A 144,179-nucleotide genomic window follows, 5' to 3' on the forward strand; every position below is an offset into this window, starting at 1 on the left:
AATTATTCATGAATAAATAATCTATATTTTCACAGTAAATTTTTTTTAATTTTAAGAATACAATATTTACAAATATGTTAGATATATTAAATATATTAGATTTCTTAACAAAGACAAACTGTCTTCATTTTCTTAAAAAAGAAAAATATTTGTGTTTTATTATATGAACAAATATTTATAACCAGTATTTACCCAACTACACCACGACAGGCACCGTGGCGTAGTTGGGTTGACAATCAACTGCGAAACTGGCGTCGCGGGTTCGATTCCCGCCAATTGCAAAATAAATTCAAGAAAGACTTATTTTCAATTGGTTTCGGTGTTTGTGGTGAGTTTTTCATATTTACCTCCCCTATCCTTACTATCACACTTCCAGACAAGCCTCTAGTCCAAAATTAAAGGTTTTTGCGGGTTATTCCTTAAGAAATAAATTATTCAATTTTATACTATTTATACAACTTTACTGAAATATAAAATATCCAAATTTAAAAATATTATAATTCCACTTATTGAGTTTTATTTCATTACACACGACTAGCTTCAAAAACCACAGTTGTTTTCATCGACAGGGGAATTTCACGAAAATATTGTCGACAATTATTATTTAGCTTCTCAAATCCGACACGACGACATATCTAACATTTAAATGTAAAATAACATTACGACGTAAGTTTTTTGTTTGTTTGTCTAAGTTTTATTTAATTTCGGCCATACATTTTTTGTTTATCATATATCAATAATTTTTATATTTATATGATAAATATAAGCGAACGTCCTTTTGAAATACGAATACGTGCAATCGTGTCCTTAAAGAAAGTTAAAACTTTTTTATTACTCATTATTCAGCTGTTCATATTTATATTTTCATTGTATTATAATATTTTTTAAGCATTTTTTTACTTTCAAATATGTTTGTGTAAAGTCTTAAGACGTAAAAAGACGTAAAGTCTTAAGACGTTTGCGAGGTAAAAAACTAACGTCAGTTTAGTAGGGTGTGTTTTGGGTGAAATGTACGAAATTCAACATTGCTTCTACTTGGTAAAAACAAATTTAATTTTGATAAATCGGTAACTTTAACATCCTGATAAAACGGATGTATAAGCGGCTTGATAATGCCAAAGTCATAAGAAAGTAATTAAGTTATCCACGCTACGTAGTGAAATCGGTATCTTCCGCATCGAATCCCTGCCCAGTTGATTTTCGACTTTTCAGGCGTTATAAAATTTATTGAAAATGGAACGTTCCTTTTTTCAGTAGTAATTCTTAAAATTATGATTAGTAAAAATTTGTAGTTTGAAAATTATTTACTCAAATTTATAATCGCCTGTAACCCACCTTTTAGCGTACACACATATGTAAACTCATATCGCTCACTCCTTTCAAGAACGTCATAATTAAAAAAACTTGATTTTTCAGGAGAACGTTTTAAAGTTTAAAAATAAAATACAAATAAATAAATATCAAGCCACTTACTGAACTTTTTACTGTGCAACAGATGTTTTTAAGTATGACCTGATGGTTTTTTCTCCATTTGAAAAATATTTAGTACATTAAAAAAAAAAAAATTAATCAATACCTTTTCTTCAAATTGCAAAAACAACACTTTCTACCCTGTAGTAAATATTAAGTTAAAAATATACCTCTTTCGCTGGGATATAGTACATTTTCTGGGCATTCCGAAAACATGCACAACTGAAAATTGACGATTTTTTATTTATGACGTTCTTGAAAGGAGTGAGCGATATCATTATGTAGGTATATCCGTTGTTCTTATGGTCAATGCTCCGACATTGCAGGCAGCTGATGTTGCGGTGATAGTCTTTCCAAGTGCATTCTGCATCCATACAGGTCTGGACTATACAAAACATTCAAAATTTATTTTTTAAGTAAACCTTTTTATGAGTTTAGGGAAATGTCTGAGGATATTATGACAAACTGAGAAATGTCTTATTCATTATTTCTCAAAGTGGGCGATAACGCCCCTTGTGGGCATTTTAAAAGACTTTTACAGGGCATAAGAAGCCTCAAAAGACAGATAGAAGTGCCAAAAAGTAAGATAAATATTTTTATTCCCTCCGTCTTTCTATGATGGGATATTCTGGTAATTTTATTTTCACCTTTGCAGGACTAAAAAAGTTTGGGAACTTGTGGTATAAATGGGCGGCGTGTCTTAGAACTTATCCAGCAGTAAAAAAGTAAAATATGTAATGATTGGTACCGGAAACCGTTTGATGCTAGTCAAAAATTCTAATGGAAGTAAAAAAAATGGCATATTTTATTTTATTTACCAGTACTTATGGGTATTTTATGCATCTCGATGCGGTCCTGAATTCGCAGCGCGTTCACTAGAACCAGTGGAAGGCAGAGCCCCCTCCGTAATAAAAGGGGCACAACAAGACCCACTTATTTCAAGTTCACTAGCAAAGTAAAACACTTTTCAGTTTGACCGAGTCTGTTTAGCAAACTTGTAGTTAGGTACTCCTAACTACCGCTCACAAACTGTACATCTCTAACGATAATAAAAATCTCAAATTCCCAATGTTTACCGGATATATATTAAAAAAACCTTTTTATAATTGAATTACCTTACTAAATTATGCACTAAAATAAATGCACTAATTATTTTTTTTTCGTTCTTCAATGGTGAATATCGTGATAATGGCTGATTTAGTAGTTTTAGTGAAGTGATAGCAAAAACGTTAATTTTTATATTAAAATGGTTGATTTTTCAAAAATTATAGTCAGTGCTTTTGCGTGGATTTTAATTATACAAGGTACGTTAGTCATCCATTTAAATAATTTATTGTTTATAATTTTGTATCATTGAAGTAACAAAAATGTCAACTATCTTGATTGTTATAAAACTTGCATATTACGAAGTTGGTAAATATAGCATTACAGTGACAAAAACACATATATTTTTTTTGGACCCCCTGACCCGTATCGAACCCGGTGTTTCCAATACGGTAGTCAAACGCTCTGACCACTACACTATGGAGGCGGAAAGTTCGTGAAAAAAATGTGTCAGACTCTTGAGTCAGAGTTTCTGGGTTCGAACCCACTCTACCACAAATTACATTTTTTTTAAAATAATGAGCCGCTTAGGCTCACAGAAATAATATGAAATTGAAGTATTTTTGTAAATAATAAAATCACAAATATTTTTATTTAAAAAAAATTGAGATGAGAAAAAAATCTTGATACGACATCACAGCGGTATGGAAACCACATCGATGCACAAAATGACTCCAATAATTGAAAACACGGCAAACCCAAATTAGAGAAAATAGCTTGGTAAAAATACTGGGTTAAGTGGTTTTGGTATTTCTTGAAAAATAAAATAAAAATGCAGTCAAATAAAAAGTCCATTATCTAAATTGTTCCGTTATCGGCAACCTCACGATGATTTTAAAAATAAACCATTTACATATTTCAACGTTCAATGCGTAAGTAGGAATGTCAGCGTCAAATTTTATGGCGTTTTATCTAATAAAATGTTTCATGAGATGAAAGAAATTGTTTTGGTCGATTAATGGCAAAGCAAAGAAGGTGCTATTTGGGAAATTGATCAGACGCAGATTGATTGAAAAGAGATACTTATGCCTCAAAACTATTGCAGAATTTGTACGATGGTGAAATTATTCCGGTATCGGCGGGATAATCCATAGACCTCGAGTTAATTTTCTTTAAACCCAGAAAACATTTAACGCAATCGAATTTTTTGCTTAAAACACCGTTTTTGTATTGAAAAAATAAGTTTAAAAAAAATGTATAAAGTTTTGAAAAGAAAGAGTTATTGAAAGGCAAGGAGTTACAAAATGTTTTTTTTTCTAAATATATTCAAAAAAATATATTGTACGCGAACAATATGTGTGGCTTCTTGCGCAGCCCGTCGCGTACTGAGTCGTTATTTGAGAGTACACCCTTAATTTTGTAATATATATATATATATATATATATATATATATATATATATATATATATATATATATATATATATATATATATATATATATATATATATATATATATATATATATTTATGAGTGTGTGAATATGTTATTGCATTACACAAAAATAAAATAGAAGACCACATACCAATCAAATCATTATTCCCACCGATTTTTTTCATTTAATTAGTTCCTGTGCCTTACAACTGCCGTAATGTTTGAATAGCGGATATAAAATACACAAATGATTGATAATAACATACATTATGTTAATAGTTGATAATATGTAAGTACCTACCGGTAATTGTGATATTAGCGTTACTTATTAGTTATTTTGTGTCTATGTCTCGTTCTTACTGTATCTGGTTTTGCAGATGGTGATGATGATATACCGGTTTCTTTAGACCAACAACTGCATGTAACGGATATTCGCATTCCCTATTTGCTATTGCAATACTTAAGGATGAGAAAAAAACTAAACATTTGTTTCCCATTGCGGGTAAAATATGCACTCAGTTACTTACCAGCCAACTTACTTATAATAATTCCAGCTTTAAGCATATTTCTATTAATAATAATTAGATTTCTTTTTCACCTCTCAAAATGTAATGTTGCGTTGAATATACCATGGTGAACTGGTAATTTTAATTCTAAATTATACTGAACAAAAATGCACAGATATTCAATATAAAGCAATATATAGTGAGGCAAATAAATGTATATTTTCAATAATTGATTCGGCAGTCACTTTGTGGTAAAATCTATCCTTTTTTATTTTAAGTTTTACTTAGTAAATACCATTATTTTTTCAATTCTACTGTGACACGTGTTTCGATGCATTCCGCATCATACGGTATTTGAAAATGATGCGGAATGCATCGAAACACGTGTCACAGTAGATTTTAAGAAATTGTGGTATTTACTAAGTAAAACTTAAATTAATAATAAATGTATATTGTCTTGGTTGCTATGCGCGTTTTTGGTATAATTATGTTTTTAATGTTTAGAATTCGACAATATCACAGGAAAATCTACAAAATATGCTATTTTTGGCCAACCCAGTTTTTAAAAACTAAGATCCTGGATATTTAATTATCATGAGCGATAATTATGTCTCCAACCGCACTTTTTTATTATTCAAAAAATCACAATTCTCCAAAACAAATATATTAATAGGTATTTTAAAAATATTGCTTGCTTATTTTTTTTATGGGTGACTCACATATTCACTAATATGGAAGCACTAAACAATGTATTGTTTTAATTTTTCATAATTAAAGACTTTAATTATTCTGTTGTTATTCTAAACCCTTAAAATCACATTGTATTTCGGTATAAGGATTTTTTTTAAATGTATGCGACGGATTTTTTAAATGATTTAGGTATGTCACATATTTATGATGAGTGCAAAGAAGTGCGTGACATTATTTTATGAGAGAAGGAATGTAGGAAGAAGACGAAGGTCGAAGAACTTGCAGGGCTAGTCTCTTTCATCTTGAAACCAAGAGTCAACTACAAGGCCAACGAGATAGTTATCAACATCCATAATCCCTTATGAGCAACCCTGAATAAGTACTTTATTTAAATCTTTAAAAATATTTACGGATTATAATCCGTAAATATTTTTAAAGATCCCGTGTTTATAAAACACGGGATAAACCTTCCTGTAAATCGTATTCTTACTTACCTTTCTTTGTTTTTATGATTTATATTTTCATGAAGATTTTAATGATGTTTCATATAAATAAAATAATAATATAAAACTCATTCAAAACTTTCAATTATATCAGATAGGGTTAGAATCAACTCCTACAAAGATAGGTACTTTTTTTTAATTGGCAAAACTTAACCAGACTGGAAATCTATCTTAATTTTTATTTAAATTAATACAAGAAATTTCAATCAAAACGACATTAATTTTGGTGTGCCTCTGAATTCTATGAAGAATTTATATGTGTCGTAGGTGAGAAAAGGTTGCGGAGCACTGGCGTATACTTAATAAAAGTAAAATAAATAATTACCGACATTGAAAGGTTAAAACCATACGTTTGTTGTACGATTATAAATACATAATATTTTGCACAATTCAAATAATTACGATAGTTGTCATTGAATTTTATATTAACGTAACGCAATTGCGAGTCACAAATAAAAAGCTCTTGTGCATATAAATATAATGTTCAAAATGGATTACCAAATCCATAATTTCCACGACAATAATTTTCGAAAGCCAGACTTGGTGTTAAATACTGTCTGGGATTTTTTGTTAAATTGAATAAGTAAGCTTTTTGTGGTCAACTTGCAATTTCTGATAAACTGAATAATACCCAGTAGGTACCTGAAGAAATATTTGGCTAGGTTATAATTACAGCCGTCTGCGGTCCCGTGGTTAGTGTCGTCACGAGTTCAACTCCACACTGCCACAACTTGTATCCCATTTACAAAAAGTAAAACTTTACCAGTATAGAATTAATATGTTTGGGTATATCGAACAAATTATAATATTTATTTAAAAATAGCTGTACACTACCGCTCGTTGCTTTGGCCTATTTAGGTTAAATAGAAAAGAAATAAAATAGAAAGCATATATTTCGAATAAAAATAATTTTCAAATGGTTGTAATCAAAGAAAATATTAAAAATCTATGCAGAACCACGACCTCCACTATTAGCGATGTTTAGTATTGCATGTGTTGTTGTGTAACAGATGGCACTGCCATTGCGGTATAAAAGCTGTTTTTTTGTCACTCTATTTTGCTCCATTCCTGCGATGCCGGAATGTATAATTCTCTTTCTCCTTCTATCTACGTAATATCTTTCTTCTCTCTCATGTAACGAAATGTGCCTAGTAAACGTGAAGCTTCTTTGAAATTTAATTCCCAATCCTTGTTCAATTATGGATTATCGAATCGCCGTTTAAGAAGTTACACTTCATTTAAAAATGGCCCTCTATGAAAAAAATAAAAGTGCTGTGGTGTAGATTACACGATCGTTAACAATTGTTAGATCCACATGAGTGCGAGTAATTATCCATAGCGATTGATTGTATGCAATATGAAAATGAAACTAAGAATCACGGTTTATCGAAAATCAGTCAAGCATTAAACGAGACGGTCACTCCGTGCCACGAAGGAATATGTTTTTCATTTCGTTAATATCAAATGCGAGAAATTTTGTGCGTCGAGAAAGTTAGTTCTTCAAGTGGAATCCATGTGAATATAGATTGAATATTTCGCACGATTCGTGACAGCAATATGAGACACTATAGTTTAGTTCATACTTGTATTACGGGTGTCACAACTTAAATTATGGGGAGGGGGGGGTCATTGATCATTGATCTTTAAAAAAATATTCTCAATAAAATAATAAATAAAAATATATATTAAAAAAAAAACAACTTCTTAAAATATACATACAGGAGTATATAAATATACATATCGTAGTCGTACAGGAGAAAGTGACCAACTAACAAAACGTAAAATGTTCAGGAGGGTCATTTAAGTTACTTGCTTGGCAAGATAATGAACATCAATACAGTTGGTCATTTTTAACAAGTCATTATATCATACTTCTAAGTTTAAAATCGCTTTGGGATGTTTTCAGGGCAATAATAAGCTAGTGAGATATCAAATAGTCAATAATCACGTTTTTGTAAAAAATGCACTTGGTCATTTTCTCCTGTATGACTACGAAATATACATACCCCATTATTTTGTTAATTATTTTACTATTATTACTAGACAATTATTAAAGCTTAGTTCCTACTCAGAATCATACATAGATTCAAAGATCGATTTTCGTTTTCATTTTGATTTGAAACAGTACTCCGTTATAATTTATAAACCATGATTTTCATAATTATCAGGCGATTTTGGAAAACTTAGTACCAACTTTGAATGATATTATGAATACGCTTCGTTAAGTTAGCTTGCATTTGACACCATTTATGGACATTTTGCCTTTAGGTATGTAAAAGTCATAACAAAATAAATAAATAGGGGAGCTTTAAGTCAACTTTTGTTGCGAATAAGTATCTTAAAGTCTCTTTAAGAACTTAGAAAAAGCTCGTTAAAGTATTATTTACAAAATAATTTTTAGACTTTAAATTTTGAAAATTCTGAGAAAAGTAATCGTCACTAACGAAAAATATATTTTTAATATATTTTTTATAAAAAAAAATGTTTTTTTTTCTAGTATCCGATGGCGTTTTTTGGTCAGCGATGGATATTCGGTATTGGCGCTGTGTGCTCAAAAGGGATATCAAGTGTCCGGATTCGGATATTACTTTCTTCATGTATACACCGTGAGTATTATCTTACATATACTAAATAATGCATTATGTAATAATAACACATGTTGAGAATAATAAAGAAATAATCTATTATAAAATCTAATAATCGAAATAATCTATCAAATAATCTATTATAAAATCTAAAATATACCAATCTCTGAGAATATGTATATTAAATGTAGAAAATGAATGTTTTTCAATATTATAAGGTGTTATACCATTAAAAAAATATTAATAAACGTAGGAAAATCGCCGCCTGAATGGAGAACTGTCCTATGTTGCATACAAGTCAATGTCGTTTTTATTCATGTATTGAATTTCGATGCAACTGATTTTGTTGTGCAGAAAGTTCTTAACTTTAAAAAAGAAAAATCCTTCTCATCATTAAACAAAGGTTCGCTTCCGTAGTGTAATGGTCAGCATGATCGCCTACGTACTGGAGGTCCCGGGTTCGATTCTCAGTGGGGGGGGGGGTCAAATAAATATGGGTGAATTTTTTAACTCAAATATTTATTCAATACTACTCTGGACTGGTACCTGAAGCGAAGGGCTGATCACCTTTCCTTAGTGTGTTAACGATCAAGATAACACAGCGTTTATATAATGCAGTGCCATATGCACCCTCGGGTGCGGATGAGGGTTTGAAGGAAGGAGATTCAAACGTAATGAATCATCATTAAAAAGAAAATGCTTGGTTATTGAAATTTGTTCATTCGGGTGACCAATCAAAATCAAATGTAAATTTTAATGTAGGTGATTTTTCACGAAAGCGGCGCAATTTAAATTGTCTAGCTTGATTTGGGCCACCGTTCTGTACATGACGAATTTTATCTTTAAAACAACGAAATAAAACATGCGTACCGTTTCTCTATGCACAGAAGAAGAACTTAAAAATAATTACTTTTCTTTTTGTCATTCCTTGTGGTTTTTCGCTTTACAACTTGCCGTATTCTATGAGTCCGTTTGACCGCCTTCTCTTTCCCATTTACCTCGTAATTTATTTTATGTCTATGGTTAAACAATGGCATTAGGAGAATAGCTACACTTTTGTTTATGCATTAAGTGCATTGCATTGTCCCCACAGTGAGTGATAGTAAGCACAATGCACGCACAATAAGCGCATCAGTTGAAGATTCACTTTCTAATAATAATAAATGAACCATGCTGATTCATGTAATTTTAAACGCATTTAATCTGTACGTTCATACATCGCTCACTCCTTCCAACAACGTCATATATCAAAAATCGTCAATATCAGTTGTGCATGTTTCGGAATGCACAGAAAATGTACTATATCCCAGCAAAAGCGACATATTTTAAACTTAATATTTACAGGGCAGAATGTGTTGTTTTCTCATTTTGAAGAAAAGGTTTTTTTAAATTATTTTTTTGAATATACTAAATATTTTTCAATTGGAGAAAAAACATTCAGGTTGTACCTAAAATGATCTGTTGCACACTAAAAAGTTCAATAAGTGACTTGATATTTATTTTTAACACATTTCATTATATTTTTAAACTGTAAAAACGATCTCCTGAAAAATCAAGTTTTTTTATATACGACGTTGTTGAAAGGAGTGAGCGACATGTTCTATGGAACAGAAAATTTTGTCCATAATAATATTATCATAAAACGGTTATCGTAGTATTTATCATCTACCATAATATCGATAGGTACGGGGCAAACAATCGTAAATGCAAAACGTCAAATATTCAGGAGAGACAAAATGGTGTTTTTTTTAAAGAATATTTTGGTTGGCAATTTTGAGGAAGCAAACATACAAATATTGTTCAATTATTGTCTTGAACATTCGACATTTTGGATTTACAATTGTCAAGCATTTGATTCCAATGAATTTGAATTGGTAGTTGGATATTGTATACATATACGACTTCCAAAAAATGAAGTGGCAGACTTCCGCTATACACAAATGCACTTACCACTAAACCAGTGGTCTGGTGCTGGATCCGGCCTGGCAAAGCTTTTCATCCGGCCTTCAAAGTTTCCCGCTTTCTGCGTATAAATAATTTCATAATTGAAGCCTTTTATTCTGACTTTATTCTTGTTTGAATTAGCTATAAACTTAAAATAGATATTCGTACATCATAACAAATATTTTTGTAATATGTAATAAGTAAATACATATATCAGAATTCTAATTTATTTTTCACCCGGGCCCCCAGGTTCTTAAAAAGTCGATCCAGCCCTTACTCAAAACAATTGTTGACCACTGCATTGAGTAACAGAGACAAATTAGGGAGTTGGAAGAATTAATCTAAATCGTATTGATTTTCGATGCTGAATGTCGTCTCCTAAGTAGAAAGAATTTATTGAGCAGTTCCATTATAAATATTTGATATTGAATGGAATAAACAATAGATAATCCTCGCAATCGTTGTTTTGAATGATAATCCTCGCAATCGTTGTTTTGAATAGACAATCCTCGCAATCGTTGTTTTGAATGACCGTTGGATGATTCTGAGTGATAGTGTTAAGTAAAATGTATTAGGAGTTCTCCAGGGACCACCCTAAGAAGCAGAAGATCAACGTAATGGGTCTCGAAGGCCTTCAACAGCTGGGATGGACTCCGGAGAGAAAGAACGTGATCATCATCCACGGCTTCAACGGCACCGAAGGGAAGACGCCAATGTCCTTCATCGCTAATGGTGAGTGTTTAAAAAAATCGAGGTCTGATGTCTAAGGACCCCCTATATCTACCTTGTTTTCTGCATGGTCTGGCTTTTTGTCACCAACCTGTTTGGCATGAGAGACCCTTCTAGCAGTTACACTACCACCAAACATAGCCTGGTGAATCATTGAAGCACTCAAGTTCCTAACCACGACAAGGTGGGAATCAGGAGAAAGTTATTTTGTTACTAAAACTCAGACATTTTTATTCATGTTACATTTAACATGAGATTATGATCTCGTGGTTGGTATCATGGACTCTTCAATTCCAGATTGAATTTAATTCTACATACGCCTTTAAGGCTTACTTAAAAATACAATAATAATTTTCTAGGTAAGTTCAGTCAATAACCGCTGAGTGCGCGTATCTAACTCGGAATCAGTGTCAAAAATTGACCTAAACTATATAACTTCAATCTAGACCAGAGGCTCCCAAACTTTTTTGTCTCGTAGACCCCTTGCCATGTTTTTCGATTTTTGGTAGATTCCTCCTTACCTGATATTGTTTTTCAGCAAATTCACTATCTTCTAATGTATTTTTGAAAGTCGATGTATGTAGTGCACATTGAAAGATTGAAATTTATAACGTGTATGATAATTTATAAAGTGTAACGAAAATTCAAAAAATACACACATGTTAGGTTAATTCAAATTAAAATTACTCTCTGTTAAATTAAATAAATAAGCGAAAAATAAATGCTTTTAGTCTTAGGAATAAACTTGATGTCGTTGACCTCCATTTCTTTTTCATGGACCCCCAATTTTTTTTCGCTGACATATACCCCTTTCAAGTCGTCGTAGACCCCTGGGGGTCGATATAGACCACTTTGGGAATCACTGATCTAGACTGTTCCTTGCCTATTTATTTAATTTAACTTACATTGTAATTTTTACTTAAGAGCTGTTATCAATACATATAACCAAACGTTCGCAGAAGAATTCTCAACTGGTTGGGGTTATGTTTCTAAAGTTCACATTGTCAAATCAACAGCTTAGACGGTATTCAGTGATAAAACAGGTTAAAACAACTGCGAAAACCTCCTATCGAAATACTCGTGTGCGTATACTTTTTGCTATTTTTTCTAATATGTGTCTCCCAAACCCACCTGTATTTTGTTATGCACATTGATCATTATTAACCTAGTCGGTTTCAAAAGTACCATTAGGTTTCCCAGCATGTGATTATTTAAATCGATCTTACCCACTTATAGTAATAAAATGCGTAACTATTTTTACATTGACAACTGCCATTAAAAATTTCCCACTTTTTTATAAATGGTAAGAGCTAATGCCCCGAAGAACATACAAAAAATTGACTTTTACCATGTTTTCACGCAACCTTAGTTATTTTATTTATAGAGCGCATCGAGTAATAATTAAGTCATTCGATTTTTTATTCTAAGTAATAGGTAAGTGTAGCAAATGAAGTAATTATTGTCAATCTCATTGCAGCCTTTTTGTCTCGCGGGGACTACAATGTGTTCACGGTGGACTGGGCCCCATTGACCGAGTTTCCTTGCTACCTTTCTGCACTATCCAACACTAAGTAAGTCAACGTGATTTATGCTTTTATTAGCTACGGATTAAGAAATAGCAGGTTTCTTTTATCTTTATTTCTACTCAGTTTAGATCTCCTTCTTGAACAGCCTCCTGTAACGAAGACTCACAGTTGTGGAGTCCTCACCAAAAAGTTAAGTGTCCAATATTGAACAAAAAATCCTTTAAATGCAAATCTGTTCTATTATTTTGAGAAATAAAAAGACTTTGTTTTTTGATCCACTCACATTTTTATTGACAACCAACTAGTTTCGGCAACAATTTGTTGCCCTCTTCAGGGTTTATTTATGACATAGTTATAAATAAACCCTGAAGAGAGCAACAGGCTGTTGCCGAAACTAGTTGGTTGTTAATAAAAATGTGAGTGGATCAAAAACTAGTCTTTTTATTTCTCAAAATAATAAATCACTATGATCCACAAAGATGCTCTCAATATCCAAAATACAAATCTGTTCTGTTTACTGTATTCTATCTAAATCTTAATTAAAGTTACGACAAAACGTGACCAATCCGGTGTTTAACCAATATGAAATCATCAAATCGCACCAAAACGTAACAATTTTACAAGCTAGAATTCCTGATTACTTCAAATCATTTATAATGGAAAACAATTGTCCTTCCATCTCTTAGCGGTCGTCCAGGAAGGGTTTGAAATAAGTCGTGTTTATCGCTCATTTTTTTCACGAATACATATCAGTTCAGTTATAATGTTAGTAAAATACATGTGGAGCCGATAAACATAACTAGGTTTGGAGTAAGGTCCTTGTAATATATTGCCTATGCCTAAATTAACCAGCTGCCTGACACATAAAATAGAACCCAGTCAGGGATCCAAAATGCTTGAACTGAAAAAATATTTTATGGAAATTAGTTATAGTTTCTCATTCGTTTCCTTAAACATGCTCTGGCCTTATGTTTTTTTTTTATATGTCTATTTACTATATCCGTTTCTTTTGTATTTTATATTTTGCCCTGTGTTTGTTTTGTTTATTTTTTTATCTTTTTTTAAACTTTCTTATTTGTGCTATAGTCTTGTTAACCTTAATCCCATGATCCAAAATGAGTAATGGAAATTACTCAACGGGAATAGTATATAAATGACTTATGTATGTAATATGTTTTTAAAATAAATAACTAAAAATGTATCACTCAATTTTGGGCGCTTTGTCAAAAAAATCTACCAGTTGACCGCCCTTTTCTCTCGAATCTGACGAAGATTGGTGTGGGTTTTTCAATTTCTAGGTTGGTAGCGCAGTGCACCGCGCAGCTGTACGCGCGTCTGACGTTCGAGGGGGCTCTGGCGAAGATGACCACGTGCGTGGGCCATTCCCTGGGAGCCCACATATGCGGGATGGTCTCCAATCACCTCACAGAACCCCAACATAAAATTGTGGGTAAGTACAATAGAGAGTATTTACCTAACAACCAAATCATAAGTATACTAGCTGGTTATCTCATTTGAGCACAAAATATTAAAGAAAAAAAACTAACTTTTTTTTATTACATTTATGGTAGATTTACAGATACTGGTATCAAAAAAATATTTGATAAAATATCAGTTACTACATAGCAAAAATACCTTGATAATATGTTAAATACTGTTAGTGGTGATAATCCTGTAATACCAATTAAGACTGATAATATAATTTAACCTCGTTTAACCTCGGCTCGTAACGCATGTCTGTATTGAAAACTATAGTGCATGTTGGTCTTCGGGTCGACCAAAAATCGCATGTGTTAGACATTTTGTGTAGTTTTGAGTGTGTAAATGGTGCTATGGTGGTGAAGGGTAGTATTGTTTGCATGCTGTGTTAGTGATTGTCCTGACGAAGAGACGGGTACGTCTCGAAACCGGTAGACGTAAAAATCTCGGTGAGTGGTTATATACTAATTTCATTAACATTTTTGTAAAAAAATAAATAAGTAAAAATGACTAACCACAAAGTAAATGCTTTAAATATTAATAATATTGAGAATATGATAATATAACGTGTGATCGCAAATTAATCTTGCAGTTTTATGGTTATCGTTTTTACTTCCAAATACTCTTTCAGTGCATCTTCTCCCCTGTAAAAAAGTAATAAATTGATTTGATATTGATGCTGCGTTTATAAATAAGATATTGAGATAAAATATTTCAATTCACAAGATAATACTTACAACTCTCTCCCAGTACCAGATTGTTTGAATCCACCAAAAGGAGCTTGTGGAACAACATAATCAAAGCAGTTTACCCTGGAAATAAATTATTACGTTTTACAAATAAAAAAAACTGATTCCTCTATTGTATATTGGGAAAACTAAGCAAATTTGGTTTTTGGTACAGTTTAAGATAGGATAATAGAAGATGCATACTGAAATCGTCATTATTTTCATTTAAAAAAATCACGTTGTGCCAGCAAAATTGATCAAGACACTAAATTTCCTTACCACATGGAACCAGCATTAACAGACTTGGCGAAGTTGAGAGCAGTGTTGATGTTTTTGGTAACAACTCCCGCTGCTAGACCATACTTGGAGGCATTGGCCCTTTCAATCACTTCTTCCAATGTTGAAAAGCGGAGAATAGACTGCACTGGACCGAAAATCTACGAAAAAAATATTGTGAAATAAGAAACGATAAAAAACATTTATACCATGAAATAGGAGGAATGAAAAAAACACTATCAACACCAAAAGCATCGATACAGTCATAAGACCTTTACCTTCTTCATAGAGCAAGCAGCTAAGGCAAGTCTCTATAGAATCAGAAACTATTTATTCGAATTGAAAAAAATCTCACCTCTTCTTTGGCAATAGTCATGTTATCATTGACATTAGAGAACACTGTTGGCTGAATGAAATATCCCTCTGTTCCTACTCTTGCTCCTCCAGTCTCCAGACGAGCTCCTTCCTTTTTGCCAGAGTCTATGTAGTTCAACACTTGATTCATCATCCTTTCGTCAATCTGGAATTTTAAACCAAGAAAATATAAAGAATGAATAAATGATAAAACATAAACCATCGCATGAATTTTCAGTAGCACAAAAAATGTTAATAAACTGTAATAAAATTTATTGGATTGTCCATTAATTGAATTTTGTTTGTTTTGTTAGGTTCTAAAATATTTTATCTAATTTGCTAATAGAATCTGAATGCCGTTAACCATTCGCTTTTTTGTCTTTCAACACCAGATTTCAAATATGAATAGTACTCGTTGACAGAAGCAAAGCTGCCCGAATTCTCTAAAATTAGGTGGACTAACTCTAATTTGACTTCTATTTGCAGAATGTAAATATTTTTACTTAAGTTTGATAAGCAGTTAACAGATTTTTTCAAGTACAAAAAATATTTAGAAGCTTTAAGTGTTCATCTGTTACTATAATTATTGAAGATGCTTACTTGTGGTCCTTGTTCAATCCCCTCTTGGAATGGGTTTCCAACTTTTCTCTGTGCCGCCTTAGCAGTAGCTTTAGAAACAAAAGCATCATAGATTTTATCTTGTACGTAAGTTCGAGACCCGGCGCAGCAGTTTTGGCCGTGGTTGGCAAAAATGGCGTTGAAGGCAATCTCGACAGCTTCGTCAACTAAAATATGAATAAAAAAGGTTTTTAGCATTTATTGCAAAGTTGAGATAAATTGAAATTTAGTTAGTTAATTCATGTTATTATACAAACCGTTAGCATCATCAAAAATTACAAGAGGACTCTTCCCTCCAAGTTCCAGCGACACTCTTTTAAGGTTAGATTTGGCTGCTGCCTGCATAACCTTGCTTCCGACCTGTGAGTAAAATGTATAAAATAAACATCAAAAACATTATTTCATACTTCCTTTTTTTCTGATCCTAAATCAGCGAATCATAGAATAAGCGAATCAGCAAGCCAAAGAACAGCTCAGCGCCAGTGAACGAAATGCACTCAAAGTTGAGAACCGGTCACTCAATCAATATATACGAAGTCGTTATCGTCTAATTATCTCACATTAATCTCAAAAATTTGGTATTTTTCTATATTTTTAGATGGGAGTTGCATTTATTATTTACCTTGCCTATTTATATAATATCTCAGCGTTTCCTCATTGCTGTGAGAAAACCACGTAAAACTTCTCAGGAGAAATCGAAAGGTTGACTGTCGTCAGCAGGCCTTCCGTTCCACAAATCGAGGGTTCGGCATTTTGTGCCATAGTTTAGTTTATGGTACTAATGTCCTTCACTTTTTTAAAATAGGGGTTGTATTTTTTCTAATCTTTTCTTCAGCCTTATTCTTGTGCCCAGTATTGAATAAAGTCCTCCCTCTTGGACTTCCACAATTCTTTGTTGGACGCGACTCTTTTCCAGTGCAGGCCCGCCACTTTTTTAATGTCATCGGACCACCTTGTCTGAGGCCTATCCACGTTTCTGCGTCATGTTCTAGGCCTCCAGTCAAGCACCTTTTTCGTCCATCTATCCTCAGACATACGTGAGATATGACCTACCCAGTTCCATTTTTGTTCCGCGATTCTTTGAACCACATCTGTATACACATTGTAATATCCCTCAGAATTTAATACAAATATTATTTTTCATGGTTTTGTTGAACGTACCACCGTGGAGCCAGTAAAGGCGACCTTGTCAACATCCATATGCTCAGCAATAGTTGCACCAGCTGTAGGACCCGTTCCGGGAAGGACGTTGATGACTCCAGGAGGGAATCCAGCTTCCTTGGAGAGGGCAGCCATGTACAGAGCTGTCAGGGGAGTCTGGTCAGCTGGCTTCAGAATCAAAGTACATCCTGGGAATGAAAATTCAAGATTTGGATGATATAAAACAATGCTTATAAATTTGATATATTTTTTCAATTTAAAATATAAAAGATTTAAATTTATTAAATTGCTCATAGTACAAAACTATAAAATTCAGAATTTGAGAACAGAAAATTTGACACTTAAAATAGTGTGTATAGTATTGAGTGTCAATGTTTCACAATTCTGAATTTTGCTCCACTTATATGATTTTTTAATTAATATCGCAATACAGATGAAAAATAATGTGGATTTTTTTTGACATTTACAGGGATTGCGACGTATCATTTGTCTGGTTTAAGTGATCACTTTATATACTATGCATTTATTATTCTATGCATGATTGACAACCACATTACTAAAATTTTCGGGTATTGCATTTATATCTGTTACTGAAATGATACTTCTGCATTGTTACTTTGTCGGCAACATTTATGGTTGAAATCAGTTTTAAATAGCAGAATCCTTAATGAAATGTACGTGAATTCATGAAATACATTTCACTAAGATTTCTGCTAATTAAAAAAAACATACTTATTTTAACCAAAGATGTCGCCGACGAAGTAACATGCAGTAGATTTTTTAATTGTAGTATAAATACAACTTTCGAAAATTTTGGTAATGGTTGTCAATCTTGGGTTAGCCATAAAAATGCCCAGATTTCTATATTCCTCTTCATCTATGTTGAGGCATCGATAAAAAGTATGTAGTATAAAACTCGCATTTTACGTATTCACTAGTGGAAGAGACATAATATCACATGTATACCTGCGGCAAGAGCTGGTCCCCATTTCCACACCAGCATGAGAATAGGATAGTTCCAGGGAATCAGTTGTCCACAAACCCCTACTGGTTCTTTTCTTGTCATACAAACCACGTTGCCATCTGAGAATCATATAAAAATTATTAAAAACATTAAAATAGTAGCAAAAAAGCGGAATATCAAAAACCAGTAGTTGACAACTGAGAAAAAAAAGTACTTAACCCCCGAGTATTAACAACTCCAAAAAATAGTAAGAAAAGAGCTTAGGAAAGATATAGCTAACTACAATGAGCGCATTATAATGGGACAAAAGTTTTCCAGAAGAAAGTTACAAAAACACAGTTTTTGTTATCACATATTGATAAAAACAACTGTAGTTTTCGAAACTAGTCGTGTGTAATAAAATAAAACTCAATTAGTGGTCAATTTTTAAAATAATTTCAAAATTTATTACCAGCAGGAATGGTGTTTCCGTGTATCTTGTCACACCAGCCAGCAAAGTATCTGACTGTGTCGATGGCGCAGTTGATGTCGAATTCAGAGTCTGCTACAGTCTTTCCGTTGTCCAGCGACTCCAACTTGGCCATCTCCTTGATGTCTCTCTCCATCAGACCGGCTAGCTTGTTCAGCAGCTTTCCTCGCTGGGAAGCGTCCATGGTCCTCCATTCCGATTTTCTGCAAAACGCCTTTCGTGCGGCCGCTACGGCGATATCGACATCTTCCTATAAGAATAATTATTTTTTAGATTCGAGTTTTTAATGCTTTCCACTGTCTAGTTACTAGACTAGACTCTAGTACATTGATAACCCTAAAAATATATTTCATAATCACAACTTATTTGTTACGTTTGACAAAATTCGCCATCCTTTTAATATGTATGTAGGAGTATATAAAATCTCATATTCCTTCCCAGTGAAAATAGTTCATTCTTTGGACGCATAGTCAGAAGAGAATCAAATAGCCTTAAAAAACAAAGTAATCGTCATTTTTCCTGTAAAAAAGAGGGCGAGTGCCAATGAAATGTTGGACTCGCATACACCGAATTCCATGAACAGCTAGACGCACCAACTTGTCCATTCGCCAGGAACTATACTTGGATGGCTTGACTCTGGCCAATATCTGTACACGACAGATTCTTCATTTCTTTGGATATGTCACGCGTGGCAATGAGGATAGCTTGATACGACTGGTTGTGATCGGTAGCCTGGAGGGGAAGAGAGGGAGAGGAAGATCTGCCACACGATGGACCGTTCAAGTTAAGGCAGCAAAACCGACCTCGGTGGTTGGAGTGCAGTTAAGGGATAACTGGAGAAGAGTCATTGTTTTCACAAAGGTCACAACCCTCAGTGATGAGGAATAAGACGGAGAAGAAGCCAATGAGATAAAGTAACCAGATTTAGAAAGACTACAGCAGTTTTTCCTCTGTCTTGTGACCAAAAGCAGACGAAAAAAAAGATGAGAAGATTGGTGATTCAGTTCAGGATAAGGGCAACCCTTGACCATGAGTATAATAACGATGAAGAGGAAGAAATAATAACCATAAAAATAAAATACAAAAAAGCAAAAAAATATGCCTTTGCTAAAATGAAGAATAATGAAATGGGTCGCTTGGTTCAAGCACCAAAAACTTTGAGAGCCAATGATAAAGAACAAAAACAATGACTTGTAACTTTCCACTCTTTAAGTAAAGTAAATAATACACCACGAGTATTATTAAATAAAATAAAATTAAGATAGCAATAAAATTAATTTCTGATAACAGAATTATAAAATATGTTATATACAGGAGTATTTGCGAAAGTCATATCAGTGTTGTAAACATAGAGATAATCGCGAAAAAATTAAGTAATAGTATGTACTGATAACCGGTTAAGTAGTTCTTATATTAGTTCACTAACCCCTCTCTATCGTATAACGATAATCTTATAAAATTTATAACATTAACCTAATTGAAAAATCATATTTATAAATAAACAAAAAAATGGAAAAAAGGTGTACCATTCTTTCGGTTTAATTATGGATAGCTTCCGTTTTATTTAAGAGTATAATTTATATGTTTGATACCTTATAAGCTTGTTTTGATAACTTCAGAAGCACACTTTTTATATACTTTTTTGTATAATATTTTTTTATATACTTTGTCTGTACTATAATTTATTTAAAATTTAATACAAATTAAAAAAAAAACAGATTTACTGTTTGCAAAACCATTAATGTCAAAGACTGTCACGATAACAATAGTTGTATTTTGCCTAATTTATCATCTTTAATTTGTAATCACTCTGAAACAAAAAATACCGGAAATCTAAAATCTGATTTTTTACAAAAATCATCATCAAAATTTCGTTTCATCAAAGTACAAGCAATTGAAAAAAATGGATTTCTACATAAGGGGTTAAAAGTCCAATTCAGTAAGCGATCGGCTGCTCGAGAAGCCAGACGTGGTGTCTCTCTACACATTATTTTAAGAATATACATTGGCATTTGATTTTTTTTTAAAGATTGAAAATGTTTTATGTAAAAATATATTTATCTTTCAATAACTCTTTTATTTGAAAACCGTATATTTATTTCGAAGAAAAACTTATTGTTTGCTTATAAAAACGGTGTTTAAAGAATAAAAAAACAATAACGTTAAATGTTATCTAGATTTAAAGAAAGTTGCAGGCTATATTGATTACTGGCCTTTAATTATTTGCTGGACGTACCGCAGTGGAGGCATATGGATGTTAAAATTTTGTAGCCTGGCATCCTAGGAGATCACGACGTTCGCATTAAGTAGTAAACAAGACGATGAATATAAAGACTTCTTCTTCTTCTTTTTTTAGGACTATGTCCTGTCATTCTTAAGACCAGCTATCTCTCCATCGTTTAGGTGGTCTTCCTGGGCGTCTGATCCCGCTTAAGCTGCTGTCCGCTGCTATCCTCACCACTCGATCCGAACTCGCTCTTCCCACATGATTTCTCCAGAAACGTCTTCTTTCTCTTCCCCATCGCACAACATCTTCAACATCGCAGATTTCTCTCATTTCAGAGTTTCTAACTCTGTCGCGAAGTGTTAGGCCTGCAATGGGTCGTAGAGTCTTCATTTCGGATGTCCTAAGAAGGCTTTTTGTTCTCGCGGTGTCGACCGATCTTGACATACAAACAAAGAGAAACAAGAGCCGACACCGCGAGAATGTAAAGACATAAAGACAAGTTACCTTTCCAGCTTCTGCGACATCAACAATCTTCTGACCGGTGGCCGGGTTGATGTCTGTGTAAGTCTTGCCAGTGACGGATGGCACAAACTCGTTGTTGATAAATAGCTGTAAAATAATAAAATAATAAAAATACATTTTGAAAAAAAAAGTGCGTCTTTTAGTATTCTGCCCTATGCTCCATAATTAACGTGTGATAAGGGTTATAATAATAGAAGAAGATAAAATACTTTATGAAAAGATATTTGTGTTAGTAATTAGTTATGTTTTCTCATTTGTTTCCTTTAAACATGCTCCTTACCTTATGTTTTTTTATATGCCTATTTACTATTTACCCATGGTTGACAACCACACTACGCAAAGTCTTAGAACTTCTATATATACGAGTATACATATCGCTCACTCCTTTCAAGAACGTCATAAATCAAAAAAATTGATTTTTCAGGAGAACGTTTTTAAAGTTAAAAAATATAATACAATGTATTAAAAATAAATATGAAGCCACTTACTGAACTTTTTACTATGCAACTGTTTTTTAGGTAAAACCTGAAGGTTTTTTCTCCATTTGAAAAATATTTATTATATTTAAAAAAAAATAATTAAACAATACCTTTTCATCAAAATGTAAAAACAACATTTTCTGCCCTGTAGCGGGTAAATATTAAGTTTAAAAAATGCCTATTTTGTTGGGATATAATACATTTTCTGAGCATTCCGAAAACATGCCCAACTCAAAATTCACGATTTTTGATTTATGACGTTCTTGAAAGGAGTGAGCGATATATGATTCAATATCGAAACGTAGTACTTGAATCACTACAATTTTACTAGAGATATCTATTGGTGAGATGAAAGAATTACAGATGTACTTTAATTTTCAGACAATAAATTTGTTTAAAAAATAAAAATCTCCCGTTATTAAGCCTATGTGTACGATTTATTAATAGAATTCAGAATTCGTATAGGTTACCGTATTGATATATTATATAATATTTTAAAATTCTCCTAAGAATAGCTGGGGTATTTCTATAATGTTAAATATATTATAGTATACGCACAATGCTTATTTCCTACACACCGATGTACACAATTTGCATCTTATGACATATTTATGTAAATAAAACGTCAACATCATTATTTAAAAACTCATCTGCCTTACTGCAGATATTTCTGAATGTAATATTATGTATATGCGCAAAATAACACCTGTATTTGCATAAATACATATGCTTAAACATATTTTTAAAATATCTCGCTTGTTATTTTGTTTGTTTCATATTTGGTAGTAAAAAATATAAAATGGCATTTTCTCTGTGATTGGCGATCGAAATAAATAATGGATACTTTGAAATAAGTCTAATTAAATCGGTTTTTGAATTCGATCACATAAAGGGTATCGTGCCAATCAGTGCACATATCAGGGACCTCGACCATGGTAGCCAAACGCGCTAACCACTTTATTACGGAGGCAAACGAAGTCACTACACTACGTTATTGTACAGTAAACCCCCCTTAACGATCAAGATAACACTACTTTTATATGATGCAGTTCCCTATGCACCATCGGGTTGCGGATAAGGGTTTGAATATGAGAAGAAACCCCCCTATAACGTTGAGATAGGTACCACGTTTTCGGAAGAACTTTATTTTATTTATTTATTTTAATTAGCGGAAAAGACTGAATAAGTCATTAAAAATGAAAATTAAAGGCATTAACTCCATATAATGTTCCCTCCGACAACGCGGTACCTGTCAGAACGGTATAGGGGGTTAACTGTACTTTATTAGGTTATTATTCATTTAAAAATAGGTTACGATAAATGGGAAGAATAAATCATAGAAATCGGATGCGTGAATGGAGGATTCAACAATTAACACGTCATGATAAACGTATTGATAAAAATTTAATATATGTATCGCTATGAATGATAATTAATCATTATTGTAATAGAGTTCCAAGTGTTATGATAATTTTCATATAGCGACATTGAATATTGACCAGCCTCAAGAATGTGTTTTTATTTATCTTATGAGATAAACTATATATACTTTTGTTGATATTATTATATAATGTGTACAGATATAAATATATAGTATAAAGGTTTATATCTTTATTTTTATGTAATTAAATATACTAACAATTGTTTTTTTTTAATAATCTAATTCATTTTCTAGTCATTTCTACTTTACAATCTTAAAATTAATAACGGAGTTCTCTCCAATGAGAAGACTAAGCTCTTGTACTTGGAGAGGGACTTACACTTATTATTCATTGTTTATGTTTGTGGATGATAAAATTAATTTTTATTAGTTAGTTTTTATTGTTTCTTTGTTTTTTGTGTCTTATATGTATACGTATATATTGGCATTTATTATATCAGTTCTTTACTAGATATAGAACACACATCGCTCACTCCTTTCAAGCACGTCATAAATCAAAAAACTTGATTTTTCTGGAGAACGTTTTTAAAGTTTAAAAATATAATAAAATGTATTAAAAATAAATATCAAGCCACTTTTTGAACTTTTTACTATGCAACAGATCTTTTTAGATAAAACCTGAATGTTTTTTCTCTATTTGAAAAATATGTAGTAAATTTAAAAAAATAATTAAACAATACTTTTTTTAAAAAAATGCAAAAACAACACTTTCTGCGCTGTAGTGGGTAAATATTAGGTTAAAAATATGCCTCTTTTGCTGGGATATAGTACATTTTCTGGGCATTCCGAAAACATGCTCAACTAAAAATTGACGTTTTTTGAATTTTGACGTTCTTGAAAGGATTGAGCTACATGTGATTTTTATATATTAAAAAAAATAAGAGTAAAAAAAAGGAAGTGAGTGGTTATACAACTCGCATATCACCAAATAATTTAGATTTGTCTTGTTGACGAAAATCAAATTTGGACAAATCCACAACCGATGAAGAAGTTGAATGAAAAGTTTTACAGAGATTTCTGAATACCAACCTTTACATTAATTTGAAGTTCCTGCCATACAAGAAATCATTGCTTCTTGTGTTTTCTTTAATTGAAAATGCAAATTCGTTGTTAATGTTAGATATTTACACTATTATTTTATTAGTGTAAATCCGAGGGTTTTCTTTAATAACCGGAAGATAATGCAAGTAAAAAATATTAAATTAATTAATGAAGAATGAAAAGTTTCACTGAATACCAATATTTACATTTATTTGAAGGTCATGCTATAAAAAAATCATTGCTTCTTGTGTTTTCTTTAAATGAAAATGCAAATTCGTTTTATTATTTCTAAGTGTTAATTCGAGGGTTTACTTTATTAACGGGAAGATAATGCAAGTAAAAATATATTAAAATTAATTAATTCAATTAAAATTAATAACTCGAAGTAATGAGGATATAAGTAGATACTGCGTATGTAATAATTATGAAATAAATCATATTTATTATTACACGACAATACGTACACAATCTAATTATGTATGTTGTTCATATTTATAATTTATTATAACTAGATGGATATAAATTTTGTGTCGTCATAATGAATTATCAATATTTTTGTATTTCATTTAAAATTATTTTTTTTAATATTATGAAATTATATTTCATAATATTTTTTGATATTATGAAATAATAATTAATAATTATTTTCTTGCAATGTACGTAGGTACCGGCCAAAAAAAATATGCATACTTTTAAAAGTAATTCAATAGCCACAAATTCAACTGGATATCCAAATCGATATTTGAAACATTCCATTTGACGTTTCCCGCGCATGGTTATTTACGGACGCGGTCGGGCGATGCCGGCGAAAAAGTGAGAATTTCAGGAATTCACAATACAAGAAAAACAACATTTCAATAATTGAAAAAATATCCCAAAACATTAAAAAATTAAACTGTCATTCCTGTTTTGGAATGTTTATATATAAATTTTAATGTTTCTAGCGTGAATTTTGTTGGCAATGAAGGGTTTTGCATGAAATATTTTGATCCGATGTTGAAAGTCAATTATGATGTGAAATTGTTACCTGTGTGTACTTCACGCTGGCCATTGTTGATGGTTTTAATGTAGAATAAAACTCGCCGGTGCTCTCCTGTCTGCGGTCAACAACAAACTAATCAAGATTCACTGGAGTATAGATAATAAGTCGGAGGCGGCTGTATTCGTACGTCTCCTTCTATTTCAAACTCGTTAGTTGGCTTGTCAACCTAATCTTACCTTCGGAAAGCGTTCTTGCGAACTACTCCTTAACCCACTTGAAATGGGTTTAATTAAAAATCCTAGAACAATTATTGCAGATAGCTAAGGAATATTATTTGAAGAAAAAAAGTTTTTCATATTTATTTAAAAAATATGAATAGGTAATTTATATTTGAAAGTGGAATAAATAAAAATAGAAAAATTCCCTTAGTCGTCATTAGGCAGGTTATATTTATAATGTAACATATGATTTTTGGATCACTAACCCTGTTATTATAATTTTATGGTGATTGATATTCTTTAATATGTACTGTAATGTATTGGAAAATTTGATAAAATTTAAAATGATTATATTTTCTTTATTTTTTTAGTCAAAGACAAAAATGCAAAAGGGCACTTCTTGCACTTCTTTCTTCTAAATATTATAAAATAATGTTTAGAAGAAAGAAGTCCCCCTCCAAGCACAAGAGCTCAGTCTCTTTTTTGGAGAGGCTCAGTTCAACTAAAATTATAAGATTGTATTAAGTACAAATGTATAATAATAATAATAATAAAACCCTTATCCGCACCCCAATGGTGCATAGGGCACTGTGTCATATAAACGCAGTGTTATCTTGATCGTTTACACATGAAGGAAAGGTGATCAGCCCTCCGCTTCAGGTACCAGTCTAGGGTAATATTGACTAAATATTACAGTGAAAAAATCACTTATATTTTATTTTACCCCCCTTGGGAATCGAACCCGGGACCTCCAGAACGGTAGCCGAGCGTGCTGACCTTTACACTACGGAGGCGGACAAAGATGTAACTTTATTAAAATAAAAAAAAATACATTACTTATAGATAATTAATTTTCCCAAAGTTAACTGGAGTGCGGACGACTCGTAGTAAGGAGTAGCCAGCTAAATCGAAGCTAAGAGCCAGCTAAATCGAGCCAAACATGTTAAGTAGGTTGTTGCAGTCTTCATGGATTTTTTTATTGCCACAATAAAAAACGACAGCATTTCGTTGAATCGCCAACTAAGATGGTTCGAATATTTGTCGAATTATCAAATTATCAATTGGGATGAAAATTTATGAGAATAAATACAAAGTTCACGTATTGTAAAAAAGTATATATTTGTATGATATACACAAATATTTCATATCCGAAATTAAGTTGTGACAGTGTTGGTCGAACATATAACCTCTGACGCAGTAATTTTGACTGCGGTACAACTGGATACTTGTTTTAAAAACACATATCGCTCACTCCTTTCAAGAACGTCATAAATCAAAAATCGTCAATTTTTAGTTGTGTATTTTTTCAGAATGCCCAGAAAATGTACTATATCCCAGCAAAAGAGGCATATTTTTAACTTAATATTTACCCGCTACAGGACAGAAAGGGTTGTTTTTGCATTTTGAATAAAATGTATTGTTTAATTATTTTTTTGAATATACTAAATATTTTTCAAATGGAGAAAAAACCTTCGGGTTTTACTTAAAAAGATCTGTTGCACAGTAAAAAGTTTAATAAGTGGCTTGATATTTATTTTTAAAATATAGTGTTATATTTTTATACTTTAAAAACGTTCTCCTGAAAAATCAAGTTTTTTGATTTATGACGTTCTTGAAAGGAGTGAGCGATATTTAAATCACTTTATTTTAAAAGTGCAGCTAGGGGATGCGAACCATACTTTATTTCAGTGCCCCCTCAAATTAGAGAAGGAGAACTTCCTAAATAGTTTAATTAATATAGACAGGAATTGTTTAATTGTCCCCACCAAAATATACACCCTTCTTTCTGAACCTAATTAACCGTAATTTTCAAAATGTTTGAGCTGAACGTATTTTAATTATGATTTACTTAAGTTTATTTACCTTTTCCTTTTATTTCTAAATAAAAATAAGACTTGACACTGGCAGAAACATCCTTTCACTAGATGACTGCTAGATAAAATAATTTAAAAAAAGTTTAAGTGCCAACCCTGATAGTGAGAGATTGCTTGGTGATGGCTGTATATTCCCGAACTAAATTTACCGACCGGCGCCATACTATAGTATAAAATAAAAACTTTTCCCCACATTTGTTTAGAGATTCGTTTGTACTGAATGCATACTTTGGTAATAAACTTCATTAGTTTACGATAGCACAAGAACTCAAAATAGATTCGAGCACTGATCTGAAATAAATATTTCAAGAGTTTAAAACGAATACATGAATAAATGTAATTATTGCTTTATTTAAGAAAGAAATCTTGTGACTGATTTACTAACATGTCGGCGTCGATAGGCAGAGAGGATCCTGAATAATCAAATGCAGGCCAGGAAAATATAGTATGTACCAAATGCTTTCAGAGAAAATTAGATCCAGGAAAGAAACCCCATGCGGATGAATGCGTTTAGGTACTTTATAGTATAAAAAGCGTATTGCAATTTTTTTTACAGTCACTTGTTCACAAAATCTGGATTATCTCCAATTACAGGAGTTATTTTCATATTATTCAAGAACAAGGTTTCTAAATTGGTTTATATATATATATATATATATATATATATATATATATATATATATATATATATATATATATATATATATATATATATATATATATATATATATATATATAAATATATATATTTATATATATATGTATATATATATATATATATATATATATATATATATATATATATATATATATATATATATATATATAGTACTTCTAAAAATTTGAGTAGTGTGGTTGTCAATAATGGGTAGAATTGGTGAATGTTACACGTGTGTAAAGTGATAACTTAAACCAGCCGATGACAATCGTCAGTCCCGTAAATGCCCAGACTTCCATATTCTTCTTCATCTTTGATGAGATGTCAAAAAATAATATGAAAAATAATATCCGCACATCGGTCATTTGGTGAAACAATTGCGTACACTTTTAGAAATATTACAGGAGATGCCATTATAGCAACAGAAATGGCTTTTTACTCAATTCTACAATGATAATCGCGCCATCTCACTGCATTTCACCACAAAATCAATTCTGTCGATGTTTCTCCCGATGTAAATAAATTGTCTTTCAGCAAATTTTGACATATTTAACTTTTTTTTTAAATGTAATAAAGTCATTGATTGTACCACCTAATGAGCGACGTGTAATTTGGCGTAGGGAAAAAGCGCGCATTCCATCTTTTTTAATTTTGCATACATTATGGACAAATAATTTCCAACATTAATGACGGGTTTGATATTGAAACCATGTGATCTTGTATTGAATTCATGTCATTATGATGATTTTTCTTGTTATGATGTTTAATTATCGAATTCCTACAGGAATACGTAAACTATTTGGAAACTTTAAATATCGCCATATCTCAAAACGATTTTATAAGCAATCGAGAAGGATAGATATATTTATATTTCCTATTTACTATTTAAAGTCATATGTTATATTATGTTTATTTAAAATGACCATGATTTTAACAAGGGTCAATTGTAAGTACTTGCGATGCATAAACTACATAATAAATACGTACTTAATAGTTTGTCAGGAAGGTAGGTATTGCATGCAAACCTTTTCAAGGTTTTAGTAATGATTCATAACTAGGTAAATGGTACATTATAATAATTATGTTTATTTCGTTTATTACACACCATCTTTGATATACAGGATGTTTATTTTTATTTTTAAATAAAATACGTCTAAATAATTTCCTTGATTTCAGAATTATCTTTTCTTTGGGTCCTATTCGGACACGGATGGTTCAATCTCAATTGTCTGGCGTTTCTCAGTGTGTAAATATAATCCGGGGATCTTGAATACGCATAAAAGGGTCTCTGCAAATAAAAACTTTCCTCAATCTAACATCGATGGCTATTGTGAACTCATGTACTGTGTCACGAGTTTGGTCAATACATGCAGGAGTTCTACAAATTCGAGCAGTGTGGTTGTCAATCATGGGTAGAATTGGTGAATGTTGCGCGTGTGTAAAGTAAACAATCACTTGTCCAGCCTATGACAGGTCATAAACCCTTTAAATACCCAGACGTCAAAATGGTAAACTCCAATCTGTTCACAGTTATTTTACCTCTAGTTTTTTTTATTTTATTTTTTATCATTTATACTGCCAAATAAATAATTTTAAAAACATGTTTACAGTTATTTTACCTCTAGTTAATTTATTTTTTTATAAATTATTTATACTATCAAATAAATAATTAAAAAAAAAACTATAGGTATAATAACTGAGAACAGACTGTAATTATAATTGCCCTTGAGGTAGTATTTTACGAAAATGGCGCTGTACAAATTATCCAAATTATTATTATTATTACTATCTTAATATAATTTTTGGTTCAGAGGTTTTAATTAATTTTTTATTTTGATAGAACATCCTGCTTCCGAGAAAACGTATCCCTATTTTTATACACATATGTACGTTCCCAAATTGCGTATTAACAAAGCTTTTTACTAACCCGTTGAAATGAGATATTAATGCATTTTTAATAGTCTTAAAAATAGGTACATTATTTGTTTACTTCCTGGTATTTTTAGCATTGGCTTCATTATAGCAGAATGATAGTTTTGTTGAGTAGATACGAACTTTAAAATAAACAGCAATGTGCTTAAAAAAAAAAGAAATATATATTCTTGGAGTAAATGAGATACCTTTCATATGAAAGTCACTTGATAAAACCGAAAAATCACACTGTATAAAAATACATAATAAATTTTTCGTGAGTGAAGAGTTGGATACCAACACAACTTTTATTATCGACCAACTGATTTTTTATTATCTTTTTTTTTTACATAAACTGTATACATTTATTTAAAAAAATATAAACATATTATATTATAAATATTGTTTTGCAGAGACTCACCAAGCTACCTTGTGTGTCTTGTCGGTTACCATCGTATGTGTTTTTTTCTTCCTTTTTGACATGGCACTATGGAATAAGTTAGTGATGATTGATGAATGCTGGTAATGTATGTTAAGGCTTAAAATAACTACGACTTACGAATGTGGATTATTGACCCCTCTCTCTGTTGTCCAAAAACAAAACCGAGCATCTCAAATTCTGATTAAAACTGTTTTGTTTTTTATATTTTTATTGTAAATTAATAGGTTATGACGCGTATGTTAAAAACTTATTAAATCGATCGTAGCCCATTTAATTTAAATTACATACGTTTATATTTTTTATCCATAAAAATAAAGGTCGGATCAATATACGAGTATATATATATATATATATATATATATATATATATATATATACATATATATATATATATATATATATATATATATATATATATATATATATATATATATATATATATATATATATATATATATATATATATATATATATATATATATATATATATATATATATATATATATATAACACACAAAATAATGGGACCACGACGGTTGCTCTATGTATATGGACTGTAGTAGACTCTGTCGCCCAATGGCGGTATTATTTCTTATGTTTCGAATATTTAAAATAAAAATAAGAACTTGTCCTTATTCTAAATTAAATCTTCATTAAAACTCATCAGTCTAAGGGTTAAGCTTGGTAATCTTTGGAGTCGTATTTTGTAATCAATGATTTATAAACTACAAATGGATTCCCATTGAAGTCTTCTCTCCAAATATTGAGGGTCTGTGAGGGTGTTTATCTAGCACCTAATGTTGATTGACGGTTTTGTTTCAGGGTGTTTATCTAGCACCTAAGTTGATTAACGCATTTGTTTCAGGGTGTTTATGTAGCACCTAAGTTGATTGACGCATTTGTTTCAGGATGTTTATCTAGCACCTAAGTTGATTGACGCATTTGTTTCAGGATGTTTATCTAGCAACTAAATTAATTGACGCATTTGTTTCAGGGTGTTTATCTAGCAACTAAGTTGATTGAGCATTTGTTTCAGGGTGTTTATCTAGCAACTAAGTTGATTGAGGCATTTGTTTCAGGGTGTTTATCTAGCAACTATGTTGATTGAGCATTTGTTTCAGGGTGTTTATCTAGCACCTAAGTTGATTGACGCATTTGTTTCAGGGTGTTTATCTAGCACCTAAGTTGATTGGCGCATTTGTTTCAGGGTGTTCATCTAGCAACTAAGTTGATTGACGGATTTGTTTAAGGGTGTTTATCTAGCAACTAAGTTGATTGACGGATTTGTTTAATGGTGTTTTTCTAGCATCTAAGTTGATCGGCGTATTTGTTTCAGTGTTTTTATCTAGCAACTAAGTTGATTGACGGATTCGTTTCAGGGTTAGATCCTGCCAAGCCGCTGGTGAGCAGCTACGGGTCGCGCAAGTTCCGGCTGACGAGAGATGACGCTCACATCGTGCATGTCCTGCACACTAATGCGGGCTTCCTGGGGGAGTCGGGGCTGGTGGGGCACGCCGACTTTTGCATCAACGGAGGCCGCTCCCAGCCAGGGTGCCAAGGGCATGCCATCAGTAAGTACATGAAAATTTTTCTCTTATTCTTTTTCCTTGTGCGTCGTCTTCTACCGAAAGCTTCCTATCAACCATATCATAAAGGCTAACACTAATGACAAACGTTAAAAACTGTAGTCCTCTTACCTTTCCTTATTCAGGGTCATTTTACTATAAATTTGTTTATTTATAGATATAATAAATGAACTCTCTAGATAATCGCAGAAAATCGGCAGGTGCGATCTTCTTTTATAAATTGTTAAACTCTTTCATTGATTCACCAGAATTGCTGGAACGCATGAGTTTTAGAGTTCCCGGTCGGATGACCAGGACAACTGGCACCTTAGCGCTTCCCACGAGTAGAACAAACTCTAAACAAGGTTCCTATATTATCGTTCATCAAAATTGGTCAACGATGAATATGGGAATTTTGATATATTCTACTTGATATCTTCAGCACTGAGATCGCTTACATAGTAAGTCGATATTCATATCTTGGTGTGTCCCTATTTTCACATAATTTGTCCTTGACTTGAGCTTTGGTCTTTCCCTTTTCCCCTTTTCCTCCCTTCCGTCACTCATTCAGGTATTTATATTAAATTACAAATGTGATGTAGCGGAGGGCTGATTACCTTTCCTTGATGTGTTAACGATCATGATAACACTGCATCGGTATAATGCAGTGCCCTATGCACCATTAGGTGCGGATAAGGGTTAGAAGAAGGCGAATGTGAAATTTGAAACTGGAATTGTACAAATATCTGTTTTGTGTTACTCGTTAATTTAAATGTATTTATGTAACTGTTTTGTAAAATTTTCAAATAAAATAAAATAAATAACACAACCGAAATATATCGCTAAATTGTATGTAATAATATATGTTTAATTCCAGAAATCTAAATTGTGTGATATTTCAGGGAGAGCTCGCTGTTCCCACTTCCAGAGTGCTTGTTACTACGCAGCTGCAGTGCGTCGGAAGATGAAGATTATCGGGGTGCCCTGCAAGGCGGAGTGCCCCCGGGCGGGCCCCACGTGGGGCCTCAAGGCAGGCCGGGCCCTGCTAGTGGGAGAGGATACTCCAGACAAGTTTGTTTCCATACCTGTACCAAATTACTTCCTATCCGTATATGGGCACCGCGTACAATTTTATGTTATGTACAAGTATTTATTATAACTGCAGACAGTTGGTAGGATTTCAATAATTTTTTTTTGAGTAATATATCCAAAATTAAACTAAGTTATTTATAAAACCCACCATTGTATGTACACCTAGACCTAATAGCAATTATTGTTAGTATATAAGGACATTTTGTTAATATTTGTAGTCAGTTTGATAATGTCTTGGAAAGACGAAACGCGTCACAATATACATAATTGTATATATTTAAATAAAGTAGAATTGTATCCAATAACCTTGTTTAATTTTGGATATATTACCCAAAAACTTACGAGTATATTTAATAAACGTATAATAAAAGTATTATATCTGCGCTTAAAGATATGATCTTTTTTTAAATTTTTTTTATTCATTTAATATATTTACATTTTTATTTATAACATAATAACATTTGAATCATTTATACATATGTAGAACTTTTATATTTCGATTCGCTGTGCCTCTCCATAAAAGAGTCTGTGCTCTTGTGCTTGACAGATAAAAGAGAATTAACAACATTTTTTTATCAGATATTCAATCAAAAGACTATAGAAATCTTAATTAGTATGGTAAATATACGTACACAAGCGAAATGTGAGTAAGGAAAAACATAATTTAATATCAACTTTGTTGAATACCGTTACTGCCAATCAACGCCAACTTAATGAATTCGTGTTTAACGACCAAGCCTTTTCACAAATAAATTATCGATGAATGAAGAAAATATTTGTATATTTACATTTTTAAACTTACAAAAACAAAACTGCGTTGAGAGGTAAACTGTTCGAGTGTCAAGACGGGGCCTGTCTAAACCCACATTTCGGGACTATTTATATTCGATAATGACGTCACCGATATAATTCATTTGAATTTTGTACGATAGAATAAGGTATGGGTGAGATTATGTATTCGTGTAAAAGATCTGAGAAACAATTATTATGAACATACTTATGTGTCTATAAATAGTGGGGATTCTAGATTTTTTTCAAAGGAGAGATTCGCCTCATTTTCTGCTGTAGCGTTTTTAAAAAGCTAAAAAACTTGAGGAAATTCCTCAGAATACCAACTCGTATGCGAAAGTACCACTGCTAGTTGCTCTTCAGGAAAAATTCGGGAAAATTCACAATTTTGTCACTCTTACAAATTGTACCTTAAACAGGTCACCAGTTTTTGATAAATTTTATATTAGAAGGTAACAAGTTAGTAATAAAAAATGATTAATTAAAGTTTATTATAGCTGTCAAATATAAAACTATGATTATATGAGTGGCCATTTGTTGGTCCGAAATAAAATTCGTAGAGTCTTATAATAAACCCAGATTATGATTTAATTTAAAATACTTGTTCATTTACAAGAATTTATTCAGAACACAAAAACGATATTTACTTTTATATTTTACAGTTAAGTATAAAAATAATTTTTTGCTTAAAATAAAAAAAAAATACAAATTCTCTTTAGCATACGCAATAGTGCATGGGGCACTGCGTTGGATGAACGCGGTGTCGTTAAAATATCATTTTAAAAATCTGTTTTTTTTCAGGGCTCATGGGATGTACTGCGTTAAACTGAATCACGTTTTGGACTGCCCTTTTGACTGAAAAATGAAGTATATGAAGCAAAGCAAATGACTTTAATGGTATTTTTTTTGATCCGGCTTTGTCTGACAGTCACGGACAAAATTCCCCACTCATCCAAACATTTCCCTCTAGATCATGATATATAATATGAGTGCTTATCATCCGGATTACTGTGATTTAATGTCTTGCCAATGATAACTTTCACTGTTGTGTTATTATTATATTTCAATTCAATTCAATTTCAATTCAATTCAATTCAATTCAATTTCAATTCAATTTCAATTCAATTTCAATTCAAATTCAATTCAATTCAATTTCAATTCGATAAGATTTCAATTCAATCCCATTTTAATTTAATTCAATTTCAATTTAATTTATTCAGTAAAAATTAAAATATATATTACAAACTAAAATTTAGAGCGTATATTTAAACACAAAAATTATTAAGTAAGCAAAAACACTCTTGCTTAAGATGTAGAAGAAGTGTATTTAAATTAGCTGGGACATATATTTTATATTATTGATTATCGATAGATTTAAAAAAAAGGAGTCATCTATAATTATTTAGGTAAATATTTATTGATATTACTTTGCATTAGTAAATGGTTAGCTACGATTATTATTTTTAATTAATTACTTTATTTTGAGTCCAATACTGACAAACAGGATCGGAATCAGATTCAGAAGAGCTCAATATTTCAGGCGAAGCAAAACTAAGAATTACATGTTAGCTTTGCTATTTGGATAGCTACTCACATTAAATTACATTATAGGTATGTATGTCTGTTAATAATGTGTAAAAATTTAAATAAATGCTTAAATACATTCAAATAATTATAAGATTTTTTTTCAGTGTGTGTTTTATTACTCCTCAGTTAAAAACAACATCAAATAATACCCAACAAACAGAAAAAATATTATTTGGGTTTTTGGCATGGTGATTGAATGTTTTGCTTAAAATTTCGTTTTAATATTGAAAAGTTTTTCTTCGGAATGGCTATTTTGCTTTTAAAATAAAAGAGTTATTGAAAGGTTACAATTTTTTTAAATGTTTTTTAATATTTTTTTTAATATGTATTTTTAAAAAAGTGCGGAGAGACACGCCCATTACTCAATTGTTTGTTTGCGAGTACCCTCTTAAACCTGAGTAATATATAAATATGTATCTATATTTGTTTCTCTCATACGTATATTTTACCTATACCGATATAATCGATATTTAAAAAAAAAGGTCACTGACTTATTTTCCCTAAATAAGCAGTTTCAAGAGGTAGGTATTTAAAAATGTTGCCAGAAAACATTGTGGTATTATTAAAATGATGTAAAGTTGACGTTAATTGGAAATCCATGATAACCAAAAAATTGGTTACTAATTTCAGAGTGCCAATAATTTTCAATGGACAGGTAAGTAATCATATATTTCAATGTAATTATATGTGTATCTTTAACCTCCTAACTCATTTAAAATGAATTTAATATAATTTCATCTTTAATCATCCAATAAATTAATTTATAATAATAAAAACCCTTATCCGTACCCCAATGGTGCATAGGGCACTGTGTCATATTAACGCAGTGTTATCTTGATCGTTTACACATGAAGGAAGGGTGATCAGCCCTCCGCTTCAGGTACCAGTCCATGGTAATATTGAATAAATATTACAGTGAAAAAATCACTTATATTTATTTTACCCCCCTTGGGAATCGAACCCGGGACCTCCAGAACGGTAGCCGAGCGTGCTGACCATTACACTACGGAGGCGGACAAAAAATTTAATTTATAATTCAAATTAATTTATAATATAATAATAATTATATAATAATAATTCTAATTAATTTATAATACTAAATAATAACAAAATTGAAAAAATAAGTTCTTTATTCAAAATAAACAAATGTTTTTGAAAAAAAAAAGAGTTGTTAAGGTAAGTAGTTGATAAAAGTTATATATTTTTTTTCATATTATATTTTTTTTTTAAAATAAAAATTTCAATATATTCTTTAAAAAATGTGCACAGAGAATGCGTCTGGCTTCTCGCGCAGCCGGTCGCATACCACATTGTATATTTGAGAGTACAGCTTAAGGTCTAAATATTTGACAAAGTACCTACCTTTTACAGTACTGAGCATGCCTTCATCTACCCACGATTCGCCACCAACTAACTAACCATCACGCCGCTTCCTAACCGCTCTCAAGTATTTGACACTCCTGGTCTTGCCAAATTTTTCTCGGTCTTCCTCTGCTCCTTTTTTCAACTACATTCAACTCAGAATTTTGTTTTACTAATAGCATGAAAGATCCTAAATATGAAAAAGCCACAAAAATAGCTATAAAATAATATTTATACTAGTACCTGAAGAAATCCACGTTACAAGAGTGCGGTATATTGAAGACACTGTGGTATCTAAAGTTTAATAGGTCACCAAACCAGTTTAATAAAAGAACCATGAAGCGTATAGATGAACGGAACAAGTTGCAGGAAGTTGCATTAGATAGCAGGTGCTTCCTTGGCTAGGGACGACCAGGAACGTAGGAGAATCAAGAATGTACCGACATACATTAGGTATTGCAGATAACAAACAGCACGCTATCAGGCAGACTTGGATGGGATCATTCAATTTATTGCACTGCACTAATGCGTTGTTTGATTAGTCAAACATGAGTTAAACCATAATTTACATCGAAAAGCAGACATGGAATTAAGCAGTCTTTATCTAGGGCTTTCAACGGTTATAATGTATTTTATAATGTACTGTATATGTATATTAAATCAAAATAATAACCGAATAAGTATATGTACGTTTGATTTTTTTTATGGTCTTGCAAATGATCGCATTTTTTCTGGATCATTATACGATTTGTCGGTAACTTTTCTTCATGTTGCAATATTTTACACCGCAAAGCAACATCTTTCATCAAAATCAGGTCATCGAATGTTCTAGTGTTCCAAAGAAATATATAAAACATTATAATAAATAAAAAATGAAATGATTAAAAATTATGAACTTTATATGAACGCCCACGACGCGAATACCTAAGCGACTTACACGGAGACTATCTGTCGGGACTTCCGTCTACTTTCATCCTTCTTGTGCAACCTTTTTTGACCCAGTTTCAAACCAAAAATTTAAACGATCTTCTATGAGGAAATGATATGTATGAACATATCTGATCAATAAACTACAATAAATCTCAGTGTACTTGATGAAGATGTCGCAGGTAAAAGAATATCATGCTTTAGTTAGCACGCGGCGATATATCGTGTCATAGTGTCCCGGACTCTTAAAGTCAGAGTTTCTTGGTTCGAACCGACTCTACCACAATTTGATACCTATTTCTAATAATGAGCCGCTTAGGCTCACAGAAATAGTATGAAATTTAAATATTTGTGTAAATAATAAAAACACAAATATTTCTCTTTTTTTTTTAAAATGTATGAGGAGCTGAAGAGTGTTTCGGATAATAGACCAGAATGGCGAAGGAGATGTCTTTTTGCTGCAGACCAATCTACAGGATTGAGAACAGAGAAGAAGAAGAATGTAAACCAAAACATTGTTTTTAAACACTTTTACTTTAGGAACTTTTCTCCAATCGGTTACGAAAAGAACCTTGATATCTTCGGGAATGGATATGTACATATTATGAAGTTGAGGAGTACATATCCATACCTGAAGACAAAGGTTCTTGTCGAAACCGGTTAGAGAAAAATATCAAAAATAAAAGTTGTTAAAAATAAAGATTTCATTTTATTTAATAAAGATACTTGGTACTTAACGAAAAAAATAAACAATAAAAAATAAACCACTTTAATATACTCGTATAATTAATATCCCATTTGCTAGGTACAGTATTTTTGTCGTCAATTACAAAAATGAATATATTTTCTTACCCTTCATTAAGTGTTTAATGTTCTGGGTAACTTATAAGTATTATTGTGGAAATAAAACCTATTTTGATTGCTTTTTAAATATTTTTTAAAAAGTAAGTTATCGCAACAAAATAGAAAATTTTCTTAAAAAGGGTTAAAAAATGATGCACTTATTACAATAGGTAACGATTAGGCAACAGGAGCGTGTTGGTGACTAGGTGATGTTGATGTATGGCAGCCCCTATGCTGCTGACATTGCCCCGACTGCTGTTATCTGTCTTCAGTTCAATAGTTAATTAATGGCAAGTTTTCTTCACTTGGTAACTTGATGAGTTCATTATTAATTTATTATCGTCTTCATTTTGGGGAGGGCTACAAAGAAGTTTCGAAAATATTATTTCAATTAAAAATTAAAAAATAACTATGTGGAATTTCGAGTTACGTAAGTTTGTCACAATGATCCTGATTGGATGATTAAGTAGTGATTAATGATTAATAAAATGAAAGATGTTCATTGGTTGATCAAGATGGGTAAATTAAACTTAAAAGCGTTTTTTTTTAAAAATATTTTGATTGATGATAATTGAGTATCTTTTTTCAAGTCGAAACAAAAAAAAAACGTTTTTTTTTGTAGAATCTTTAAAAAATTACTTAAGTTATCGCGAAGTCACACTTGGCTTTAAAATTTAACCTTGTTACGAATATTCCATGCAAGAAACATATTACCCAATCCATCACCCCTATATCCTACTCTCATCCAGATAAAACAGACATAAGTATACACATATTTTTTAGTAAATTACAGCTACACAAAATTATGTGTCCGGTCTTACATACTTTTATAATAGAATTTTCGTCACAAGGTAAAATTTTACGCAATTTGTGAATACGGATATCAGTCACCTTGTAGTATGTATATTAATATTTTTAAATAAATAAAAAAATATCGTAAAATGATTACACGCGAGTTATAAAACAATTATACGATTATTTGCTAGTTTACGAGCTAAATAATATATTATACATATATACCAAATATGTTTTTATCGGGAAATGGAACTACATAAATGGGTACTGACGACTTAGAAATTAATTAAACCATTGTAACGAGTATATGATCCTAATATACCATAAATATCTGAGAAGTCGTATTTAAACTACAGGCACCATAATAGTTTAAACAAATATAATCAAATGATTTAATATTATATAAATGGCATCTTTTTACGATCTGATTAAAACATTTAAAGTGAATATTTTATCTTATAGAGAAGAAAGAGAATTTTCGACTCAAGAAAATGAATTGTATAAAATATTATCCGGGTATATTAGTATATCGCAAAGAGACGAGTAATGTAACAACTTTACCTTTGGTGTGTTGACAGGATTTTTCATTTGTCCCCTGATTCTTGTTTTTTCCAATGTGTATGTTACAAGTATCGATATTCCTCCATTCATCATACCTATTGTATTCGTTACTTTTTAGGTTGTGTGATTTGAATTTGGTGTACGGTAAGTGTTACTTGTAAGTCACCTACTTGGGATCAGGTACATAGTATTTATTACTTTTTAGATCACCTGATTGAGACTCAGTATACGGTATTTTTTTTTACTTTTTAGGTCACCTGATTGGGTACACGGTTTTCGTTATTTTTTTAGTTTGTATTTCTCTCTAACATTAGTTGTTTTTCTGTCAAATAAATAAATATATAATAGATAGAAATATAATTTAATTTGTGCACTGATTAGCATTTAATGACCAAATATGGCTTCTTCAGGATTCGATCTCACATCACCGGTTGCAAGTCAAATACTCGTATGCAATTTTGGGTGATAAGGAGATATACTTCTTACTCACCCAATGTAATTGCATACTAAATAAGAAAGAAAAAAAACAAATGACTTGATTACGTACGGTAAAAATACATATTCTTCAAACCCTTATCCGCACCCCAATGGTGCAAAGGGCACTGCATCATATAAACGCAGTATTATCTTGATCGTTAATATATGAAGGAAAGGTGATCAGCCCTCCGCTTCAGGTACCACTCCAGGGTAAAATTGAATAAATATTAGAGGGAAAAATCAGTTATATTTATTTAACACCCCCTGGGAATCGAACTCGGGACCTCCAGAACGGTAGCCGAGCGCGCTGACCATTACGCTACGGAGGCTGACATACATATACGCAATGTAAATATATTTTTAAAAATAATAATAATATTTTTTTTAAATAAATGTAAAATAATAGCGATTATACTTGCTATTATTCTTCCCACACGGCAAACCACAACTTTGTTTTGTTATAAAAGATAACTAAGTTTCCGCTTAAATAATATATAAGGTATTTCTTTCCACGAGTTTTCCGGTGTTCATTTCCTTCGATCCCCCATTTCATCAGGGCTATCAGACTCTGTCAGTCAACTTCCAAAATCGCTCAAAATGATTCCATCACTGTCTCCTATATTAGTGACAATATCTTCAGTAATCATATTCTCTGTCTTACCAGGTATAAATTAGATCGTTACTTTTATTTTTAGGATGATTTTAATATAGTGAACCAAGTGAGATGTTTTTTGGAGTGAATTAGCTTTAACGTCCCCCATGTTGCCAATGTTTACACCTCCATTGAACGAATCATTTTTGGGGTAAAAACAATCTGACCACTCTTGGAGATGATACATCTAATTGTGTGTTGAGTCTGTGGTCTCGTGTTTGTGACTCTTTAGTCAGAGTTTCTGGGCTCGAACCACTTTAAGACAATTTGATACCTATTTTTAATAATGAGCCGCTAAGGCTTACTAAAATAGTATGAAATCAAAGTATTTTTAAAAATAAAATTAAAATCTTAAAAATTTTCAATTTAAAATTTAATTCTAATTATAGGAAAAAGTTTGGAGGAATATTGAGAACTCATTTTTTCTTCTAAATAAGATAAAAATTCAATGTGAAGTAAATTCAACTACACTGTTAAAATACTTAAAAATAAATTATAACACAGTTTAAAAAAATGAGAAAAAAATATGCTTCGTAACTATGGAAGTCTATTTTTACCCGTTACTGTTTAAATAATTTTAGCAAACAACAAGAAACAAAAGCATTAAAAATTATATTTCTTTATGAAAACAGGAAATTGCCAATATAATAGCATAAAACGATTCGTTTAATGCCCGCGTCTTCTATGTATATAATTAGTTAGAAGTGTTTTGAATATTGAAAGCATTAACTTTGTGGATCATATTGATATATTATTTTGAGAAATAAAAATACTTTGTTTTTTTTTTATCCACTCACATTTTTGTTAACAAGCAACTAGTTTCGGCAACAACCTGTTGCCCTCTTCAGGGTGTTGCCGAAACTAGTTGGTTGTTAATAAAAATGTGAGTGGATCAAAAAACAAGGTCTTTTTATTTCTTAAAAAAATGTGGTCAGAAGTGTTTTTGAACTTTGAAGACAAGTCAACTTTTTGTGCTATTCACACGCTATTCATGTCCAGGAAGTCACAGTGATAACGAGTATAAAAATGACTTGAAGGAGAGATATCCTGACTACGGAGAAACGTGGATGTACATGCCTGATGGGCAGGGCGTACCGCAGGTCGTCAATCTCACTGACGAGCCCGAAACGGAATTTGGAAGAGCAATATTTAAGAACAAAGCTGATTCTATCAACTTTCAACTCTACACCAGGTGAGTCCAAAACGTTTCTCGAAAAATCAAAATGTAATGTAATATTTTTCCATCATCTTGATTTATATTTAAAATTTGGACCCCGTTTTACTTAACTAACTAGCCTTAACGAACGCCACACTACTCTATCTTTGTAAACATTCTTCGACCCTTCCTCATTCATTGATCTCCTCATACGTACTCGCCGATTATTTCGACCTCTGACCGCTTTCAACTATTTCAAATACTTGATCATGCCATGTCTTTCTTCATCTTTCTCTGCTCCTATTTCCAACTACATTAACAATAAATTTGTTTTACCACCATAAATTAATTACCATAAATTTGCACCATAAATTTGTTTTACCGTTCTTTCTTCACTCATTCATACCACATGTCCAAATCTCGATATAATTTTATCGATACTCAGCTTTGCATTATTTCCTTATTTCACCATTCAAACATCTATCATACGTGGTTTTACCTCACATTGGTCTGAGGGATCGCATTTCAACTGCATTCCGTCTACTTTCATGTGCAAACCTTTTTTGACCCAGTTTCAAACCACAAAAAAATTAAACGATCTTCCATGAGGAAATGATATGTATGAACATATCTGATCAATAAACTAAATCTCAGTGTACTTGATAAAGAGATGTCGAAGGTAGAAAATATCATGCTTTAGTTAGCACGCGGCGAAACTACCCTTCATATCGTGTCGGGTTGTGGTCCCGCGGTTAGTGTCGCGGACTCTTAAGTCAGAGTTTCTCGGTTCGAACCCACTCTACCACAATTTAATACCTATTTCTAATAATGAGCCGCTTAGGCTTACAGAAATAGTATGAAATTGAAATATTTGTGTAAATAATAAAAACACAAATATATCTCTGTTTATTAAAAAAAAAATTGCATCATGAATACAGATGAGAGAATGCTTCTTTTTTCTAGAAATAATCCAGATAACTACAGCGAGCTGCACTGGCAATCTAATGATGAGAACTCTAATACGTTAGAGACCGGGAGACCATTCAACGATGATCCCTACTTCGACCCCAAGAAAGATGTAAAGATCATCATCCATGGCTACCAATCCAGCGGAATGAGTAACACTGTCATCAATATTAAGGATGCTTATTTGAACTCCAGAGATTTGAATGTTATTGGCGTGGATTGGGAGTATATTGCCAGCAACTTGTTTTACTTTTCTGCAGCTTCCGATACGCAGGTAAAAGAAAATAATAAAAAAATGGACAGATTTGGCCCGAATGTCAATATCAATAACCCGAAGAAAAAAAAATTAACATCTCATCAAAGATGAAAAAGAATATGGAAGTCTGGGCATTTACGGGGCTGACGATCATCACAGGCTGGTTTAAGTGATCACTTTACATACGTGTAACATTCAACAATTCTACCCATTATTGACAACCACACTACTCAAATTATTGGAAGTTCTATATATATTAACCAATCAAGAAATCTTGTCCTTGAATCACTAGAACTTAACGAGAGATATCTATTGGTGAGATGAAAAGAAGCTTTTTATTGAGCAGAAACTTTTATATTAGTGTGTGAGGTCCGAATCCTGGATATAATCACATACATGAGAAACGCCAGAAAATATCATTTTCATTTTTATTATTTTAGCTTATAATTTGACCAGTTAATTTATCTACAACATTTTGAGTGTGTCCTAATGCTTGTTTACAAATATGGATTATCTCCAATTGCAGGAGTTATTTTTCGTATTATTTTTTAACACCATGATTTTTTGATGTTAAAAAATATATTGAAAAATAACTCCTATAATTTGAGATAATCCAGATTTGTGAACAAGTATTTGGACACACTCAAAACGAAGAAAAAGGTGAATATCACCTCGCTTTGGTGACAACTCCTTCTACCGCGCACCTATATATGTTCGGTGTTCTCTCAAATTTGATGCGAGTGTTTTTGCCTAGAATTTTCACTCATGAATTACATGAAATTATAGGAACTTTAAACATAAAGAGTAAATCCACTCACGAGTAGGCATAGGCTATGAAACTTATAAAGTTGAAGTCTGAGTAGGGACATGATAAGCGGTGTTGCATAAGCCGTAGATTGATTTCAGAGTCACTTGGACGTTAGGTAATTCAAAAAATCTCAAATTTGATTCCATTTTCATTCGTATAAAGGTTATGTTACAATTTAGTAGAAATATGAAATGTATTTCCAATCCATATTTTCATGATCCGTATTGATTAAGACTGAAATTTTATTTTCCCAGATAGTTGGCAATGAGACCGGTAAATTGATACAATATCTAATTTCTGAACACATGATGGAGCCTGAACAGTTTCATCTTATCGGCCACAGCTTGGGGGCTCATGTCTCTGGATACGCAGGCTCCTACGTCCAGAGTGAATCAAGAAAAGTCGCTAGAATATCAGGTTTGTCGTTTTCATACTCAGTAAGAATCATTCACTTACTTATAACCCTTATCCGCACCCAATGGTGCATAGGGCACTGCATCGAATTGACGCAGTGTTTTCTTGATCATTACTTACATGAAGGCAAGATGATCACTAATATTTACCAAGTCCAGGGTAATATTAAATAAATAATACAGTGTAAAAATCACAAATATTTATTTTCACCCCCCTGGGAATCGAACCCGGGACCTCCATCACGGTAGCTAAACACGCTGACCATTACACCACGGAAGAGGACAAAAAGAATCATTCACATATTTTATTAAAATTACACCGAATGCAAAACCTCGATAATGATTTCGTGGACCATGTCGATATATGGAATACGAGTATGTCACTTCATAACTATAAAGCAATAATAATAACAATATTACAAGGCAATGCATAATTCTTTGTTTTTTGCATGTTCATCCTTGTTTAGATAGGTCAGTACTTTTCGAACCAATAATATACCATCATCAACTAACCATCACGCCGCTTCCCCGCAGGGGTAGGCAGAGAGAATAGAACGCCACACCACTCTGTCTTTGCAAACATTCTTCGCCTCTTCCACGTTCATGCATCTCCTCATACATACCCGCCGATTGTTACGACTCCTAACCTGACCACTTTCAAGTATTTGGCATACCTGATCGTGCCATGTTTTTTGCTCTGCTCTTTTTTCCACTTACATTCGTCTCATAAATCTGTTTTACCGTTCTTTCCTCACTCATTCGTTCTACATGTCCAAACCATCTCAACACACCTTTCTTAATTTTATCGATAATGCTTATCTCAGCTTTGCATTCCTTCCTTACTTCACTATTCGCACATCTATCATACATCGTTTTGTCGCACATTCTTCTGGGAGATCGCATTTCGACTGCGTTCAGTCTGCTTTCATCCTTCTTTTGCCAACTCCATGTTTCACTTCCATACATTAGAGTTGGAACCAGGACTCCGTTGTGCACTGCCAGTATAGCTTCCGCTGATAGGTTTTTATTTGCTATAACTGATTTCAGTGCACCATTCACTTTGTTCCCAGCATTCACTCTCCTTTCTATGTCTTTATCAATCTTTCCATCTCTAGAAAACATACTACCCAAATATACGAAATCATCTACCTGTTCCAAAATCTCTCCGTTTACCAATATTTCACACTCAGATCTACATTCTTCTCTTTCAAAAACCATAATTTTGGATTTGCTAACATTCATCAATAAATCACTTTCCTTGCACACATTATGCACTTTTGTCACCAACGCCTGCAGGTCTTCAAAAACTAACTTACAAAGAGAAAATATATTATTTTATCATAAAGTATACAACATGTAATATTTAATGGAGAAATTGGCTACGGCTGTTAGTTAAAGAAAAAATGAAAAATGTCAGAGATTGTCGGACTCTGTAGAATACTCTAAGCCATCATTTAATTTTGGGATCATGTATTAGATATTATTTCGAGAAATAAAAATACTTTGTGTTCTGATCCACTCACATTTTTATTAACCAACTAGTTTCGGCAACAACCTGTTGCCCTCTTCAGGGTTACATTTATTACTATTTCAATATTCAAAACATCATGTATTAGACACCACCCGATGTTCTGATCTCGAGTTGAACTCTCTTTATTGCTAAATTAATACATGTATTTTTTTTTAAATTTATGTTTTACTTAGTAAATATCACTATTTTATATTTAATTTTAATTATTTAACCTTTATTTTTATTTAAATAGTGATATATACGAAGTAAAACATTAATTAAAAATAGATAGATTTTTACCACAAAGTGACATCCGAATCAATTAACATAAAAATTTATGCATATAATAATAAAATTATGCCTTGGACAAAAGTCACAGTTAAAATTATAAATAAAACACTTGTTTTTTACCACTTGAGTATTATGGTATTACGACTCCTTTCGGAAGCTACAGATGCTTCCATTTACGGGTTTAAATTATAAATGGTAGGATCTGTAGCTTAGTACTCAAGTGGTCAGAAACTTGTGTTTTAATTATAATTTAATCATGTATTATCACAAAGAATTTATAACAATATTGAAACAATAAATAACAATATATATATTTTTTTAATTGCGTTTACATTCTCATAATTCCATAATTAATATTTCAAACATGACGATTTCAATTGAAATGTATATATATATGTAAATTTTAATCAAAAATATATTGCATATTCCTTTTAGTTAAATGTTATAAGTATGGATATATTTTCTGTTAACTTCTTTTTATTAAAATACTATGTCACTTCTAGCGGTTCTGCGAGATGCAAACTTTCTAAATTGTCAATCTTGTGTTTCTTCGAAATTTGGTTTATTTATTACTGTATTACTAGGATTGGATCCAGCTCTTCCCGGATTTGAGTTCTGGGCGGGTCCACCCAATCGACTGGACCCAGATGATGCCCAGTTTGTGGACGTTATCCACACTTGTGCTGGTGTCCTGGGATACCTCTATCCTCTGGGACATGCTGACTTCTATCCCAATGGAGGAAAACCTAGTCAGCCAGGATGCTCAGGACTTGCAGAGATTATCGGTATGAAAAAGTAACACTAAATATAAATATTTTCTTCACAATAGAAAATGGCAATGAGAATGTTTATTATTTTTTGACATCTCATCAAAGATGAAGAAGAATATGGAAGTCTAAGCATTTTCGGGGCTGACGACCGTCATAGGATGGTTTAAGTGATCACTTTACACACGTGTAACATTCACCAATTCTACCTATTATTGACAACCACACTACTCAATTTTTGGAAGTTCTAATATACATGAACCAATTTTCGAGACATCTATCTATTGGTGAGATGAAAAGAAGCTTTTTATTGAGCAGAAACTCTTTTATTATTATGTGAGGTCCGAATCCTGGATTATAATAACATACATGAGAAACGCCAGAAAATATCATTTTCATTTTTATTATTTAAGCTTATAATTTGACCAGATAATTTATTTACAACATTTTGAGATGTCAAAAAATAATATGAAAATAACTCCTGTAATTGGAGATAATCCACATTTTTTGAACGAGTATTTGGACACACTTAAAATGTTGTGAGAATATTTATTGCCAGAGTTTCTGATTGATGATACTCTTTTTATATTTTCTCCGTATCATAGAAACATCACTACCATATATATGATGTAAAAAAGAATAGTTGCATTGCACAGAAATGGATGTGAAAGTATACAAACAAACCATTACACGAAAACACAGCATTGAAGAATGAAGAAAGTTTTAAAAAAAACTATGAGGAATGATGACAAATTCCATCTAACAGAGGAATATATTGCATTTTAGACATTTTAAACTGTGAGAGTAATTATGTATAAATGTTTATCTTATTTAAAAAAAAAAAACAAAAAATGGGAGTTGCATTTATAATTTACCGTGCTTATTATAATATGTACAAGGTTTATAGATCAAGTAATGGATTTTTGTTTCTTCTAGCTAAAAACATGTTTTATTTTAATCTGTTTTGGGAACAGGAAAGATAAACTAGTGTGAACCAATCGGGGACTTCTCAGCATTTGCTCATTGCCTGATGAAAACTACGTAAAACTCCTCAGGAGAAGCCGGAATCTCGACTGTCGTCAACATGCCTTACGTTCCACTAGAAGATGAAAAATATATTGCGTAAACTTTATAAAATTAAACAACTTTGTTTTAACCACTTTTTTATTATTAGTAGATACACTTTAACCTACCGGTTTCGACAAGAACCTTGTTACATAATACATAATCAGCGTTTATTACATTTTACAACATTAAAAACATTTAAATACTTATAATTAATTACATTCCCTTACCAAAAACTTCCACAAACTCCGTAAAAAATGCTAAATGTTATTTTTACTATGCATTGCGTAGCAACCCCAAATAACAACTAATGGAATCACCCAAAAACAGCATGAAGCCGCGCACGCATACGTAAAGTGATTAAATTCATCAATTAAATTTAAGTAACAGTCCTATTTTTGATATTTTTTCAATTTCTGTTCCTAAAAATTCCGCACAGTAGGTGTTTGTGTGTGTTCTTGTCAAAACCGGTAGGTTAAAGTGTACTAATAATAAAAACGTGGTTAATTCAAAGTTGTTTGATTTTATAAAGTTTATAAAATGTGCCACAAAGTATCTGCGAAAATCATTCGAGAAATATATTTCGTATTTTGATGCTATAAAATCGATATGATAAATATACTAAAATACAAAAACAACCAGATTATTTACGTTGATAGTACCAACAGGGGTAAACAAAGATAAGCTATGCGTTCAACTAGACGATTTTTCTTCAAAATTCACAACACAAAATAATCGGAAAATATCGGCATTCATTTGAAATTATACGAAACGCGAGAATCATTTTTTCAAAAACGGCAAAAATTTGTTAACCCCGTGTTAATTGACATCTTTTAAAAAGTGAGATTATCTTGCAGAGGCGTGTAGCCATGCACGGGCACACGAGTATTTCGGAGAATCTATTTGGGAACCTCGCGGCTTCCGCGCCCGAGAATGCAATAGCGAACGTGAGGCTCGCGATGGAAACTGTACCGGTCCCGCGGTTCCCATGGGAGACGCTTGTCCCCCTGATGCCATGGGCGTGTACTACCTTAAAACCAACTCTAAAGAGCCTTATGCCAGAAATTTAAACGAAGACTACGAAGAAATATAAATAACCGATAATGTTTTGGGCGTTTTCATTTCAGTAATTACATCAGTCTTAATTATTTTTTGTTCACTGGGGAGATTTTGTGTGATAATGTTTTAGTATTTACTTATGTTGTAATAAATGTTGTTAATGTATGCATATTTCCCTACATTGATGTTGCATTGGTATCAGCTCGGCTGTCCAAACTCGAAACACAGTAAGGGACATTTTTTAGTAGTACGTTTTATTTGCATTTTTGGACTAAGTAGATTCTACAGAGTTCAAAAATGCAAAAAAAGGGAATACAAAAAATGTCCCTTACTGTGTTTTAAGTTTAAATAAAATAAAAATAGAACAGCATAACCTGCTAACTATAATTTATTCGTACACACACACATACATAATCATATAAAACTAACGACTAAATATTTATAATGATACGTATTTTTTTTAATGCAAATCATTTATTTGTACCCCATAAAGTCATGTCGTTTTCTGATTTTTTCATTATTTTTTTTACCACTTTTTAATGACTAAATCAATTTTTTACCACACTTAACCTGTTTCCACTTTTATGCTTTTGGTATTATACATACTAACTTTGTTATTTTCGTTGTTTAATCTCCACTCTTATATGTATTTACTAACTTTTTACTAATGTTCTCACAATTTTTTCCTGTTTTTTGTTCTAACTAAATAAATAGCATATATAATGTAATCTAATTTGAAAACCAATTAACCGAAGACAAATGTCTTCCAGAGAGTTGCAGTCATGGAAGATCGTGGGAGTTTTTTGCCGAGTCCATTCCTCAAAGCCGCGGTTTCCTCTCTCGGGAGTGTGTCAGCGATAAAGAGGTCCGGAGTGGAAACTGCACTGGTCCTCCCACTCCAATGGGAGACCAGGTGTCACCTGACACCAGGGGTATCTTCTACGTCACTACAAATGCCGAAAAGCCATACGCCAGGAATTCGGATGACGAATGATGAAAATATAAATAAATGTTTGAGATTTGTCTCCAACGTTTTTTTTTATGTGGTAATTATTAATTTTTAAAGAATTTTATTTTTTATGATGATGATATCGACACTTCCAGTTACATTCTTTTTATAAGCAAACTGATTAAAAGTCAATTGTGCAATACTATTATGTGTTTTATTCATTTGTCCATTTCGTTACTCTACTCCATGGGTCGGCAACCTGCGGCCCGCGGGCCGCATGCGGCCCGCGAGACATCTTGGTGCGGCCCGCGAGATTCTCGCCGCAACGCACATGACGGACGATATTATACACAATCGACTGAAAAGAAGCGAGAAAGGGAGCGAAGGGAATCTCATTGATTTTATTAAATACAATAAATGTCGTTAAAATATACACTTAGCGTTTTATTTTTAAAACTAAAATATTTGTACATAAATATTGTATGTATACCTACTGCAAGTGCGGCCCGCACTATCCCCATGAAAAATATTTGGCCCTTTTACAACAAAAGGTTGCCGACCCATGCTCTACTCAATAAAGCACATGGTATGATTTTTTATTTGATTCCGTTTTAGGTAAATGACTTTATCTTTTATCGAAATTCTTTCTTTATCTATTTAGATAATACTGCTAATCTAAAGCAATGGAACTGCATCTATGATGGTTTATATCCAGGGCATACTAGCAAAACGCATTCAGTCATTCAAACGTGTTCCGGGATAATGGAGTTAAAGGGTGTACTCTCAAATATAGAAAGTCAGTACGCGACCGGCTGTGCGAGAAGTCTCACGTGTTGTCAACGCACATATTTTGTAAAAAAATGTATATCGTAGTCGTACAGGAGAAAGTGACCAACTGACAAAACTTAAAATGTTCAGGAGGGTCATTTAAGTCACTTTTGTTCGGCAACAAAATATACATCACTGCAGTTAGTCAGTTTTAACAAGACAATATATTATACTTCTAAGTTTAAAATAGCTTTGGGATTTTTTCAGGGCAATATTAAGCTAGTAAGATATCAAAAAGTCAATGATCACGTTTTGGTAAAAAATGCACTTGGTCACTTTTTCCTGTATGACTACGATATGTTTATTGGATTTTAGCGAATAAATAATTTTTATAATTTTTTAAACTCCTTGGCTTTCAATGACTTTTCTTTTCATATATATTTATTTCCAAGAGAAACTTATTTTTTCAATACCAAAACGGTGTTTTAAGGAAAAAGTGCAATTACGTTAAATGTTACATGGGTTTGTAAGTTGTGGGATATTGATCACCTCGCCTTAAAGGGAAAAAGTTTATTTAAGGCATTCTTATATTTAAATTAAATTTTTACTTATTAATTGAAAATAATGTACTTTATGATACACATAAGTAATATGTAAAAGTGCATTCTTTACAATTGGTCCTGATGATTTTTAATTGGCCATCCAAATATTCAATAACTAGAAAAACAATAACAAAACATAAATATTTTTAATTTTAAATCATGAATTTTTTACAATATATATACGGGTATCGCCATCTATTGTCCAAACTCAATACTTTTCAGATTGTAAGTACTAAAACTACATACGCAGTGGCTATACCAGAATATAAAACTCTACATATTTTACTATGTAAGTATGTATTAAAACTTATATTCACACAAAGATGTCGCTGAAATATCATGAACTGCAATAATTATCACTTCAGAAAATTATTAATGCTTTCAATGTTTTGACCCAAATATGCTACGTAAAATATCATGGGTTTCCTTGCTTGGTTTCCGATTCCGATTTTTCCCAAAAAAGCGGCTGTCCTATTACCCGACAACCCAAATAAGCCAATTCGGCGGTATTTATTACACCTAACAGTAAAAAGATGCTTGAATTTTGGAAAAATTGTGGTATTGACCACTATTTTTCCAAAATTCAAGCATCATTTTTCAATGTCACGATTAGATTTTTTTAATCGCTTTATAGTGTTATATTATGCAAATGTCAACTACATGACCATTTTATATTCCCCGGATATTAACACTTAATTAATTAAAATATCAGTAATTTAAATGTATTAACTGATAAATTAGTATTGGTATGGAGTTAGATTTACCGGTAAACCGGTTTACCGAAAATCGGTAATGGATTTCCTAGTGAATACCCATGACATGCGCAGGTATCTAGGATCGTCTGCCGTTGCGATTATACCCGTTGGGGCATAATTCGTTATTCGTTAGTCGAACTGGCCGCATTTATTTATTCACCGCTTACAACAGTTACGGAATGCACCTAAATGGACCATCACCTATCGTAAAGATTTGTAATCCTGTCACGGGTCGATGCAAGGAGTGTTGAGGTCATTACCGCGATTCTGATTTCTCATTTCCCATGCTTATACGTATTGCACAATGTACACCAATGTGTTCCAATAATATACCGCCGATTTGTAATTAGTTTGAGATATTATTCATCTTATACCACGTGTTTCAACATCGTTGTAGACATGCCATTATTTATTATGCAAACGAAATTATTACTCCATAATTATTTATAACGAATTATACAAGAGGAATATTTGATATCGTACAGGAATGAACTCGTGACTTATAAATAAAAAAATGTCATAAAAAAATATTGTAGGCGCATATCGGTGTCCTAGTTTCATATAGCTACATGTTCATTTTAAAAACAATATTCGATACTCATTATATTCGAATCCTCTTTTTCAGTTCCACAAAGGTAGAGATTATTCTAAACTAGCTGTGTCTGGCCACCTGTTACTGTGGTTCAGTCCGGTCAAATGGAATATAAAGAAAATAGAAAGCACACATTTTTAGTATGTTTATTTCACAATGCTTGTAATGCTATGAAAATGTTTAAAATACCTATTTTATTTATTATTTCAGCATTCACTTTGTGGTAAGACATGATGAAATTGTAAAAGAAAAACACTTATTTTTACCACTTGAGCCATATTTATTAAATTTATTTAGTTCTTTATATTTAGACCTGAAGATGGAAGCATAGCCTCTGAAACTAGTCGTTACAATGAAATAAATATAACTCAAGTGGTAAAAAACAAGTGTTTTTATTTTACAATATTTAAAATCTATGAAACGACAATGCAATCAAGAATATTGGAAAGTGACAACATCTACCAAGAAGCATGCTGTCCGCTATGTGCAATGTTAAGTTATCATATACGGTAAATCGAGGTGGCCAATTATTCCCAAATTTTTAAAATCGCATTTGTAGCTCTATGGAACTGAACTATCGATGTGTTAATCATTGTGCTAATTTCAACAACTCTCCATCCGGGACTGCACATAAGCAGTCAGCGTGTTTGGTAACCATGCACGAGGGCCCGGGTTTGATTTCCAGCAAGGTCAACAAAAGAGTGCCTTAAAAATATACTTTTGAATCAAACTACTCCATTAATTGAATCCATTAAGGCCCCACATACAATAAATCGCAACATAATTTTTTTTAAACCCAGGTATAATTTGACGCAGTTGAATGTTTTATATTGAAAAAAAAATTGTTTTCTTCTGAAAAAGAATTATAAGAGTTAAAAGGTAAGGAGTTAAAAACGATCTAGGTACCGTAAAGTGGGTTTACATTGCACCAAAATACTGCATTTTTTCAAAAAATTGTCTATTCAGATCAGGTTTTTTACTTTTTCTGAGGTTTCAACTATTGCAATGTAATAACACATATACCTGTAACATGTCTGATACGTTTTTAAATTTTTATCTATTTTGCCTGTATTTTTTTTTTATATTTATATTTTGGTGCAAAGTATCCCGGGGTAAAGTACAACTTTGCACCATGATATTTTCTCTACACTTTTCGTACTAGAATCCAAATTTATGCAAAGTAAAGGCTATCCTACAAGTTTTGTTGCACCTTATGAAGGGTTTTGGCTCACAGTTCACTAAATGCAGATTATAATATTGTATAATTATGGAAAAATAAGACACTTGATGGAATTTTTTTTTTTTAAATATTGAAAAATCTAACAAAAATGTTTTTTTTTTTCAATACTGAAGGTTTAAAGTTATATAAAATAAAAGGTGGATATTAAAACATATCGTACTATATAGGTAATAGGAATCAAAATTAAATTAGGTCTAAATATGGTCAAGTTCCGGGACGGTAAAGAAACCTCTTTTGGATTGCATTTTCGGTTCTTTTATGGAACCCGCTACATCCTTCCAAGAATATTGAAGAAAGTCATCCTTCATCGGCCACTTCCACGTTTTGAGACTCTCCTGCATGGATTTAACAGCTCTGTCTTTCTTTATTTCCAAAATCTGTCCCGGAAAATTTTCTCCTTCATAATGAAATACGACATATTTTCCCACCTTCTTTTTTACTGGTCCTAATGAAACGGAAGAACAAATACGATAACTGGTTTCAGTCATCGTTTTTGTTCTTCTCCCTCTTCCTCAAAGCTTCCGTGTCAACTATAATCAGTTAATGCTAGATATGCTGGAAGTTTCGATGTGGAAGGTGGGATCATTGATGTAGTTGGTTCAGGTAGCATTTGTGTCTCGTCAACGTTCATTTCGACATTTGGATTGTGAGCAATGCTCTAACCTGGTTCTATCGGTATTGTTTTCCTGCGTTTTAAGACTGAATTCTTTGGGTTGAATCTGTTTTCTTCCAAAAACTGTTGAAAACTCTGGCGCACGTCATCGTCATACGCTTTTAATGGCAACCGATTAAGCAACTGACTAGTTTTAGCAACAGTCAAGGTTTTATGTCTTTGCAAAAATGATCTTATCCATTTAGAGCCTGGTACGTTGTTCTTTAATATTCGTACTCTTCTGCCAAATCTATCCAAATAGGCTATTAGAATGTAGCGAATGTTAAAAACACTCACTGGGAAACCGTACTCACTCATGTCTACTATGCAGTTTACGAAGGATTGCTCTTCGCACTTGTCACATATCGGAGGTTTTCCCACAGGTTTTGTGTGCTGACCTTTGAGCTTATAGTTAATCGTCCTTCTGGGGATTTTGAAAATTTCTTCAGCCTTTCTTTGACTGATTGTACCATTTCGAATGGCCTCCACACACTGCTCCACTCTCTTCGGTGTAAAATTGCAGTATCGTCTGGCATAAGGCCGCTGTTTGTGTGTTCTTGACATTTTTTAAAAAAATATACCATCAGGAATTAAGTAAGTACACAAAACCAATAGATATTTAGCAAACATGTCAAGTTGTATTATCCGTTTTAAGACTTTTCATCAAATTAATTAACTATGGCCTTTTGTGGATACTTTGCACTTGGTGCAATGTTACCCCAAATGTGGTCAATACAAGTCAGTTCTTAAAAAAATATTATTTTTACATAAACTTGACAACGTAACTAAAAAATACAGTATTTGAGAAAAGCAGGGCCTATCTACCTATGATTTAGAGACCACTCACTTGTTGTAACTAGTTTCAGTATACTGATTCCACTGGATTTTTTCAGACACAATTTTCAGACAGAAAACTTTCTTTACGTTCGGACAGGAAAAACGCATTGAAGCAATAGCGACCGACTGTTACTTCTGTAAACTAAAAAGTAGATTGAAGTGCCATCTATCAGAAACAATAGAAAGTAGAATGAAAAATGACATGTATCAGAGATGACCAGCTCTACAATTTCTTTACAGAAGGTGGTGCAAAGTATCACCCATGGTGCAAAGTATACCCACTTTACGGTAACTCATTAGGATCAGGATCAGGATCTAGCTAATGCAGTGCTCTATGCACCACTTTCGTGCTAGTAGGGTCTAAAAGAATAAACGAAAAATGATTGCTTGCTAAAAAGTAAATCACATTATGGTATAGTATAGGGAAAAGCCCTAATCATAAAATGACGATTTCCCACGACTTTTGTTTGTTTTCGTATTATAAAATTACAGATGAGTAATACTATATGTTTCCTAAAAACATTTGGATGCAAATATCTTATTCTATTTCAATAATACATTACTCGCTGAATTTAGCTTGGTAAAAAACGTTTTTCAATACCTGGTAAAATGGAAAAGTGCGATCGATTATGGAATGTGAAAATTCCTCGAGTTTTGGCGCTAAAGTCTATTACGACTGCGCAGGCGCGTGCGAGGTTAACCAATGGGAAGTGATCAGTGCAACAATGTTGAAAGGTACCGTTACTATGCAACCTGGTATTTGGGGTAATGCACACGAGTACCTACCTAATTTTAATTTATTTTTAAGTGTATAAACATATTTATAAAATGGCAACATAAATGTTTTCGTGCTGAATTTTACATGAAGTTTGTTGAAATTTTATTTCTGCAACAGAATAATTATTTAAAACTGCGCTAGAAATGTAATCAGGAATGTTTAAATTATGGTTTTATATATTTTTTTCTTAGAAAAATTGTCAAATTGATGCAATTTTTTAAAAATAAATTGACCCGACAGGTGGTAGATAAAACTTTTGAAAAAACTGGTATTCTAAGCTTAATTTTTTTTCATTCTCTCGTGTAAGGATTTAAGGTAATTTTAAAGGATCTCCCTACACATCAACTCCATAATATAAATATTTATAAAAAAATTACGTTTATAAAGAAAAACAAATTATATAACAAATACTTATCCAGAATTTAAACAATATTTATCAGTTCTGACTGTCTCAAAGTAATTGAAAGGATATTTCGGGAGTCATATAAATGTTCCATTTCTTTTAACACGAGCAATTGTTTGAGACTTTTTATTTTACGTTTTATTTTATTAATACACCAATATCTTTCATATTTGTTTATAAAAGCGCTCATCCAAAATTGCACAGATAATGTTTTAATTATTGTTATTATTATTATTATTATATTTTTAATGCTACTTAAAAACAATAAATCAGTGACTTTTAAAAATTTCCAGTTGTATTTATTTAATTTTTCTTTTTCCTATACTTTTAGTTACTTTGGATCCATAGACTTCCCTCTTCAACTCTCACTACTCTATCATTGGCAGACAAAACAAAAAATTTTTACACTTTGTTAAAAATAATAAAGGAAGTTATTAAAAAATTCCATTCCAATATTAATTTTGACGAAATACCACATTTCTCCTGCGTACCTTCCCGACCTCAATCAATATTTATGAAGTTGTAAAACTACACCATTTGGCAGTGAACTTAAATAACCCATCGGGGCATGTTGCAATTCCACCAAGATATAAGTACTACATACATTCATTTAACCCGCATTTAACAATAAAAATACAGAAATAATTAGCGATTCAGCGTGCATTACAGAAATGTATGTACGTATTTCAGCAAGAGAGAGTTCAGCAGGCTTTTAAGCCTTGAATAAAGTGGCCAGTCTTACTCAGTCGTCGCTTCTTAGTACACCTGTTCAATAACAATACAGACGACATGAACAGAAAAATAATAATATAAAATTATTTTTCATTTAAAATATATGCAATCATTTACGTATTGTTACGCACTTAGTGTACAAGCTAATGCAAAATAAACCAGTTTCCCGCCTTTCGTGAAAGTGACAGTTGTTGTTGATTGTGAAAACTGAGAAAACTTAACCGTTTTAGAAGCGTTCCCTGTTGTACTTTTTATATAAATTTACTATGGTGCTTAGGTGTAATTTGTGGACGATTGTATACATAGCTACATTATTCTCGCTATATTTTACATGTAAGTACCTACCTGTTGAGATAATATTTTTTAATATTTTTTCCAAGTCTTATAATTTACTAATTCTTGATTTCGTTTTTTATTATTGTTCATAAATAGTTTATAACGCAGTTTATAATAAAATAACAACTACTTATACAGTTTTTTTCTCGTACGTTTTATTTGACCAGTGATTTGGTTTCGTCGTAACCGTCATCATCAGACTGGTCAATGACGATGTCGGTTACGACGAAACCCGGTCAATGGTAAATTAAGCATTTGTGGGAAAAAACTATGTATTATACATAGTTGTTATTTTATTTGCGTATTTTAAATGTAGTTCCACCAAGAAATGTCAGTACAAAACTGAAATGTATTGTAATACAAAGCATTTTTTTAGATAAAACCCGTATGAAAAAAGGTGTCTTAATTTTTTTTTATTATAAATCATGGTAATTGTCAGTAGAAAACTTAAATGAAAACATACGTGAAAAGGTATTACAGTATGATTGAGTAGTTAAAATATTGTAAATTGATGATAGGAAGAGAGTCAAAAGAGGTAAGATAATTTTATGAATTGGAGGTAGTGGGAGATGGCTAAGAAAAATGTTTTTACAATAAGTAGGTACGTAAATATAATAGGTAATTAAATATAATTATACGGGTAGGGATTACAATGGAGTCACTGTAACAGGTGAGCATTATAATGGAATGTAGTGGCCCTATTAACGAACAACTGGTCAGAAAATGCAATCCTCGCCACTGTACATCACGCCTACTTTACTTACGTGAGGTCAGATTAAGTAATTTTATGTGTAACACTATAATAACAAAAGGATGTACCAACATAAAGTTTCTTTTTGGAAAAGCAGTGTTCAATTACGCTTGCAAACGTGAAAAAAAATGAATCTGGAGCTGAGACTGATTGACTACCTTGCTTTATTGCTTCAAATAATTATGAAATAATAAAAAAATGTAATACAAACTCGTATTAACGATTTTGTCCGCCTCCGTAGTGTAATGGTCAGCACGCTCGGCTACCGTACTGGAGGTCCCGGATTCGTTTCCCAGGGGGGGTCAAATAAATATAAGTGATTTTTTCACTCTTATATTTATTCAATATTACCCTGGACTGGTACCGGAAATGGAGGGCTAATCACCTTTTCTTCATGTGTTAACGATCAAGATAAAACTGCGTTTATATGATGCAGTGCCCTATGCACCATTAGGGTGCGGATAAGGGTTTGAATGAAATGAATGAATTAACGAAAAATAGATCGTTGATTTTTTTTCTGGGAATTCAATATACATATCGTAGTCGTACAGGAGAAAGTGACCAACTAACAAAACGTAAAATGTTTAGGAGGGCCATTTAAGTCAATTTTGTTTGGCAAGAAAATAAACATCAATGCAGTTAGTCATTTTTAACAAGTCAATATATTATACTTCCAAGTTTAAAATCTTTTGGGATTTTTTTCAGGGCAATATTAAGCTAGTAAGATAAATATTCAATAATCACGTATGACTTCGATATTATAGATACAAACCCAATAGAGATTAAAACCGACCCCAAATAAATACAATTAAAATACTAAATAACGTTTCAAATATTTTTCTAACCCTTATCCGCACCCAATGGTGCATAAGACTCTGCATTGCGTAGAAACAGTGTTATCTTGGTCGTTAAATACATTAAGGAAATGTGATCAGCGTTGCACTTCAGGTACCGGTCTAGGGTTACATTGAATAATTTAAATTCGGAAAAACACTTTTATTTATTTTGAGCCCCCTGAGAATCTAACCCAGGACCTCCAGCATGGTAGCTAAACGTGATGACCACTACACGAAGGAGGCATACCCATAAAATATACGTCTTACTAAAATGTATTTAAATAACCTAAGTCAACTAAGTTCCTCTCCAAGCACAAAAGCCATTCTGTTTTTGGGAAAAGTGAGGTAATTTTTTTATTTATTGACAATCAACTTAACGCCACATCCATCCTTCACAGTACCCTATACACAATTGGATGCAGATGTGGTTTTTCAAATGTTTTTTTAAAATATAATAAAAATATGTGACCATTATCCAACTAATATTTATAATGTTTTAATAAAAAAATCAATTTATAGAAATTTAAAAATTATAAACGCATTATTTTATGTATCTGGTTCTAGAGTATCGATAGTGTCTGAACAATTAGTATTATATGAACGTAATAAAACCATTGTAATATTATTATTTTTATTGGTTTTGCCGTAACAGTAACTTCACTTGTACGCTAGACCAACTAAAAAATAATGGGTTAATTTGTTTTATTTGGTTCAACATTATCGTCTTTAGTGTCATACTCGTACATACACACCATACGCGACTATCATTCTAATTGTGACTTTCTGGGTTATTGTAATGTTTGTTGGTCGAAAGAAGGACGAAAGCAAACTGAATGTACTCTCAAAATGGAATCTGTTTCAACGTTTGTGGGGCAAAACGTTGAATGATGAATGTTTAGGAGATAAAATACGGAAAAAATGCAAAAATAATGGAGTAAAAGGCATGATGATTGAAGGATGAAACAGATTTAAGAAGTGAATGCGAGTAGAGGAAAAGCCGAGAAGGTCGAAGAAGATATAGCACAATCAAGTATCAAATCCACGAATAGATAGTACATAAATCGGAACAGTTTGCCTACAGTTATGTGAATCGAAGTGAGTCTTCTGAGATAAAAGAGTTTAGTAATCTATCCTATTAGTTTTTTATTCACTTAATTAATTGATGAGGCTCTGAAATGCGATTAGAAATGTTGGCAAGATGTGTGATTGACAAAAAGAAATACTAATTATGAATAATACTACCAGGAATAAGAGACTGAAAATCCGAGAAATTCGCATAGCTTTAAGTCGTAATTGTAACTCTTTACTGATAATGATTATTAAATAAATTTAGAAATAATTTTTTAATATGCAACGGTTGTAATCACAAAAATATAAAGCTTTAAATTTTAAACAAGTCGGCATTTAAAATGTACGTAAAAATATACAATTTTTCATCTAAATCGCAAATCGAATTATGTGTAACAAATTCTCGACAAAAATCATGAGGTTTCGTACGAAACGTCGGAAAAAAGGGTAAGAAACGCTTTTTCAGCCTAGTTCAGCACACAACTGTGCAAAGGGCAATAATTAAAATCGAAGTAGTGTTATCTTTAATTACATGAAGGTAAGATGATTTACCCTGCGCTTCAGGCACAAGTCCAGGGTTATCATATTTATTTAAAACCCCCTAGAAATTTAAACCGGGACCTCCAACACGGTTGCTAAATGGGCTTCTTTTTTTTCTTCTTGTTGTTAATTTATTTTTAATCGGATGTTAGGTTGTCCAGCACAGCGCCCTCACAGAATTCGGGATGCCCTGCTTCTTGGAAACCAGAGTCTAACGGAAGGAGGAGATCATCCCAACTGTATTTGGAGGAGAGGAGCAGACAGGGATTTATGTCCGGATCCGGATGTGCACTTTTCCCTGTATAGTCCGGATGAACCAACAAAAAGACAAAAGGTACAAAATGAGGATGGAGAAGAATTATGATAAATTCAAAATTAAAAGGAATTTCGTTAAAAAAATAGTACATTCGAAAATGTCACATCTTATTTAAAATTATTTACAGATCACTTTAAGTAGAACTAAACTTATTATTTACGAGTATGAATTTTTAATTTAAGTTTCACTTAGTAAATATCACTATTTTTTTAAAATATTTGTGACACGTGTTTCGATGCATTCCGCATCATTTTCAAATAAAGCTTATTCAAAAATTTTGAGTTGGGTCCTTGGGACGTTGATACTTAAATATGGATAGATTGTACCTAACACTAAGTGACTGCTGAATAAATTAATGATTTTTTTATTTATGGTTAACACATTTCTTTTAACTCTAATATAACAGAATCTTTTTTAGACTTATATTAGGTTGATATTAGAATTATATGTACATTGGGATGTTTATTGCTGGAATTTTTTAAAATATAATGTTTATTAGACAATGACATACCCGGAATTAAGTTTTTAAGATCTTATTACTACAATATTACCATAACTAAAAATCGCATTTGCAGATGATTACCTTTTCGCAATAAATGCCTTTTACATTATGTGTATTTTTTACAAGTCTATTGCATTACATTTACGTTATACAAATTTCAAGAAACATACTAAAAAACCATACGATCTTTAAAGCAAACTTTTTGTTGTGTGTAAATAATGGACGAACATAGCATGTAATACTGGTTTACTTCGAAGCCAGAGAAAAGATTAGCAAATCGTAACATATGCATAAACTGGTTACAAATAAATCACACAATGTCGTCATTATTTAGTAACTCACAGACGCAAAAACATTTAAGTTTTTTTGGTTTACTAGATACGCCAAATTCTCACCTTTTTACCAATGAGTGAAAGTTTTAAACACATATTTCATTGAACAATATTGAACCAATGCTGGTATTATATTTGTGCAATACAAGTTAATCCAAATGGCAAATTATGGTAAACGAATGGACACAACGCGTTGCTTTCTCAGGACTTTCTCTGGTCAAGGAAATAATTAACATACTAAAGTCGACAAGATTTTGGGTCACGCTAAATATTATTTAAATTAAATCAGCGATATTCGCTTAAAGTTTGAATATCATCCTCACAAATCACAGTAATCAGATTTCACTTTCAATATTTAACTTTATCCTGAATCTAAATATAATTCATATCGCTCACTCCCTTCATCAACGTCAAATATCAAAAACCGTAAATTTTCAGTTGTGCATGTTTTCGGAATGCCCAGATAATATACTATATCTCAGCAAAAGCGGCATATTTTAAACTTAATATTTACCCGCTACAAGTGGCAGAAAGTGTTGTTTTTGCATTTTCAAGAAAATGTATTGTGTAAGTAAATATTTAAAAATACTAAATATTTTTCAAATGGAGAAAAAACAGTCAGGTTTTACCTAAAAAGATCTGTTGCACAGTAAAAAGTTTAATAAGTGGCTTGACATTTATTTTTAATACATTTTATTTTATTTTTAAACTTTTAAAACGATCTCATGAAAAATCAAGTTTTTTTGATATATGACGGTGTTGAAAGGTGTGAGCGATATGTGCGACCATATTACGTAAACTTGCAATAGGTAGAAAAAAATTTAATAGCTTTATATTTTATTGAAAATAGTCATTTTTTAAATCTTTTATTTTTTGGTATTGTATATCTCTAACCAGTTTGAATGGCTTGTCGTCTTCGGGAATGGTTAGTACAATACCTATCCATCTCTTAAGAAGATACGGGATTTATAGAAACTGGTTAGATATATAGCTTAAGATAAAAGTAGTAAGAAAGAAAGTATGCGTTTTATTTTATTAAACATTATAAAAATATTCAGAAAGTATTCGGAAAGCAAGGTAGTGAAAAAAAGAATATTTATAAAATAACCGTAATGAAAACCTGTTTAGTTCCAGAATTCGTTAATAATTAAAATTAAAATTAAACAAAGTTATAACTCTAAAAAAAATAATGAGGGATTTCTTTTACGAGCCAAGGGTCTTTAAAAAAATCCAGAACTCAAATCGTCCAGAATTCAAAATAAACATTTCGTTAAGGGGATACAACGTAGTGATGTTATTTTTTTTTGTAAAATATGTATTATTTATCGATTGTTTACCGAAAACTGGGATTAAAATGAAAAAAAATTATGTTTTTATATAAATATTTATTTATAACCGTTTTTTTCATTAATGGATCCTTCCGTAACATAATACAAAATAAAGTAATGACAGTGAAACACTAGTAATTTATAAATTAAGTGGTGGAAACGATTATCAGACACAGTTGAGGGCTGAAATTTATTATTTTTCTTCAGGTGGTGTTGGAGTCGTCAGACTGGTTGCGTGGTACCAGCTGGGATCCTAGCCTGGAGACAATTCTTATCATCCACGGTTATGCTGGAGCCGATGACACACTTCCTATCATAGTACTGAGGGATGGTAAGTGTTCATTATTTGATACGTGCGGACATACTTTGTTAAAAAATAAACGAAAGTCCTTCGCCGGTGAAATATGAAGTATGTATAAGGTTTAATGGTATATATTGGTTTAATGTATGTTCCCTGCATGTACATACGTTCATATCGCTCACTCCTTTCAACAATGTCATTTATCAAAAAACTTGATTTTTCTGGAGATCGTTTTTAAAGTTTAAAAATATAGTAAAATGTATTAAAAATAAATATTAAGCCATTTATTGAACTTTTGACTGTGCAACAGATCTTTTTAGGTAAAAACTGAGTGTTTTTTTTATCTCCATTTGAAAAATATTTAGTAAATTTAAAAAAATAATTCAAAAATAACTTTTCTTCAAAATGCAAAAACAACACTTTCTGCCATGTAGCGGGTAAATATTAAGTTTAAAATATGCCGCTTTTGCTGGGATATTGTACATTTTCTGGGCATTCCAAAAAAAACATGCACAACTGAAAATTTACTATTTTAGATATATGACGCTGTTGAAAGGTGTGAGCGATATATGATACTTATGGGCACAAGTTAAAAGGCACAAGTTCCGCAAACTTTTTCTCTTCAAGGCACACCTGCCAAATCAATAAATTTTGAAGGTACTCTAAAGAAAAAAAAAAACAAAGTTCACTTAATATTGATTTATTATCAAAATTAATTAAATGCAAAAACATAAATAACATATTATGATTTTATGCGAAATGTGAGCCTGCTTAACTGCGTACAGGCGATCAAAATTTTGAGCAATTGTTGATAAGGCTGTTTTATCCTCACAAAACTAGAATTTTTTCCGCGGCACACACTTTGCGGAACACTGATCTTCACAACTAAATTCTAACCCTGGTTTGACCTCACTCAATATACATATTTAGGTAATGCATATAATATGTTATAGATATATGTAATAAATGCATTTAGGTAATAATATGATGCGTAATGTGCGTGCACATGTATGTATGTGGCTAGCAATTGCAAGTAGTTGAATAACCATATTGAACACGAAAACCGATTTTTTTATACTCTCGTAAATGAACACTTTACCGAAGTATTTACTCGTTTACCTTAAGTCCTATATTAAGGTAAAACTTGTATAATATACGACTCAAGTCTCACTAATTTTGTCGATATTATATCACGACGGAAATTATTTTATTCCTTATATTTGACGTGGTGAAACCACGTTTCTCCTCTAGCCTGGCAAAAATAATCAATTGTCAATCCATTTAATTAATTAGTCTTAGGTAAATTTTTTTTCTGTGCGTGCAAATATTTTTTATGGCTCCGACCTTTTATAATTTACCTGTCGTAAAACTAAAATGTATTTAAAAGGTTTGAATCATAAAAACTGTCGCCAACCCGCTGGCCTTAGTAAACCAGGATAATAGATGTTTGCCGGTGGTCTATACTAAGAGCATTTATTATTATATAGCGCAAATAAAATTATTGCTAATTGATGTCTAGACGTTGAAAATTTTGGGGGTGGATACAAGCGCACCGTCAGCCAATGAAAAATGGTTTCGAGGGCGTGATCTTCAAGGAGAGAAACCGAATATAACGGGAAGAAATCAGTGGGATCGCTCTCTTGGAAGCCAACAATTGGAAGGATCAGTTGGAAGGGATCCATCGGATCAGAGAAGACCGACCAGTCGGACTGGTCGGAATAGTCAGTTGGGAGCAATCAGTCGGGAGAAACGAGTTGGAAGGAGCATTCGGGAAATCAGTGGGATCAAGGAGTTGGAAGGAGCAGTCGGGAGAGATCAGGGGGATCGAGCAGTCGGGAGAAATCAGTTAGAAGGAGCATACCTACACCAGGTTTTAAGACTTAAGTGAGGAGAAGAGCGGGAGCTCTACGCAGGGAGAGAGAAGATAGAAAAAAAAGGAGTTACTCATCCGGAGTATCAAAAGCAGACCCACGCCGGGTCATAAGCCTCAAATTAAGAGCCGAAGCTCTACTAGGAGAAGAAGAAGATAAGAAGCAAGAATCATCGCACGGCGGCCCGTCATAAGAAGAACCTCATCCCAGCATCCAACAGCGCAGCTTTTTAACAAAGAATCACAGCCACCCCAGCATCACGGCGCATCTTTTTCACCAAAGGTTAGAATAAGTTTAATTTAAGATAGGATTAATTAATTTTAAGCTAATTTAAGATAGCAATTTAAGATTAGTTTAAGTTAAAGTCGCTTTCGTATAATTTTTATATTTTTAATTAAATCAATTTAAGTATATTTTTTGTGCAGAATTTTCTTTCATCTCCCTACCCTTCCTTCAATATTCCCAAGGTATATCAGCTTGATAAGGTGGGCGACGTCATATTTTTCCTAATTTATTGTCTAATAACTTAAATAGTAACAGTTTCTTAACTAGGAAAAATAAATAATCTGCTTAGTTGAATATTTTTTTTACAAACAGTTACTTATTGTAACAAATTCTGAACTGTGTAGAGAAAATATTACTGAGCAAAAATTTAATTATAGGTAAATTTAAATCAAAATGGACGCCATTTAATAAAACAACACCAGAATTTGTAATAATGATGATTTGTGATTAAGAAATTCCGTAATATTTCCTGCTTTTTATTATTTTATGACCCAATCAATTATTTGTTTGGTTTAAACATTTAATCTCATTTTTAATTAAAGTTTAACTTAGTAAATACAACTGTTTCTTAAAATTTGTTGTGTTGAAAATAATGCGGAATGCACCGAAACGCGTTTCACAATAGATTTTAAGAAACAGTGGTATTTACTAAGTAAAACTTTGAACGCGTTAAGCAAAAAATAAAAGTTGATTTGTAAAATGCAAATTTTCCATAAAAAATTAAGTAGGTATTCTATAAAATTCCTTTTATTTCTTTTTATTTGTTTATTTGTTTTTTTATTTGTTCCATGGCCTTTACAAGCTATGGACTACAGTTGATTTACGCGTCCAAAGGGTTAAATTAAAAAAAGATAAATTTTATCATAAAGTAACTGCCGAATGAAATAAATTATTAATCTGTTATTTTACCAACTACATAGAAAATAATACTATGAATCTCTAAAGTTTTCCACACACGGAAAAGTAATTTAAAAACTTAAGATTTTTCCCACGTTTTCATGAACCCTGTCTTACTGTGCGACATATCTGGGCGAATGGCAACCCTAATGTAAAAATATAATATCTACTTTGGTGTTGTTTGAACACGCAACGCCAAATGATGAAGAAACCAAAGAATCCAAGAGTTAAGACTGGAGTTTTAACGAGGTTATCGCCGATACGTTGCATAATGGACATCATGCTTGTCGCTAGTACTTTGAAGTTAGAGCCTAGGAAGGTTTAATTACATCGTCACGCTTAACGCTACATGATGCGTGCTAAGATATAACGCAAAACGTGTAAATGGCGCCCAAAGGTCTAGATACACATGCTCATTAGGGCCCAGTATACTTTGAATCGCAACTTAATTTTCTATAAGCCAAGGTAACAATTTACGTAAGTGATTTTTTTCTTAAAACACCGTTTTTGTATTGAAAATAAGTTTTTCTTCGAAATAATTTTATGGTTTTGAAAAGAAAACAGTTATTGAAAGGCAAGGAGTTAAAAATTGCATGTACAATTTTTTTTCGATATGAGTATATTCTAAAAAACAAAAAATCCAATGTGTATTCCAACAAAAAAAAACTCAGACGTGAAGTGTCGACCGGCTCTCAGCGCAGCCGGATGCTTAATTAATTATATTATTACGAATAAGGACTTAAGACAAGCATGCTCTTTAGCTGTATGCTTTTGCTTGAAAATTTATTTCGAATATTTTTTTTACTACAAACACGGCGTTTTAAGGAAAAAAAATAATTACGTCAAAAGTTACCTGGGTTCAAAGAAAATTGAGTTACGATTTAATGTATGGGCCTTAAGCATGCTAAATTAGGGGCATGTGTACAGTATGTTCACAGTTATTTTACCTCAAGTTTTTAAATATAGTTTTTATTTATTTGGCAGTATAAATAATAATAAATCAATAAATAAATAAAAAATAACTAGAGGTAAAATAACTGTGAACAGACTCTATATGTACCTTAAGGTTCCTAGCAACTTGGTCACGTGGTGAAGTCATAAAAATAAGCGTATTTTCTACTCGTTATGTTTGTCACAAATCCTGTCGACGAAGTCAGCCAATGACTTAAAAATAATGGTCGCTGGAAAATGTCACGATCATAAAACAGTAATTTGTTCTTGCGAATTTTTTTATCCGTTTGTTCCGAAATTTTTGACGTTAGTGGAGAGGAGGTATTTAAAAAAAATGTAAATTCAGCTATTTTTGAATGTATGATGGGAAGGTTAATATCATTGCAAATCCTATCATCGATATCAAGCGAAAATAAAGGTTATCAAGAGATTTTACTGTCATAAAAATAACGTAACGCTACACACTGTATGGATTCATTATTAAATTTAACACGTGCAGCACGAAATGAAAATAATAAAAACAGGCGTCTAGTTTTTCCGATCCGGTTCTGTTTCTATTCTGATTGTTAAGTCTGGCCCTGCTGGCGCAGTGTCCATAAATGGGTCAATGTCACTAATGTAACATAAATACGTCTGGAATCGAACGAGAATCCAATACGCATCCAAATTTTGACCATCTTGTTTTCTTTCTTATTTAACCGTTTCCTTTCGGTGATATGTATTTACTACAACTCGACTTTAAAGAAAAAATAATTATCTCGTAAAATATAAGAACTTAATTTTTCAAACAGCGATTATGAATATGTTATATTAATTGAATGGATACATTTTAATGAAGTGATTCTTTAGTTATATCATATAAATCAGTTATATTATATACTAGTCATATTTGTTTATTTGTGAGGTATGTTCTCTTCTTCTAACGTTTATAGTAGCAAAAGGTACATAGGGCACTGCATCATATTGACACAGTATTTAATTGGTTGTTAATTACTGGAAGGCAAGATGATCAGTCTTGCGCTTCAGGTGCCAGTCCATGGTGATATTCGATAAATATTATAGTGAAAAAATCACTTTCTTTATTTTGACCTTCCTGGGAATCTAACTCGGTACCTCCAGCGTGGTAACCACTCCACTACGGAGGGAGACTGTATGATGGTGTGTATAGGGCATTAATAGTAAATTCCATGCTCGACATGGAATTATATATTTTCATATTACTTTTAAGCTTCTGAAAGCTTCTCATTTCAACGCAAAGTCAGATTGATCCCCATTTTATATTTCATAATTTTATTATATTTTCTGTCAACGGGAAGTAATCAATGTTCAAAATGACACTGATGATGCGATACAATGCCTTCTGCCCCATTTCGTTCAGATGAGAATTATAAATTTCAAATGTACTATTGCGTTCCAGCTTATCTACGAACTGCCAAGTACAATGTATTGATGGTGGACTGGGGTGCATTGTGCCAGCCTCCGTGCTACGTGGCAGCCGTTCACAACCTGCGCAGCGTGGCCCGCTGCACCGCTGCCATGCTGGGGAGACTGCTGGTCCAGGGGTTGCCCATGGAGACCATGTCTTGTGTTGGCCACTCGCTCGGCGCCCACATCTGCGGGATCATGGCTAACTACCTGCCATTCAGGATCACCAGAATCATAGGTGTGTATTCGACGTTATTTGTCAGCATAAAGTATGATTATTAGTAGTATTTACCAAGTTAATGTCTTACTAACTAACTAACCATCACACCGCTTCCCTTTAGGGTAGGAAGAGAAAATAGAACGCTACACCAATCTATCTTGGCACATAATCTTCACTTCGATATTCATACATATTCTCATACATACATGCAGATTGTTTCGACTCTTGATCTGACCACTCAAGGCCGAGATAAGCATTATCGATAAAATTAAGTAAGATGTGTCATGATGGTTTGAGGAAGTGAATCGAACGAGTGAAGAAATGATAATTTAACAAATTTATAAGGCGAATGTGGTTAGGATAGAAGCAAAGTCAAATATTAAAATATTTTAAGCAAAACGCAAGACGGATACCTCGTCTTCATGAGATATGCTAAAAGATCAAATTGAATACTGGCTATTTTTAAATACTGTGGCATATCTGAAAAAAGCACTTGAAATTGTAATACGTATTTGTGTAATTGTTTACTAACCTTTTTCTGGCCATCATTCCCTCTAGGATTGGACCCGGCTCGTCCTCTGATCCGTAATAACCCCGCCCTACATTTGGATGCTGGAGACGCTCAACACGTTCAGGTGCTCCATACGAACGCAGGCCACTACGGCGAAGGAGGACGAATGGGACACATGGATGTGTGCATCAACGGTGGACGGTCACAACCATACTGCAGCAATACTCCTAGTAAGATGCTTCGTTTCAATCTAATCTTATTATGTTCCACTCAAAAATCTAAGCACCTTGAATACAGAACTGATCACCTTGCCTTCGTAACATAATGATCAAGTTGTGTCAACACTGTGGCTTAGTCATCGATGCTATACTCCTTTTCCACTTCATAAATGTTGAATTTTGGCGAGAAAATTTGTCAGTGCAGGAAATTGTTACCTACAAGTCAAAACAAGACTGTCCGAACACCGCTCAGGTTATTCAATAAAAACAAATGGGTCAATATTTGACTCGGGCAAACCAATACTAACGAGTCGGAATATGACTTACCCGAGCAGTGCTCGGGTAAGTAAATTGCAATACAAACTCCTTGTCTTGAGTCACGCTAGGGCTAGACAGGGAACTGATTACTTACCTTTTTCCTCCTCCATTATCTTTCACAGCAGTAATGTATTTTTGCTCCCTTTAAGGGCCTTCTTTTCCATCACATCTTAATTATTCAAATATATTTTAATGCTAGATCAGAGAATCTACACCTAAATTGATTGATATAACTAATGAAAAGTTTTAAATTGAGTTAATCTGTTTACCGTGCCCTATGCACTATTATTGGGTCAGTATAGTGTTTACCCGTCATGGATAAAGATTTTGTTGTGGGTTAGATTTTCAATTGTACTAATATTAATCCAAGCATTTTTTTAAACGATTTTACTTTATAACTTCAAATTTCAGATGAGCCTCTCTGTAGCCATATTTGGTCCATTTGCTATCAGGCAGAGAGTCTGTTTACTCCACAATTAGCAGAGCCCTGCGCTAGAAGGTGCCCGATGGGGGCCCTACCTCAAGCGGCCTTACCAGGTCCCCCCCTTGCTATTGGACAAGCAGCACCTCACCTGTAAGGAAAAACGCTTTTTTTATAGTTATTATGCCTATTTTTAATTCAATCCCTGCGTTTCAAATCAGTTCGGCTGTCCAAACTTATAACACAGTAATGGAATTTTTTTGTAGTAACTTTTATTTGCATTTTTGGACTAAGTAGAATCTGAGTTTTGAGATTTAAATGATGCAATATAATAATTACATCTCTAATTCATGTGTCATTCAGCCAAAATAGATGCTTTTTACTGTGCTTCTCAAACATAAGGGCTCAAGTTGGAATCGAAATATACAGCACAAAGGAAATGCAAATATTTTATCTTATTACAGTGGACCCTGAGATCAACATAGTATGTAATTGAATTATGTAACTGCAGACAATACATTTATCTTTAACATATTAACCTCTCCGTACGTACCGCCCCAACCGAGGGACTATAAAATATCAGATCATATACAGTGCGGTCCCACATTTGGGGCATAGCTATTATTTCTCAAAAATATACAGATTATTCGGGATCTGGACTACCAACGCCATCTATTGATGATACAAAACATTTGATTTTTTATTAGATGGTTATTGCATTTATTATTTACCTTGCTTATTATGTACAAGGTTATACAACACAATCATTTCGGCTAGTTATATGTTTTACCGACGGAATAAACAATGTTTTAAAATGTCATTAATATCTTATTAATCGAGAGGTTAATACAATCCGCAAAGATGAATAAGATACATTTTATTTATATACTTACATATTGACCAAAAATCTTTATAATATCAATACTCGGTCTAGGCAATCTTGAGTAGAGCGTTGTCACAAATTGTGTGTCAAATGTATGTTGGGCATTATCAAAGGTATTAGAGACTGTGTACCAACCATGGGTAAAGAGTTAATGCAGTTAAGGCAATCGCTTGAAAATGACATTTTATAAGCTATAAATGTAAAACATTTAAATTATGACTGGCCAACATTTTCAGTACCCGGGCCAGATTTTAGAAAGGTGATTTCATACTGGGCCGCAAAACAAAACTTATATTATTATTTAAAGCAAACAAGAGACAGTATATATATATATATATATATATATATATATATATATATATATATATATATATATATATATATATATATATATATATATTAGGTACTTTTTAAATTTATTTGCATGTTTGCCTCGTAATGCCAATTAATGTTATACTTTTTCAAGATAGACACAGAATCATTGCATATCAGGGATGTTGGCTTTGTTTTAAATTCCACGAAAAAACAGTTTATAGTCCATCTGTCTTAAAAACTTCTCAATTCTTCTGTCACTCTTCTCTTCTTTAGTTCAATGTCTTTACTACTTGACGCCATTATGGGTCTTGAAATTGTCAGGATAGTGAAATAATCCCATATATGGGATATGATACGAACTAGGCACGATGGAATGTTCTTTTCATAGTTTTGTGCACACTTATATTAATTTTTTTTAATTTCTATATTGCTCCATTTTGTTTGTTACAGAGCTTTTGGAACATTTTGCCTTCACAAAGACACTCCACCGTTCTGTCCATCGGATGAGAATAGCGACATCGGAGATGACAGGTGTTGTCTTACGGCCTCAGTTCACGCAGGATCAATCAAGAACAGGACGCATAATCTTAGTCCACCACATCCCAACAGAATTCCACGACTTAGGAAAAGGAGGCCTTTCGGAAAGCACTAAATATATGGCAAAAGAGAAATATGTAATAAGATAATGCTCTCTTTAAATCTTTGCTTTCAAAGATGTTGTACAGGCCAATTTACAGTTTCTCTTTTTTGGTGATATTTAAAATATATCGCACACCTAGATCAAAACTGTATTAACTCAAAAATTAAGATTTTTTTTAGATAATCACTTATTCAGATTCTACAAACGAAGACGCATATTTCAATTTATCCGATTTGTCAATATCTTAAATATTCCTAAAAATAGAGCACTATATGTTTCTTTTGGTGAATAAAAGAGTTTGATTCTCTCTGCCTACCTCTTCGGGGAAGGGGCATGATGGTTAGTTAGTTAGTATGAAATGTTTTAATGTAAATATTCTTTATTATGCATTGTCCATTCATAAAAGAAAACAGGACTTCTATTACATAAGGCGACATCACTATACATTTTTCGTTTCCTGAAAAAACAGTTTTTTTGTTCTAGGGCTGCGATATTATGTAGTAATGAAAAATTACAATACATACCTTTCTAACATTTGCGACAGCCTGAGATAAGTTAGTATAGGTGCTGTTCAATAACACATAGTGAACTATTTAAACAGTGGGCACTCTGCCAGCTGATTCTCATTAATACATCCTAGAATTACATGTTTAATTTTAAATCTGTTTTTCTTATCCGCGTCCAATGGTGCAGAGAACATCTCAATAGATTGACATAGTGTTCTTTTAATGCTTGGTGATCTATCCGACACAATAATCCTACACATCCATTGATTCATGCAGACGAGAGAGGAAGAAGACTGATAAAACAAAATGTAGTAGTTTTTTTATGATTATATATTTAAACACATTATGATACAATATACAGGTACAACATAAAATAATTGGATATACTCTAAATATTTTAATGAAATAAAAAGATGGTATTATTCGTGAAAATTAGTTTTTATTTCAACCCTTTTCCAGTGAAACATTGTAAATGCCACCTAGGTAAAGAATGTACTCGTTTTTCAAGTGATTTTACTGGCATTTAAATTTTATAGAAATGGGTTGATTAAAAAAAGTTTTAATAAAACATTGGAACAATAATGTAGGTGCAGTTTAAAAATATTTTATTTTATACAATTTTGTTTCATTTTAGGTGTTTTAGGTAAAAGTTCTCACCGAAAACCCAATCCTTGCCAACTCAAATTGCAAAACACCAAAATACAAAATGAGATTAATATGTACGATTTTTTCACTTTTACATTGCAGTCTAATTTGTTATCACAGAAGCAGCTTGATAATTCAAAACATAAGTGACCAATATTTTAAAAATATTTGAAACTGACATATTTATTTAAAAAATCATTTTTTTTCAAAGTGATGATTTGATGGTGACTATGTTTCCTGAATGATTTGTATTTTTTGGCAGTGAATGGAATTGGGAATTCAATAAATTGAAAACATAACTAATAAAAAGTTTTTTGGATTAAAATTTTGTTCAGTATATACATGTACATGTATATACATGTATTCAGTATATGCATATATTTAGAGAAGTAAAAAATCATACATATTGTGAAACAAAAAATAGAACAATTTAATTTTAGTCAGAAATTAATAAATCAAATTAATAGAACACAATTGTGTAAAGTATTTAGAGATTGCCCGTCTAGTATTTTTTCTTATAATTAATATATACAAATTAAAACTACACAATTTCTCTGAAACAATATTTTTGGTTATTGTTTACTCGGACCGCTGGTGAGAAGGGAAATGAGGGCCGCCTTTTCTTTCTCTTTCTTTCTGACAACATCGAGAGAACGATTCTTCCATGAACTTTTACGCAGCTTGATCGGTCTGCTACCAACATAACGACCTGAAAAAATTTTATCTCATAAAAGTACTCAAATATATTTCATAATGCATCTTTGATGTACAAAATAGATTTTTAGTTTAAGAGTGGAAATTAAACAAATCAGAACTACAACCTTTATTAACAATGGCAACATCAAATTATGTCTTGATCATTACATTGAAATGCTGTTTGCCCATAATAGGACTATTTTACGAGAGCAATTTATTTTGAAACAATTGTTAATTGTTAATTCAAGATTTCACAGATTAATACATATTTTTTTAAACTTGCATATAATAAGAAAACCAATTCCATGAATTATTTACTATCAATATTTATATTTTTTATATGCTTAACTGCAAATAAAGCAATGGGTAAAAATGCTGAGCATTACACGCCCAACACTTTTTTAATGGAGAAAATGATTATGTATCTCAGAAAAAAAGTAACTGCCTACTCCGGGACTCCAGGTCCCTGTTTCCAGAGTAAGAAGTTTATTTTTTTGGGGACTTAATTATATCATAATATTACAATGATTTCATCTATTAGAGTTTTTGTATATATTTTTTCTACTGTATTTTGACATATTGAAAGGTAAATTATAAATAAGAGAGAGAAACAAAACAGTGTATTAACCGGTTAACCGGTTAACTGCCAAGAGCGTCTTAAGACGCATAATTTTCTGTGAACGGAGCGCCGCTCATACAAAAATTACGTCTTAAGACGCGCCGTTTTAAATGGGCTTTTAGTAAAGAAAATCAATTATTTCAAATGTACAAATATATTGAACGCATAGTGTCATCTATTGAGAATATCTTTGCATACTTAGAATTGAAACATAATTTTTTTTTACCACTTTAAATGTAAATTAAAGAGAGCTTTGTCGTCGGAACAACTAATGGCGCTCAGGGTTGTCCAATAATCCCCGAGTTGCCATCACTGCCGAATCTGATGACAGTGATTTTAGTGTCGATTCTGGTGATTTTTTATTTTTTATTCCTTAAAATCAAAGTGTGTGTATGTGTGTATACTTTTAATACTAAACTAACATAAACAATTACTTTTGACATGTAATTTAGTTTTCATATTTTCTATGACAAATTCTGTAACAACCCTGCACCATGAACAATCAATTTTATGATTATGGATAAATGACTGAACGACTGGCGCGCTCTTCATTTATTTGGCAAGTTTTATAAATAAACATTAATACACTTTTAAAAACAATATGTGTAGGTTTTATTTTTGTCGTAAAATTCGTGGCGTGCTGGGTACCGCCATACATGTACCTTCCGGCAGTTAACCGATTAATAAATTTATAAAAAAAAAACAAAAGTAATCATCTTTTTTATTGCCATTTTCAAAATTTGAGGAAGATTTATTAATTTTTTTGCAAATGTTACAAAATAAAGGTAATTGCATAAAATAGAGGCAATTAGATTTGTTATCTTATATTCTCTTCAAATATTTACAAAATGCAAGCAGTCTGGAAAAATGAGCAGAGGAAGACTACTCGAAAGCGGTCAGGTTAGGAGTCGAAACAATCGGCGGTATGTATGAGGAGATGCATGAACGTGGAAGAGGCGAAGAATGTTTGCAAAGACAGAGTGGTGAGGCGTTCTATTCTCTCTGCCTACCCTGGCGGGGAAGCGGCGAGATGGTTTGTTAGTTAGTTAAATAAGTGACTTATTGCTCGAGAGTAGAGTATCAATATAAACCCTTTACGGTCCCCAAAAAAATATAAAAATCCAGGTCCTCTGCTCCACATTCTGTTGTAATAAATACAAGTGAAGAAAATGTGAACTTGCATTTTAAGTTAATATGTGAACTTGCATTTTAAGTTAATATAATGATGTAATGAATAACGTTCGGCATGGGATCCATCACCAAGCCTATATAAGTGATGACGAGGCGAGATACTTTCTCTCTCTCATCCCAAGCCACCGGAGCGACCTGACCTACCTTCAGCTGCCCATTTACCGCATATAAAATTTGTACATTAAATAATTTGTGTGAATATAAACTAAGTACTAAAATCCGTAAATCTTAGTTATTTGTAAGCATAATCTTTGTGAAAATAAATCGCTCACTCCTTTCAAGAACGTCATAAATCAAAAATTGTCAATTTTCAGTTGTGCATGTTTTCGGAATGCCCAGAAAATGTACTATATCCCAGCAAAAGAGGCATATTTTAACTAAATATTTACCCGTTACAGGGCAGAAAGTGTTGTTTTTGCATTTTAAAGAAAAGGTATTATTTAATTATTTTTTAAACTTACTAAATATTTTTTATATGGAGAAAAAACCTTCAGGTTTTACCTAAAAAGATCTGTTGCACAGTAAAAAGTTCAAAAAGTGGCTTGGTATTTATTTTTAATACATTGTATTATATTTTTAAACTTTAAAAACGTTCTTCTGAAAAATCAAGTTTTATGATTTATGACGTTCTTGAAAGGTGTGAGCGAAATGTGAATCATTCAAGTAAGTTTAAGTATTTATTTTTTCATCCATTAATAAAAATGCAACTTCTGAGGAGATAATGGAGACGTGGATGGACATAATCAGTGCAAAACGCACACTTCCCCACATCGGGTAATTACTTCTCCATACCTCCTTTAGGAATGCAACGAGGAACTATAAAAAACATAATCTGAAACGTTATTTCTATAAATGAATTTAAAAAAATCAGCTCACCATTCATTTCCTTCATGGCCTTAATGAAGTCTGCGGGTTCCTTAAAACTAATGAATCCGAATCCTTTGCTTTTATTTGTTCTTTTATCCCTGACCACCTTGGCTTTTGAGAAAGAACTATATTTGCTAAAGGTCCTTATCTGGAAGGAGAAAAAATCGCTATGATAAGATATCTTTGACACATCAAATGGATAAAGTTTTAAGGTAGAGACTGACCGGAGCATTTCGTCGTAACATAATGTCGTAACAGAGCATCACCGAGTATCCGAAACTATGGATGAAGCGCTCGGCTCGCTGTACTGACTGCCTGAATGCTCGCATCGTAACGTGTTACGTTACGACAAAATGCTCCGGTCAGTCTCCACCGTTAGATATGCAGGAATGTATAATAGAGTGTAAGGAAAATTCAACACTGTATTCCTAGAAATACAGTGAGACCTCCATTTGATATTTGTGAGGATCTAAGAAAAAACTGCTCAATATATTGAATGGGGAAAAAATCATTTCATTATTTTATAGTATAAAGGAGTAGCGTAAGTAGTAAGCCATTATTTGGTGAATGAAGCAGCATAAGAAAAAATTCTTGATAAAAAAAAAAAATTGCCAAAAAAAAACAGGTTTACTGGTACAGAAAGTGTACTTTTTGTAGAAAAAAATAATAAGTATAAATAGCGTTACATCAGATAATTACATTTTTTAAAAATTATAATCGTTTGAAAATGAATGAGAATAAAAAAATATTGCATCATGTTTGATTTAAATTTCACTAACATTACCAAACTAAATAGAAGTGGAATTTTAAAATGACTATCTTTTTTTTAGAACACTATCAAAGGTAAAATCCAGAATTAATAGGGGGTTGAATTAGTTCTTGCCGTTTTCCTGTCCCCCGCTGCCTCGAACACCCACGTGGCACTTTCAACAGCCTCAAACCGCCTCAAAATTAAGGCTATGGGCCTTGTTCATCGGCAGGGAAACTGGGTCCTGTATGCTCTGAAGGAGAGAGATATGGAAAGACGACTTTGCATGTGTGATTCACTCTTGCAACGGCATCACAGAAAAGGTTTTTTGCATCGCGTCATCACCAGCGATGAGAAGTGGATCTTCTTCGACAACCCCAAACGCTGCAAAGACATCTGCCAGCCAGGTCAGCCACTCCCTGCTGAAGCCAGCATTGCAAAACGCAACATTCACAGCTCAAAAATGATGCTTTGCATTTGGTGGGATCAGCAGGGAGTAATTTTTTTCGAGCTTCTCAAAGCAGGCCAAACAGTCACAGCAGAGGTTTACAAGCAGCAATTGATCAAACTGAAAACAGCGATTGAAGAAAAACGTCCAGAATACGCAGCCAGGCACGAGTCGATTCTCATTCTGCATGACAACGCGCGCCAGCATGTTGCCAAAGTGGTAAAAGAACAGATAAACTCCTTCGGCTGGGAGGTTCTGTCACACCCGCCCTACTCCCCTAACGTTGCACCATCCGATTATCATCTGTTTCGGTCCATGCAGCATGGATTATCGGGAGAAATTTTCAAAAGTTATCGAGAAGTCGAGTTATGGGTTGAAAATTGGATTGCCTCAAAAGACAAGGTTTTCTTTTATATGGGGAATACGACTTCTTCCTGAAAGATGGGCCAAAGTAGTCGAGAAAGAAGGGCAATACTTTGAATAAATTCTTACTTTTAAAAAAAAATATATTTTCAATTCCAAATACTACAAAAAACGGCGAGAATTAATTCAACCCCCTAATATGTACTAACTTAGACAATGTATGTATAAAACATTATTTAGACCCTGTAAGAAGAAAAGACTGAACAATATTTTAGAAAAAATAGTTTACTTACGAGTAATTCATCAGTTACATCATTTCCTAGATCTCCACAAAAGAGACGGAAATCTTCTTCACCCCATTCCAACAAAGAAGTGTCCTCCCACACTTGGCCCCCGGCTGTCCTAATTATCTAAAGAGTAAAAGAATAAAATCGGTAAAATAGCTGAAGAAATCATTCGGTGTCCATACTTGATCTTGTGCATAGATTCCCAAACTTATTTGAGTGGATGCCCATTTTTCAATGTCAATATTTTTTATTGCCTAATTTTTGAATTGCCCTAGGGGGTAAAGGGGGGAGAGAGGTAGTACCTTTGTTTCGGGATGACTGGACACTGGGCCTCATCTTCCCTAGGGTGAAAAGAGATATCAAGCTCTCTTGTCACCAAGACCGTCATGCGTGGTGAAGAGCCACATCCTACACGAGGTGCCCCTGTTTACGCTGAACATGATGGATCTAGACTAGGAAGTCGATAAACATCCCTGGTGGAGGGCAGCAGTACCCACCAGTATTGGCTGGAGGCTGAAGATGAATGACATCGGCAAGGCTCTCGACCAGATTACTACAGGCATGGTCAGGAGGACTTTAATGGCTTTAGTACTGCGATACGGAAGGCAACGGGAAACCACTGTATTATTCTCCCAAGAAAGTATTATGGAAATGTCATCACAATATGCAACAGGTATGTCACGCAATCCGACTGACGCTCGGCGCCACCGCGGGTCCGGGCTGCGGGGTGTGAAATTGGATACCGGCCATAATGGAGTGGAAAACCAGGCTTCGTATGGAAAATTTACTACTGGCCATACCGAGAACAATCCGCACTTATCATTACGGAAGAACCTCAGAATAGCAACGTGGAATGTAAGAGGATTGTTGAAACCCGGAAAAACACAAATTGTGGAGAGGGAAATGAGCAGCCACGGAATAGACATACTAGGTATTTCCGAAACCCACTGGACCAATGAAGGCCACCATACAACACAGGATGGGAACACAATGTATGTCTCAGGAAAAGAAAAATTATCATTCTCAGGGGTAGCGATATTAATAGCACCACACCTAAACAAGTATGTGCTTAGCTACACTACTGTCAATGACAGAATCATACATCTGAAAATGAACACTTCTCCCTGCAAACTTAACATTATACAGACCTATGCGCCCACATCTTCTGCGGATGAATCAGATGCTGATGAATTCTATGCAAAATTAGAGACTGTACTTCGTAGCATTCCTAATAAAGAAGTGACACTAGTTATTGGAGACTTCAATGCAAAAATTGGAAAAACATCAGACTCTGACCAACCGAGAGACATTGTCGGACACTATGGAATTGGCACACGTAATGATAGAGGCGAGAAACTACTGCATTTTTGCACAGAAACCGAACTGACTATTATGAACACGTGGTTCAAAAACCACATACGCAGACTATATACCTGGAAGTCACCTGGCGATAGATACAGGAATCAAATTGATTACATTATGATAAGTAAGAGATGGAGATCGACTGTTCGTAATGTGAAAACTTTCCCAGGAGCCGACTGCGGTTCTGACCATCAACTTCTTGTTGCTGAAATACAAATGAAGCTGAAAAATATAAAACGAAATGTGGCTAAAAAACGAACTACCCCTTCTGAAGACATCTTGAAGAAATTCCAAGTAAATTTCTCATCCATGATCCAGAGTTCTCAAGATAATACTAGTAATCCTGAAGACAAATGGTCACAGCTAAAGAATATCATAGCGTCAAGCATCAAAGAGTCTCAAGCCCCGAGGACAAATATGGAAACACGAGGTCAATGGATATCCGAAGAATCCTGGAAATTAATTGAAGAGAGGAAACAGCTTAAGAAATCGAGCACATCTACCCAGGAAGTAAGAGTCCAATACTCCGAACTGAACCGAAGAGTGCAAAGAAGTTGCAGAGCGGATAAAGAGCGATACATCAATTCGATTTGCGAGGATATTGAAAGTCACGCTAACACTAATCACACTCGCGACTTGTTCCAAAAAGTGAAAACACTCGCCAAGAAGTTCAAGCCTCGAACATGGACCATTGAGGACAGGCAGGGAAATACCATCTGTGAAATTGACAAAGTCATCAGAAGGTGGAGAGAGTATTGTGCGGATCTATACAAAGATGATAGTATGCAACCCCAGGCAGAATTCAATGATTTAAATCCAGATGAACCCCATATAATCCTCCAGGAAGTAGAGAATGCCATTACAAAACTCAAATCCTACAAATCGCCTGGAAAGGACGGAATCCAAGCTGAGTTCCTAAAGAATATGACCGATGACGGCATTAAGAGGATGCACGATATATGTAATTCGGTATGGGAATCAGGAATATGGCCAACGGACTGGGTGGAATCTGTATTTATTCCGATACACAAGAAGGGTTCTACGCTAAAGTGTGAAAACTATCGAACTGTCTCACTCATCTCTCATGCCAGCAAAATATTGCTACACATATTAAAAGCAAGGCTAAAACACTACCTCGACTGGCAAATTTCAATTGAGCAAGCTGGATTCGTCAAAGGCAAGGGTACACGTGAGCAAATCTTGAACATAAGACAAATAATCGAGAAAAGTCGGGAGTTCAAGGTTCCGGTCGTACTTTGCTTTATTGATTATACAAAGGCTTTTGACTGCGTGAATTGGAATTGCCTATGGAAGGTTTTGGAAGCAATGGGTGTACCGAGACAGTTGATAGTTCTTATTCACAACTTATACGTACAAAATTTGGCATCGGTAAGAGTTGATAATTTCCTCTCAGAGTCATTTCAAGTACAAAAAGGCGTGAGACAAGGGTGTATACTGTCTCCTGATCTCTTCAATATATATGGAGAATATATAATGAGGAAAGTACTAGACGGGTGGGAAGGTGGCGTATCAGTAGGGGGCAAAAAGATCTCCAATATAAGGTTCGCAGACGACACAACGCTAATAGCCAACAATGAGGACGAAATGGCTGAACTCCTCCATAGAGTCGAAATAGAAAGCCAGCATTTAGGACTGCAAATAAACAAAAGTAAAACCAAGGTTCTTGTCATCGACCGATTCGGCACCCTGATAAGGAACAATTCTTTAAGGGATTATGAAGAAGTCGACGACTTTATCTATTTAGGTGCACTCATTTCTAAAGATGGAGGCTGTGAAGCAGAAATCCGGAGAAGAATTGGAATGGCAAAATCAGCAATGTCTAGTCTGGCGAAGATATGGAAAAATCGGTCCATACTGAGGAAAACGAAAACCCGTCTAGTGAAATCTCTTGTATTCTCCATTGCGCTGTATGGAGTGGAAACATGGACACTGAGGAAAAAGGAAAGACATATGCTGGATGTGTTTGAAATGTGGTGCTGGAGGAGGATGCTGCGCATTCCTTGGACTGCAAGACGCACAAACGTCTCCATTCTCCGCGAACTGTCAGTGACAGAAAGACTCTCCACGACTTGCAGGAAAAGGATTCTGTCCTACTTTGGGCATATCGCCAGAAAGAACGAGAAGAGTCTTGAAAAACTGGTAGTAACAGGTACAGTTGAAGGCAAGCGGGCAAGAGGACGGTCTCCAACAAGATGGACAGACCAAATAAAGGAATTAACCGGATCCTCGCTAAACGCTGCCATCAAGTTGGCCCAGGACCGGGAAGAATGGAGAGGACTTGTGCACCAAGTGCCTGACATTCCAGAAGACCACGACGCTCAGCATTGAGCAAGAAGATGAAGAAGAATTTTTGAAAACTGTATCTGTATGTATGTAATAGTAAATATTAACACACTTCGGTCGGGAAAGGTATTTCTACCTGTTTAAGATCAATTGATGCTTAAAAGGACAGGAAGGGTATTTTTTACCTTCTGCGCTGGCCTCATTTCAAAGGCAGAAAAGAAAAAATTGTACAATGTTTTTATATGAATATTATATATCAATCTCTCTTTCAAGCTCTTAACTATATGTACATAATTATCAAATCCCATCGCCAGCGGTCCGCAGGCGTAAAAAATACCCGTGTGAAATGAAATAAGCCTATCTTTGGTTATTGTTTTTTTTATATTCACCAATATATTGATGTAACAATGAAAAAAAAATATACACTTAAAAACAAAACATTTTTTAAATTTCAACTCTAATTAAAAAAAAAATAAAACTCAATGCGTAAGATGAATCCGTGTTGTCCATATTTTAAAAATTCATCAGTATTAGGCTTGGTACTTAGTTTACGGAGATCAAGTACACCAATTGCTCTTCTGTAATGAGAACGTTAGCGATTAGTCTTACTTTACGATTCTTCTTCTCCTTCTTGCCAGGCTTATGCTGGTTGGTGTTGCTGAGGTGTGGTGAGGGTTCCGGGGCCACGGGGGCCAGGGGTGGCGGGGCAGGGGTCGGCGCAGGTGAGGGGAGTACCATTGGCGGCTGAACTGGCTCCTCCTTGGCCACTTTCTCCACTGATTTCAGTTTCTTTACCTGTAAATAATGTGAAAAGGTGATAAAACACTTTAAATCGTTCAGTACTACAGTGTACACTTAAATATTTTAAAAAAATTGATTGAATTATTTGGTTTCTCCCATTCTCAGAGTAAACTTAGGAGACAATCCAAATAAGTGTGAAAGATTACTATTATACATGTGGAATCTAGGAATTTCTCAAAAAAATAATTCACAGTTGGTTGTAAATACAGTCGAACTCGGTTATAACGAGGATGAAGGGACCGACTGAATTTGCTCATTATAACCGTTACTCGTTATATCCGAGTATAGCTAATGCTTTTTTAACATACCTATTGCATGAAGTATTTTATCTGAAATAGTCAACACAATTTGTTGCAATTGAAACAAAATTCATACAATTCACCCATTACACACATGTCATATTTTTCTATCAATCCAGTTTTCCAATAAAAATTGGAAAATCCTGTGCTGTTTGAGTACAAAACCATTGTAGCAGTTTCATCAAAATTTGTACGATCACAGTTCCTATTTTTTTTTGAGTCCGTGATGTTCTTTTTGAATGCAGATAAAAATACAATGTTGACACTGAGAATGATGAAAACTTTTTATACATTTTTCGCACCATGTTCTATTTCACTAATAATTTCCGCCTTTTCACGAATTGAGAGACACTTTTTATTAATTGGTAGATATGTTGATAACTCGAGAGTTTGTTTTTAACTGGCCTGCTCTAGAATTATCTGTAATGTAATTCTTCAACTCGTAATGTTTATTATGCAATGTGGAAACTATCGTAAAAATTCACGAAACAACCATGACGTTCATAAACTAAAAAATAGGTTATTTATTGTAATCAAGTACTGACCCACCGGCGCTGGTAGGTACCTACTGACTTGACAAATCTTGGATGTTTTACATGCAATTTCAACCATATGCGCAGATACTCACTTGATACTAAGACATGTTTATAATTCGACAGTATGTTTTTAACTGATCTGCTCAAGAGAATTGATCTGACATTCCCCATCTTATAATGTTAATTGTGCATTGCCCAGAGTAATTACTGGTATAGAACATACAAAATGTTAAAAACTATCATAAAAATCCCCGACACAAGCATGACTAAACTATAAAAAAAAGTTGTTTATTGTTATAAAGTAGGTCCCTACAGACATGACAAAGGTTCCAATTTGCAACATGCAATTTAAACTCATATACGTGAAACTTGTTTTTAAATTTGTCGGAGGCAACACTAATTTAGTACTTAGTGTCATAAACGTAATCCGATCCCTGCGGCATCGGTCTAATTGCCCGGTCAGATTTTATTGCTTAAGGTCGAAAATGTTTTAAAACATTAAAAAATTTACAACATAAAAAAAAGACAATCTCTTTTTGCTCGCTATAGCCGAGAAGTTGTTCGTTGTAACCGTGAATAAATGTATGGAGAAAATCATAAACCAAAATGTCAACGAATGTTTCTTCGTTATATCCGAGATCTCGCTATATTCATGCTCGTAATAACCGAGTTCAACTGTATATACAAAGTTTTTTGGTGAAAATTGTTATTGCCAGTATTAGGCATTATTTTTTTATTTGTTTGGTATCGTACTTTGACAAACTATCAAATATATTTTGAAAAATGAGAAAATATCCTAGTAAGTCTTCATCAACTCATTAAAGGTATGAAATTTTGTTGTTATTATTATTTTTTATTATTATATTGTTTATAAATAAATGTCATAATTGACACTGGCAGAAACATCCTTTCACTGGGTGGCTGCCAAATAAATTAAATAATAAGAAAATAAAAACTTTTGTCAGTCTTGTTAATAAGTCTTTCTGCTGACACATTCATGCAGCATTTTTTTTTTTTAATCTATGAATGATTTTTAATAGTTAATATAACATAAATATGGAATTGTTTAATTGGCTTTATTTTTTTTTAATGTAACTATTTTTGTTAATGTAATGTAATGTTTATTATTGTTAATGTAACTATTGTTTATTATATATTGTTTTTATATGTAAAGCTGTACAATTCTCGAACAAATAAAATTAAAAAAAAAAAATAAAGTACACAATTTATGACTTACTCTGGTTTTCTCAGGTTTATTCTTATACAACTGCGGTGCCCCTTTTAGCACTACCGGCTGCGGCTTGGGAGGGGGCATCATATAGGGGCCCTGGTACCCCGGCGGCTGCGGTGCTATGCGTGGCCGGACCTGCGGGGGCAGGAGCACACTCGGCGGCGGCGGGGGCGGCGCCACAGAGCCGAACATGCCCCCAGGAGAGTGCATCATGTCGAAGCCCCCCATCATGGGCGGGGGCGGCTGGAGCGGCGGCCCCCTCTGCTCCAGCCTGTGCTGCACGTTGCTGTACGTGTTGGCCCCTATCACGGGCCGAGGAGGGGCCTGCAGGAGGTGTTCCCCGGATATTTCCGCCTCGAACCTGTAAACCCATTACAATTCTGAACATCCGTCAGTAAACAATTGAATCTAATGTATAATCCGTCACTAAATTTTATTTTTAAATTTACCTTGACATTTCATCTTGCATCTGTTGAAACTTGAGATCTTCTTCCATCGTAATTTATTTATAATTCCTTTTATAAAAATAAACAATATACCAAAGTAACCTCAAATCGACTTGAAAGCTTAGCAACGTTTCGCGACGCATAGATTGACGATTGACAGTTCTTTCCAAAGATTACGATTCCTTCATTTTGGGTTTTGCACCATAGACTGACATAGATTCATTCAACGAAAGCTATTGCAGTAAGCCCCCATATAACATTAAGAGGGGTTAGTGTTTTAAATGGTATTTTTATTTTTTAACCGGCGGAAATAACTGAAATGATCATTAGTAAATTCAAATATAATTTTAAAATATTTATCCTATATAACGTTCTCTCCAATAACGTGGTACTTATCATAACGTTATAGGGGGGTTTAACGTAATTTCTCGAAGTTTCTGTCGCATTTATATTAGCATCGTAAAATAACATTATTTTATTGAATATAGTGCTTAAAATTGCATAAATAAGCTATTAAGTTTAGAAATCTTGCTTCCAAACTTTTATTTCTGAACTGTACCGAAAAAGAAAGTGAATATATGTTTGTTTATGTTTACCGAATAAAAGTGAAGTTTAAGTAATTTTTATTCATTTATTTGTGTTTTTATAATTTACACAAATATTTCAATTTCATACCATTTCTATGAGCCTAAGCGGCTCATTATTAAAAATAGGTATCAAATTGTGGTAGAGTGGGTTCGAACCGAGAGTCCGCGACACTAACCACGGGACCACAACCCAACACAGCGTTTATTGTGAAAGCGTTTACTTTCGTATGGAATATCAGTTCTGATCTTGAAATAGTCTTATTTTTCGGACATTTCCAAATTATTTTACAATGCATTACATGGTACCTATTTATAAAATCAAATCTGTTTATGGTATATTTCATAGAAAGAAACAGTTTCTTTCCTACTTTTTACGTCTACATGTTATCTATTTTCGTTGTACAAGTCTTCGGACTGTCGCAGGTTATGTGAAGTTTGTTTTGAATTGTACCGCACAAAATATTTTATTATTGAATCAATATGAGTGACGAAGATGCCAGAACTATTTGGTGTGGTAATTTATCAGAAAAAATAACATACGATATACTGTATGAATTGTTTTATCAGGTGCGTTACTTAAAAATAATTATTTCGAATGACATGTTTGTATTTATGGTTGAATTGTTTTGTAAACATGCATTTTAGGCGGGACCTCTTGACGAAGTGAGAATTCCTAGAGACAGGGAAGGACGGCCGAGGAATTTTGCGTTTGTAACTTATACTCACTGCGAATCCGTTCCTTATGCCATAGAATTATTCAAAGGAACGACTTTATACGACCGGAGACTTACGTTAAAATGGCAAAACGGTTCCAATATAGATGGCAGCGCAATGCCTTCGCCAGATGTCGCCAAACTACTCGGAAGGCCTCTATTAAACGGTGGTCCTCAGATTGATTCGAACGTGGAGCAAAAATTTGTTTCTATGACAAACCAGATGGTGATGAATGGTTTGCCTCCTCTGCATAATTACGGTGATCCGTCTTCAATGTTCGGAAGCTACGATCAGCACCAGCTGACTGGCAGGCTGAGTGTCGCCAGTCTGCAGGGCCAGTGGGCCTCGAGACATAACCCCGACAGGGCGGAGAGGAGACACGAGCCTTATCGAGACAGAGGTCGGGGTGACAGAGATAGAAGTGACCGCGGCAGGGATGATAGGGGTGCGGAGAGAGGGCACCGGGACGACTACAGACAGAGAATGGACCGCTTCCCGAGAGAGGATTCCAGAGACTACAGGGACCGGAGCAGAGGAAACCACTCTCAGAATGGAAACAATTATGGCCGAGGCTACAGAAATCAGAGAGATTGACGACTCCTTGCTTGGGGCTCTAATGTACAGACTGGCTCATTACTATGAGCGTCCCTAAATTCATATCTGACATATTGTAGTCTGTAAAGTCTACTTTGCACTGGCAGCATTTTATTTTTTTCAATTAAGGGGAATTGCAATATGATATTTTTGTAAACTTAATAAAATAAAACAACTTTGTTTTTAACCACTTTTTTATTGGTACATTTTTTCTCCAACCTTGTCATCATCAGGATTTAACATGTTTAACCCTGATGATGACAAGGTTCTTGTGGCAACCGGTTGGAGAAAAAATATAAAAGTGGTTTAAAACAAAGTTGTTTAATTTCATGAAGTTTATAAAATATCCCACAAAATATCTGCGAAAAACATCCAGGAAATGATATTTTTGTAGAAATTTCTTACAAATATACCTTTATAAAATTAGGTTTAAAAAAATATGCCAATAATTTTTTTTCAACCTACTTCTATTAAAACATATCTTTTATATTTTCAAAGTTCTTCATGAAGTAAATATTAATAATTTTGAAAACAAAAATAGGTAAGTTTTTAATAGTAGGGAGTTGATGAAATTTGATTTACGACAATTTTATTTTTTAAATCTATTTTTATACATTTTAGAAATACATATGAAAATACTACTTTTTGATACCCCTCATAACGCAACTACAGCTTAGCTAGGGTATTTTCAATCAACAGACAGAACTATCGCGTAACTTTGTTGCTTAAAGATATTACGTGCTTTAAAAATATCTTTAAAGCGATTTTAGTTTTCATGGTAAATTTCTACAAAAAGTTTACATAATACATTTATACACTGTTTCAGGGGGAGACTGAAAATTATAAATGTTTCTCTTCTAAGAATTCCAATGAATTTAAAAAAATTTTTTTTAAAAAACTAATGTTTTTTCTTTTCTTCTTTCTATGATTAAAAATATGTTTGGGTGAACGTTTTTACATTCGAACTTCACACTGAAGAAGCGTTGGGAATGTTCGGCAGCGGAGGTGGTAATAAAGTGTTATAGTTTTATATTTTGAAAAATTTATATATATAACTCACTACAATTTTTTTTTCTCAGTTTTCATTAAGAAGTATCACTGTAATTTTTTATAGTCTCCCTGAAACATAGTGTATAATCAAACCAAATTTAGGACTTTAATATATTTCATCGAGAGTGTTGTATTATATTATTCAAATAAGATCATGGCCATTTATTAAATCACTTTTGTATGTCAAATTAAATATTTACATGAAAAACCACTAAGAGTACAAAGTAGCCCAGATTTACAAAATTTAAATGATGTGAAAAAATTCTATATTTACATTACTACAAAAGCTAATTACAATTTAACAAACTTATCTGTAGTGGATGTGTAATTATTTGCATGGCCAAAATTATTTTTTTATTACTAATAGTGACAATGGTACCCTAGATACTTTGAGATTCTACAGATTGGTTTGTCATATTGAGAAACAAAATTAAATAGTCATGTTTTTAACCTGTATTTTAATAAAAATTATTTAAATTTAGAGCCAATTTCCTGTTTGGCTATAGATTTTATAAATAATAACCAGAAATACTGTAAATAATATTGCAATAGAAATTCGTACTATGTAAACCTGTACATACTCGCAATAGGGTAGTTGTAGAGGATCTTTCAGGCTCATAGCAAAATGGCGGGTCTTTGCCGTTACTTTGAAACTCGTATATCTAAAAGGATGATAAAATTTTAAAATAAGTATCGCTGTGAGAACATCGAGTAACGAAAAATTAAGAAATATTTTTATGAATAGGTATTTATACTGTTCAAATTGAACTAAGCTTTTTCTTTATTTTTTCCACTACAATATATTTTACCATGTACATTTATTTTATTACAAAATATTACATCGGTGCTTTAACATGTCTTTTCATTTGGTTTGTATTGTTTTGTACATCGAAATATTAGATATGTTTCTTTTAATTTTTACAAATTCATCTGAGAGTAGAGTGATGATTTAAGTGGTGAGAGTTTAACCTATATATTTAACAAAAGAAATGAGAAAAATCACTGACAAAATGAATTTATCACACCACAGGAGATAATAACAGTTCTGCTCTTTTTATGAGCTAGAGCATTTATTTTTCCCTGTCATATGATGACTTCATATTGTATTTTTTCAACATACCTTTCACTCAATTGTTTGCACTCGTTCCAGTTCGAAACCAGTTTTTTAATACCTTCTTCTCAAAAGGTTGTTTTTAGGTTTTAAAAGCCTGTTTCATCTCAGTAAAATCTAAAAAATCTCATTACAAAGATCCTTTTTTTAGTTTGAAAAAAATAACCCTCACTGTGTATCAATTCAGATGAATAAGATGGTTGTGGTAGTTATTCCCACTGGAAATCACTTAAAAACTTGGTCTTACATATCATGTATGTTCTCGCATTGTCTTGCTGCAGTAAAGGTGGAGCAATTCGTTACGACAACAAAAATCCTCATGCGGAATCTCATAAACCATTTTCCGATGCCTACCTTACAAAACATTAAATAGTTATTCATTTGTCTTCTGTCAAAAAAATTTCTACAGCACTAGTAATGTCTTCTATTTGACCAACCAGTGTCCCGTCCGTTGTTCAAAATAATTTTTAACCGATCAACCCATTGATGTACTGTTCTTTTTGTTTTGTTTATGAGAAAGAATGCATGTGTTACATAATAGAAAAATCCAACTTTATTGACTGCTTTAAAAATTATTGAATAAGTCTAACTGGTTTTTTAACAGTTTAATAGTGCTTTGGCAAGGCGAAAAAACTACCACAAAAGTAAATTTATTCAGTAGAATAATAAATAATGTTTTAATTTATAAACTTTTAATTATACTATGGAATTCTACAAACTAAATGCCAATTCTTTAAATTATGATTACTCTTACCATGATTTTTATAAATTTCACCATTGTTTTTATTTTATGTTTAGACAAACCTTTTTTGAAGCGTACCCGCTTATCCAGGTGAACTTACAAAGCTTACCTGTAAATGCCACTGCTGATATTCATAACATGTATTCATGGTTCACATTCCGAATTATGAGTTTAAATTGGGAACTGAAATAACTGCTCAAACCTTATGATAAAATCCTCACCATTAGTAATATGTATTACTGCACATACTTGTAAGACTGATTAATCAAGTCTTGCAAAATGTAAAGTTAGCAAGTAAACGAATACATGGATAAATACTTACGTTGTTTTTGTAAATACAAAACTACAAAATCGGGAAACGCTGAAAATTGTCTTCTACATATTGTTGGTAGAGAGCGGGAGATACTTGTAAGCGTTCTATTTGCCTACTTTTGGTACAGCGCGAGACGCCAAAAAACACTACAAATCGTTCAACTTGCGGTTACTTGTGATTAGTATACGACTTTTTACTAGTATACTAATTGGGGTTGAGGTAAAAATAATTCTCTTTCCTTCTTATTTTATTAGTCAAGATCCAGTGTAACTTTTGTTTTTTAAACCTGGTGCACAAAACATTTATGGCACCCATTCCATCATTACAATTTGACTAGCGATGAAAAATACTACAATAAAAAATGTAGCGTTCGCAAGTTTTACATAAAGGTATGCTACGATTGTAGTGATTGCATAATGTACCAAGATGCTGACTTATGATTGGTATATATTGTCAGCTAAAAAAAGTCAAACAAAAAAGCATCACCAGGAGTGCAGGAAACTAAACATTCTTAAAAATTGACAAGCTAATTATTTTTTATTAAGACTTAATATCATGATTGTTGTGTTAAATTCACTCATTTAAATTTCAAAGAATAAGGTTTTATACCTAAATGTATATTTTATTTTTAAGGTGGAGACTTTACAGTCCGATATTAAAATTCCAATCTGACACTTTGCAGGTCAGTCAGTATATGAGATACAGTCAATGCAGGTTAATTAAGACACGCTGGAACTTAGATTGTCTGAAATAACTATTATACTTTTACAGCAAAATACTTGGGAGTATCCTCTAAAATGTTATTTTGTAATAATCAATAAAATATTTTGTAAAGAGGTGTAAATTGTTGTATATTTATAACTGTACATATTATAAGTGTAACTTTTATTTAAATGAAAAAATAAATTACATATTTTCAAAAATTAATCATGTAGTCTCTTGATTTTGAGTCTGTGATTGTTGATTATTTTCAGTTATTGGAGCTCTTGTAATTGAATGGCTGATTTCGAGTCTTTTGTTTATATACTTTCCTTTTAAGTATTTCAACATATTATAAATGAAAGCCATGGATATGAAATGAACCAGACCTGTCTGCAATTTGCTCTCCAAATCTACCTTTGGGTCCGTAAGGATTTTTATCAATAAGTATGTCCCAAAACATCCACGTAAAATAACAAATGTTATTATAAAGACACCTTCCACAATGTAAAACCACATAGTGTTTCCGTATCCAGATGCTCGTAAAAACCTTCAAAAAATAAAACTATTATTTGTGTCTGTTAGCATTGATCATGTAAAAAACAGTTAATAAATCAAATAAAAATTGAGTTTGAGATTTATAGGAAAATAACAATATTTACTGTTAATTTTAATTATGAAATGATTGCGTTAAAGTCTTTTTTAACACCTTTGAGTAACTTGATCAATATCGCATATTATCACACTATATTATGACACATTGTTCACTCCTTTCAACGTCATCTATCAAAAAACTTGATTTTTCAGGAGTTTTTAAAGCTTAAGAATATAATGAAATGTATTAAAAATAAATATCAAGCTACTTATTGAATTTTTTACTGTGCAATAGATCTTTTTAGGTAAAACCTGAAGGTTTTTTCTTCATTTGAAAAATATTTAGTATATTTAAAAAAATAATTAAGTAATACTTTTTCTTCAAAATGCAAAAACAACATTTTCTGCCATGTAGCAGGTAAATATTAAGTTAAAAATATGCCACTTTTGCTGGGATATAGTACATTTTCTGGGCATTCTGAAAACATGCATAGCTGAAAATTGACGATTTTCGATATATGACGTAGTTGAAAGGAGTGAGCGACTTGTTTCAGTGCGCCCAACATCATTATCAAACACCACACGATAATGATGTTGAGTGGTGATTTTCACATTCAATAAAGCCTTTTAATATGTTTTATTAATTTTAGAACAGGAGAGAATATAAGGACAAAATTATTTAGTAATACCCAAACTAGAAAGGGAAAATAAATTTTCAGATTGGCATGGTTGTCTCAGAAGAAATTCTTTACATGACCAAATAGTTATAAATGCTTAATATGTACATAAGTATTGAATGATTAGAATTTACTTACATCCCATGTATGTATTAGATTTAATAGAATAAAATAACAACTATGTAGTTTGTTCCATATGAATTTTATTTGACCAGCAACCGGGTTTCGTCGTAACCGACATCATCAGTCTAGTGTGGTGGTTTATTGATGCCGGTTACGATGGAACCTGGTCATTGGTCAAATAAAATATATGTGGTAAAGAATTATGCAGTTGTTATTTTGTCATATAAAGAATTTCTTTCAAGGCAATCATTCTAATCTGCAAATTAATATTTGATAATGATGACATGCCCTATTTTCCATGACAAGGGTACAATTTAAACAGTAGAACTTTGATAATTACAATTTTTAGATAAATATAAAGATATTTATTAGATAAAATGTAATATAGCGTGGTTGAAGATTCATAATGTTGACTGAGGACAGACTTTGGAGGTGTTGTTGCAATTTTACAAGTCGGGCAGTTATATTTCAATGTGGGCTTACCATCTAGTTTGCAACATGGGGTTAGTCAGTTCTAAGGCAGCGATGCCGCACGACGCCGCTGTTCCCTGTGTCCCTCTCATCAGCAATCTGAACAGCGATCCGACGGAGTATATGTGATGCGCTATCATGAGTTTAGTTTCTCTCCCCTGCCACAAGCAGAAGGCCAGGTCATAGGCAAAATACCCAAAGCTGATTGTCAACAACATAAAGTGGGGCGTGACCATCGGGTCTGCAAACACAAAATTCATTATTTATTTTAGTATTTTTTGATAAATATTAATGAAAATTGTATTCAGTCTCGTATATTCTATATAGACATTTTCGACCATAGTAAAAAATATAAAACATTAATTATCATTAGTTAGACGCATCAAAATCAATCTCGAAAAACGACTTAATGCCAAATTAAAAGAGGCATAATACATATTTATACCAGTGAGGGCAATTTAATCCAAAAACCAAATTAAGCGAATGCTTCCTTGCAAGAAGCCATTACTTAACTCAATCACACGACACTAATCAGTGCAAAAATTTAATTGTGTATTGTATATTTCTGGTTCCTGATATAATTGGCATCAAAAACCTTTGATAGAAAGAAATGTAAACTGAGAAAAATAACAAATAATATCCCAATCGGGTTAAACAAAAAAAGAGTGTTTACTTACTAGGCACATTTATGATTCCTATTCTTAATGTGATGTACACTAGATTCTCTTTTTATACGCTTTCTAAATAACAGTGCTACATCCCTTACACATACTTACTATTCAAAAGACTAACTGCCAGATTATAATTAAATGTGACACTGGGGCCCAGTGCAAATGCCTTTTTTTGGTGCTAATGTATGTTAACTGTGTTGTCTGACTTACTAAATCACAGATGATATTAAGCCGACTCACAGTATACAATTCACAGTTACAGGTTTCTAGTACAGTGGTTCTTAACCTGGGTTCGATCGAACCTCAGGGGTTCGGTGAGTCAGTCTCCCGGGTTCAGCGGAGGTCAAAACGCACACCCGACTTATTGTACGACATTATGAAAAATGATATTCTTCTTCTCCGTCTTATTCCTCATTGCTGAGGGTTGTGACCCTTGCAGAAGCAATGACTCTTCTCCAGTTATCCCTTGACTGCGCTGCACGTATCGCTCCAACCACTGAGGTGCCTGCTGCTGCCTTAATTTGATCGGTCCATTGTGTGGGGGATCTTCCTCTCCCTCTCTTTCCCTCCAGGCTACTGATCACAACTAGTCGTTCCAGGCTATCCTCGTTGCCACGCGCAACGTGTCCAAAGAACTGGAAAATCCGTCGGGTACAGATATTGGCCAGAAAAATGATATGACGTATGATATATTCATTTATCCAATATATCTAGTATATTATTTGAAAGGAATATACCAAATATTATGAAAAATGATATGACATATTGTATATTTATTTATCTAATAGATCTAGTATATTATTTGAAAGGAATATATCAATCTAGCAATACATTTTTCCAATGAAGGGTTCGGTGAACGCGCAGATGAAACTGGTGGGGTTAGGTACCTCCAACACGGTTCAGAACCACTGTTCTAGTACAAATTAATATTTCTGGCCTGATCTCAAATGATATTGGTACACTTATTTTATGATTTTGAATTGAGTCTCATATTTATACAACATGTGTATGAGAACATTAGCTGCTCCCCAATCTACCTCGTGGTAACCAAAAAATATACCAACCAACAGACGAAAGCTTGTATTCTTGCTCGTGCTCTCTGAAACAGAGAAATCCACCCATGACTGTACAAATTACTGCGTGTAAAAGAGCTACAAGTCTACTAATATGCTCGGCATCATATCTTGTGAGAGTTCTTATAGACACGTAAATAAGGAACCATACTGCTGCAGCAGTGGACAAGCTTTGGGAGCTGAACTGGTGTTCCTCAGGGCACTGATTTGAGTCTCCTGATTTGCACGACATTTTAAAAAACTGAATTTATAGGGTACGAAAAACATTTATAATCCTTGACAAACCATTCCTATCTTGTGATATATAATTTTTTTTATTCATCTCTTTTAAACCGAACGCCGTTTTATATCTAACATTAGTTTTGACACATTTTTTATGTCATGTAATTTTGAATTTAATATTGGAGTTTTTGTTTTGGATTGTTGATTAGTGTGCTTTTGGCGTGTTACTGATTTTCCAATAAGTACGCAGATTACATATTTGAAAATTTAAGTACTTACCTTCGTAATTATACACTTTCCTCTATGCAATATACTATAAATTGACGTCATTCAACCTGAGCTCCGTGTTCGAGTATTTTTTTGCATAATACTTTTTGTGATAGGTCATTTTTCTGAAATAACGTATACGTCACAGAAATAAGTTAGATGGTCAGTTTGATTTCAAAAGTCAACTTGACCACGAAATGTGATTGAGGCAGTACCTACTATAACTTGTTGGAACTTAATTTTATCCGTATCATGCTTTGATCTTCCTGTTAATCTTCATTTGGTTGCACGACGTCGAAAATATACGGGTTCTCGTGCTTATCAGAAAATGTGTGAGTACTGACAATTTGTCATCTGCTAATATTTACACACCAATTTTGTGTAGAACATTTTTTGTATTAATAAACGTTTTATTCAAAATATGTCAAACACATTTTTGTCGTTATTTTGACAGAATGCGGATTAGACATTTTAATACGTCATGCGTACATTTTGGCGGGAACAACATGGCCACCATTTGTTCTACAAGTTGCCAATAAGTAGGTACAAGTAGTAATTCAACAAATGGAATTTCATCGTATAAAACATTTACTGCTTGGTAATCAAAATTCCTACATCATGAAGTTTTTTGATTTTATCAATACCTTTTCGCTATTATATGGTGTGTTAACGTAAATATAGTAGGTACCTATTATATCTGCCACAACGTAGAATAATTTGCGTGAATTTTTATCAACATTTTAAAACGATCGATATTTTAAATTATGGATAGCAAAAAAGGGCATGTAATGAAATAATAATGCTAGTCATACACGCTTTTTCCGCTATTACAGCCCTCTTTCCAATATTGCCCTCCCATTTGTGTTCACGCAAAATGTCACAGGTAATTCGATGGTAGGTACTTACAAGGATTTTGATATCAAAATTAAATCAATATGAATGTAGGTTGTACAGGGGTGTAAAGTTAACGACCTCACACCGGACCGCACGCACGAGTCGCGGGTGGAAATTCTTTTGTTTCGCTCCCCAACCCCAAGGAGAGGTGAAGGGATGATTAGCATACCGAGTCCTGGTGGCTAGCCGCCCTAGTGGGCCGCCGTCTCGGGCAGGAAGGGGGCGGGGATCGTAACATTCAATCACCGGTATGTAGTCCGCAGACACGCCACTTTATTACGTTCCACTGTCTGTTGTCCAGCCTGAAGTCCAAAGGCGGGGAAATTTTTATTTTATTTTAGAACTTATTATATTTACTTTGAATCTACAATACAGTTTTTTTTTTACTTTATTTGGTAGTTAACAACCAACAGCCAATGAAGGTGCCTATGTAGTGTATTTTTATCGATGCATCAAAAAGACTTCGGTTGCTTAACTTCAGGACATGAGAAGGGACAATACTTGAACATTTATATTTATATATATATTATATATATATATATATATATATATATATATATATATATATATATATATATATATATATATATATATATATATATATATATATATATATATATATATATATATATATATATATATATATATATATATATATATGTATATAGATTTTTTTCTTTAATTTCATTTATTCTCAATTTCCAACAAATTCTATGCTTTTCATTTTTTTTCTGAATTTCACATAAAGAATGCCGCAACAAGCAAATTAATGATCTTTACTTGATTTAATGTATTAGAATTCTTACTATGTTGTGCTTTAAAAGAAAAATAATGAGATTCGGATAAAATATATGTTTGTTATTTTTTTAAACAATTTCGTAAAAAAAGACCTTGCATTATTTTCAAATTAATGAATTATTTGAATTGAAGGCTGGTTCAAATACTAAAATAAAAGAGTAAATATTCAATAAAATTTTATTGTAGATATAACAATAGACGATTCATATAAAACCTATCAACGAAATCACGCTCTTCAGACACACGAACATTCTAAGAGTCTACTTCTTATAAAAAGATTTTCATGTGACCTTAGCATACCTATGTCCTACATACTCTTACTGTGTATGATTATTGCAATCTTATATTATTGAGTGCTTTCTCTATATTTCTATACTTAGATAGTGGAATAACGTCCCTCAGTATTCTGAGAAACATGGTATTTTGGGACAAAACCTTAAAAAGCTGTTTAGCGTGACCTCTGGTTTCTAAACTACCCTCGGTGAGAAGATCTGCACCCGTTTGGAATAGTTTATCTCGAGTTTCTTTATGAAGTGCAAATATCTTTTCCGCTCCGTTACTTTTCGCAATTTTCGACAGTAATCTCGCGCTTGTACACTTAACAATGGCATTCTGATGAACCGCTCCTCTCACCATAATGATAGAAAAAGATTTTTGGGCGCTGATCGAGTCGCACATTTTGTCTAGGGCTTCGTTGGCGTCGCTCCTGAGGAATTTGTTAGTGTCGGCGGTTCTGTGAAGTAGCGGAACGGCTAATTCTTCAGCTTCCGGTTCCAAAGCTTTCTTCTGCGCAACGAACAGGTCTCCTGCCAAGCGACAGGCTCCACGAGCCACTTGCGACCTCAGATTCTTGATTTGGGAAGAAATAGCTCGAGTAACGGGAGTTAAATGGGGTTCTAAATAGGCAGAATGGTGTTTCACCAGGGATTCCATCGATTGCAAGCCCGTCATCACGGTTTCCCAGTCAGGGTTTTCCAACTGGATCAGACTTTTAGCGAGAACGTCCTTAGGTTTATCTACAGGTTGCAAAGCCATCGCATTTTGTATCGGCTGCACTTTATTCTTAGAAAATTTGTTACTAATTGATTTAGGAATAACTTTCGCGATTTTTTTAGGTGTCTTTTTTAAAGGTGATATTTTACTACCCGCTATTCCGTCACCCGGAGAAACATCTCCGTTAAGTTTTAAATTGTCTTCACTACTTAGCGATTTAGTCGAACCTCTTACCGATAATTCGGAGAGAGCAGATTCTACCGACTTGACTTCGTCTTCCAAGCTGACGGAACTTCCCAAAAAGGAAATAGCCGGAGCCGAGGTCAAAGTATTCCGAGTTGGCGTTTCTTTTGGACTTTGACTCAAAATAACCAACCCTTGAGATTTTGCAGAATGAGCCGAGCTTTTAGACAATTTTTCCTTTATGGATGAATTTTTATTGGAACTAATCGATACTCGATCGACAACGTCCTTTGCAGGACTGTCTTGTTTGAGGTTGATGAATCTTTCTTCGTTGTCGTATGGGTCATTGTCGTCTTCGATGTTAACAGTTTTCATATCTTGATTGTTATTAATAAATCTCTCTTCGTTGAGAGAAGGGGGTTTAGATCTCCGCGCGTCGGGGACGGGTGAGAGTATTTGATCGTCTTCGTCGTCCTCGACAGTAGGTGGGGCGTGTACGACTCTGGAAGGGGAGGGTTCCCTGAAGGTGTGCTGGGGAGCCATGAGATGAGAAGAAGCGATGCTCGTGGTGGAGCGAGACCGCGTGGACGGGGTGGTAGCGGTGGGCGCTGGCAGGGAGGCGGTGCTGCCCGTTGGGGACTTGGCCACATCTCTGACGGAATCAAAGTCTGATTTGTGCGATGGGATGTCCCCGTTTTCTTCTAATTTGTTTCTGAAAAAATAGAAAACATTCATGCTTGAAAATTTGGAAAGGAACAGTTTATTGTTTTAGAATGGGTAAATTACGAAATTGATTTATGTGTGTATATTTTGCATGACAATCTGTTATTTCATCATAATATTTTATATGTTATTTCCATTAAAATTTCCATAAAAATCCTCTCTAACACATAGTCACTAATAGTCGGGTGATGGTTGTAACCAGTGGTCGGATTCAGCCGATTCGCACCAGTTCGCTAGAACCGGTGCCTAATTTTTTTAGAGTTCACCGAACCGGTCCTTAACCCTTTGTTGTCATACAATACTCCGATTGAGATCATGTATCGGAGCACGCTCGGTTTACTTGGTCCGCTACGTTGTCAAAATATTTGAACCTCACGAAGAGAAAAAATATTGGAAAGATGAAAAAAATAGTGGAAAAATTATTGAAATAAAGTTATTGCACTTAGTAAAAAGAATATCGTGAAAGATATCGCTTCAGCATTTGGAGCATTCTCAGTTGTTATGTGAATGTTCTGTTTGTGAGCAGAATAAAAAAATAAATGAATAAATGTAAAAACAAATTTTTATAGAGGGGGGGGGTAGGGGTGGTTCTTCTAAAGGGCGAACCGGTTCTTGAAAAATTTTAATCCCATTACTGGTTGCAACTGTTACTGAGATTAAAAGAAAACAAATGAGTATGTTTTTATTTAACTAATTTATTTCGAGCTTTATTCAAATACCATAGCGACATCTATATAATCCGCTATCTTCACCACATTCATTCTCTCAAAACTTTCGTAATATTTTTTCATAGCCCCCTCCAAACCTATATACCACGAAATTCATTAATGAAATGGTATGTTATCCGGTGTATCTAGTAATTTCCCGTGTAGTCAAAATCCGTCCTGTATATGTGTCAACATGTATGCAAAAGAAAGTCAACATTTACGCAGAATAATCTCAACATCTACACAATCTCAACATTTACATCTAAAATAATTTCTAAACTTTCTGCACTCACACCCGTACCGAATGGATCACCAGTGGATATTATTAGACAAACTGGATTTACTTTACTTTATTTGCAAATCTATTTAATACATTTTTTGACATCTCAACATAGATGAAGAAGAAGTCTGGGCATTTACAGGGCTTGCGACCGTCATAGGCTGGTTTAAGTGATCTCTTTACACACGCGTAACATTCACTACCCATGATTGACAAACGCACTATTCAAATTCTTGGAACTTCTAGATATATTGATTAAACTCGAAACACAGTTCTTGAATTCAAAAGACTTCACGAGAGACATCTATGGCGGGTGAGGCATCTTTTTATTAAGCAGAAACTCTTTCATTTGTATGTGAAGTCCGAATCCTGGATTATATTCACATACTTGAATAACGATAGAAAATATCATTTTCTTTTAAAGCTTTTTTAATACTATTATTTTATCGATGTATGTAACTCTTAATACTCGCTAAGAACCTTGAAAATTGCAAACGTTTGATGCATAGTCCCCTTGTTATTATAACTGTTGTTTTACGTTCAGAATAATTTACAAATCGATATGTAGGAGTTATCAAATTGTAATAAAATGTATCATTATTAAGTATTGATTGCCGATCAAATGTCGGGGGTTTATTTTGCGGATGTTACTCGTAAACGTTTAAAACGCTAAATGGATTTCTGTGATTTGTTCCTTGATTAGTATTTCCTACCTACTCATTACACTGTGAACGGAACGACAAACGACGATATCTCAAATAAAATAGTAAATCGCATGAGATGACACCATTACGTCCGTCACGATAGCCACATTAATAAACAACAAACTGCGAACAGGTAGGTTATATCTTATTAAATTTAATTTTACTTAAATTGTTTTGAGTAATCGTGTTTGAAATTACTCGTACTTATGCCTCAAGAATTCTAGAATTCTATTTGGTATTTGTTTTGCATTAAATATATATATAAATATATATTTATATATATATATATATATATATATATATATATATATATATATATATATATATATATATATATAAGTATATATATATATATATATATATATATATATATATATATATATATATATATGTATATATATATAAATATATATATATATATATATATATATATATATATATATATATATATATATATATATATATATATATATTATATATATATATATATATATATATATGTATATATTTATATATATATATATATATATATATATATATATATATATATATATATATATATATATATATATATATATATATATATATATATATATATATATATACGCACAATAGACGAAAAAACACTCGATTCGTCAACATGTTAATAATCGTATGAATGATTAGAGCAGACTTAGTTTTTACATTTCACGATGCGGCGTTTCTGAATCCAATTGCAGTATCGGGGTGGGCTCTCTGGGCGGGGGTGACGACGCGACCTGCTTCCTCTTCCCGAACAGGAGCGGCGGGCAGCAGCAGAAGGAAGGAGGTCTCCTGGGCGAGCCGTCCTGGTCACGCGACCCGTTGTTGTTACCGTCACGTGGCTTCAGGCACCACAGGGGCTGGACCGCCATGGCCTTTGGGCACCTACCCATGCGACATTTTACCGAGAGGGCACGATGCCCATGACACTATCGAACACTTGGATCCGCATGAAGTAAATTAACCATTAAAGGAAGAAACCCCAGATGCCACTTGACTACTTGAATTTGTTATCAGTTATCCATGACGCTATCAAACACTCAGATCTGTTATACATGGAATTATTTTACCAACAAGGGTAGAATACACATGATATTGTCAAACTCTGGCTAAACCACCAGGATCCGTTGTTCATACCGTTGTCAAAAACTGCCGTCAAAACACTTGGATTCATTATTCGTGGAGCAATTTTACCTGCGAAGGTAAAATACTAATGATAAGTTGAACTACGTAGATCCGTTATCCATGGTGTATTATACCAACGAGAGTAGAATACCCATGTCAAAACGTTTGAATCCGTGGAACAAGTTTACCAATAAAGGCACTTTTCGAAACACTATGCCAATGTTGACAGTCTTTCATTGTTTTATCACGCGAATCGCTCTTTTTCAGACATATTGACACCACATTTTAGTTAAGTTGGTTATGTTTTATCACTTTTTTTTCGACACGGAGCACTTCAGAACGCAGAACTAAAATTGAAAATACGTTTAATATAACCACGTAAATAGCGACCGACAACGAAGTTTCAGTTTATCAAATTATTTACAAATTACTTTGAAAATATCCTCTAGAACATTTAAAAAAAAAATCAAATGCTTAATAGATTTAAAATTAATATTTAATTACAACTTATCATGTTACAAAATTAATATATGATCGTGTAAACAAAATGAAAAGTTGTCGTAGGATGCAATTTACATGGTAATAAGTTTTCTTACTTTTGTTTTGAATATTATCGGTTTTAAAAAAAAACGGAAAAAACTGACCATTTTTAAACTCTTTGTGTTCTTTATTGAAAGTTTTTTTTACTTGTTGTATTCGTTTGTAAAGCATGAGATGTTTATATTATATTGCCGCTTATTTCAGCGTAAAACGCGATGCCCATGTCGGTCGATTTGCGCTTACCTGAGATATTTATATACAGCGTGCTTTTAACGTTTTTGACACAGAATAATGGCGCATTTGGAAAATTCGCACGAGAAAATAATTTGATTTAAATCCCCGATTTTGATTTAGGGTGTCATGCGATACATGTTCAGAAATTCGCAGTAACACGAAGCGCCTGCATTATTTACTCCCCATTCGGAATTTTCACGTGAGAATCCAACGATTATTCTATGACATATTGTGTGCTTTAGGTTAACACGCATATGCGATAACTTTGAATTTAGGCAAAGCAAGGAAAGAAAAAAACAGCTTAATTTTTATGTCACACGCAAAACAATAGTTCTCGTGAACTATGACAGTAGAATGTTGAGATTCAAAGACGAAAGTCTAATGTTTTAAGAAGGGTGAATATGCTTGCAAAACTGAAGATAATTATAAAAACACTTGAAATCCAATTTTGTGCCCAAGCTAAAAATTTTGAGGCAGAATAATTGAATTGACAATCATATTATAATATTATAATTCAGAAAATCAGATAACTTTAAACACCTGTGTAACATTGAAATAAAAAACTTCTTGTTGGCGTTGAAAAAAAAAGTTGAGCACCAGTTACAATATATTTTTAATTTATTATTGAATGGACTAAATTTTTTATTAATTGAATGTTGGCATTTTGTTGGCTGTATTATATTGTGTTATAGGTGAAAAATGAGGCATTTAATGAAATACTTCTATAATATAATATATTCTATTAAAAATAAAAAAAGTATTTACAACAATGTTTAATTAATTAATTAATTTTTTAATTTAAGATTTTAATTGTTAAAAAAATGTTTTTCCTCTAGAATTCATATAATTCAATTTATTATTATGAACGGTGTGATTTTTGTTGGGTTTTCTCGTTTTACTTTCTAGAAAATTGTTATTACTGAAGTACCTACCTAATATAATAATTATCGATCTAGCCCACATTGTCGATATGTTTATCGACAATGTCAAGTAGTCTAGTGTCTAGTTGAACAGCATTACGTCAGGTGATACGAGTATGTGACAATATGGCGCTATCTCCGAGTCACTACAATGTCACATTGACGATGTACCAATGAATGAAATAATTAAATATCCATGTGGAAATGTGGGTACCTATTTATAGAATAATGGTCTTAAAAAAGTACTGTTAGAATGACACTATTAAAATATGCAATTTAAATAATTACATATACATAAAAGTGCTATAATATTAAATAATATTAAATTACGCTTGGATGGCTTGACTCTGGCCAATATCTGTACCCGACGGATTCTCCAGTTCTTTGGACACGTTGCGCGTGGCAACGAGGATAGCCTGGAACGACTAGTTGTGATCGGTAGCCTGGAGGGAAAGAGAGGGAGAGGAAGATCCCCACACGATGGACCGATCAAATTAAGGCAGCAGCAGGCACCTCAGTGGTTGGAGCGCTACGTGCAGCGCAGTCAAGGGATAACTGGAGAAGAGTCATTGCTTCTGCAAGGGTCACAGCCCTCAGCAATGAGGATTAAGACGGAGAAGAAGCTATAATATTTTTCCTCAAGGGATCCATCACTGCTTTCTAATTACACATGCTTGTACGGGCACTGGTATGCAATCTTGAGTACATTAGTCATTGTCACTTTTCCATTTTCTATTCCTTTCTCACAAAGCTGTACATAATATCCTCTGTTTTCTTCCTATTCTCCTATACTCTAAATCAAGTTGATTCCGTGACGATCCGACGCGGTGCCCCATGCATCAGGATAGGAATCAGAAGAATTATACAATATTGAATACGTACCTACTAAATTAGTTAAGTATTAAATCAAAAAATTAATCCGTACTTCTAAATGTATCTCACTCTTCCACGAGTTTATACTTTTTTAATAACGAGCCTCATAGGCGTATGAAAAAGTGTGTAATTGAAATATTTGAGTATATAATAAGTTACACGATCCAATAAAAGGTTACACCTAATACGAATATAATGGATAAAAAATCGGGACAAAGGTGACAAGAAGTTCAGTAACTTCAACATTTCAAAACGAAAGGATTTAAAATGAATTTTAATTAGTTTAAATTTTCAATTAATTTGAATTAAAATAAGGTTTAAAGATACATCATTCTAAAAAAATGTGGAAATTAGCAAGTGTATTTTATTTATTGTGTGTACTTTATTTATACCGGAAGATTATCCAGTATTTTATTTATTTGTATAACAGTACATATAAATATTTTTAAAAAAACATTATTTTCCTACCAATATGGTTTGGTAGCAACATTAATTATTTCAGAAACCACGAGAAAGAGAAAATAAATTAGAACATATAGCATTTATAAATAAAATAATACTAGTTCACGTATTCAATCACGCAACAAATGTTATGATTTTTTTATGGAATTTTTATAGAAAATTAATTTATATGACAAAGGATTGCGAGAAACCAACTTTCTTACACAATTCTTAAAATAGAAACCAACAGGTATTTTAAGTACGTTACTAGTTTTCATATTAAAATAATCAGAACTTAGTTTTAAACACTTATTTACCGCCATAATTATTAAACTAATTTAAATAATAATATAATATTTTAATATTATGTTTTATTTGTATTTTATTTTATTTATTTACACGCCTAGGAATAGATTATTTGTGTTTAACTATCAATTTATTTATCAATACACTTTGACACTTAACAAAAATCAATTCAAGTATTGTTCAATATCTCTGTATGCAGATAACAATTAATTTACGTGAAAGGCCTTCGCAGGACTATACCATGGTGTGTCCAAAGCTTGACTGACCGCAATGGCCGGCAGGGGGATGTATACATGTGTATAATGTATTATACAGCCAGTCAGGTGTACGATATACAGCAGCGAACACCCTTCAATCGATTTTTCCTCCAACTCCCTCCCGGTGACTGAGCTGTAATTCCTTGCATATATTTTTTCTTCCGATAACATCTGCCTTCGACCCCACTCGGCCGCCTTTCGCTCAAAGATAACGTCTTCGATTATGATTTGAGATGTATTGAAAAAACGCAAGATTCTCATTGAGATTTTCCGAGAGAAGAAAACATACTCATGTGCATTTAATTATTTTATTTAACATCATAGTATGCCATATTTTTCCCTGAGAACCCGTCGGGCATATTTTTTAGGTTTTTAGGATTTAAAAGTATTTCGTCTATGGGGGTGAAAGGAAAGTTTCTACGAAGACTTTTTGGACAAAGATTTTTAAAAGGTAAAAATAATCTAGGGGTAAATCTATTGCTTCTTGAATATAATGTGATGGCGCAGAAGTGTTCCCACAGAGTAAAATTTATAATTTTTTAATGAAATAAATCAATACAAAACTTGTACGAAAATTTGAGTAATCTGATTTTGTAACGGTATAAAATTAAAGCATATAAACTGCTATTTTTTTCTTCAAATGACGGGAAAACACCGGAATTAAGTGACGTCATCGTTTGACGTCATTACGAGCACATAAAATCCCTATGGTGAAATTTACGGTGTTTGTAGCAGTGTAACGTATGATCGGCCAACGCTCGTCGCGGGAGGAAAATAAAAAGGCTTTAATTTTTTTCCCGGATCCAATGTGTCCATTTTTTTCGATGATCGAATTTCGCAATTTAAAATGATAATTTAAATTACTAATTTTTAAAAATACAAACATACGTGTGAGTATGTTTAATGGATTGCGCCCAATTACAAAGTTACATATTTAACATTTCAATTCATAAAGTGTATCTTCCATCAGTGCATGAAACTAATTTTCCATTAAAATCCAAAAACTTTTGCAATTTTCTTTATTTGGTACGTTATTAAAATAAACCTCAAATGGGCATACGTTATATTAACACGCGAACAAAACATCTGATTTTATTTTAGGACCTTATTATGTATGAAAATTTCAGAAATTTAAATTAAAAAGTTTTAACGTATTAAAAAACATATATATGTACGTATGTATGTGTGTATATATATATATATATATATATATATATATATATATATATATATATATATATATATATATATATATATATATATATATATATATATATATATATATATATATATATATATATATATATATATATATATATATACTTGTACATACATATACATATATCCCTGAGAAATATAAATATATACTGAGAGATACACTTTTATACAAATACAGTTGCCATTTTTGCCTTTTTTTAGATGAATTATTTTACAAGAAATACTTGTTCTTTATGCATACGACATTCTTTTTCCGAATTACTTCACATCTTTGTCTTCTCTACCCACTAGGAACTGTTGAAAAATTCTTTTAAAATTTTTATATTAATATAATATTGGATATACTTCGACCATTTTAAACGCGGAAATAAAATGATGTCGAGTTTCTTACAATTTGGAAAAACATATTCTTTTTTTATAAAAAAAAATATTAATTCAAAGTAATTTTTAAAAGATTAAAATTAATTGTCACATACCATATAAAACAAAGATTAAAGTAAATTCCCATTTAAAAAATTCACAGCGATATTATATTCACACCCCGTCGAAACGACAACAAATATTGCAAAAAAAAAACACTTTTAACAAAAAACTGGAAAGGCTTTTTTATTCTTTTTAAATGCATAACTTTTCTACCGTTCTTTACAAATTAATACATTATCCCGCGCGCGGCAAACGACCATTTAAAAATGGAGCCTTTTCAGGTTAAATGTTGTTTCTTTTAACTAGCACTTTTGCACCCACTTCTAATATCAGAATAATTATGCTTAAAAAACTGGAAACGCATCTGTATATGAATGCAGTAATTTTACAATTTTTCTTTAGATAATTACACAATATCCCGCGCGCGGCAAACGATCATTTAAAAATGGAACCTTTTCGGGTTTAATGTTGTTCCAGTGCATCATAGAGCGCAAGCGGACCGACCGAGCTACTATATTCTCGTACAGGTTATGTATAAAATCAAGTTGGCACTTAAGTTAAATACTCGCATATCAGGCATCGCGCATCGGATTTACTTTGATCGACACAACTCAAAAAGAACTGGTTCATTGCGGGGTGGGTTAGTACGACATTACAATTTTCCGTCCCTTTTTAGTTGTGTCGGTTGGATCGGCTTTACATTCGGTTGTTATGCACAGCAGTAAGCGGTTCGTAGGTAGGCAGTAGGTGAAAAGCAGGCACCGACCTCGGTCAGGGGTAGGCACCTAGCGTTGAAAGGCGATAAGGCACCCGCATCTGAGAGGGTCGACGCTCCGGAAACGAGTTAGACGCTAAGGAGCCTATATAACTATTCTGTTTATTCCTGGTACCCACTCGATTAGATTATTAAGATTCACTACGTACCTTAGTACTCAATAACAGTAATAGATTTTATTTTATTTTATTTTGTATGTCCGGCCTATATTTTGAATAATGAGTATCAGTATTGAGGAAGAAGCTATTTGTTTCGAAACCAGTCGACGTTTTCATTAAATTTGAATACGCAATGTAGTGATTTAATTCCTTAATAAAATTATAATTTTTAGTTTATCCAAGATCAAAAAAAAAATGCCTTTCATAAATTTCTCTTGACACAACACAACATTGCAATCGGATACGCATATCGTAGTCGTACAGGAGAATGTGACCAACTACCAAAACGTAAAATGTTCAGGAGGGCCATTTAAGTCACTATTGCCTGGCAAGAAAATAAACACCAATGCAGTTAGTCATTTTTAACTAGTCAATATATTAAACTTCCAAGTTTAAAATCCTTTGGGATTTTTTCAGGGCAATATTAAGCTAGTAAGATATTAAATAGTCAATGATCACGTTTTTGTAAAACAATGCACTTGGTCACTTTCTCCTGTATGACTACGATATGATTTTATCTATCTATATAAATAATTATGTAAATGTCAATTTGTTCAAAATATAATGCGACGCGCGTGTTTTTATCTGTCACAGATAAAAACATTAAAAAACGTTGTTTTTTTTACCCCAATGGCTGTACCATCTGTTGAACGTTACATCAACACACACAATACTAAACATAGCGGAGAGCGTGTTTGTTAACAGCTGCTAAAATGGTATATTCACATAAACATTGTGGAATTATGCATATTAGAAATGTGAAAAATCTCTTTTCTTTCTTTTACATTTAACCAGACTTGACCACAGCAACGCGTAGCTGGGTACAGCTAGTGAATCATAAAAAGGAAGTCTCAAAATTAATGTTAATTTTTTAAGAATGTTTTTAACATCGGTTTAACATTTTACACATTTTAAGTAGGTACATTAGTTTCCAATTTTTTGTTCACACTTTCTGGATTTTGGTTGACTTTATTTCAAAAAGATGAAGAAGAATATGGCAGTCTGTGCATATACAGACCTTAACAAGTTAAAATACCTTAATGTATGTAGTTTGTGCGAATACCTATATAATAAAATATAAACTAGCATATTAATATATGACAATGTTTCTCGATAGAGATCATAATTTGATTTTCAAAAATGGTAACATACGAGTATATCGTTCACTCCTTTCAAGACCGTCATAAATCAAAAAACTTGATTTTTCAGGAGAACGTTTTTAAAGTTTAAAAATTTAATACAATGTTTTAAAAATAAATATCAAGCCACTTATTGAACTTTTTACTGTGCAACAGATCTTTTTAGGTAAAACTTGAAGGTTTTTTTCCATTTAAAAATATTTAATATATTTTAAAAAATAATTCAACAATACCTTTTCTTCAAAATGCAAAAACAACAGTTTCTGCCCTGTAGCGGGTAAATATTAAGTTAAAATTATGCCTCTTTTGCTGGGATAAAGTACATTTTCTGGGCATTCTGAAAACATACACAACTGAAAATTGACGATTTTTGATTTATGACGTTCTTGAAAGGAGTGAGCGATATGTATGTACTTCCCTTGCATCAATTCCCATTACGTTGATTACAATGCGGATCGTGAGTCATCAGAAAAATCGTGGCTCGAGGAGTGAAATAAGATAAGTCACTCTTTTGCCATAAAAAAACATTTTCTGATTTTATTATTACTTTTAAGAATAAAACAAATTAATGCGTAAATGCACTACTTTTATCTTCAAACAAAATTATTTTGTATTTTTATAACGATATGAATAGTTAATTCCTGTTTATTTTATTGGCTAGGGGAGGTATATACTGTATAACCAAAAACGTTTTCTATTTGCGGTCAGAAGTAAGTATGAAAGCTGGGTTGTGTAGAAAAGATATTTACTTTTTTGACAAGGCAAGGAATTATTAAAAAGATTGTAATTTTTGATCGATTCTTTAAATATTTTCCATTACAAACGTTAATGTATGGGAGTGAAGCATGAAGTAGTCAAAAGAATGATGAAAGAAGACGAAATTTATTAAAAATGCGATCACTCAAAAGAATCAGAACGGTACACGGTAGGTGTTTGAATGGTGAAATAAAATCATGCAAGGCTGAGATGAGCATTATCGATAAAATTAAGAAAGGTTTGTTGAGATAGATCGGAAGACATATGGAATGAATATTGTTTTTTACAAGTATTTGGACACACTCAAAATGTTGGAATGAATATGTGAGGATAAAACGGTGAATATTTTTAGAAATAGAACCAGTTGAAGACCGGTGAAAACTGGGCATGTTTAAGTAGTTCAAATACTTAAAAGTGGTTATTGTGGTCTTGTGATTATCGGTTATGTATAAGAAGACCCATGAATGTGGAAGAAGCCAAGAATGTTTGCAAAGACAAAGTTGTGTACTCTTTGCCTACCCTTGCGGAGAATAGGCGTCGTGGTTAGTTAATTGATTTTTACTTGAATATTTGCATATAATTACAATCAATTGGTTTAATAACAATTCAGCTTTTTAAAATTATTTGTGATCAAAACGTTTTTATATATTTTCAATTGAGAAAAATCTAACTAAGTATGAAAATTAATAAGAAAAATAGACTTTATTTTCCTCGTTTTCTGGCATATTCTACTTCATATCCTAATCCACGAATTACATGCCAGTCCAGTGAGTGAGTGTACTTTGTACATATTAACATACAAGTATGTGTTTACTAATGTTTGTTCATGCTGGAAATAAATAGATCGAAGTATCATGAATTACCAGGAGTACAGGGAGTAATGTTCAGGTGATTAACAAGGTATAAGTCAGAAAACAGCGCTTAGAGCATTGCATGACTAGTTTTCACGTGAAAACTTGGTGCTTCTAAATAAAATTAATCACTTCCGACTATAATAAATAGTTTTCAGGCTTTTTTACTTGGACATTCTTAGTAACAGTATTAATAAAATCGGAGACGTTAAGTTATTCAAAGTAAATTGGCTCGTTATTCGTATAGCTAAAGTAGGATGTTCAAAAAGTTCCCAAAATAAGAAGACAGTCAATCCTTCTTCTTCTTCTCGGTGTAGGCTTTGTGGCCTATTTTAAGAGGGATTAGTCTCCTGCGATGTCTATTCCCAGCTGTCAATCCATTTCTAGCTCCAAATAATATATTACAATGATCCACAAAGTTAGTGCTTTAAATATTCATATTAAATTCATATTAAATTATCGATTTTAAAAGCCGAATTCTTCTAAAATAGTATTTTAATAAAAAATCTATTGTCTGTCTATTCTGATTGTTCTGTGGATATATATTAACAAAGGTATAAGACATAATATAACTGCTACTTTATTTTCACACAAAAGTTTGAGTCGAGTACTTTCGGCCCTCACTAAAATGATTTATCTGCTCACAAAGAATAGTTTGGAGCATTGTACTCATTAACAACTGTAATAACCCTAATAAATCAGGTTTTTTCAAGTCGAAATAAAATTTAAAAATATGTTATCGCTTGCCCAAACTTTAACTAAATTAATGTTCTTAAACGCATTTAACAGTTATTTTGAATTGACAATATGTCAATTTTGAATTGACAAATTTTACAATAATTTTGAATTGATAATATGTCTCAACTACCGATGAAGTATTTAACTTTTTTTTTATCAATACATTTTATTTTTTGTTACCAATATATTTAGATTATAAATTTGCCCTATTAACAACATATTTTCCCTATTAACTTGCACTATACAACATATTTTCCAAAATTGTTTGGAACGTTCTACGTATGTGTAATTTTCACATATAGGTATCCCCAAATCACAAAGCGATCAATTTCACAATATTAATTAATTTAGTCTCAACCTTCAAGACAATTTACAGGGTTTACGACCTGTCTTTGGCTGATTTATGTGATCACTCTATACTCTATTTAACATTTACCATTTTACTCATGTTTGACAACCCTCTTTCGAAAATTGTGTTTATTCCAAGGGATTGAATTTTTTTTTATTGACATATTTTAATGCTGCCGAAAATTTTTTGGTCAAGTTATTATAACTTAAATATTTATTTGATGCAGGAAGATTATTTTCGGTATGATTTCACATACTTAAAAAAGACAAAAAATATTTTTTTGTAAGACTTTTTGAACCCTTTTTTATTTAAAAGAAATAACCCGAAAGGTCTTCAACTATGCCACGGCACTTATTGAAATTATGATACATAGTGAATAAAATGTTCAAATAAACCGGCCAATAACAGGTCTTAAACTTAGTAAATAAAGCCTCCATATTTTAAAACTTATTTATTTATGATAAGATATGAATTAAAATGTATAAAAACGATTCCAATCATTTATTATTATGTTTTATACTTCCACATACGAAGCCAGTAATAAATTGTTATTCAATTGAACCCATATCAAAACAAAGACTCGCGTACTGCATTTTGTTCGGTATCTATGTACGTACGAATGTGTTATCTTCTGTAACCAAGATGTTCCTAATCGACCAAACAAAAACAGTAAACAAACATATTTGCAAACTAAAACAGTCGGTCACATCACTCGAGTCTCCAACACACTGGCCGACAGAGTTAACATTTTGACTGTTTTGTAACGATAGGAGACATAAAACCGAATATAAACCGAAACGGGTGCGGGCAAGGACGAACTGACGAAAGGCGACCGCTTTGCCAGGAACTATGGTAAAGTCCTTCGTTAGGGAAACTCGGTAACAATCGATAGAGGCCTACTGTGTTCAAATCTTCCTAGATACTACTGGGAAGCGCATTATTCAAAAGGGGTATGGGAAAATTTCGTCAGCAGTGACGTCGAAAAACAAACGTGTTTTTGGTCATTCTTATTTGTCCCGGGAAACTTTTCACTAATGATGACGTTAAAAAACAAACAATGTTTGAAGTCGCAATTTTCACTTATCTTTTTTTGGTATTATTTAGTAACAAATTTAGAATTATTAAAATACGTTAAATAAATAACGTAACTTGATTCATGCTTATCTGTTTTTGTATTTAAATATTTTTTATGAATTTATCATTCGTAAAAAAAATCTTGGTTAAAGAGAATTTAATTAAAATAGTACTTTGCAATGCCTCTAAATACGTAGAAGATTTTAATACTAGAATTACAATAAAAAGCAACAGCTCATTCAAATTACGAGTTCGTGTATGAAACACCTTTGATTTATTTATGTGTGTTTGATGCGTATTTTAAAATGTTATCTTATCAAATTTTATATATTATATTATTGGTCGAGTATCTATAATTTTCATTTATTTATAATAATTGATAGTTAATACCTTTTGCAGCATTTTTTGTATTCACCGTTTTCAGTTTCATACACATTGACAGATTATTTTTATTTTTTTGAAAGGTAGTTTTTTGCAAGATTTACATATTTAAATCATCTTTAGATATTACTAAGACTAAATAGACTGTATTTTTATAAAAATATATCAGTAAATGCTGCCTACCTCAGAAAGGTATTTATTATACTTTATGAGGGTAGACCCGTATCTAATATTTTTGCTTTTATTTTAATTAATTTTTTACTTAATTATATTAGTATTACTTTTCCACCCTCACAAACAGAACATTTTTTTTCTACAATAAACGACGATTTTCTGTACTGAACCAAAATGAAATTCTAGTGCGGAATGAAATTTTAAAGTTTTCGTAGAAAATTGAAGAGTGGTCACTGCTACCTCCGTGCGTCACAGAGTGTAAGGGTAGGATAAGGTGGTGCCTTTCTTGTAATATGTCTAAATTTAAACCTAGACATTTGATTACAATTTACTAGACATTTGTATAATACCCGGGCGAGGCGACTCGGTGGGAACACCTCTCGTGCTGTTAAAAATATAGTCATGAGTACTATTTATCGTAAATCTCACGAAGCTTTGTCGAATGCCGTGTTAATTTTATAAAAAAGTACTCGCAACCTTTGTATTGGAAAATTCTGGAAATATTTAGGTCACGCCGGTGGAGGGGGTGGTTTTTTGTTTCTTTATTCGCAGTATGCGGTAGAAGGGGGTAATGAAACATTGCCACTATGATTTATGAAGAGAATAACACCATTTCGGTTAGTGTAAAGCATGGTGTAATGTGTAATACCTACGTCATTTTTAGGTGGAATTTCACACACGTCATTTGAGAACTAATCTACATAGAATTAATGCGCAATTAAGAAATTATAAATAAGTTTAATGACTAATGTGATTTATCACTAATAAATCACATTGGTCATTGACATTATCATGACCACGTGGTATTGGCTGGTAAGCGGTATTAAAATGTTAGCTAAGTCATGAATGCTACCGAAATAATTATTGCTTCTGGCGAAATTCAAATGAATCGCTTAATAACTTAAAATGTCATGGCAGTACTAACAGTACGAATAGTATAAAAAGTATTTGGTTTTACAGTGTTTTAAATTTGACATAATCAGAAGTTATCAAAACAAAGAAATTTTTTTTAAACATACTGAATTTTTTTAATAAAACTACATTTTATAAAACAAAACCACAATAAAATATATAACTTTTTCCACTTTTATTTTATTTTACCAGTGACCGAGTCTCGTCGTTACCGATATCATAAGACAAGACCCGGTCACTAGTAAAATAAAATGAAAGTGATTTTTTTTCAAAGCTCTTGTTTTATTAGATAAAAGAATCGTTGTACCCTGATCCTTCAGTGATTTGTACGGCAGTACATATTTATGTCGGGTTGCGGTACCGTGGTTAGTGTCGCGGACTCTTGAGTCAGAGTTTCTCGGTTCGAACCCACCCTACCATAATTTGATAGATAATATATTTCTAATAATGAGCCGCTTAGGCTCACAGAAATAGCATGAAATTGAAGTATTTTTGTAAATAATAAAATACATTATTTCTCTTTTTTTTATTAAAAAAAAATGTATAAGTCAACATACATTTTTTCTTCAAGACTGTTGTAAGTCAACAAAGTTTTTGATCAAGCATTTCCAAAACAAAGGTATTTTCAAGGGGGTTAATACATGGGAGAAGGATTGGTTTCTAAGGGTTGTGGAGAAAGGGGGGGAGGCCTATCTTGAAAGGCATCTAAAGGGCCGTGTTAGTTTCTGAAGGGGTCAAACTACCCCGTTATTATCTTGGGTTTAAATCTGGGAGGGAAAAAAAGCTAAGTAGCACGTAGAGTATTTTTACTGTGGCGAGGTGTTAATTATTGTACTGTGATAATTAATACGCGGTAGTAAAAATATCATTAACTTAGGTTTTATTTTTCGAACCACTAAACCATTTAAAAATACATCATCTCTTGTAACTTTATATAACGCTTATGTTCGTAGTCACCTCGAATTCGCCTCAGTCGTTTGGAACCCTCAGTACGCTATATATATAGCTCAACTTGATCGTATTCAAAATAAATTTCTAAAAATGATGGATGGTAAGCTTCATTTAAGTTTCAACTCTTATGAAGAATCTTTAGCCTTCCATAAATTATCTTCACTTAGTAAACGTAGGAATATATCAGATTTATGTTTTTTGTATAAAGTTATAAATAATATGACTGAGAGCCCTTATCTTCTTGCGCAGATACCTTTTCACTGTCCAATTAGAATCAATAGACATAGTCATACCTTTTATAATCCAGCACCAACAAAGAACTATACAAAAAATTCCTTTATTTATCGAAGTTGTGGAAAATTTAATGAATGTTGTACCGACCTTGATATGTTCTACTCCAATCTTTTAAAATTTAAAGCTAAATTGTTCGAAATCTTATAAACCTAAAAAAGTAATTCTATTCCCTGTCCTTTCCTTTTCTTTCCTTCCTATCACTGCCATCTCCTTTTCTCTTTATCCTATCCTTGTCTCATGTCTCTTCCTTTATATAGACCTCTCTTATGTATAGTTGTGAAGAACTATAATTGGTACTCATGATTTTATTTTTTGTATTCTGTATGTATCATATATTGTAACTGTTGTTCTTCCTTCCAATAAAATAAAAAATAAAAAAATAAAAATCATTAAATAAATAGTTTTGATTAATATACGGTTATAAAAATATTATTCGATAAACAATTCCTCATTAAATAGAACGCTTACATATTTACAATCAACGATTTTCAAGTATACAGTTTCCAACTATAAAGTAATGTTAAAAATAAAAGCTGCTAAGCGAAGAAACTCCAAATTTGTAAGTATTTGGACACACTAGAAAATGTTGACATGAAAGTGACCATATACATTACAATAAAGTTATACGAAATTCAACGAAAAACATTATATATTTTATCCTGGCATACCGTGTATGGTTTAAATGTATATTTTTTACTAGAATTAAACAAGACATGATGAAATTATAACAGAAAAACACTTGTTTTTTACCACTTGAGTTTATTTTATTATAGCGACTAGTTTCGGAAGCTCCATATTCAGGTCTAAATATAAACTAGCTTATATAAATATGTATGTTTATATTTAGACCTGATGATGGCAGAATAGCTTCCGAAACTAGTCGCTACAACAAAATAAGCCCAAGTGGTAAAAAGCAAGTATTTTTCTTTTAAAATAAAACATATTTTTGCTCGAGTAGTTAAGGAGTTATCGTTATAATTAATGGTTACTTACTGCGTCCTGTAGAAGCCGGCAGGTGACAACGGGATTGGGGGCCTACTGAGAGGGCCCTCGCCGGGGCGAGCGGCCCCCAGCGGGCCCCCGTCGTGGGGGCTGAACCCCTCCTCTCGAGCTCCTGAAATACAAAAACAATGTCAATCTTTGCCTTTATTTAAACACATACACCCATTGTATTTGGGGTTTACACCACAAATAAAAACAAGGTATCATATCAAATTCCCTTTTTTATTCTCATTCTCTTCATTCGAATGAATTCAATCAATATCTTTGCACAAATCCTTTGTGTAAAATTATTACAATAAAAACGTATACCTACCTGTTTATTAAACTTATGGGTACTTTATAACTAGATATAAAGAGTATTCCATAATATGTAACATACGTACGCTTCAATTATTACTTTTATATTAAAGATTTACAGAAAATTAATTTATCGTTAAGAACTTCGTAACATATTATGATTTCTATATTTTCGCAATTTCTAAAATTTAAAGAAGATTTTGATGAAATGTATGAATTTTAGTGTATTTTGAACCTTTTTCGCTCTATTTAAATTAAATTAAAAACTTGAATAATCCACTGAATTATTTCATTATTAATTCAGTGGATTTTTCAAGTGTTTAATTTAAATTCAATAATCGTGTCATTCCACAAAGTTAATGCCGAATCAATAAATAATATTTTTTGCTCTACACTCAATTTTCTACAGCAATGTTTTCGTGATGATATACAGCAGTAGTATTTTTTTTGTAAATCGATTTAGTAATTAGCAAAGCATTATTTGATATCGTTGAGATATCGACTCATTCATATTGTAAAACAAGGGTACAATTGTACAAGTCATAAATAATGACAATAATTATAGACGAATATGTGTATAATGTTATGTTGTCGTAAAAATACAAACGAAATATTATTTTCATTGCCACGAAGCGAATATCGATCATTAGGGTTTGAATAATGTAGATAATACGAAGACAGATAAATGTCCGAGCTAAACTTTCAAGGGCGAAATGAATCAAACAAATTATTTTCTAAAATTGATATCTCAACATTGATGTAGAAAAATATGGAAGTCCGGTATTTACAGGGATTACGACTTGTCATAGGCTGGTTTAAGTAATGACACGTGAAGCATTCACCATTCTACTTATGATTAACAACCACACTACTCAAATTTCGAAACTTGCATATACTCTTTAATTGACACGTTATTTTACTTGTGAGATCTCCACGCCATTTATGCTTGAATTGAGTACGGTTTCATATATCGCTCACTCCTTTCAAGAACGTCATAAATCAAAAAACTTGATTTTTCAGGAGAACGTTTTAAAAGTTTAAAAATATAATACAATGTGTTAAAAATAAATATCAAGCCACTTACTGAACTTTTTACTGTGCAACAGATCTTTTTAAGTATAACCTGATGGTTTTTTCTCCATTTGAAAAATATATAGTTTATTAAAAAAAATAATTAAACAATACCTTTTCTTCAAAATTCAAAAACAACACTTTCTGCCCTGGAGCGGGTAAATATTAAGTTAAAAATATGCCTCTTTTGCTGGGATATAGTACATTTTCTGGGCATTCCGAAAACATGCACAACTGAAAATTGACGAATTTTGATTTATGACGTTCTTGAAAGGAGTGAGCGATATGTTATCAATATAAATAACTCATATGTGGATAGACCCATATTTGTGAAAAAGGATTTGGACACACTCAAAATATTAAAAATATTATAAGTATGGATTTGTAAAATATTGAAATTCTTTTTTTTTTACAAAAATGTTAATTATATTAGTATATAGCCACCCACCGATTTTTTTTAAATTTTCTAATTTTATTACAGGTTAACAGCCCGCCTCCGTAGTGTAATGGATAGTGCATTTGGGTACCAAGCTGGGGGTCCCGAGCTAAATTTCCAGGTGTGTCAGAATGGGTGATTTTTCATTCTAATATTTATTTAAACTTATCCTGGACTGGTACCAGAAGCGCAGAACTGATCATGTTGCCCTCAGGCAATTAACTTTTAAATGAAAATGTGTGAGGTGATTGCAGTATTTAATATAGAAAAATATTAAAAAACAGAAATTTAAAAAAATCAATGTGTTTAGATAACTCCATGTGTAACTGAAGAGAGATTTTTTTAATGTTTTAAAAACTATGCACTAATTATAAATATTATTACATAGTATATGCAGCAATTGGTGCAATATGAAAATATGCATAATAAAGCAAAGGATTTTGTTAGGCAAAATATGTATGTCAATAATATTAGGCAAAATACTTTTTAAAAAATCAGGAATTATTTTTTTATTATATCCCAAATTTGGTATATAATATAAAATATAACATATTTATGTAAAAATCGTCGGAAATATGATAAACGAGTATCATGTTGTTCCATAACACCACTGGAACCATGTTTGTGTCAATTTTTTAACGATAAATTACCCAAATATTCGAAAGATAAAATACTTTTAAACAAAAAAAAAACATTTTTGATCAATGTTTTACTTAGTAAATACCACTATTTCTTAAAATCTACTGTGACACGTGTTTCGATGCATTCCGCATCATTTTCAAACACGTGTCACAGTAGATTTTAAGAAATAGTGGTATTTACTAAATAAAACATTAATTAAAAATGGATAGATTTTACCACAAAGTGACTGCCGAATCAATAAATGAAAAAAAATAATGACTAGAAATAAGGATAAAATAAGCCTACCATAAAAAAACAGAGTTGCAAAATTGTATAATGTATAAGTGTTTGAAAATGTATGATGAGATGCCTGAATGTATGAAGAATGAAAAGAGTCTGAAATAATTTTAAAATAAATATTTTGTTTACTGTAACAAGATGTAAATATATATATATGACAAAATAGTTAGTATTAAAAGTAATATAAGCTAAGTAAAGAAATAAAAAAATATGAGTGGAAAGGTTTTGTAAAACAATAATATTTGACAAAGCTTATCTTGTACGATCATTTATCATTATGGTACCTTGAGATCCCGCCCAGCGCTGCTGTGACGTGTGCGCGGGCGGCGACAGCGCTCTCAGCAGGGTCGGTGGGCGGCGCGCCGGCCACGACCCGCCCTGGGGACCGGCCGTCTGCGGCCACGAGCTGCCCAGGGGCGGCCACGAACCTAAAAACAATTCAATAACAAAATATATTTAATAACCTAAATATGACTCAAATATTACGTGACACATTTTTGCCTTAAACCACTTCAGGGGAACTTTTTAATATAATTTTTTTATTAATTAATTTTTTATATATTTTTTTAGAACAAACAATAAATTGACTCTTTTAACTGCTTTACCTTTTAATATCACTTTTATTTTCAAAACCATACATTTATTACGAAGAAAAATTATTTTACTTTTTAATTCAAAACGAATTATTTTAAGAAGAAGAAAAAACAATGACGTTAAATGTAACCTGGGTTTAAAGATATTTAAAAATCTCAACAAAAGATAATTGTATTAAAACTATGAAGACTAATCTACCCTTATCCATAATTTGCTTAAGTTTTCCACCGGTAGATGTCATAAATAAATTATAATAATATCGAAGACTCAAACCTCTGGGTTTGAGAAAACCTAATGGGGTAGAGAAGGAAAGTATTTTTCTTTGCGTGGAAACTTTATGCTCAGTATTAATTTTCATCGCCAGATGTCATTAGTTTCAAAATTTTTACCATGCAATTCTATAATCACACGATAACCTAATGTATTTTTCAATGTAAGCCACATTTATTTATTATTTAAGGGGTTATTTTAAGCTCAAATTAACGCCAGGTCTAATATTCAGGTTTGCCATTGCTTTGAAAAGCAACAGTTTATCTTTTCTTGATGAGGGGCCTGTGGTTTTCTCAGATGCAAAGAAGTTTCCATGTATAAGCCCCATCATCAAATAACTACTTGAAATACTTGATCATGCCAAGTTTTTCTCGGTCCTCCTCTGTTTCTATTACCAACCACATTCGCCTCATAATTTTTTTCACATTACCAAACCATGTCAACATACCTTTCTTAATTTTATCGACAATGCTTATCTCCGCCTTGCATTCTTTCTTTATATCACCATTTGAACCTCAGTCATACAACGTTTTGCCGCACATCCGTATGAGATAACGTATTTCTACTGCATTCAGTTTACTTTCATCCTTCTTCTTCTTCTTCTTCAAACCCTTATCCTCACCCTTTGGTGCATAGGGCACTGCATCATATAAACGCAGTGTTATCTTGATCGTTAACACATGAAGGAAAGGTGATAAGCCCTCCACATCAGGTACCAGTCCAGGGTAATATTGAACAAGTGTAAGAGTAGAAAATCACTTATATTTATTTGACCCTCCCCGGGAATCAAACCCGGGACCTCCAATATGGAAGTCAAGCTTACTGACCATAACACTACGGAGGTGGACTTTTAATCTAATATAATTTATATTTTTAGCCGTATTAATAATTTTATTTGGGTAATATATCCAAAATTGAACACGGTTATTGGATTGAATTCTACACTAAATTGAATTTGTAGAATTTAATCAAATAACCTTGTTTAATTTTGGAAATACATATTACCCAAAATTTTTAAATGAAATTCTATAAACTGTCTGCAGTTACAATTCAAAAATATCCTTGTTTTAAAATCACTATGAATATTTTATAATATAACTTAATTATAATGTCTATCGGTTTCGAAGTATTAATCAGTCTTGATAAAGAAGCGGTTAGCTTCGAATCCGGTAGACATTATTAAGTTATAATAAAATATTTAAAGTGATTTTAAAACAAAGTTATATTTTAATTATAAAATGGAAAATCACAAAGTTAGTGCTTTAATTATAATTTATAATAAATAATGTATTCATTTACGTTTTCTTTAATAACTGACCTTGTTTTTGAGACCAGGCCACCTCTATGGGCGGGGGCCCGGCCTGGTGGGCGCTCCACAGTACGGCCTGGGGGCCCCACGGAGGGGCGTGTCCCGAGGGTGGGCCGAGGGGGCGCAGCGCCAGGGGAGGCGCCGTCAGGACCCGCGCCTCGGACACGCGATGCCCCCCAATCTCCTGAAATGATCAGTTAGCCCTGATTAACATAATGAAGTCTTTTTTTTTGTCTTCGATCACAATTCGGAGATTGTGAGAGATACGGGTAAAACAAATTCACAACATTTTTAGTGTGTTCAAACACTTGTTCACAAATCTGGGTTTCTCCACTTATTTTACACTTGAGTATTCTGGTTGTTGTGTGGTAGTGTATTTATATTGGCATATCAACATGAAGAAGATGAAGAAGAATGTTGAAATCTAATTATTTTATACAAAATTTCAGAGTGTGTAAAATATTATATTGAATACAATATTTTTTGTATATGAAACCAGCATGGCCAATAATCGGAAGGGAGTAACAATATCCCTATTTACTTAGAAAAACCAACATTTTAAGCACTTCAGATATATTTTACCCTCAAAAAGACCGTTTACCATGAAAAAATATTTGTAAAGTTTATCTCTAACATAGTTTAAGTTAGGCACTTAATTTATTTACGTTGAAATAAAGTAATGATACATAATTTTCAATATGAGGAAATTTGTTGAAAACTGTTCATTACTGCGACTGACATATTGTGTCATGTTTTCATATTAGCATTTTATTTTTAAGAAATACTAAATTCTCAATTTTTTATCGTGTATCTTATAGAAGAATTAAAGACTAAATTAAAAGTTATACATTTTCGCTGAAAGTATTTTAGAAATATTCTATTGTGACTGTTTATAACGAGCCAATTAAAGTTCGCCAACCCGAACTGTGAAAGCTCGATATACAATATGTACGCAACATGCAAGGGTGTCGTGTATACTATTTACTTAGAGAATAATGTGTCAATCATATGGAAAATCTATAAGGAACACTCAATGTCTGGGGATGGTATTCATTATGTATGAATTCACGCAAATTTAAGTTTTGAACGCAATAAAATTACCATATCCTGCATTTTCACATCATATTATTTTTATAAAGGACCATGGTCGCGCATGCCATGTAAAATAAAACGCCTTATTATAGCACTGGACGCTCTCCGACTCTTGGCCCTCCACACAGCGGACATTGCATTTGAGGACTATTACCTCTTTAGTGGTCCCCACATACATCGAAACAGTTCTCGTTCACTAAACGAGAAAAGCTGTACGAAAGGGTTCTCTCGATCTCTAATCTTACCAAAATAGCCTAGGTATCTATGTACATGTAGAAAGAAAGTGAAAAGAAGGAATACTGACTTATTTACTGGTTTGAATTAAATTAATCGGATATAATTAAATTACAAAACAAAACTTTTAGAGGTTTTGAGTTTTTTAGGAGAATCCACCAGATCAGCATTTCTTACAGGACCAATAAAAGGAATGCGGACAATCGTGAACTCTTTTAAGTTATCAGCAAGAAATGGGATTCCAATTTAATAATACAATTCCACAAAATGTTTAAAGAAGTTCGTATATATTCCATTATAGAAAAAAGGGGAAACGGTAATAATAAAATCAAGTAATAAAAAAACTTTTAAATAGTATGTAAATGTGAGATAATAACAATATTTTTTTACAAAATTTTCATAGTGTCTAACGAAATTGCTCTAGTTATTTTTCCAACGATTTATTGTATTTATTTTTAAGTTTGTGGGGTACAATTTTAGGCAAAATATATCAAAGTAAACATAACAATAGGAAATATTATCAATATTTGAAGCATTTCCTTTGACTTTTTTTATGATATGAAACAACCCTATTCAAAATCACAATACATTTTTTATGAGCATAAATGTTTTAATGATATAATATATTGTCGACCAGTTCCGAATCTTAAAGCTTAAGATAAAAATTATAAGTCCTTAGAAAACTGTTTGTTTTAAAAGTGGTCTTCACTGTAATTAAGTGTTAAGTAAAGTTTGTTGCCAAAACTGGGAAAAAACCCATCCCAAACACATGTAAGCAATGGCAGACTAATTTCCATACAGAATAAACGTAATGAATAAGTATTGTATTACATATATATCAATGTTCTTATATTTACCATCTGGAAGGTGCACAAACATGGTGTCAATACTAGAGCTGGACAAAGTATCATTTTTGATTTCGATTGCCGACAGATTTGATTCAGATTTTTTTAAAGTTTTATTTTAATTTCTGATCATTATTCTTATCGAAAAGAAAATATTAAACTCTCCTTTAATAAATTTATCTTCGTATAGTAATCAAGGCACCGATTATAAGCACAATTTACAACATTTATCAACGAATTCGATTTCGAAACTATTCAACTTTACTTCGTGTCAGACGGTTATTTTCGGGGCTCCTCGATCATCAAAAACCGTTTATCGACTGTTGTACACTAGCAAAAAATCACTGCATTGTTGTGCTGTCAAGATATGAATTAATCACTGTGAATAGACAGGTTTTTCATCATTGTCGATAAGTTTCGCAGGCGGTACCAGGGTTCTTTCACGCAGTCGGAACAGACCATGATGTTCAGCGTTGGGGGAGGTCGGTTAAGGGTAGGCGTCGTAACTGGAAGTGAAAATTAGAAGTACTTTGGTTGCTTCTCAGCTGTGGACTGACTTGGTGTGATGCTAGAAGGATATCGATCCAAGTATTGTATACCTTGCGTGCATGAACTGGCTCCTTGTTAGGTCGATAGCATAATTCAACGCAGGGGTATAAAAATTCGTCGACGGAGCATTTAATTTGTTTTTATATAAATTTACATATTAATCAGATTTTTCCGTTGTTTTGTTTTCAGGTAAAATTATATTTGAAAAAAAACACGTTATAAAAATTTTCGTGAGTGCATAAATTCTGGACGTATCCCCCGACATTTATTATAGATGTCTCACAAAAATTAGCAATTTGATGAGATATGGGAGTCTTTGGATATTTATAGGGTTTACGACGTGTTATCGGCCGGCTTAAGTGACAACTCACACTTGTGTTACATTCACCACATTATCACACTCGTGTAACATCCATACCATATGATTTTTTTCTATGTTGTACATACGTTTGCAGCATCCAAATATCCATTAACTTTACGAGTTAAAAGCAATACCTATCGATATTTATGTGAAATAAAAAGCATAATTTTTTTATTTGTAGTGTGATTTTCAAAATTATTAATAAGTACTAGAAGAATTGGACCGTATGCAAGATACTATTAATTATTTTTTTCAAAATAAGATGTACAAAAATAATTTAATTTCAGACGTACTCTTTGGTTTTTGTAAGTAATAGAGGTGGCTAATATCTGCAGTAGCGAATATGTATCACTTTGGTCATCTATTCACTAAGATCGTTAAGAGCTTTTGACATCATGAATCCTGACGTTGTCCTTAAAAAAATCCTAGCGATTTTTCTTAGTCTCTCGCTTTTCTTCATAAAATCTGTACCAATGAGCCTATAAATCAGCTTATCAGTGAATCAGTAAACCAGTGAATAGATCAAGGTTTGTGAACGAGATCTCTCACAATTGGGTTAAGATCCGGTCATTCACGAACGACCCACGTCTATCAGGTAATAGCCGTAACGTTTTAAAATCGGATTAATCATATTAGTTTTACTGTAAAGGTCTTTATATCACTGTGGAGTTTAATTGAGGGTTAGGAAAAAAGTCTTAAACGTTCAAAGATAAAATTGTGAAAATGTGAATTCTAGTGAATTCGAATTATATAATTATAACAAGAAAAATATAGCTGCCCGCTTTAAATATATGGTTTTTCATTGGTGAAATTTCAGAAATTTCTGTATTATTTGTTTAATTGTGCGGAATATACGTTTATTACCCCTGGGATTGCAAAAATAGTTTTCACAATACGCAAATACAATATCTTAATATACGCATACCTACATAGCTAACGCGTATTTAATTGAGTATACAGAATTTCGTAGGTTCTAATAAATCACATTAATCGGTCAGAAAAATATTATTTCATAATTTTTTGTATATACAGGATGAAATAAACGAAAAATGTAACAGAAAAATACGAAAACTTCAGAACCTGCGATAATTTTTCCATGCTTGTATTACAGAGTATTAATATTAATTTTATTTTAATTTTATACAGTATTACCAAGTATTTTAAATATTTTTTTTTACCAAGTATTTTAAATAATATTTCATGCTTGTATTACAGAGTAGTTGACACGTTCTTCTGCACGTACATAAGGTCCTGGGTTCAATTCCCGATAGCTTAATTTATAATGCGATTACAAACTATCAATTTTTATGAAAAATAAGTAAGTTTTATTTTAATTTTATACAGCATTACCAAATATTTTAAATCAATTTTTTTAAGGTAAGGCTAAACGGTTTGTAACTCTCTCCTTATCATTCATGGTTTACTTTGTGTAATAGCACTTAAAGCACTGCTCAAGACTAGTTAAAATGATCGAAAAATTAACTATCGTCTTTTTTTATTTTTTGTTGTTTTTTTTTAAAGGAATAACCCGCAAAGCCTCTACATTAAGAGGCTTGTCTGCAGGTAGTAAGGATTGGAAAAGTTGATGTGAAAAATACATCACAAACACCCAGACTAATTGAAAACAAATATTTCTTGAATTTTTTCTCCACTGGGTGGGAATCGAACTCGCGATGCCAGTTTCGCAGCCGACCTACCCACTACGCCACGTTAAATGTCTAAGCAGTAAAATATTGACGTCATATTAACGCGGTGTTATCTTGATCGTTTACACATGAAGGAAAGGTGATCAGCCCCCTGCTTCAGGTACCAGTCCGTGGTAATATTGAATAAATATTACAGTGAAAAAATCACTTACATTTATTTTACCCTCCTTGGGAATCGAACCCGGGACCTCCAGAACGGTAGCCGAGCGTGCTGACCATTACACTACGGAGGCGGTAAATATAAAAATTAAAATAAAAACTTTATGGATAATGAAAGTAAGTTTTACAAATTTGTTGCATAATAATAAAAGTTCTATAGATCAAAATAGGTACGTGTAGGTGATATATTTATGGTATAAAAGAGTTATCTTTTCAATAAAATAATAAAGTAAAGTATATTGAATTATTTATGTTAAAGTTATGTTACGTTACTTTGTGTAATATTTTTAAAGGTATACCTGAACAAAATGTTAAATTATTATGGAAAATAATTTTAGGAGTGCCAGCGCCGAACCTCCAGTAGAAACCATTGTCGCCCAAAACCTAATATTACCTGACATGGGTTCGTATTTATGTACACATTTTTACTGTTCTTTTTCTGCTACTAAGCCAGACTGAAATTGGGTTGGCCATTTCACAGTCCGGCATTGCATGTCAGATTTACGTAAAACCTCATCCACAGAAAAATCTAATTAGAATCAAACCAATCCGGAGTGAGACAAAAGAGTGCTACAATATAGGGTGTATTTATTTCCCGCGTTATTTTTTTTTAGATTATCAAAATTACCAGATTTTCGCGGTTATTGCGTGATACATATTTGTGCAAATATCGTGATAATTTTGCGAAAATTTTGTAAAATGACACGTAGGCTTTTTCGAGATCGATTCTTTGCGCTTTGCGTAATTAAACGACGCCTCCTGGTCGACTTCATTACAAAGGGAATGACAAGGCGCTGTTACATTTTTGCTTCCCATTGTGTGAACGTCAAATTGTAATTACGACGAAGTTTCAGAACTTTCAAGGGCGATTAGGACTAAAACGCCTTTTCATTGGGAAAATGTAGAGAATATTTTTGTTACTACATTATATATGCATAACGCTACTGCGTATTTAGCTGTTATTCTTGATTAATAAGCAAAAAAATCATTTTCATGTTATATAAAGTATGTACCTACCTGCGTTGATTTTCGCGGCCATTGCTGAAAAGGTAGTTTTCGCAAGTTTTTTTTACCCAATGTTCCATCACTCATCTGATTTAAGCTGTTAAATTGACGGTATCAGACGGAAAAGAAAAAAATGTATATTTTTTCTGTGGCGAAGGAATCACCTTTCCTTCATGTGTCAACATCAAGATAAAACTGCATTTATATGATGCATTGCCCTATGCACCATTGGGTGTGGATGAGGGTTTGAATATATTTAAAGCACTGTTATCACTGCGCTATGATAATATAACACTTTCGTTATCATTCATTTTGTGTAATACCAATTAAATTTAATAAAAAAAAATAACCAATGAAAATAACAAATAACCAATTGAATTAAACTTTAAACTTTAACCTTTTAAAAATATTTCCATTATGATTCCTTAATGTTCTTTTTCTATCTTTAAAAAAACAATAATAATAATTTAAGTTTTATATTAACAGGAGACAGTAGCAATTTCAGTTTAGTCATTTGACCTGATAATGGAATGGTTAGTCCGAAATCAACCATGAAGTGGTATTTTTTAATGATATTACACAAATGAACGATAAATGATAAGGATAATGTTGTAAAACAAAAACTCCATTAGGTCAAAATTGACAGCGAACGCTCTCTTATTTTGTCATCTACTCGATTTATCTTTTTTTTTCTAATTATTGTTATGAGGAAACTTATATATGAATATTTAATAATTTTTGTTAATTTATGATATCACAATTTTTCTAGATCCATCTTTATAAAAATCCAGGTAACGTTTTATATTATTCATTTATTTTATGACGTGCGAGGAAGTTAAGTGTGAAAAATTTCCGTGTAATCGTAAAATGAGTTTATTGAAAAACCCCGCAGCACCTTTTTTACCCTTTCACGAATGTTATAGTATTGGGGTTAAGTAAACGGACGCAGTGTTTTGTAGTTATGGTTTACTATTACCAAACAAAATTGACCTAAATAATAATAATAATAATAATGATATATAAATATATGGTTTAAATTTGCGACAAATGTACTGCGTAAAAATATGACTGTTATATGTATAGTCTGCATTGGAATGATTAAACATAAATTTATTTTATACAGCAAACCCTCCTATTACGTTAGATAGGTACCACGTTTATCTATGGGAACGTTGAAGGGGGTTAATGTTTTTAAATTGTATTTTAATTTTAAATGACTCATTCCAGTCTTTTCCGCTGGTTATAATGTAAAAATGCAATTTAAAAATGAACCACTTATAACATTCCCTCTGATAATGCGGTACCTATCTCAACGTTATAGGGGGTTTTAATGTGCAATATCTCTTAAGGGCGAAAAAACCATAGCATTGATGAGACGTTCACGCGATGTCGCAACGTGCAAACATATGACCCGTCGCACTGTCGCATTGAACTCCCGATGGTCATAGTAATATGCACGTAGTCTACAAATATATTAAAAACTTTAAGGGGGCACACGCAAACTTGATGATTTAGCATCCGATCGGCTGTACGAGAAGCCGGACTTATCTATCCGGTATCTGGGCACAATTAAACTCAGTTTTAAGAAGAAAAAAAGAATTACGTTAAATTGAAGAAAATTAAGTTGCGGGCTACTATTTACTGCGCCTTAACGAACGATAAATTTAATATTATTTCATTTTTTCAAACTTTTTCTCACCCCTGTATTCTTCCGCATCTCAGATTATCACTTTCTCCATCAAATTGTCTTTGATCTATATTCAACGACGATTCGATATTTAAAAAAAGAGAGAAAAATTACATTAGTAGATACTTATCTCACGCTATTTTCTCCATGTCTGCGGTACTTTCTTAATTGTTTCTAGATTACGCGTGATTTTAAATTTATGTAAAATTTCCAGTCAAAATTAATAATTGTTATTATATTATGACTGTTCGTTTCTTATTACTTATATGATTTTTCCTGATTTCAGACCAATATTGGATATACAAAATAGCATATTATTCTCTCAAAACATCGAACAACCATCAAATGACAACTGACATCCAAAAACATTAGGTTATGTGTGTTGAGAGTCAAGAATTTGTTTGGTTAAATTGATCATTAAAAAATATTTATAGAATAGGGAAAATGTTTCTAAATCAAAGATATGCGAGACCAAATTGTGCATCAGTATTATTGGATAATATTTGAGTAGCTCCTGTTAAATTTATTAGTATCTTTTTAAACAGCTTAAATGACATAATGTTGATTTTAAAAAAAACACGGTAATACTTAAATAACAAATTAAGGATTATGTAGCTCATGTCAATTCGGTTCAATTTTTTTAATAAGAGTGAAAGCTATATTAAACAACGGGGCCGAAGTAATATATAATATCAAGTAATACTCGTATATCAAAATTTCTGTCCAAATTATTTAACCCAAATCTGTGAGACCTCTGCAATTTATTACTTAATACATAAAACATGCTATTATCGCAACACGACAGGTCCATTAAACAAACCTACAGGGGTTTATACCCGTGGTGGACTATACTCTGTATTTTCAGCCGGTATTTGTGACTCCCTCCCGCTCGCTAAAAAAACATGCGACCGAGAGAGACAGAATTTGGGTATAAGTTGACCTCGTTATTGAACACGGTCAGCTGCCTGACATTTACATTGAGAATTACAAACTTGTCACAAAGGTAACCTAGAACTTTCAATGTTCAGAATCAACGAATTTCATAAAATAAAGTCAAGTCGAATATCAAATTAAATCGAGACCCGAATAAAAATAACACATATTAATCAGAAATTATAGATATTTTTAAACGATTTATTTTAACGTACCGAAAAACTCAACGATGAAAGTATCATTTTTAGATCAAATATTGATTTAGAATCCGAAAAAGGTAGATAAATATGTTGTAATAAATGGATTTTTATCAGCAAGAGGACAATCCAACCCAAATTTCTGGAAGTGAAGCATAGAGTTGGTAAAGAAGGATGAAAGTAAACTAAATGCAGTTGAAATGCGATTCCTTAGACGAAATGCGGCAAAAATATGTATGATAGATGTTCGAGTGGTAAAATAAGGAAATAATGCAAGGCTTAGATAAGCATTATCGATTAAATTAAGAAAGGTGTATTGAAATGGTTAGGGCATGTGAATCGAATGAATAAAGAAACAAAAGTACAACAAATACATGCGGTGAATATGGTTGGCAATAGAAACAGAAGAAGACCGAGGAAAACTTGGCGTCATCAAGTATTTCAAATACTTGATGACGCCACGGTGAAGAAGAATTCTGAACCAAGTTCTTGATAGTTCAGAAAACCACAACGATCGACATTGAACAATAAGATTCCTCTAAGTTAAAGAGTCAAACTCACCCAATCGTCGTCTTTTCGGAACCTCGAGTCTGCTGTCGGCGGGGGGCGGAAGGGGGTCCCTGGAGGGGGTGGAGGCCGAGACTCCCGGGGGCGGGGGTACCTGCAACCCGTGAGGGAATATAAACTTATGACGTCGATATACAATTAAATTCCCAAAAATTTGTTATGATACTTCATTTATTGTTAGATCAAACTATGGATGAATCTCACGCTCAACGTTGACAACATAAGCCAGCCGTTAACTAAAACGAAGTAAAAAAAACACACTTCAGCTTGGACTTAGGTCCAGGCAAACACATGATAAGTTCAAGTATTCAAGTTTAAAGTTTGAATTAAAGTTTTTTGAAGGTTAAAAATCAAGTTTTCAATGGGTTAAAAATCACCACGGCTGCCTCAAAGCGATACCAAATAAATTAATTTTTAATGAAAATTTACAGGAAAAACAAAAATCTTATGTTTTTTTGTTTTCCATGGAGAAAATGTGGTGAACTCTTTTTAAATTTAAAATCCATTATTGTCGAAGAGGATTTTATTATAAATAATATTATTTTTGGTTCCAATGCTTCTTGATGGATAGGATGGATTTTTTTGTTTTTTTTTTTTTTAACATAGTATAGAAAATGAATAATTTAGGGGGCGCGAAGTAACAGATTGATTAACAAATACACTTTATGTTATTTATTGCTTCCACATTCACTTTTTGGTATGATATGATTAAATTATACATAAAACACCGGTTTTTTATTAACTTGAGTATTATATTGTTAAACTTCAAACCTGTAGATGGAAGCATCTAGTAGTTTCCGTAATTAGCCGTAACAATACAATACTCAAGTGGCAAAAAACAAGCGTTTTATGTATAGTTTAAATAAATATAGTTACTTGTGGTCTTGCGGGGGCTCCGCGTCTCCCCTGCCCGCCATGACCCAGGCCAGGTCGGGGCGCCGCCCTCCGGTCTCTGCGCCCACGCCGGTGCCAGCTCCAGGGCGGCAAAGGCGGGCTAACACCTACATAGAAACAAAGATTACAAATATGTTATCATATAATACCATTAGGTCTCGCAGGGTCCGCATTTAACAGTATGAAGGCTGTCTGGAGATCGGATTTATACTCGGTGAAGACCAAATGCCGCCTATACAATGCCTGCATTGCTCCCGTTCTCTTATACGGCTGTGAAACATGGCACCTTACAAGGGCCCAGAGCAGCCGTGTACTGAGCTTCGAGAATAGGTGTCTGCGGAGAATTTAGGCTTGCGGTGGTTTGACTTTGTGAGGAATGAAGAGATGAGGCGTAGGACGCAGCGAATCTTGGTCACAACTGTCGTCAAGAAAAGGCGATTCAGTTGGCTTGGCCATGTACTCCGCATGCCTCCCGAGAGCCTTAATCAAGCTTGCCTCTTTTACAAGGCATCAGGTTCGCGCCGCCCAGGACGACCACTGCTGACAATTCGTCGGCATTTCTCGTCAGAACTTTGGGACGCGGATCTGACTTAGGAGGATGCGAGGGAGCTGGCAGCCGACAGAAAAGCCTGGAGACAGTTTGTGGAATCCATATGCTCCACCTAGGGAGCGGATATGGTTTAATTAATTAATTATAATATCAAATTAGAAATATGTTATCATACAATCAAAATTTGCAGAACCTGTGTGCAAAACCCATCATGACGTATGGGATCGAAAGTAAAGCGGACACCGTTGGCACAAAAAAGCGCTAAGAGTGTCAGAAAAGAAGCATATCTGGCAAGAGACTACGAGTCAGAATAAGAAACGCCAGGATAAGGCAAATATGCGAGATCGGAGATGTCGTCAGGCGGGCGAAGAGACAATGGTATGCGCATGTGAGCTTTTTTAAACTTTGAAAATATGAATAACTTTAGTTATAGGAATGAAAAACATATATATATTTTTAATAAAATTAAAAATGTGATCGAAAAGTCAATTAAAAATGAAAAGCTTCACATGTTAGCCAATTCTTTTGAAAGTATAGATTTATTTAATATATTGTTATCCACCTGTAAGTAATAAGTCTGTACTTTCTCAGCATTTCTTCTCCGTGTTTTAATGGATAAATTTAATCGTTGTGTTTCACTCTCTCTCGCTGCTCGCTGATAGTGTGTGAAGGAGAAGTGTATTTATTTACCAGTGCTTACTATTTGTTATTATATTATTATTTTGTATTTAAGACTTTTTGTTTCTCTATTAGTGTATTTTTATATTAGATATCGTATAAATATATTATGTTAAAGGCATTAGCCGATCAATAAATAAATAAATGAAAGGTTTTTCCAAACGCTAAAAAATACCTGGTTTAACAAATCAATAATATAAAAATAATATAACATGCTGCGCAGATTTAGCTTATATACATAAATATATCTTATATTCATGAAGTTTATTGCTGAATTATTGAGTGAATTATTTTGAAAAATCGTCTGACTTAGATAATCGACGTAGATAGAGAGTAAACAGCCCTCTTGAACAAAGTTGTCAGGTGCTCAGCTCCGATAAGGCGAGAGCATGACGTGCATAATTTAGGTGCTGAGGAGGGAGTAATGCCCTCGTACGCTAATAAAATACTTGGAAATAAAGTTACAAAAGAAAACTCAAATTGAAATTTTCAGTATTTTCCGATGACTCATGGATCTGAAAGGTTGAGAATAAGTCATTTCAGGTCTTAAGAATTTTACTTACACAGAAAAATTACGATAAGAATGGCGTCATTAACGATGGTAATTTAACACTTTTGAATGAAGAAAGGAGCTTACATAGTGCATATTTTTAAGGTTAACAGAATAAAGTATCAATGTAGAGAAATTTAAAAATTTATTTTTTCAATGTATGAAGATGATAATAGTATTTCGTACTCTCATTCAATTTTCACATGAACTATCATCTACGTGTATAAATGTAAGTGCAGACTAGCCATTTTTACTAGAGGAAATTCAACTTTGGTCATGGGTCAAAATTTGAGATAGTTTTAATGACGATTATAGATAATTTCCTTGCGTATGTTTTTTACACAGTATCATCTTTGTTTATAATACATGCAATCAAGATTTTAATTCCTTAATAAAAATGTTAAATAAATTGCATTTTTATAAACCGAATTTTTTTTCTCTCATTTTTCACAAAACACCCAATAATTCGAACGATCCACTGCACGATTTTCGTTCAAATTAGCGAGCTGGCACAATGATTGTATACTTAAACTAATGTTTGACATTTTTTATTTGAGTACCTATCTCTCAAATCGTCAATTCAATGTGTCATTATGAGCCAAGTACCTACACTGTATGGATATATTTAGATACATGCTTATATATTATTTTATCGCATTTACTGGAAGGCATCGTCGATACTAAACTACGTTATAAGTATCTACAGTAGCTATGCCGTGACGTTAATATGTATTACTTTAGGGAAATTGTTCTCGGAAGTGCTGCAGTCAGCTAGTGAATCCACGATACTCAGTCTAATATAATCCATGTAAGCAATATGTTACTATGCACTGTGTAAAATGTATTGTACATACGATGGGTAGTAGCAGCGCTATAATATACTGGCAAACTGCACCTCTTATGAAATTATGACGGTGAATTTACATACACGCAAACATGACTGCAAAATACTTCAAAAATATTCAAAGCTGCAACATTTTTTTTCCAGGACCAGTGTAGACTAGATTTAAATTGTGGATTCGTTGTGATTTTTCGGCTACTATGCAGAAAACACATTTTCTTTCATGTCATATTTCTGAAGAAAAAAAAGAAACTGTCGTTTGATTATTCTATTATGATGATCACTGTATTGTTCGTAACACTTTATTTGCTTAATTTTTTAAAGAATTTCCTAAAATACCATGCAAATTTGTACTACTAGCAAAAAAAGCACATTTTAATAAAAACATTCATAATTTCTATACCAATCGTTTGATTATTATGATTTTTTCAATGAATACTCACGACGTAAAATAATATTTATGATTTAACATGTGGCAGTTGAAATTATGACCAAAAAGTGTCGCATTGTGATTCATTCTGGAAACATTTCGTATTAATTAAAAATATTCTCTTCTAAATGTAACATTTTCACAAATATTAATGCTTATTAATTTTTTATTTTATTTTTAGTTTGTATTAAATATCATTTTTAAATGAATCGTTCAAATTTGAAATCTATATGGTGATTTGCATAATTGTGAGAATTATTTCCAGTACGTAGGGTAGAAAAACCGACTAACCGGTGTTTGGTCGTTTACGTTTGGTAGCGAAAAGCCGACTAGTCAGTTTTTTTGTAGTTAATGTGTTAATTCGTATGATTTTATGGCACTCATTTAATTTGAGATAGTATGATTCTGTTATCGGTAAATTGAAAAGTTAAATCTTGAGACCCTACTGAATGATAAATAAGATAATCGATGTTTTCTCATCAATGCGCCAAATTTATCGTCATACATGATATTATTTTGTAACATCTCATCAAAGATGAGGAAGAATATGGAGGTCTGGGCATTTACGGGGCTGACGACCGTCATAGGCTGGTTTAAGTGATCACTTTACACACGTGTAACATTCACCAATTCTACCCATTATTGACAACCAAACTACTCAAATTCTTGAAAGTTCTATATAAATTAACCAATTTAGAAACCTTGTTCTCGAATCACTAGAACTTCACTAGAGACATCTATTGGTGAGATGTAAAGAAGCTTTATTAAGCAGAAACTCTTATATTAGTATGTGAGGTCCGAATCCTAGATTATAATCACACACATGAGAAACGCCAGAAAATACGATTTTCATTTTTATTATTTAGCTTATAATTTGACCAGATAATTTATTTACAACATTTTGAGTGTGTCCAAATACTTGTTCTTGTGAACAAGTATTTGGACACACTCAAAATGTTGTCATACATGATATTGAAAATTATCTCATCATTCTTAATATATTTAAATGTCTCAACGTGGCATCTTTTTACACGAAGGGATTACAAGAACTTTAGGCAATCACACGCCTAAGTATAAAGTGATCACTTAAGACAGCCAATCCAGGCCATAAGCCCTGTTATTCATACTTGTACTTTCCTTTATTTAGGTGAAAACCAATTTGGTCTATAATCTAGACTGCTTTATATCCACTGCGATACGGAAGCCAGCCTTAACCTTATCCTCTGAATAACAACTTCCTTTTGGCGGAATATCGCCCTCCGCATTCCACCCTGTCGTGTGTGAGTGTCCTTGACCAGGCTCGGCATTGGTATTATTTAGTCAGTAGCGGCCGCCCGCTATACGAGTAGAGCCAGTGTATAACGTAGTTCTACGTCGCAGTTCCACCGTTCACAGTTCCACACACACATGGGTAACTAGCGACTGTGATTTGTTTGAACGGAAGCTCCCAGAGGTCAGCTCAAGTGTGACAGGCATGTCAACGTTGGGAAGTGAACCTTATTACGGCTTGACGTTGTAAACAAGGACAGTTTTGTCAGGCATTTTGCATTTACAATAAAATGACGTCATTTTACGAGGCGTTTTTATTAGTTTAAGAATGCGTTTACTGTTTTGCAATGCCTTTTGCTAGTTTTATTTAATTTTGAACAAAATATTGCTTTCTTATTTATGTTTTAGTCTTGTTTATTTCTTACTATTGTTCAGATTATGTTTTATTAATATCTTCACTGTACCTATTCCACTTTTTGTTTTTGCTTTTTTGTATTTGTTTCTCATTTGTTTATTTCTTAAACAGTAATATCGTAAAGTGAACCTTATTACAGACTTGATGTCAGTTTTTGTCAGGCACTTTGAATTTACAGAGAAATGACGAAGCTTTTTATTAGTTTGAGAATGTGTTTATTGTTTTATATTTTACATTTTGCGCTGTGTTAGTTTTGTTTATTTTATTTTTAAAAAAAAAAGTGTTAATTTGTGTTTCAGTTTGTTTATTTTTAACTTTTATTCTGACTTTGTGTTGTGAAATTAATAGAAAATGTGAAACAAAATTATATGGCTTTTTTACTATGAATTTATATTTAAAAGGTTTCAATATCCCTCTGTCACTACTAATCTTAATAAATATAAGTTTGTAAAACCACCACCAAATTTTCTAGAAGTGCCCCGGTGTCGGGAGTGAAAGGGATTAATAGTTAGTTTAAAAACAAACCAAAAACATGGAAAAGTACTTTTTTTCTAAGCCCACTATCCACCCGCAGCGGTTCAAGCGTAAGTCCTGGGGGACTAGAGGAATAAGTTTAATTCATTTTTAAGGAATAAAAAAATAAATATAAAAAACATATGTACATTTATAAAAAAAAAAACATGGCACGATCAGGTATGCCATATACATGAAAGTGGTCAGGTCAGTAGTCGTAATAATCGGTGGGTATGTGTGGTGAGATGCATGAACGTGGAAGAGGCGAAGAATGTTTGCAAAGACAGAGTGGTGTGGAGTTCTATTCTCTCTGCCTACCCCTGTGGGGAAGCGGCGTGATGATTAGTTAGTTAGTAAAAACTATATGCATATTAATGAGGGGGGAGGAGGATGTATGGACAGAGGCCGACACATCGTCCCCACCCCTCAGGATCCATATGCCCATTAAAAAAAGAATACAGAAGAAGAAAAAAAAAGTACTTTGTACAAACAAATCAAAGAATAGCTCACTGCATCGTACAGCCTGTCTCCGTCCTCGTGGTCAGCCGCTTCGCTGTGCACCGCCGCCAGCACCGAACGCGGGGAGCTGAGGCGCGCCAACGCGGCCAGCGCGTCCAGCGCCGCGGCGCGCACGCGGCGCCGCGGGCTGCGCGCGCACGCCGCGCAGCGAGCGCACGCCCACTGCACGCGCACGCCCGAGCACGGCAGTGTGCGCGCCGTGTGCGCCACGGCGCGCAGGGCGCCCGCACGGAGCTGAAATGTTAAATATATTTAATTTTTGACATCTCGACATTGATTTTTTTTAAAGGAATTACCCGCTTAGCCTCTATTTAGAGGCTTGCCTGCAGGTAGAATAGTTAGGAAGGTATATCGCTCACTCCTTTCAACAACGTCAAATATCAAAATACTTGATTTTTCAGGAGATCGTTTTCAAATTTAAAAAATTTAATAAAATGTATTAAAAATAAATTTCAAGCCGCTTATTGAACTTTTTACTGTGCAACAGATCTTTTTAGGTAAAGCCTGAATGTTTTTTCTCCATCTGAAAAATATTTAGTATATTAAAAAATAATTCAACGATACCTTTTCTTCAAAATGTAAAAACAAAACTTTCTGCCCTGTAGCGGGTAAATGTTAAGTTTAAAATATGCCGCTTTTGCTGGGATAAAGTACACTTTCTGGGCTTTCCGAAAACATGCACAAATGAAAATTGATGAATTTTGATATATGTTGAAAGGAGTAAGCGATATGTGAATTACAAACACCCAGACCAATTTAAAATTAATATTATTAATATTTCACTTTGCAATTAGCGGGAAACGAACCCGCAACGCCAGTTTTGCAGTAGACCGTCTACCCAACGACGCCATGGCGCCTGCCTGATGATATAAAATATGGATTTGCGTACAAGTATTTGGACACACTCAAACATTGATAATAAAAGTAACTGGTCAAATAAAGCAATTTTTTAAAATAAGCTCCATAAAAATTAAACTATTGTTTCCAAGCAAGTACGCAATGTCAGTTTATTGTAACGTCCAAGTACGTAATAATAAACTGGCGTTCGGATCTTGTATATACTTATATCCAAATAAAATTCTATAAAAATAAGTTAAATGGTTGTTAATCATGGGTTAGTCATGTAAATGCTGTAGGTATGTCACCTAATCAGCCTATGACAGGTCATAAGCCATGTAAATACCGAGACTTCCACATTCTTCCTCATCTTTATTGAGATATAAAAAAGGCCAAACTGTAACAATTAAAAATTATAGCTTTTACGTAAATGTTTAATACATACTTGAATTGTAATTGCAAGAATATTTAAATAAAGTTTCATTTTTAAGTTTCAGTATGAAAATAAACTTTTTTGGTGTTATTAAACTATTTTTTTTAATTTTTAAATTTAAGTCTTATTTAGTTAATACCTCTACAAATTTCTTAAAATATATTGCGACACGTGTTTCGATGCATCCCGCATCATCTTCAAACACCGTTTGTGAAACTGAAGTAAGGCACATTGAATGGTGAAGAGGAGGTAGGGGCTGTTTCTTATTTTTAATTTTTAATTTTAACCACCTTTGTACTCCTCCAGTGGGGACTATCTTCATCCAGCAGGGCTTCCAAGAGCTCCTGTACGGGCAGGCGCCGGCCGAGCTCCGCGAGCAGCGCGGACGCCCTGGGGCCCTGCGCCGCCGCGGCGCCCGCCAGGGCCGGCAGCGCCTCGCGCAGGGCCGCCGGGCGCGCGCCGCGCAGCAGGGCGCCCAGCGCGCGCGCGCCCGCCTCGCCCGCGCGCCCCGGCGCCCGCGCCAGCGCGCCCAAGCGCCCGCACAGCGCGCGCACCTGCGGCGCCGTCAGCGCGCCGCTCAGGCCCGGCTCCGACAGGCGCGACGTCAGGCGCTCGAGCGTCAACAGGGCGCCGCGCTGCCCTTCCTGGAAAAGAGAAATATAATTAGTACAAGAATTCTAAATACTACATAGAACTATAGATAAGAAAATGGATAACATAATAGGATATACTAATACATATTACTTTAGGCCTTACTCGCAAATACAGAGTTCAATCAACGCCCGACCACGGAAGAGTCACACGTTCGATTTCTTTTTAAATAATGTGTATTGGATATCTTTTTTTTTATATTTTAGAATATATAAATATTGAAAAAATAATTTTACATACATTTTGAACTCACCTTTCATAACTCTTTTCTATTCAAAACCATATAATTATTTCGAAGAAAAACTTATTTTCAATGCACAAACGGTATTTTAAGGAAAAAATCAATTGTGTAAAATGTTACCAATTGTGTAAAATGTAAAAATGTTTAAGAAAATTAAGTTGCGATTTAACAAATACCTTAATATGATAAAAAATACTTTAAAACAACATTGTACGAGTATGCTCAAGTTTTGTACTGACATTTCTTGGCGGATGTGCATTTTATACAAAAAACATCTTAAATGTTTCATTGCTTTATTTAAGTTAGCTTTTTCTGCACAAATTTTATTTGTGTAGCGACCGGTGATGATGACATACCAGTCTGATAATGTCGGTAACGACGAAACCCAATCACTAATAAATTCAAATAAAAGTGGAAAAATCTAAATGGTTGTTTTATTGTAATTATAACTTTGTATACTATTGTGTGGGATAAATATGTTTTTAAATATGTGGAATTAAATTTCAAAGAATCTACTATATTTATATAAAGCAGATTCTTTTAAAATAACATACATATCAACATTACTCACAAAAGTATACAAAGTCGTATAACAAAACAACAAATACATATTCAATTTTTTTCACTTTTATTTTACCTGGAAGAGGGACGGGAATATAACTTTAGTGGTAAATAAATAATATCATAGTCGTACAGGAGAAAGTGACCAACTAACAAAACGTAAAATTTTCAGGAAGGCCATTTAAATCGCTTTTGCTTGGCAAGAAAATAAACATCAATGCATTTAGTTATTTTTAACAAGTCAATAAATTATACTTCCAAGTTTAAAATCCTTTAGGATTTTTTTCAGGGCAATATTAAGGTAGTAAGATATCAAAAAGTCAATGATCAGGTTTTTGTAAAAAATGCACTTGGTCACTTTCTCCTGTGTGACTACGATATGTTAGAATAGTTAGTAATCTTCTTTTAATATTTAACTGTTGATACGATTTAATTTTTTAGAACGAATAAGTAAAAATAGCGACTGTTTGATTAACAGTGTCTGAGTGTACTGTACTGAATCGATTTATTTTTCTCTTCTTTATATTATAACTCGAATAATAATACTTTTATTCTAAAAATCATTCGATTAATTCCACATTAATATTATCATAATTGAAATATTCAAAAATTTAGTCAAGAAACATGCAAAGTGCATATTGAGGATAAAATTGAACATATACGAGTATGTAGATGTAAACATTCGTGCTTCGTTTTACTATATTTAAAATTCTGGGCAAATAAAACTCGTCAACATTCATTCGAGTACAATTCAAATTTATGATTCAAACATACATAAATTTTATTTTGTTCATGCATCATTTCTTGCATTAAAATTCCAGATTGTGGTCAATGCTCGTACATTATAATGGATTATGCAATTCTTTAAAAAAAATGTACGTAAACATTTATAAAAGTAATATTTATGTACGAAACGAAATATATTCGTGGCCCACGCGAAGTATTCAGCGGCTTTAAGTCGTAAAATCTGTATCAATGGAGAAGTGCAAGTAATTTTACAAACAGGTCTCATCAATAAAAGAGTTAAAGTACCTATATTAAAAAAATAATAAAAAATGCAATTGTTAAAATCGAGATTCTTATTAGATGTAGGAATTTATAGATATAAGAAAATGGAAGTAAGATATATTGTTTTTACACATGTTTTACGATTTGTTACTGGCTGATTTAAATGATCACTTTATGAACTGTTTAACATTCACCATTCTACCCATCATTGGCAACCTAACCCACCATTTTCAAAAAGATCTAAGTACAAGATGGGCGCTGTAGCGTAGTTGGGTAGATATTTGACTGCAAAACAGACTACTTTGATTCCCGCTATTTGCTAAATGAATTGAGTAAATATTTATTTTTAATATTTACTGAACTAACGATTTTCAAAAATGTCACTGAAGGTTACATGAAAAAAATTATCAAATTATTTTATAATGCAAAAAAATATATTTATTTAAAAAAGTGAAATTGAAAATAAAATAAAATGAATAAGAATTAATTATTTTTTGTGATTTTTTATTCCTAATGATTCGATGGAAACATATTTTTGTTAAAAAATATTTTTCTTTGAAAAATTTGAAACGAATAATTGACATCGATTGACATTGAAGGAAACGTTTGGAAGGCCTGTATTTTATTGGGTTAAAAATTCATTTGTTAAAATAAAGCATAAATACTTACCCAGTAAAAAATAAAATGGACAAATATTACCACATTATGACTGCTGAATCATTTAATGAAATTTAAAACTAACATTTTCATCTCACCAATAGATGTTTGTAGTGAAGTTCTAGTTATTCAAGAACAATGTTTCAAAACTGTTTAATATATATAGAACTTCCAAGAATTTCAGTAGTGTAGTTGTCAATACTGGGTAGAATTGGTGAATGCTACACGTGTGTAAAGTGATCACTTAAACATCCTATGACGGTCGTCAGCCCCGTTAATGCCCAGACTTCCATATTCTTCTTCATCTTTGATGAGATGTCAAAAAATAATATGAAACATAAATAATATTGACAATAATGCATTATTATTCATTTTAAATAAGAGGCTCAGTGCTACTAAAATTATACGTTGTATTTAGTAGAAATTGTATAAAAAAATTAATATAAAAACAATTTATATTAATTCTACCCCAAGATATTTCCTTGAAAGGTATTCTTTCATACAACCTCAAGAATAAAAAAAACATTATTTTTAACTTATTGAAAAAAAAACCCCTAGTTTATTTAATGAGTTTATCATACGAGTATTCTAGTTTCTTGAATCAAGTGTCGCGGTTTTTTCATCCCTGTCAGTTATTATTTTGTAACGCCTGTTATTATTTTGTAACCTGACCTTCATGTGTCACATGCTTCCGTTTCTCCGGTATATGTACAGGCTTATAAATAACGTATTGATAATAATAGTAGCCATATTGATATAGACTTGATAAGTTGAATATTTGCATCTAGAATTCTAGCTTTGGAACTTATTTTCATTATTACGATTACATGGATTGTGTGGTTTAATTAGGCATTTTTACAGATATATCAACAGAAGTAAGGCAGTGAACTCGCATGCGCAATGATTTTTATCACAAGGTTTTTTTTTTAATTATCAGAGTAAATATAAATGTTCAACCATGGGTAGAATAGAGAATGTTTCTTTGTTGGATGACACTCCAATAAATAATTAAATACATGTTTATAACATCGTTTAGCATTTTCACCGTAGCTTTGTTTTCGGATAAATTTGTAAAAAAAATGCCTTCATGTAACTTTTATACTCACTAATGGTGAATAGGGCACGGCATAGAATCGACGTAGCGTGAACCTCATTGTTAAGTTTTAACTGGTTTTAACATAAGTTAAAAAAATTCAAAATGATATTTCCGGGAATCTCCCAATATGTAAAATAATTTAGGAATAATCTTAAATACATTTCAAGAAAGTTTCTGATAATAAAAAAAACTAACTTAATTCAATAGCAGATGGTGCCGAAGAAGTAACATACTCAAAATGTTTTCAATTGAAGCTTCAAAATAACTTAATAACCGAAATTTGAGTAGTGTGATTTTCAATCATGGATAGAATGGTGAATGTTACACGTTTAAAATGCGATTACTTCAGCCTATGACAGATCGTTAGCCCTGTAAATGACCAGACTTCATTCTTCTTCATTTATATTGAAATATTAATGGAAAAATCTTGTTTTATGGAGGCATTTTAGGAACCATTCCAGAGTTGTATAAAATAAATATAATAGTGTTAAAGTCACTCATAATTCATTTAAAACATGAGTGACTCCCCTCCACCCCGAAAATCGAACCCGGGACCTCATATAC

The 144,179-nt window shown here is 32.8% G+C and overlaps 7 protein-coding genes across 8 annotated transcripts in view; 4 read left to right on the forward strand and 3 right to left on the reverse strand.

The window, feature by feature from the left end:
• Positions 1-2,501: 2,501 nt before the first annotated feature.
• Positions 2,502-34,815, forward strand: LOC148305936 (lipase member H-A). The gene is made up of 8 exons (XM_088265841.1): positions 2,502-2,774; positions 8,144-8,252; positions 10,762-10,907; positions 12,382-12,475; positions 13,729-13,880; positions 31,654-31,845; positions 32,742-32,910; positions 34,522-34,815. Exons 1-8 carry the CDS (start codon positions 2,717-2,719, stop codon positions 34,577-34,579), a joined length of 978 nt encoding a protein of 325 aa, XP_088121967.1. The 5' UTR covers positions 2,502-2,716; the 3' UTR covers positions 34,580-34,815.
• On the reverse strand, positions 13,991-25,355 carry LOC148305937 (aldehyde dehydrogenase 1A1). Of its 2 annotated transcripts, XM_088265773.1 has the most exons (12): positions 25,217-25,355; positions 21,211-21,315; positions 18,462-18,729; positions 18,013-18,129; positions 17,047-17,234; positions 16,143-16,245; positions 15,868-16,052; positions 15,269-15,433; positions 14,917-15,074; positions 14,647-14,721; positions 14,465-14,553; positions 13,991-14,121 (listed from the first exon to the last, which is right to left on the reverse strand). In XM_088265773.1, exons 1-11 carry the CDS (start codon positions 25,238-25,240, stop codon positions 14,490-14,492), a joined length of 1,452 nt encoding a protein of 483 aa, XP_088121899.1. In that variant the 5' UTR covers positions 25,241-25,355; the 3' UTR covers positions 13,991-14,121; positions 14,465-14,489. The 2 variants fall into 2 exon arrangements, with proteins under 2 accessions (XP_088121899.1, XP_088121900.1); XM_088265774.1 differs by lacking the exons at positions 13,991-14,121; positions 14,465-14,553; positions 14,647-14,721 and having other exon boundaries at positions 14,913-15,074.
• Positions 34,816-40,812: 5,997 nt separating the features above from the next.
• LOC148305938 (pancreatic lipase-related protein 2-like) lies at positions 40,813-50,249 on the forward strand. The gene is made up of 6 exons (XM_088265857.1): positions 40,813-40,936; positions 41,924-42,116; positions 43,044-43,320; positions 44,365-44,527; positions 46,909-47,109; positions 49,986-50,249. The coding sequence occupies exons 1-6, from the start codon at positions 40,870-40,872 to the stop codon at positions 50,207-50,209; spliced, it is 1,125 nt and encodes a 374-aa protein (XP_088121983.1). The 5' UTR covers positions 40,813-40,869; the 3' UTR covers positions 50,210-50,249.
• A 7,275-nt stretch (positions 50,250-57,524) lies between these two features.
• Positions 57,525-73,726, forward strand: LOC148305939 (phospholipase A1 1-like). Its single transcript, XM_088265844.1, has 7 exons — positions 57,525-57,856; positions 61,207-61,388; positions 63,740-63,863; positions 69,255-69,500; positions 70,041-70,223; positions 70,941-71,103; positions 72,599-73,726. The coding sequence occupies exons 1-7, from the start codon at positions 57,790-57,792 to the stop codon at positions 72,798-72,800; spliced, it is 1,167 nt and encodes a 388-aa protein (XP_088121970.1). The 5' UTR covers positions 57,525-57,789; the 3' UTR covers positions 72,801-73,726.
• Positions 73,594-86,347, reverse strand: LOC148305940 (RNA-binding protein 42). Its single transcript, XM_088265845.1, has 6 exons — positions 86,141-86,347; positions 85,698-86,052; positions 83,434-83,619; positions 79,165-79,281; positions 77,322-77,460; positions 73,594-74,648 (listed from the first exon to the last, which is right to left on the reverse strand). Exons 1-6 carry the CDS (start codon positions 86,185-86,187, stop codon positions 74,512-74,514), a joined length of 981 nt encoding a protein of 326 aa, XP_088121971.1. The 5' UTR covers positions 86,188-86,347; the 3' UTR covers positions 73,594-74,511.
• Positions 86,348-87,115: 768 nt separating this feature from the next.
• LOC148305941 (RNA-binding protein 7) lies at positions 87,116-92,175 on the forward strand. Its single transcript, XM_088265846.1, has 2 exons — positions 87,116-87,291; positions 87,370-92,175. Exons 1-2 carry the CDS (start codon positions 87,205-87,207, stop codon positions 88,030-88,032), a joined length of 750 nt encoding a protein of 249 aa, XP_088121972.1. The 5' UTR covers positions 87,116-87,204; the 3' UTR covers positions 88,033-92,175.
• A 5,742-nt stretch (positions 92,176-97,917) lies between these two features.
• LOC148305942 (uncharacterized) overlaps positions 97,918-144,179 on the reverse strand; it is a 52,793-nt gene continuing 6,531 nt past the window's right edge. Inside the window, exons 2-9 of the mRNA XM_088265800.1 lie at positions 139,692-140,045; positions 138,123-138,365; positions 132,349-132,473; positions 131,467-131,566; positions 122,147-122,321; positions 120,249-120,392; positions 117,231-117,351; positions 97,918-99,625 (exon numbers count right to left, since the gene is read on the reverse strand). Of these exons, the coding sequence (XP_088121926.1) occupies positions 98,068-99,625; positions 117,231-117,351; positions 120,249-120,392; positions 122,147-122,321; positions 131,467-131,566; positions 132,349-132,473; positions 138,123-138,365; positions 139,692-140,045 (2,820 nt within the window). The 3' untranslated portion in view covers positions 97,918-98,067. The remainder of the gene's footprint in view (positions 99,626-117,230; positions 117,352-120,248; positions 120,393-122,146; positions 122,322-131,466; positions 131,567-132,348; positions 132,474-138,122; positions 138,366-139,691; positions 140,046-144,179) is intronic.

Source organism: Brachycentrus maculatus, unplaced genomic scaffold (assembly GCF_059751285.1).
Source record: "Brachycentrus maculatus isolate JH-2025_06_01 unplaced genomic scaffold, ASM5975128v1 h1tg000258l, whole genome shotgun sequence".
NCBI lineage: Eukaryota > Metazoa > Arthropoda > Insecta > Trichoptera > Brachycentridae > Brachycentrus > Brachycentrus maculatus.

Bases quoted from the DNA above. Each gene is read 5' to 3' on its own strand.
- LOC148305941 (XM_088265846.1), top strand. From the start codon at position 87,205: ATGAGTGACGAAGATGCCAGAACTATTTGGTGTGGTAATTTATCAGAA. The intron at 87,292-87,369 runs GTGCGTTACTTA...CATGCATTTTAG, and splicing joins TGTATGAATTGTTTTATCAG to GCGGGACCTCTTGACGAAGT.
- LOC148305939 (XM_088265844.1), top strand. From the start codon at position 57,790: ATGGTGCTTAGGTGTAATTTGTGGACGATTGTATACATAGCTACATTA. The intron at 69,501-70,040 runs GTGTGTATTCGA...CATTCCCTCTAG, and splicing joins CAGGATCACCAGAATCATAG to GATTGGACCCGGCTCGTCCT. The intron at 71,104-72,598 runs GTAAGGAAAAAC...TGTTTGTTACAG, and splicing joins GGACAAGCAGCACCTCACCT to AGCTTTTGGAACATTTTGCC.
- LOC148305937 (XM_088265773.1), bottom strand. From the start codon at position 25,240: ATGGCCAGCGTGAAGTACACACAG. The intron at 21,316-25,216 runs GTAACAATTTCA...ATTATTTTACAG, and splicing joins CCAGCGTGAAGTACACACAG to CTATTTATCAACAACGAGTT. The intron at 15,075-15,268 runs GTGAGATTTTTT...TTTTTTTCGTAG, and splicing joins TGACTATTGCCAAAGAAGAG to ATTTTCGGTCCAGTGCAGTC.
- LOC148305938 (XM_088265857.1), top strand. From the start codon at position 40,870: ATGATTCCATCACTGTCTCCTATATTAGTGACAATATCTTCAGTAATC. The intron at 40,937-41,923 runs GTATAAATTAGA...ATTCATGTCCAG, and splicing joins CATATTCTCTGTCTTACCAG to GAAGTCACAGTGATAACGAG. The intron at 44,528-46,908 runs GTTTGTCGTTTT...CTGTATTACTAG, and splicing joins AAAAGTCGCTAGAATATCAG to GATTGGATCCAGCTCTTCCC.
- LOC148305940 (XM_088265845.1), bottom strand. From the start codon at position 86,187: ATGGAAGAAGATCTCAAGTTTCAACAGATGCAAGATGAAATGTCAAG. The intron at 83,620-85,697 runs GTAAGTCATAAA...CATTATTTACAG, and splicing joins ATAAACCTGAGAAAACCAGA to GTAAAGAAACTGAAATCAGT. The intron at 77,461-79,164 runs GTAAGTAAACTA...TTCTCCTTCCAG, and splicing joins ATGTAACTGATGAATTACTC to ATAAGGACCTTTAGCAAATA.
- LOC148305936 (XM_088265841.1), top strand. From the start codon at position 2,717: ATGGTTGATTTTTCAAAAATTATAGTCAGTGCTTTTGCGTGGATTTTA. The intron at 12,476-13,728 runs GTAAGTCAACGT...TTCAATTTCTAG, and splicing joins TCTGCACTATCCAACACTAA to GTTGGTAGCGCAGTGCACCG. The intron at 32,911-34,521 runs GTTTGTTTCCAT...GTTTTTTTTCAG, and splicing joins GGAGAGGATACTCCAGACAA to GGCTCATGGGATGTACTGCG.